The following is a 107,718-nucleotide window of genomic DNA, read 5'->3' on the forward strand; positions in this document are numbered from 1 at the left end:
TATCAGGAAAAAGGTAAAATCTATCTATGTTTCAATCTTTTAATTCTAGATGAATCATATGGATGGGCATGTAAATATGTATTTATCAAAAATGAAAATAAAATACTGCAGAAATATGACAAACATGAGGGCAAGACTAATACTCAATCAGCTAAACATTTGAAAAAATGGTATAGATTGCAATATATCACAATATATTGTATCACAGTACTTACTGTATTGCAAAATGTTTAAAATCACAATAATATTGAATCGTGGCCCAAGTATCGTATCGTATCATATCATGGGACCACTTGTGATTCCCACCCCTAGTATCTATCATAGATCCACAAACATTATTATTACAATTAAACATTATTATTACAACATCATTATTATCATTATTATTATTAGCAAATAAATGGGTAGCAAATTGTGGTGTTTATTAAAAAAATTATATGTAATAAATGTTTTATAAAAACAAACTGAAAAAAGTTTAGGGAAGAAAAATATGAGAAAAAAATAGATCCACAAACATTACGTATATACAGTATGATGAGAGCTGTATTCATTTAATTGAGTTCAGACAGACTATTCTGGAAAGTCTCATTCATGGTTCTAGTTCCAACATTTCTCTTCAGTCACTTTCAGAGCAATTTTCCAAAAAGTTATAAAACACAAAAACAAAATTCCAGTGTAAATTTGTGGCAGAGATATGCATGTTGACTGTGCACCCATATGATTAATCTAGCTCACATACTTTTTAAAATATTAAGCCAAATCCAAACCTTTAGTTTGTGCCCCACTCTCTCCTACAGCAGTAGGCAGAAAGCAGGGATGAGAAGAGTCACCTGACCGAGGAGAAGCTGAAATAAAAGAGACAAATGAAGGAGAGTACTCCATGTAGTACTGTGTTTATGTTTACTAAGTGAAGGTGATTTCATGTAAGACATTGAAGGTCCTCTACTGGCCACTAGCAGAAACATCAACAGGAACGTCAACTCAAAGAAACGCTCTCATTGGTCAGTTTGAACAAGGGGAAATACTAACTGCACTGGTTCATGCCAGTTATTCAGTTTACAATACACTAATCATGATGCTCTGGAGCATAAATATGTTAACATTCATTTATTTGATTATCAACCGTTGTTTACATTTAATTATATTCTGTCAGTTAAATTAGGGGATTAAATTGTTTTTTAATGTCTGAATGTATTCTACATTTCTGCAGCACAGTTAATAGAGAGGTTTGAAGCTGAAATTTTGGTTTTTAGGAATTTTTTTGAGTTGTGTTGTTCTGAATCTGACTGTCGCTGACACACTTGTATGTGGTATTTACATTTTTCATTGGATTTTTAATTTATTCACATATAAGTACTGTGCAGTGCGACATGACTATTGTTGTGTTGAGAGTGTAAATACTGTTAGCTTTTCTTATTTGACTCATTTTGAGAAAATTGTTTACTTTCGTTGGATACAGCATCCCATTTTTCAGGTCATTACATTTTTTTCTTAATTTTTCTCATCATTAAAAGACACGGTCTTCTGTCAAATCATATGGCCTATTTTAGATTATTTTGAGAACCACAGTGAGTGTTCTGAAAGGGATAAATCCTCAATTTAGTAAGTACTGCTGCAGACATACAGATGCATGTTTTGCTGTATGTTATGTTATGAAGTCGATGTCTCAAATATTTTCTGAAATTTCTGAGTTCTGGTACTTGTGTCTTTCAACGTCTGCTGTGTTTTAAACATATCCCTCCATGGATGATTCACTAATATCAATGTCTGTGTTAAAAAGAAGTATCTTTGCCTCAGCCCCTCCAGCAGTGGAAGTCAGTGTTTTTGATATATGACCAAAAAAAAATATAACAAGGCTGTCAAAGATTTAAAATCATAGTCAGGATTAATCAAACATTTTTCTGAAGTGAATTGTGATTAAGCGCATCATTAAAAAAAAAAAAATCGTATTTCATAATTCTACTATTTTGCTTTCAAACCTCTTTTTTGTCATTTTGGGGTTTTTACGGTCATAACTGACTTCCTGTATGGATTCAGAGCTGCTTTTATAGGCAGATCAAGGATTATGATATGAAGTAAACCATGGAAAAAGGAACTTGTTATGGATCTTAAAGGGAGTAAGTAAAAAAGTAAATGTTTGATTACACACAGACTTCTGACCTATCAACTGAGCCGTCTGTGATATTTTTTTAATGGTGAAATGAGACATTAAGGACCAGTGTGGACCTATTATTGTGGCTGCAGGGAGACACTGACCTGGCTTAACCAAAAAATGTTGAAAAACAATAAATAATATGATTAATCACGATTTATAAAAGACAGCTCTGTTGTAGACTTCATTCATTATGGTTAATGAGATTAATATTAACAGCACTACAAAAAATATACAATGGATTCTTTCTAACAAGGAAATCCAAAATAGAAACTTGAACACAGAAGACACTTCATGAAATTTGATGAGATGCAAAAGTCTTGACATGCATCCGTGTAAACAATAGAGGTGTGATTCGAAGAAGTTTAATTCCATTCACCTTTTTCAGTGAAGTCAACATAAAATAAACCAATACTGTCACAACACTCAGACCCATGAATATGGGCATGTTTCAATGTGAAAGAAGTGGGGTTAACAGGTTGAAACGGGTTAAATGGGGTTAAAGGGGTTAACAGGTTAAAATGTGTATTTTTTGTGTAAATGGAAAAAGATTAAGAGTCAAGGATTCCATCATTAACCCTCCAATTTAAGTATAAATGAATGAAAATAACAATAGTAATCATAATAAACAGGTTTTGGACCAGTTAACACAAGTTTGACCCATTCCTCATTGGACCATTGACTTTCTTCTGAATTGCATGTGAACTGTTTTCATCATTACAGAAATGGATCAGGTGCTAGACTTTCTATTAAACTAAATAGTCAACAATGATAGTAAAAGACAAAAAGGAAAAAGTGTCCCAATATCCCTAAATCATTTAAATACCTTCGCTTTTAAACATCAATAGAGCCGATGTAAATGTATAATCCACATTCGCGGGAAATTTCAGCTTTGATGTGGAACAGTATCGTATTCAGAGGGGTGCTGAAGTTCTTAAAAACCTTATTTTCCCTAAGTTTGGTCCTATATAGTCCATAAACATTTCACAGTTTTGCTCAAATAAAAATCCACTATTTTTCGAAATCTTAGTTTCGTTCTTTTAAATCTAAAACACTGACATATCTCCTCCATATTCAAAGGTCCCCCCTATTTTCTTACTTTTGGTTTCGTCCTTACTGGCGCGAAATGAGGAAGCCCCGCCTACCATAAAGCTCCTTGCTTGGTGAAGTGTTTCGAGCTCAGTGGCGGAAGTGAAGCGTTGTGTCCTTCGTATTAAAAGATAACCACGCCCTCCTAACGCAGCTTTTTAACGCAACATCCACGTAACCTGTTTTATTTTGAAAGGATCGGACCGGATGTACAAATCTAACGTCTACTTGCTACACGGAGGTTTGAACCAACACACGCTGTGCTTGCTGGAGAGTGGCAGAGTCGGATTCAAATCAGCCTCCTTTTAATACTTTTGCTCATTTTTTGATAACATTTTATTTGCGAATTTCCCGGTTATCTGCGGTGCTGAGCACTTACGAACTTTGAGAATAACCGCTAGTTAGCTATTTCACCAACTAGCACGAAGACTCAACGGCTGCTTAAATAACAGATTGTGTAACGAGAATTTACGACAGAATCATTAACCTCTTCTGGAAAAGAAACTTTTTCTGTCAGAGACTGAAAATCTTCGTTGTTCCTAAAAATGAGCTGGTAAGTCCTTTTTGCTGCTTCGGGTGTCTTTTAATGATCATATCTTATCTGTCAGTATAATTGGTATCGATGAATTGATCACACTGTTTAATTGAAATGCTGTTTTATCTTTTAACCTTGGAGCATCAAAGGTACCCTTTTGTCATGACCTTAGATGGCTGCAGCGTACAATGACGTGTGGTGAATAACAGCAGCACATGCAAAATATGAAAGAACACGAATTATATGTAGTACATTATTTTTACTGTTCATACAAGGGGGTAAATGGTAAAAAACACGAACGATGAGGAGTTTTATATGGGGCAGTAAGTATTTAAACAGAGCAGGTAGGGATGCACCATACTGGACCGTTGCAGATATGGAGCTCAACAGTGCCCACCCACTTTTCCTCTGGCTCTGGTTCTGGAAGTAAAATTCACCATTCAAATCTTCATAGACACTCTGTATAATCCTTATTACAACCCTTTTAATGCTTAAACTGAGCTAACCAGCGACCAACATACTGTAAGACATTAGATTTGGTGAAAAAAAACAGCATTAGAAAATATAGAAAAGAAGCAAAGGCGCAAGACTGTTGACACATTTCTTAATGATCTACATATCACACAGTTTCATTCATTCACACAAATTCATTGTTAGGAATAATTTTTCAAGCAATCAAACATTTTCCTCCTTACTTATCTGCATTGTTGTGTTTTAATTGTAAATGACAGTAATATAGTTTGCACATTGTTAGCCTCATAGCATTAATGTCTGAATCATTTATGGTCAAATGGTGATATCTGCCTAACCCCACTCTCCTAACCCTGCAGATTAATTGTGGCTTATTGCCTTTATCTTCAGCCAATCAGAGAGCTTGTTAAAGCCCACAGCCTCTACATGCCCAAGTCATCTATTGATTATCATCTTGATCTATAAAGTCACTTTTATTTGTGATGTAGTCCTTGTTGTGGCTTCTCTTTTTTTCAATAAACTTGTTCACACATCTGATGGAAATTACTGTTACAGTATATATAAAAAATCCAATGTGTTTGCAAAAATGTGTTTTTTTCTAACTTCTTAAAACCATGAAATATTACTTAAGCAGTTATGCTATGAGGCTGACGATGTATTTATGTTATACTCTGGGCAGATGGAGAGACTGGGAGATCCCATGAATCAGAGATATTCTAGGTTCATGGACATTAAAGTACTTTTGACAGCGCTCTTAAATAAAGTGTTTTCCACAAAAATAAACTGGCATCTTTTGAACTTGTCCTCTATCGAAGCTAGCTATTATCATTTTTTCAATCCCAGGTAGTTTTTTTGTAAGTCTACCTTGAAAATTTCTGACGTTATGGTGAATCAGATCCACTGTGGAGAAAATGAACAGGAATTTTACTTCTGGAACAACACTGTAGAACTCCATGGCAAATAAAAATCTGGAATCCAGAACTACAGTGTCATTTGATTTATGGAAATTTTTAATCGCATTGAAACCAGTTTGATACCATGACAAGAAAAAAAGTGCTTGACAAACACTAATTTGTTAGTTTTTCATTTTTAATAAGCAAAAAAAAAATATCTGACGAACTCTGCCACACTGCCTGAACTGTACAAAACATTAGCACAACAAATACCACGTGTTTTTGACATGATTAAATTTGTTATTTGATGATTGGTGGTATTAAAACATACAGAAACTTAAAAAGAGAGAGAGGGAAAGAGAATTGTCTAAATTGCACACATATGTTGGCAACATTTGGAAAAGTGTTGAGAAGCGAGCATCCCTCTAGCTCCTTGCCAGTTCCACCCAAATTCAGACTCTGCGGGAGTTTGCAAATTGATGATGATTAAAATCAACAAATCATAGAATAATTGGTGTTCAGGGATTCTGTTTCTGTCGACGTGGTATCAAACACATGTCAGTAATATAAAAATGTAAATACTCTTTAAAGAAAAAGAATAAAACGATCATTTCCAATTTAGACTAAACTTTTCATATTGATGCCTTTAGTGGTTCCCACTGTAAATGATCTTTTACTAAGAGGAGGCCTGGCACCTTTTCTTTATAATCTACAGACTACGTAAATATAAATCATGTTGTCTTACTTTATAAGCTGTTTAAAAGACTGCTATATGTATGAATAACTGGATTTGTTGCCCATCCCTATTCTAGCATTTCTCCGTCACAGAGGAAGCTCACAGCAAAGTGAACGCTCTGCAGATGAAAGCCTGGTGTGATTAAAGTGTCAGATGTGTGAATGGGTTTAGCCCCGCCCCCTATAAAAAAAACCCACAGGAAATGCTCCCCCTCTGTAAATCATCTGTGTTCTTCCTGTTGTTTACAGTGTGAACGAAGAAACTCGGAGTGTCTCCCCTCATTGCCCCAAACCAGACGAGTCTCAGGAGCCGCTGGGGACAGCCATGGAGACCGGAGCTGCTGAGGGTCAGTCACATGTGACCCCAATTTATGACCCTTAGGACCCCAGAGGGGCTTTACTGGGGGATTTTCTTGATTTTAATCCCAGTTTAATTAATGTTATGTAACTCTCATGTCATTCATGGTTAAGATAATTATAGAACTTTGTAGTTTGCCTCATAAATCTCCTCATGTGCATCAATAGATTTCCAGCAGAGGGGTAAACCACAAAGTGAGCTCAACATACGCAAACTTCCAGGAGAGCAGGACTATTAACCAACTTTTTAACTGCGATCACAGTTGGCTTTTCCACCATCAAAGAAACATGATCTATGCCAATTTTTTGCATTCATGATGCAAACTCCATGTGATCCTCAATTGTAAATATTACTAGAAATGTATTAGTCTCACTTCATGGTACACCCCTCAGATTTCATGTCATCCTATACATAGCCAAAGATCAATTCATAAGAGAGGTGAAATGTTTGCATTTAGTGGATATAATTAAGGTAAGAGGGGCTTTCCTTTTCCCTGAGTATATCAGCTTTAATTATCGTTTCTTCTTTGAAGATGCTGGCGTAAAAAACGAGAGTATGGCGTCTGAAGTGGTCATCACGAAAGAAATGGAGGAAGAGGAGAAGCAGGCGATGGAGGAAGGGGAGAGGAAAGAAAAGGAGATGATTGAAAAGGTGTGTAGCTTGTCATTTTCTTTCTTACAAAAATGTATGTGATTGTCCTTAAATATTTGATAACCATCTCCATACATACCTAACAGTCTTTGTTGTTCTTGTTGGTTTGGTCATTTAAAGGCCCGGGAATCATGGCAGAGGGATTCCCAGGACATGCGTTTCAAGAGGCTGCAGCATTTGCTTCAGAAGAGTAATATCTACTCCAAGTTCCTGCTGACTAAAATGGAGCAACAGCAGAATGAGGTAAAGTCTGACAAATGTGGAAAATGCATGCACACATGTTAGTCCTACTAAAACTGCTCTCAGAGTTGGACTAATACACATAGATGATATGGTTGGAAGTAAATTTATTCTGGCAAGTATACCCTCTTAATTGAGCCCAAGCTTGACTTTGCTGTGCATTTAAACATTTAGATGGACTACCATTCATGGGCTTGCTTTGTCAAGTTTAAGTCACATTGTCAATATCTCTGTTTTTAGGAGAAACTTAGGAAGGAGAAAAATGAAAAGAAGGCCAAGAAGGTAAGGAACGTTTAACTGTAGACTTATTTAAGCAGAGTTTGAATGCTGGTCTTCTCATTTATGGATAACTGTTTGTTTTTGATGCAGAGCACCAAAGCTGGAGAGCCTGAGAAAGGTCAGTGAGTCATCTGCTGTTTACCTTTGTAATGTATAGTGAAGGGATTAAAGGCTTCAAATCCAAATATTACATGTATGTATGTATAGGGACATACCATGCATGTAAATATGTCTGACATTTAAACTGGTTTTCTTTTTTAGTTGATAAAAAGAAGAGGAGGAGGGACGACGACTACAAAATAGCAGATGTCATGTCAAAAGAAGTAAGTCCTCTCATCATTTTACACCTGAAGTGAAGATCAAGGTGGGGCAACTGGTGTGGCAACTGGTGTGGCCTTGCACCTCAATAAATTTAATCCTAAAGTCAATTTCTAACACCAATAAATTATAAACTTTAAGAAAACAGTCAAAACCTGCCATGACAGCATGAAAAAAATAAACATTTTTTTTATATGGTCTTTTGCAACTGGTATGTGTTTTTAAAAAAATAATAAGCTTTTGATTTTAGAAAAAATATATAGATTTTTCATTTATTTGTTTGAGTTTTCTTTACTTTATTGTTTATTGTTTTATTTGTATTGAATATAATGTGTTTTTAGTTTTTTTATATCATTAAAAACAGATTCTTTAACCTAAATTTCACTTAATTGTTGTTTTTATTTTGTTTTCTTGTTTGCTATTTTATTAAATATTTATCTACAATCTTTGAAAATAAATTTCAGTTTCCTTTTTAGTTTGTGGTAAATATTGTTGATTCCTTTTTTTAAAACAAATTAAAATTTATTAATAAAATTCTTTTTTTCATTTTTGTTTCATTTTTAAAAAAATCTATTTTATTTTACTTAAATTTTCTGTTTCTTCTTCCTTTTTAGATTTAAGAATTCTTAAAATTTGAATTAGGGATGCACGATAATTATCGGCTGATAACGCATATATTTTACATATTTTAATTTTGCCGATAATAAAATATTAACTGATAAAATCCACTGATAATTGCTGCGTTTGTTTTCTTTCTTACGAGACTACACATTCCGAAACAGTAGGTGGTGCCTCAGTACACGGCCCACTGTTAACCACCAGAGAAGAAGAGAAGCGGCCTCTGTGCTAAGAGCTAACAACACGGCGAAGTTATTCAGTATTTACTGGGAGGATAACATGACAGTGTGTGTAGAATTTGCCCTGCAAAGGTCCTAATGAGAGGAAAGAAGTCTTCTACTGGTCTTTAAAGTCACTTAAAGTCATCATCCTAACAACGTTCAAACGAAGCAGCAGTAGCCACTAGCATTAGCTGCGGGCATTAGGACCTAGACAAAGGTTAAGACGAGGCGGAGTGCTGATTGAGCAGACACTGGAAACTGCAGAAAGTTCGTCAGAGCCAAAAGGCAACGCTAATAATGACAAATCATTCTGACAGTCTCCTGATCCACCGCTGCTTTCATAGACGTATACCTGCCTGCTCTATTTTATGTGCTTTCATTCAGTCTAATCAACGTTAGGAACAGAAGTTACAGACCACGGTGGACTTTACATTCTTAATCTACCTCTGATATGACTTATGTCAGTACATATTTTTAATCTTTATGTTAAACATCAGCTCTATTTCTGACTTATGCAGCAAAAACATAAAAAGAGACACCCAAAAATCTCCATTTGTTAAACATGACAGCCAGTTATCATTTGTTTCTATGTCTGATTTGACATGAGTCAGCTGAATCCTTGTTTAGTTAATTGAAATGTCAGATTTGACCACTGGTCAAGAATTTATTCCAAGGGAAAAGGGGATAATGTCAGTTAGAATTAGTTTTAAGTGTCTTTGCTCACTACATATTAACCCCTTCTTACCCCCAGATGTGCATAAATACATGGAAAAACTTATTTTTAAAATCACACAATTGAAAAAAAATTATCTGTAATTATCGGTTATCGGCCATCAGGAGTAGGAAATTATCGGTATCGTTTCAAAAAAATACTTATCATGCATCACTAATTTAAATTAATTTTTGTTAAAATATGTAAGTATATTTATTCGTAATTTCTTTAATTTTTATATATATATATGTATTTGTTTGTTTTTTAATCTAAATCTATTTTGTTTCTTTTTTTTTTACTCGTTGGTTTATTGTAATTGAGTTCTTTCTCTTTTTCTTTATTAGACTCAATAGGCTGCAGTTGTTCCATAAAAATATTTTAGCTGCATTACTAAATGCACTTGTTAATAAATATGCAAGTTAAATACCAAGGAATTGTCATGTGCACTGCATTGAAAAGGCAGCTTCAAATTAACTTAATTCTGTGTATATCTCATTAAATAAACTATTCTTATAAATTGATTATCAGGAAAGCAACTTATTCTTTCTTTCATTAAATAATTATTAATAATCACAGGGGATGACTGGAGAATATCCAACAATCTGTAAAAATTTTGCCCTTTTGCATTAACAATAAAATGAATGAGTAACCAAGTTGCTCATCACTGGTGTAGATTTATCATTCATTTAACTGTTAATGGTTTTTTGTCTTCCAGGAAATCATGTCTCAGTCAAAGAAAGCAAAGACAGAAGAATCGGTAATGTTTGATTTATTTTTACCTCCGCCAAGGAGTTTATGTGATCGGGTGGGTTTGTTTGTTTGTTTGTTAGCAACATGACTCAAAAAGTCATGGACGGATTTTCAAGAAATTTTCAGGAAATGTCAGAAATAGCATGAGGAAGAACTGATTAGATTTTGGGACTGATCCGGATCACTGTCTGGATCCAGGATTTTTTTAAAGGATTCTGTACTATTGGGAGACAGGGCTGATAGCAGAGGTCTGCACTGTTACCACTTAACACCAGGAGATGGCGGACATGAGTAACTTATTCAAAGTTTTGGAGTTTATAGAGTTTGAAAAACACACGCCCAGTCGAGGAGACGAGTCGGAGCGTAACAGAGAGAAAGAAAGCGAATTGTAGCGAGAATACTCACAATGCTAGGAGGAATAGAGGAATATTCACCCTCTGCCATGATTTCCACACGTAGCGAAGCCAATGCTTTGCCTCACCATGTCTCCACCCCACCAGGGAGGATGAGTAATCGGCCAATTAGATTTTGGGAGTGAGCCGGATCACTGTCTGGATCCAGCAATGTTTTAAAGGATTCTTCACTATTGGGAGATAGGGCTGATGGATGAGGTCTGCACTCCTAGTGCTTTTCTAGTTTACATCTTGTTTTGTGTGTATTTAAATAATTCATGAAAAGAAATGTGGAAACTAAAGGACAGGTTTGAACAGAATATCAGTTCCTCCGTCTTTGTAACACATGCATCTGTGTGTATCTGACATCAGGATGAAACACCAGCTCAAAAGAAACTAGAAGCCGAGGACATTGAGAAGATGAGCGATTCCAACCAGGACATCAAGAACCGTCTGTCAGAGGCAGTGAGAGACAACGCCAAGCATCTCCTTCATCCTCACAGGAAGGTCAACGGCCAGCCGGTCCCTGCCCAGCAGCCTCAGTTATTCACCGGAGGGGTCATGAGGTGGTACCAGATCGAAGGCATAGAGTGGCTGAGGGTTAGTAAGGCTTAACCAGTGTTGGATTCTGGGTAGTGATTATGTACTTATAAGCTGTTGGTGGTCTAGTTGGTTCCAAAAGGATCTATTTAGCTCTGACTTTTATTTATTGCTTGATTATAGTTATAGTTAGTTTCGCTGGCCCTATCTGTCCCAGGACGGTCACATATGATCTAGTTTTCAGCGTACAATTGTGTTAATCGTCCTGTTCTGGTGTCTCTCTGCTTCTAGATGCTCTGGGAGAACGGCATCAACGGGATTCTTGCCGATGAGATGGGTCTGGGAAAGACCATCCAGTGCATCGCTCACATTGCCATGATGATAGAAAAGAAAGTAATGGGGCCCTTCCTGGTGGTGGCCCCTCTCTCCACTCTGCCCAACTGGATCAATGAATTCAAACGCTTCACACCAGAGGTAAGAGGAGGAGGTGTTACTGAGGTGACCTTACTATCGGCAAGCAGATGCAGAGCCTCATTACTTTCTTTTTTAAAGACAGCTGTCTCAGTCACATCTAATTCATCAGTGAAAACTTATTCAGTGAACAAAATTTCACCACAGAATTAGTTTTCTTTTTTCACGAGACGATTAGAAACTCCATAAACCTGCCATGCTCTGATGTATCAGTGATGAGTAGCACCGGCAGGAATGACTCCATGTCGTGTGTCTGTTCCAGGTGTCTGTGCTTCTTTACCACGGCCCTCAGGCAGAGAGAGCCAAGCTAATAAAGCAGATCCGCCGGCCTCAGGGGTCCCTCAATATGTGTCCAGTAGTCGTCACCTCCTTTGAGATCTCCATGATTGACAGGAAGTTCCTACAGGTAGGATTTCTGAACATCCTTTACCACACTACCAGACTTTTTGACCCCTCTTCATATATAACTAAAATGCGCAGGCTTTTCTGGGACAAGCTGATCAATGGCAGCAGTATTCAAGACTCACTATGTTGTGTCTAATGAGCAGAGCCTTGTCTGTTTTCTGTTCCAGCGCTACCAGTGGAAGTACCTGATCGTGGACGAAGGCCACAGAATCAAAAACCTCAACTGTCGGCTGGTTAGGGAGCTGAAGCTGCTGCAGACTGACAACAAACTGCTGCTGACGGGAACGCCGCTGCAGAACAACCTCGCTGAGCTCTGGTCCCTCCTCAACTTCCTGCTGCCAGAAGTCTTCGATGACCTCAAGAGGTACAACACACCGCGACGAAGTCATCACGTTTAAAACCTTTAAGTGTACTGGGAAATATAAAAAAGTTTTTTATCTTTTAAGACAAAATGGTTAATACTGGGGTTCATCAACCACATTTTCACAAAGGTCAGCTTATTTGCTGCCACAGCTTTTTGTTGTGGGGGCTGAAATTTTGACTAAACTAATCATTTTGGTCTAATTAACATTATTATTTAAATACTTTAGATTTTCTTTGAGCTGCACCTTTAACAGAGGGACCAGCCCTGATAAAGTACTTGTGTCATTTCTAAATCCTGACTTCACTTATCTGCCAGCCACAAGAGGACAATCTAGATGTTTTAGCTGAATACTTCCAGGGTTGTCGTGTTCCCCTTTACTTGGTTTGACGCAACAACGGTGTATCGTGATTAGAGGAAAAACCCATGCAGGAAACAGGTCTTAAGTTTTTTACAGAGAAAATTTCACTCTGAAAGAGTGAACTGATCCATGTTAATCATGTATCATGTTTGCTAACTGCTGAATTTCTGCTAAATACATAAAACAGTTTGTCATTCCTGATACAACTGTTTCGGTTTCTGTTGGTTTGGAGCTGGTTTATAGAGGTAGGGATTCCAAGACAAAAGATACCACAACATATTTTATTCCTCTGCACATTTTCTGAATTTACTAATCTTCTGGCTCTCGGGCCACTGGCTGATGATGATGACTGGTTTATACTAGTGGTCCGCGTTATTGCTGCATGATTTAGTAATGGTGTGCAATTGGGATTGTACTGAACAATTTTGAGATTACGATATAATCCACAAATGGTTTCATGGGTCTACCTGCTTAATTATCAAGGAAAATGCAGAGTTAAGAGGTGTGTGTTTTTCAACTCAATACATAGAAATCTTAAGAAGCATAAAAAGACACACAACTTTGTTTTTTACAGTACTGCTTTCAAAATAACTTGATGTGACAAAAACTGTTACCTTCATGTCCATTAAAAGTTCAATCGTGGCACTGGTGAAATTTAAAGGCCTTGCTGTAGACATTTTAGTAAACCTTTAAAGTATCAGCTAATACAGCAGCCTTTTATGTGGTTATGTAAGTGCACGGCCTGATATGCACTCACATCTGCGATTAGATTAATAGTGCAGCACTTTTCTGTATTACCCAGCTTCTAAGTTATGCTCTTTGCAGAAAAATATATCCCACAAAAATAAGAGAGAAGCACTGCCTGACCTTTAACCTGTGTGACAGATCACTGTGATAGAGATCCATCAATCAGATACAAAGCTCTTGTTGATTTCCTTCTTTTGTTACTTGTTTTACTCTGAATGGAGCCATAAATCACTAAATGACTATCATGGTTAACGACAGGGTGTCTGCAGAGTCTGAAAAAAGTATTGAAATGTAGTGAAACTTAAGTATTGAAAAGTCTAAGATAAAAAATATTGTAGTTTTTAGCATCTAAAAATGTTTAGTCTGTCTGAGTCGGTTGTTTTTTATGCTTAGTTTTCATCACATATATTTCCTGTAAAGGTCAGGTCTGATGCCTTTCTATTTGGGGCGTTTTCATGTGCTTATTTTAACTTTTATTTCTTCTGCCATGTGACGTTTGCTCCAAATATCTAACCATCACTAGGCTTTTAGTTTGGTATTGAACGTTAGCGTGTCGATCTGTCATCTTTTTTTTTTTTTTTTTTTACTTCAGTGCATGACTTTAATAACTCCTGCTGAGGAATATACATGAGTGAACATCAGTGATATGCCTACAGATGCATTTATTTCCTGGCAAATTGGTGAAAGAAAATAAATTTCAAGTACTAAATAAGTATTGTTCAAGAATAATTGTAATTCTTGTACTATAAATACATTTGTCTTGACTTTCTAGTTCACTTTTACCAAAGGTAATCTCAAAGACAAAAATCTCTTCTTACTTAGATGAACATTTACTTTTCCCCAAAAAGTAAAAAAAAAAAAAAGTGCATCTCAATTTGTTTTTTGTCAGTGGCCCCAATCCTTGTCTTTATGTTTGATATCTTAACTTGGAGAATAGATTTCAGATTAAGGTATTTTTTTTCTTAAAATCTAAATCTATGCTCTTGCTTTTATTTTTAACTACAGAGCAAAACCTGTAAATAGGTACTTCTAGATCGTGGCACGCCTCTGTTTAGGTTGTTGAAGTAAAAATGTCTGCTCTACTACTTTCATCTAAATTTTGGTTTCAAGCTGAGGTCTTTTTTTCTCATAGTCTGATTTTAAAATGCTCCAAGAGAGCTTGTTTTGCATACTACAATAAGAAAAAGTACCAGAATTTTCTGTGTTCTCAAATTTTTATCTTGCAATTGTAACAGGTAAAAAATTGAAGGTGGGATCAGGTCTTAAACCTTTGAAGAAGGCCTTGAAAAAGGTATTAAAGTATTAAGTTTAACAGATTTTCTGTGTCTGTGACAGAGATTAGAAATCAATGATTTAGACACAAAAACTTAAAATGTTAAATAAAATGGCATTGCCAGTGTGACTGGGGGTTCACATTTCTGGTAGAGTTCCATACCTCTCTACTGTCTTGCAAACATTGATGTCTCCCCCTGCTGGCCAGTAGAAAGAATTCAGGTGTTAGCACTTTCTCATTGGCAAAGAGACAATTAGACATCTTATATCCAAACAGTGAATGTGAACCTTGAAACAAGCGTCTAAGTAGAATAAAACACAAAAGAAAAGGGCTGACTGAATACATTTCTTCTGATGAATATGAGGATATGTCATTGCCATGCTTTATTTCCCTCTTCTTCTTACTCCATGATCATTTTGTCTGTTATGACACTTACTGTGTCAGATTAGGAGCTCCTTAAGCCGTAAATTTATTCCATGGTTTTACATACAGACTGTACAGCAGTAGGTTCATGCTTAACCTTTTTTTGTCGTGTTTGCGGTTTAGCTTTGAGTCCTGGTTTGACATTGACTCCCTCGGTGAGGCTGAGAACGTGGTGGCTGCTGAGCGCGAGCAGAACATCCTGAGTATGCTGCACCAGGTCAGTCCTCCGTCTCCACTCTCTGCAAATCACAAAAGACTGTCAAACAAATTTAAGGCAGTAACTGTTTTAGTGTGCATCCTCTGCAGGTTATTCTGTCTGTGATTGCAAATGTTTTGTTCCCCTTTTCTTTGATTTTCTGCATCATAAATGTAAGAAAATGTTTGCATGAAATAGACCTCTGTTAGAGTTTCTGAAGGCTTTCCTAAGTGTCTGATCCTGTTCCAGATTCTGACCCCGTTCCTGCTGAGGAGGCTGAAGACAGACGTGACTCTGGAGGTTCCTCCAAAGAAAGAGATCATTGTTTACGCCCCCCTCGCACCCAAACAGGAGGCCTTTTACACCGCTGTGGTTAACAAGACCATCGCCAAGATGTTGGGTCAGGAAAAGGTAACATCAGATACAAATATGAAACTGTGCAGTTACTCTGCACAGAGATGTTTATTTCTTCGTATTGATTTGGGTTTTCATGTGTGAAATATCAATTTGGTCTGTTTTGTGTTTTAGACAGAGGCTCCTGTAACGCTGACACCAAGTGGCAGGCCGAAGCGTCGCAGTAGAAAGGTGGTGGACTACACAGAAACGGATGGAGACACGCCGTATGACCTGGAGAAATATCTGGAGAGGGTCCGTAAGGAGCAAGAGCAGAGGTCAGCACAGCGAACAGCATTAAAAAGTGATTCTCGCCGTTTAGAGGCCTTTACATGACTTTTCAAACTTGTCTTTTTATCCTCTAGCTCCTCTCCAGTTCTGGACGTCCAGTGTCCTCTGGATGCACAGATCAACCTGAAGCTGCAGAACATCCTCATGCTGCTGAAGAGATGTTGTAACCACCCATACCTGGTGGAGTACCCCCTGGATCCAGCCACTCAGGAATTCAAGGTAGTGTGGATTCACCTGCTCATTTTCTCTGTAACCCTGCGGCTAAAGCTGGTGTTAACTTTGGAGTGTTTTTACACTTTGAATCATAAATGATGCAATAATTTACTCAAAGCCAAATGAATGGTTGAAAATTACTGATATTTAGCTGTTGAAATAAATGTTTTTTTACAGGGTGATACTAAAGAAATATAGATATGTCTGTGTTCACCATCTATACGAACCGCTGTTCCCCTGCAGATCGATGAGCAGCTGGTGCAGAGCTCTGGGAAGTTCCTCATTCTGGACAGACTGCTGCCTGCACTGAAGGCACGAGGACACAAGGTGAAAAAAAACACCATAGTCACAAATATGACTATGCATCAGTTTAGTAGAAACACTAGAGGGTTATTCACCATCAAATCTGGATTATAAATCACACTGGTTTTTTTAGGACACAGTCTCTCAGAGAGAGGTTTAAACCTTTCTTCTGGTGTATGTTTACATCGTTGTTACATCACAGAATCTTGATAGCAGCATCAAGGAGCAAAAATGTTATTAACTCCCAGGTTTTTAAAGATACAGAACCAGGTTTTTATGTGCCTGGGTTTCAGTTTCCTTCCCTGGTCACACAGCAATGACAAGGGGTGCGGTGTTTGTTTACAGCACAGGAAGAGACATGACTCTAAAACTAGACTGAAAATAAGAACAGAGGGTTACACAGAGCGAGAAATTAGCTGAAGGGAAACTTTAATGACACACCCATTAAGACGCCCACCCAGTCTGGGTGAGACACTGGCGTGCCTCTACCTTTAAAACCAGATGCAACTTACTTCTGTGTGTTTAAGGTCGGCCTTACACCAGAGGACTTTTCTAAAATTTTAAAAGACTCTAAAGAGACTGACATCTGAGACCCTCTCACATCTAAAGACAGTTCAAGATCAAGTTGTTGAGTTTTTAGTCTCAGACTAAGATTTTGCAAAGACTTGGGGGTCACTAACTTCATGACTAACGTAAGATTTCTTTTATGATAATTTCCCATCATGCATGTGGTGGAAATTCATAACTTTTGTGAAGAACAAGATGTAGAAAGAGACAGAGATTGCATTTGAGTTAATATCTCTTTTAATCTGATGCTTTTAGATCATTTTCATTGAGTAGAAACGAAAGCAACTCCACATGTTACTGCAACAACTGAAGAACTATCGCAGAAACACTTCAGAATAAAAGTACAGTTTGAAAATGGAGGTTGTATCACCACAGAAACAAACTGATGGGGCTTTTACTTTCGAAATCCCAGTGGCGTGTTCCTGTACCATCATGTCAGCCTGGAATGAATTGACAGACATGATTGCAGGCAGCGGTTCAGGGACCTGACTGCAGCTCGAAACAGAAACAGAAACATCTGCTGAATTCTGAGTGGACATTCAAAGGCTTCAGACTGAACAATGTGCACTTTCACCTTCTGAAAAATGAACAGATTTAACATGCTTATGCACAACACCAGTTCCCATTGGTTGTGAAAGACAGTGGCGTCATTGAAAATTGCATTAGACCAGACTAAAGACTTCTGATCAAACACGTCTGATATTGCCATAACAACAAGACTGAGGGGAGACCGCCTTAAAACTACTGGGATTGAGTCTTATGTCCACCTTACACTTAACGACTGATATTAGGGGGGCGTGCTGCAACTTTAGCAAGACTCCCATGATTTTACTTCGACTTTGGAGTTTTATCGGTGACTTTGAAATCACACAAAAATCATTGGGCGTAAGACTGCTGTAGCCCTTTAAGACTTGAGGGACCGCAAATGCATTTGTTTTTTTAACAGCTGGTAGAACTGCAACCAGCTGAGATAGAGCAATAATTCTTTTTGCATATAAAACCGTAGGAGTAAGACTAACATGTCACACATTCAATATGTTCCAGAGTACTGTTTCCTTCCAAAAATGTACTTCCTTCTTTTGCAGAAATGTAGTAAAAAGCGCAAACATCAAAAACAATATACTGTGATATAATCTGGAACGCTGCCTTTCACAGCACTTCCTACTTTAGGTGTACATGATGACGTTTTGTCTGCCCAAACCTATTGCATTGTTTTCTTGCAGGTCACGAGTAGCACTTGTTATTGTATCAACATGGTCCTCTGCAAACACATGTATGCTCAAAAGTATCCGGCACGCTTAGAGATTTGATTGCACACTGTAAATAGTTCAGTTTTATAAACATGCTGCCTTTTTGCAAAATGAGCACAATTTCATTTTATCTTCGTTTTTGCCCTCTATGGTAGGTCATAAAGGGATAAACCTGCCAGTTTTATAAGACATGATTGATGAACTGCAATATTTACTGGAATACACATGTGGAGGGTAGATGGGAATTAAATATTTAGATTTCAGCTCCTTTGGCCCCCACATGGAATTGACCGATAGAAATATTTTTTTGTATTTTGTTGATGTTTGAAACATGATAATGAACTTAAGGCCAACTGCAATCACTTGAACTTAAAGCCAAGAGTTTTAGCTTCCTACTAGTTTTTTTTATGTCTCATCCTGCTACAGAAGCTAAGAAATAAAGACTTAAGATGTAATTCCTGCACAGCATTTTAGTAAATCCTCTGCTTTTAAGAGGTTGTTTTTGAACAGTGTTTAGATTTTAGGGGTTGTTTTTTTAGGAAGTTCAAAGTTTAAGTAGGTCAATCCCAGAGGGCATCATTGGCTGCAGCTACTGTCCACTTGTTGATTAGTTAACACTGATCAGAGATCAGTTTCTTCCAAGTTAGAGGACATTTCTCATTTAATCTAACAGGAAGGAACAGCTATGACCTCAGCTTTATAGTGATGTAGATCCAGTGTCTGCCTTTCTTCTTTGTTGCTTTTTATTCTTTGCTGACTGAGTTGTTTTGGTCCAGGTTCTGATCTTCAGTCAGATGACGTCCATCTTGGATATTCTGATGGATTACTGCTACCTGCGGGGCTTCCAGTACAGCCGGCTGGACGGCAGCATGTCGTATGCAGACAGAGATGAAAATGTGAGTTGCTCGGTTCTTCTCTAGCAGACTTCCAGAACACTGTCCTTTTTTAGAACTATCATGAGCACACATCCTTGATTCATCATAACCATGCTTCTCCTCTTCTCCAGATGACAAAGTTCTCCAAAGACTCGGAGGTCTTCCTGTTCCTGCTGAGCACCAGAGCAGGAGGACTCGGGATCAACCTGACGGCTGCCGACACCGTCATCATCTTTGACAGCGACTGGGTGGGTGCACCTTTTAAAACATTCTTTAAACCTCATTTCTAAATATAGCATTCCCCCCTCATGCTCTGTGTTCTGTTATCTCCTCTCAGAACCCCCAGGCAGACCTGCAGGCTCAGGACCGCTGTCACCGTATCGGGCAGACCAAACCAGTGGTGGTGTACCGTCTGGTCACAGCCAACACCATCGACCAGAAGATTCTGGAGAGAGCCTCAGCCAAGAGGAAGCTGGAGCAGATGGTCATCCATAAGAGTGAGTTACTGGAGTGAGAGAACCAGATTAGAGGTTAGATTCTCTGACTGAGACCGTCCCGACACAGGCTGGATCCCTGCACCCTCACCCTGCACATCTATTATAACAAATAACCAGAGGTACCAGAGCAATACTCATCCTGTGCAAATAGAGCAAATGACAACCACCAACACATTCAGATGAACGTCACCAGTTAACATGCTCACTTGTTTAACTGTAACATCTATTCTCCTACAGAATTGTCAACAGTGAATGATTATTTTGCAATTCAAGCAAAAATTTGCCTTCCTCTGTATTTACACTATAAGAATGATGAGATTAAAAACAACAAATAGATGTTAAAACTGCATTATCTCTCACACATTTTAATGAAAAATAACTTCGTGCACAGCAGGCTGGAGTGTGACAAAGTGGGTGACTTTGACACTCCTGGCCTAGATCGTTGGGCCCTCGGGACGTCTCATTAGAGCAAATCTGGCCCCAGACTCAGTGAGTTTGATAACCCTGGTTTAGAGAAATGTGGGTTTCCACTTTCTTCACAGCTGCAGCTAATCCAGTAGTTTAGCAGTTTATTAAGCAATGCAAGTTCATATTTGCAGGGGGAAGACAGGGAGGCTGTGCTCCCTCTAACACGTGCCTTACTTTAATTTAGTTACGATTTAGTTCGCTTTGATTTTCATTCAACTTTTGTTGTTTTTGATAATTTAACATGCATTACTTAATAATTTCTGTAAATAAAAAGCTCACCTCTGGGGAAAAGAAGTCTGCTGTTGCCTTCCTACCACCTTCCTTGACCCCTTTGCCAGACGACACTACATGGAGTAAATCCTTTTTAACAAAAAAGTACCGTGAATTAGGCAAGGTTTTAGATTGTGAGTGAATTCTGAAGCGAATTGTGACCCCTGGAATTAACTTATCTGTCAAAGACCACATCCCAATCATTATTTAATCTGTCATTTAATCAATATTTTAATTCCATCCAAAACTTTCAAGATCACTCAGTGTGTAGTCAACTAAAGCCGCGTTTCCATCAGGTGGTCTGGTTTGATTGAGTATAGTTCAGTACGCAAAACACCAAGATAGTTTGTTTCACAGACACCCGTACCCTTACTTGGTGGGTGGGCTGTAAAGGCATGTCACATACAGCCCTAGTCTGGCGGTCCAGGAATAAACAGTAAATGGCTTTATTTCAGCTAAAAACTGCTGTTTTTTAATAACTATCTTAATTATCGTAACTGCAGTCAGTACAGATCCTCAGCTGATGGAATACGTCTGCAGAGATGTTTTGAATCGAAACGGTATGTTGATATGAGAATATATCTAGTCTGTAACAGTTTATAGCAGTGGTTTTCAACTGGTCTAGGGTCAGGAACCACCACCACCTCCTTGTTGATCAAGTGCGACCCAGATTTCTGACAATATTTAATCATAACCAAGTGCTGTGATGAAAAAAGCTGCAGTTTGGACCCGAAGTGGACAAGACAAGCAAGTTTGAAAAGTGCATTATTATAGGTGCACATTATATTCTACTCAATTTTCCTCAGATGGCATGGAAATGTAGTCATTTGTCAAGGAATTTCCCAATTATCTTATGAGAAACAATTTTATATTGGAGGGAGACAATATATATATAAGTTGAAATCTTGGGGAAAAGACCAACATTTCCTCATTATCACTGGAAAACTTGATAAAAATGTAAGCATGTACTGTATGTCCACACACTTTGTGCGGACTTTGTGCCACATCTTTTTTTTTCTTGGCACCCATTCACGAACCACTGTTGGGTCCTGACCCACCAGTTGAGAACTGCTGGTTTATAGGACATAATATAAGAATTGTGAGCTATACCATGAGAATTTGCCACAATAAAAATAAACTAAAGCTTTAACTGGTTTTAAAATCATACCAGATTAAGTCAGAAATCCTGGGTGCTCTGATCTAATTTTAAAATAGGCTGCAAACAAACACATTCAGCAACCACAGAGCAATGTTTTTACAGGTTACCCAAAGTTAGAAGTAGATGAATAACTATCTACCATACAGAGAATCAACTGATCAAAAGCATCGTACTTATAAAAACTTCAGCATTAACTCGGTTTCATACCCATCGCAGATAAACCAGGCTGGTATGAGCCTTCAGGCTCTGCTTTGTGTTCTTAAAATCAGGTCCAGATAAACGTCAGTGAACTCAATTTATGGCCAGATATCAGTATACACGGACTAGGAAACAGTGTGGATCTCTGTTGAGTCCAAATATCCCTGATTTTAGCAGATTATAGTCTGTTTTTCTCCTGTTTTTGCCTGCTCCTCACAGTGTCACACTGAAAGTGCGGCAGTGCAAACCTCTCTAGCTGTGTGTGTAGCTCCATCTTTTTTGGGATGGATAGGTAAGATTGGTACCCGAGATTGGCACCGAACTGAATTGGACTGCTCGGTGGAAACGACCTATAAATGTTAGAAGTGAAGGGAGCGGGTAACCCTCACGCCAGAGGAGCCAGAGCTGTCAAATCTATCATTTTTCCTCATGGTTATGTTTCTACCTTTCTCTTTATTGAATTGCTGTTTCTGCTGTGGCCTGAAAATGTTCTGAATGTGACATTCTGATGTTTTTTTCCCCCGTACAGACAAGTTTAAAGGAGGGAAGGCCGATCTGAACCAAAGTAAAAGCTGCATCGATCTGGACGAGCTGATGGAGCTGCTCAAAGCCAGAGGCACTGAGAAGTAAGATGCCAACTTTACTCCAACATAAACCTCTGTAAATGTGAATTAAATAAAGACAGGTTATTGCAGAGGCTGAACATGTGGTTTTGAACTTTCAGAGAGGTGAAAGCATCACGAGGGAAAGTGATCAGCGACAAGGACCTGGAGGCTTTACTGGATCGTAGTGATTTAATGAGTAAGACTACACACAACTCAGCCATTGTCTGGTATCAGTGCCTAAAAGTTCTCTTCATTCTCACCAGGGAGTTTTTGTTGGACTGTAGAAGAACCTAGATAAATTGTGTATACTTTCTAATGCTCTTTTGTCCACATCGGTAGTAAATGAAGCATGCCATAGTCAGAAATAAATCCTAAAACCATGATTGTGTTCCCCAGCGAGTTTGACTCTTCACCGTCATTAACATGGATCCTATCTACTGAGTTAAGATCTGTCACTTTAACTGTGTTGAACTGGACTTTAGCGGCATCTTTCCACTGTTTAACGTGTAAATATCATTTTCAGACAAAGACAAAGGGAGCATAAAGAAGGAGAAGGTGGGAGTCTTCAGAGTGATCGAAGCCAAAGAGTCATCAGAGATCACGCTGACCTGAGAACACTTGAAATACTCGAACCTTGAACCACTGACCTTCTGGAAAACTGAAGCTGCACACCGCTGCAGTCACCTTTGGTAAAAACTAAAGAAACTGTCCTGAAACTGCTGTTTTTAGACTTTAAAAGATGTAAACATGTATTTGTTTTTCTTTTACTTTCCTAACTGCCTTCAAGTTCCTTTTGTTTCTGATGTTTTTGGTGTTTTCTTCCTCAGACATGGAAACTGTCAGTGAAGTCAACCATAAAAAAAAAAATCACAGAGCAGTACACTGACTATATGGGACTGTTTTTTTTGTTTGTTTGTTTGGGGTTTTTTTTACATTTCTGTTAGGCCTTATGTTTTAAAGACAGGTCTTTAACACTTATCAGACTGCCCTCATGTTATCTGTTTTAAGAGAAGAGAAACCGCATCCTCATGTAGTCCGTTTTTTCCTTTAGTTTTATTTTGACAGTTAAAAACCTTCATCCTCTTAGTCTTTAACGATGTTCTAATCAAAGCACTTTCATGCTGGAGAAACACATGTGTTCATGTCTTTTTATATAAATAAACTCTGCTTTCATATTTCTGTCCTTTTCTTTCTGAGCATTTGTTGAAAAATCATAACCCGGGGCAGAGATGGCCTAGTGGTTAGGGAGAGCTCCGTTTTCACGGGTGGCCTGGGTTGAAGTCTGGCCTGTGGCTCCTTTCTTGCATCATGTCTTTCCCCCACTCTCCCGTCCCGATCTCTGACTCTATTTAGAGAGGACAGTGGGTAAAGGCAAAAACTGCCCCCCAAAAAGCCAAATCATAATCCATCAGCTAAAGAAGAAGAGTTTCTACGAGGCAGAAAATCTTTTTTGAGTTTGTTGTCGTCATAAACCTTTAATATTCTGACACAAACTGTTGGGCTGGCTCTCAACTGGTCAAGTTGCAGGAACCACCATCACTTCCTTAACTATAAATTATGGCCCAAATTTTCAACCATAATCACGTTTTTACTGCAAAATGGGGCAGTTTAGATTTACGATGGAACAAAAGATGTAATTGAAGGAGATATATCCTTCAAAATAAAAGCACAACAATAGCCGATTTCAGGGGTGCCACAGAAAATTATAAAGACGGTTGGGCCATTTTCAGTAAATCTAGTCTAATTTTGGTAAAGATGTGATTGGACATACTAAGGACTAGCTGAAAGAACAGTCAGTAATTTTAAGGTGTCCAGTCAGATTTTAGGGCGGTCCTGGCTGGCCCTGGCTATCATTGGCTCTACCCTGGTCAACCTGAGAATGGTGCTCCATGTACCAGAAAGTTTTAAGACATGAAAAAAGTATATGAATAAGTTGTCCTGTCAAAATGTTGTTTACAGAATAAGCACAGTAGCACTGCCTGGTGCTGGAACTAAAAATAAATGCATACCTTCTTCACAAACTATAATAATATTGTGTTTCCTTATTGACAGAGGAGTATAGTTTTGTGTTAATATCCCGGAGTGCAACACAAAACTATACTCCTCTGTCAATAGGAAAACATAGATAAAATAGTCAAGCTCAAGCTTCATGTTCTAATGCGGGCCGTTTAAGAATTTGCTGTGGGCCAATTAAAGATGCACCACCTTTGGCCTGTGGGCCAGAGTTTGGACACCCCTGGCCCATTTGCTTCATATTTTCTTGCACGCACACATCTGAAAATGACTACACAACCCCACTTTTAGGTCCCACCTGTTGACAACTCAGGCCTTAAACAACTAAAGACCAATGAGCTTCATTCACCAACCACTCTTAGGAAAAGAAATGTTCTTAAAACCCTCTTTGCACCTATTAAGGAGATTCTGACACTCAAAGTTTTCTTATCTGTGATTTGTTTTTAGCTGAGAACAAACTCTAAGAACACTGACAAACATCTGAGTGCTGATATGACGGGATAAAATGTTTGATTTGGCACTCATCAGCACTCTGATGTGGTAGATTTAGAATGACACAATAGAATTTAATTCTAAATCTATTTTATTTCATTTTTTAAGCAATTTTACACTTTTATTGTATACAGTGCTTAACAAATTTATTAGACCACCACCTAAAGTAAGGTTTATGCCACAGCTGCCCTAAACTGACAGCACTGGTAATTACCAAAATCATTTTTTTATGTTTCTGCAATGGTTAATACACCAATATGTAGAAGCTCTTTAACTAAAATGATATTTTTAATACTAAAATATAATCATTGTTGTTATCCATGAATTTTTAAATTTACTGATTTACAAAAAACTGAAAAAAATAGTAAAACATGTTATTATTTCTTGATTAATATGTCAAATTATAGTTATTTACTTGGATTCCTTAACAGAAAATGAGTTTTAGTGGTTGAATGTTATGCTTGATTCATTTCTGACTTCTCAGAGAAGCCCAGTGAGCCGGCTCAAATTTGGGTGAATTCAGTTTGAAATCCCTCATTCCTATTCAAAATGGTAAAACGTGGAGAGCATTTCATGATGCTGGATGGTCTCTGAGACAAAAATGACAGGTGGTCTGATAAATTTGTTATATATATATATATATATATATATATGCACAAATGCATGACTTAAATATGGCCACGGATTAATTTAAACACGCAATGTTTGATCTTAGCTGCAAATTGAAAAAATCGTGTATGTAATAATTTAGCACATGTGTAGGTTTATGATGAGACACTTGTTTAAAACAATACAAACTGAACTTCACACAGATATATATGCATCAGCAGGTATAAATGAGTTTAAATGATATTCATTTTAAAGCATCAGGCTTTAGAATAAAGGTACATGTTAATCAGATCACGCTCATCTGAACATCCTTTTCTGATTACAGTAGGATATAGAAAATTTTGGATGAAAACACCAACTCAGCCTGTGATTTAATCCAATAAATGTGTTTAAAGCATGTCGTTAATATCCCAATAAATGTGTTTAAAGCATGTCGTTAATATCCCAATAAATGTGTTTAAAGCTTGTCGTTAATATCCCTTACTGATGCTGAAATAGAAGTTAATCTTCCTCTGTTAGTGTCATTTGGAGCAGAACTACATCCACTTTAGAGCTATTGTGATTGTTTCTACAGGTTATTTTATTTGGGCGTTACTGATCTCTTGCTTCCTCCTGTGTGCCTTCTGTGTTTGCACTCTGCCCTGCAGTCTCATGCCCTTATATGGGCATAAAGGGGGAAATTCTCTCTGCTAATAATGAGAAATGTTTATGTGCCTCTAGCATACAAGCACTCAGCATTCATCAACTTAACAGGAGAGAAAAATTCAGCAGTTTAAGAACGTGTCGTGAATCCCACAGACTGTAGGTTTCTCTTTGACCTGTAGGTGATGATGCAGGCGTGTTGGGCCCCCAGGTCATCGGTAAATGAGCTCTCTTCAGCAAGACTTACTGGCTGAACAGTAAGTTTAATGCACGTGACCAGGACGTCAGTTTTACAAATGGAAAGGCATAAGAGAAAGGTTTGCATCTTCACAGAAGCTACACTTTACAGCTAAAATATAATGCCTGTATTTGAAATGGTCAGCATTGAGGTAAAAATACATTAATTCAATTATCACAGCCTAAATTCAGGATGAGTCATGTGGATGGGCCCCTAAACTCAGCCCTGCTGAGTGACCTTGGAAGGATGCGCTGACAAACTGAGCATCACAGGTGTCGTTTGTCCCTGACGAGGTGTGAGGTGACACAGGTAGGCTGACCTGGGATACTAGATCTGAACAGAGCCTTGGGTTTGGCTCGTTACAGATCAGCTGAATAAGACATTAAGAGAACGTTTACACGACAGGCTGAAGGTTTTTACCATGAAACTTTTATTTGGAACAAAAACAACCTGTGGAGTGCAAGATGTTTGTTTTTACCTTCTCCTCTGTCTTTGTAGATTAGTGTTAGTTAATACTGAGCTCTGCCCTAAACAGTCATAATAACCCAGGCTCATACACATACATTTATACGTGATAGATAAATGGTGTAAATTTACCGAATCATATACATGACATTGTTAATGAAATCTCTTCATTTTATGGGTTGAAATCACAAACATTTTCGATCTCTCCTACATCTTTTATAAACATGCTGCCGTTGCTTTTCACTTTATCTTAAAGGTTTGATTTTACCTGAACACCCTGGTTAGAGATCTATTTTCTCATGTTGTCACAGCTGACGATGAAAGATCATATTTTACTGTTCAACTCCTCAGTATTTACTCAGTAATTTAAACTCTAAATTAAATGATTTTTACCTGAGTAGATTTATTGTCCATAAGTTATTCTTTTGCTTTGGTAAATTTTAGCCAAAGTAAAACTACTTTTACTTGATCTGAATAGTCCTGCATGCTTTCCACGTTTGCAGCTGAGAATTACTGATTTAACCTCCTGAGACCTGAGCTTGAGTTTGGAATTAACTTAATCAGTAGGACCTGATAAGTATAAAAGCTCAGCCTTGTCTTTGGACCATGTCCAAAAATCTGCTGAAGGTTTTGTTTCTGCAGATTTTTGGAGCACTGGATGGCTTTGTATGAGTCAGCCACACGGTCAGTTGTTGGTAAGACAGAATGTAAGAAATGTTATCAGTCATCAAGTGAGTGATAGTGGCGTCATTTCAGTGATGGACCACGAGGGCTTGTTCAGGTCAAGCATAAAATAGCTCAATAAAAAGTTTGTAATTTCTTTGAAATTTTCCTTCCTAAAATTCACACAGATTCCTGTAAATTTTAAAGATATTCACTCAAATTTCTGTGGAAGTTCTTAAGTAAAAGAATCAGATAAATAAACCCACAAAGTTATTCAAATATCCCGTAATGTTTCAGGAAAATTTTATTTTAAAACCAAAACATTCCATAAAAAAAAAACAAAAAACCACAACAAAAAAACTCCAAAACAAACCCAAAACTCCTCATGAATTCCTGAACATTTTCAAGCAAATTCCCAAAATTTTCAAAGCAAATCCCTCTTTAAAATATTTATATTTTTTTCTGAAAATTACATTCAAATGATGCTAAAACATCAAAACAAAATTCTCTTAAATTTCCATGAAAATTCCATAGAATTTCAAAGGACTACCGTGCTCTGAATTCCTAATCAAATTCCCCAAAATTTACAAATACATTTGTGTTTGTGTAAATAAAAAAAAAATCAAAACAAATTGTGTTAAGAAAATTCAATTCCAGTTAAAGAACCCCCAAATACGTTTCCCAAATTTCCATGAAAATGCATACAAATCTCCAAACACATTCCCCTAACATCCAAAAAATATTCCAAATATCCATGAAAACAAATAAATGTTCAAAGCAAATTCCACCCCTACACTTCCAATGAAATTCTCCGAAATATTCAAATGAATGAACACCGCCAAATTTCAAAGCGAGCAAATTGCCCTCAAAAGTTCAAATCAATTTCCCTGAAAAAATCCAAACAAATTTTCATAAAATTAAAAATAACAATTTCAGTCAAACTCCCCCAAAAACTTTCAGTGAAACTCTCCAAAATATAAAAACATTTCCCCAAAATTTTGAATATGGAAATGCTTAAAAATTTCCTAACAAATTTCGATTAAAATTCCTGAAAGTTTCAGAGCAAATTATACAAATATTTCAAGCAAATTATTTCAACTTTGATGGACATTCTTGACAGTTATCTTAAACACTCCTATAGAGATTATCACCATGTTGTTGTAAAGCTGAATTAAAATTTCCTTGTGTGTACATAAAGGGAATTATAACAACATAAAGGGAAGAAATCAGTAGAGGTGGAAAAGAAGTACCAGACTATCTTTTAAAGTAAAGTAAGATTAGTTTAGTTGAAATTTACTTAAATATAAGTTAAAGTAGTGCTTTATAAATCTACGTAAGTATGTAAAAAGGAGATTTATTACTCAAAGTACTTAGAAGCATCTCTTGGCTACTAAACAGGCTTCAGCAATGAAATAAGATCATTAAAACAACAATAGAATATGAGTCTCTAACATGGTTGTTTAGTACAAGGTGTGACTTAACTGTAAGTAAAATGTATATAATACTGAGCCAAAGCCAAACTGGACAGATTTGTGTTGTTAACAGAGAGCTTGGACCCCCAGGATTTGGCTTTTAATGTTAAGTTTTTCTTGGTACTTGATGTTTTTTTTTTTTTTTGTAGTTTAAAATACTTAGTCAGAATGAGTTATTTTGAAAAATAAAAGTTCACAAAAAGGCTGCTTGATTACAGTAATTTGAGTAAGTATAATTTGTTACTTTCCACTCTGGAAATCAGGCTTTCCAAGTAAACAGATATAAAAATGTTGAAAGTAAATCCTTGACAGCTCTTCTTCAAAAAGCCTGATTATTTAAAATCTCTTGTGTTTCTTCCATGAAGGTCTCTGTCAGGGTTTACAAATGTTAAATTGATCCAGTGGCTCCAAATTCAGTTAGGCTACTTTAAGATAAAATTCAACAGTAGGCGGCTATTAGATTAATTTAATCCCAGTCTGATTTAGCCAATAACAGGATGGTTTGTGTTCAAAGTTGGTCTGCAGCCTCTCAAACGGAAGATACATCCTGCTGGAGACTGGACTCAAAGGTCAACTCAAACAGGTTTAACTCGTGGGTAGGTAGAAAATCCCACATACCTTGAATGCATCAAAGATGCACTGTCTCTCTACGTCATGACGCAGAGCTACGCATTCCCTTTGTCCAATCAGGTGAAGAGCCTGAAGCTCAGGAAAGAAGCAGATGATATGGCAGCTTTGAGAGCGACCAGGTGGAACTTGTTTTGTTCACACGGTTAGATGAGAGATTATGAAGAGACGCTGAGGACACACGGCAGCTGGGAGAAATGATTTACTTAATTTTGATCTCGGCTTTCTCCGGAGCAGTCCTAACGCTGCTCCTACAGTTCTTACTGATCTACCGGAGGAGCCCTGAGCCCGTAGGCAGGACAGTGCAGTATGTCAAAGTAGTGCCTGATAACGCATTGAAGGATTACTTTAATACCCAACATGCCGAACCAGGCCAGCAGCAGCAGGACAGCTCAGCATCTGCTGCATGGAAGCAGACCGAGGCCGCCTCGACACGGCAGCAGGAAGCGGCTGTCAGCGGCGGCAGCCCCAAACAACAGCCGCCGCCACCGCCTTCTCACGGCGAGCTCGTACCTGAAACGTGTAATTTCCTAAACGCGATCTTTCTCTTCCTATTCAGGGAGCTCCGTGACACCCCGGTGGTCAGACACTGGCTCACCAAGAAGATCAAGGTGGAGTTTGAGGAGCTGCTGCAGACCAAGACGGCAGGTCGGCTCCTGGAGGGACTCAGCCTCAGAGACATCTCCCTCGGTAATTCTCTGCCGGTCTTTAAAACCGTCAAACTCATGAAGCCAGTCCACCTGAACGAGGACGGCATGCCCGAGGAGCTCAACTTTGAGGTGGACCTCGAGTACAATGGCGGCTTCCACCTCGCCATCGACGTCGACCTGGTGTTTGGGAAGTCAGCCTACCTGTTCGTGAAGATGAGGAGGGTAGTAGGGAGGCTACGGCTGCAGTTCACGCGCATGCCCTTCTCCCACTGGTCCTTCTCCTTCCTCGAGGACCCGCTGGTGGATTTTGAGGCCAAGTCCCAGTTTGAGGGAAGGCCCCTGCCTCAGCTCACCTCCATCATTGTGAACCAGTTAAAGAGGGTCATCAAGAAGAAGCACACTTTACCCAACTACAAGATCAGGTAGGATGGAGAAAAATCACTGTTTACCTCATCAACACACAAACTAAACTAAACTAACTGAACCTTTACCCAACTACAAGATCAGGTAGGATGGAGAAACTCACTGTTTACCTCATCAACACACAAACTAAACTAACTGAACCTTTACCCAACTACAAGATCAGGTAGGATGGAGAAACTCACTGTTTACCTCATCAACACACAAACTAAACTAAACTAACTAAACCTTTACCCAACTACAAGATCAGGTAGGATGGAGAAACTCACTGTTTACCTTATCAACACACAAACTAAACTAACTGAACCTTTACCCAACTACAAGATCAGGTAGGATGGAGAAACTCACTGTTTACCTCATCAACACACAAACTAAACTAAACTAACTAAACCTTTACCCAACTACAAGATCAGGTAGGATGGAGAAACTCACTGTTTACCTCATCAACACACAAACTAAACTAAACTAACTAAACCTTTACCCAACTACAAGATCAGGTAGGATGGAGAAACTCACTGTTTACCTCATCAACAAACAAACTTAACTAACTGAACCTTTACCCAACTACAAGATCAGGCAGGATGGAGAAAAATCACTGCCTCATTAACCCACTAACTAAACTATGACATTCCTTTACCGATCTACAAGATCAGGTAGGATAAGTAAAAAAATAATCACTGTTTATCTCAACAGCCAACTAACAAAACCAGTGGTGAGCAACTGGCGACCCTCCTCCACATTTGTTGTGGCCTCCAAGTCAATTTTGGATTTAAAGATGTTGTAAACATGAATGAAAAACAATGACGAAATCTGCCATTAAAACATAAAAAACTAAAAAAATTCCGTTATCTTTGATACTTTCAAAGGTTTGGTTCTTTGCAGGAAATCAGCTGTAATCAGGTGAAATTGTTGCTGAAAAAATGTTGTATGCACCTTTAAATGCCTGTGTTAAAAGAATGGATATGGAGGATTTTTTTTTTTTGCATTACAAAATCAGTTTAATTTAGTCTAAAAACAGTGATTGGCTGATTTAATTAAGCTTTATTTTTTGTATTTGCCTGGTAAATGCTTTATATTTGTTCCTTATATTTATACGTAATTGCAGTTGTGATACTGAGAGTATCTCGTAGTTTGTAACAATTCAACCCTTTGGCAGTGCGCATAAATTGAAAGTGGCCCTCTAAGTAACCAAAGTTACCTATCTGTGACCATAAAGCAAACTTTACCTAAGTACAAAACCAGGTAGTATAAAGAAAAACATCAACCAACTGACCTAACCTTACTACAGCAGGATATAACTTTATCCAAAGACAAAGTCTGATAGGATTAACAAAGACAAGGTTAACCTCATCAACATCAACTGATAATTATCATTGTAAAAAGCTTCTATGCACCACATGCATTGGCTCTAACACTGCATCCGATTGGACTTGACACACTTTTTGGGACTTACTGATGTTGTTGCACCCTGTCTAGATCTTTGCTTGTGTTGTGCTTACTCTCAGATGTATGTGACTTGGGACCAAAGCATCCTGCTGAATCCCTGGTTCCTAACCTGGAGTCCAGGACCCCTCCAGTAGGGGTGCTAAAGATGTCAGGGGAAGCGAGGCTTCATTTGTTCTGAGGCTGCCAAATTAGATTTGCAAATACTGATTAAAACCATGATAAAGGAGTTATTAGGTAGTTTATGCACAGGCTTTTTGAGAAGAAAAGCACATATGGCCATTTTTTAGGGTTTTATCAGTAAAAGAATTAAAATCTATGTTGATTTTTGACGGGATGTGTCAGTTTTTCTTCACTCTTGGGTCCTGTCTGTGGGGGCTCCGCTTTTCTTAGGTGCATGTAGGGGGGGCGTCAAGGAAAAGTGGATGGGAAACACTGTACTAAATGACATTGTAACACTGTGACTACACCAGGATATACCTTTATCCAACTACAAAACCAGGAAGGATAGAGAAAGACGAGGTTAACCTCATCAGCCACTGTGGGTTGAACCAACTAAAGCAGGATATAACTTTACCCAGGAGAACCTTGACAAGATTAAAAGTTAAACAACCAAAGAGGGATAGAGCTGGACACTTGGATAGATTCTCATTCTGTAGTAAGACATTTTACCCATGCATCGGAGAAAATTTGAATATCTTGGGAAAGTTTCCCGGGCTGCACGGCAGTGTATGTTGGCGCCATTGCCTCACAGCGAGAAGGTTCCTGGTTCCCCCCGGTCATGGCCTTTTCTGGCTTCCTCCCACCACCAACGACATGCTCGTTAGGTTATTTGGTGATTCTTAATTGGCTGTGGGTGCAGGGTGTACACTGCCCCTCCCTCAGCTGGGATAGGCTTCAGCCCCCCGCAAAGTTGAAGTGGTAGCACGATGTGCTTCATGACTAACATCACACATCCTACAGTGTGACTACTGTGCATGAGCACATGGAAATGAAAAGAAAAGATCATTGAGCCCTACCAGCGATGAACTGATCCAACTTTCTACGTTTTCTGGACTTTGGGTACATGCCGATGCTGATTGGATCCTGGTGTTAATGGATGAGCTTAATTCCTCTCTGTTAGAGTAAGACTGGGAGTCTGGTTTGTCTTATGTTGTGTTTTGTGTGCAAAGCGGCTGCAGCTGTGAATCCTTTGTTGTCTGTCTTTTTCATGTAGCTAACATGTAAGCTCAGTCCTGTCACACTGGCACTGTTTTTATGAAACAAAGAGGCTCCCACCATCAGAATGAAATATCCCACTCAGTGAGTCAGAGGTTTTTAGATTTCCTCTCTCCTACTTGCAGCTGCAGCTCTTTTTTTTTTTAAATATCACTTTAGCTTTTAGTATCATGAATCATAAATGTCGACTTCATGTCTGTACTAAGACCAAATTCAGAGGATCTCTGAAAAGAGTTGATAAATAATCAGAGAAATAAGCATAGATGGTTTAAAGTGTCACTAAGATATCAGGTTTTTGGGTATAAATTGACCACCCTTCGTATCGTGTCTCATCCTTAGAAGACTTCATGCCAGAAAAAAGGTTTTAGTGAACTTTTTAGCTGCAGCAGCTCAATTTGATTCATTCAATCTGTAATAATAATCAACTTTATTTGTGTGCATTACTAGGAACAAAGTGCTTCTTATTTATAAAGACACAATCATCTCAATGAGGGTAATAAGAATTGCATTTAAAGAAGTTCTAAATAAAATGCACAACAGAGGATGGGGAAAAACTTGTGCAGAGAGTAAAGTTTCTGTCATTATCAGTTAAATCACATGGACATCCAATCTTAAGCAGATTGTCTGAAGTGAATGCAGCATGATGCATGCCTGCAGATATTTGACTGGAGAATGGAGCTGTTTGTGAGCCAGCGTCATTGTAGACAACCCCTGTTTTTGTTATAGTCCTAGATTAGGTTGTGACCTCCAAATGTTCTCCCAGTAGAGATTTGACTGTAGTGATGGCATTAAACTGAGCAATTATTAAAATTTGGATTAAATCTTAATATGGTCTACTGTAAATTTCAAATTACAGACCTGAAATGTGTCAAAATACCAACGGAATGTCACTTTTTTCAGCAATTTTTGCTCTACACATTATGCAAAGTTTGAAGTGTCAGTTTTGTAGAATAGTTTGCAAAGGATGCTTCTTTCCTTGGTTTTGTGTTTTTTTTTTTATCAAAACGAGAATGACATAAAAACGATCATTTCCTTCAATACAATAATTAAACCTTTGTCATGTAGAAGACACAAGTTTCTATGGTATCAGCCTAATTTGAAGAAATGCATGGTTTATTTGCATTTTGACCAAAGTATTATTATTTGTGGAGCATGTTACCATGGATACTGTCAGCTGTTGATGACGACAATACACGCCATATAATCTGCACCATATATTAAAAGTCACATATTTTACCCCTTTAAGACAAGCTTATATTGGTCTCAGAGGTCCCCAAAACATCCCTGTGAAATTTGTTGCTGAAAAAAACACTCCATTGTTTGATTTCTGCATCTAAAAGCCCCTCTGTTTCAGCCCTGCTCAGGACGAGCCGTTTCTGTGTCTCTGCTTTAAATGTTAATGAGCTGTCTGACTCCGCCCCTCTCCGTAAATGGATCCTTCTCTTATCTGGCAGCTGAGAGGAGGATCAGGAGAGGAGGGCGGAGCTTTTTCCAAATGGGTAGTGCCAACCCAACCTGGAGGTGGGGCTAACTCCCTACATGACATCATGAGGGGAAAATCTGAGAATGGCTTGTTTCAGCACACAAGATTTCCAAAAGGTGGAGAAAGAGAGTGGGGGTGGGGGTAGGGGTGGATTTTTTTGATTCTTGGGGGGGATGGTTGACAGGCACATATTTTTTCTAGAAAATCCTGAAAAAGTGTATTTTGCATATTATGTGACCTTTAACACTATTAATTCATACCATAGAGTGTGTTACAGGTCAGGTCAGGTCAGATATGGGAGCATTATGCTGGTTCAGCACTTTGCCACATCAACCTTGGCTCTGTACTGCTCCGGCCTCCTGATGGCCATCGTCCAGGCCTGCTCCAGGCCCATGTCCCCGTCTCTCCAGGTGATACCTCTGCTTTGCACAAAGCCATCCTCAAGGTCTGGTTGAACCCACTGGGGTCCTGGGCACCCAGTATGCAGTAAGCTGGATCTGGCTCAGGAAAGCGAGCCAGGTGTGCATAAAAGATCAGCTGCTGCTTTTGTGTGCAGCAGCTGATCTTTCCCATTCCTGCCCTCCTGAGAGTGTCAGTATTAGACACACAGTCTAACAGTGACACCCAAAGATGTACCGAAGAGAAGTTGCCATTAAGGAGGTCTGCCAGTGACTCTGGCCATCAGTCAACATCCGTAACTAAGTTTTTATCCACGTGCTCAGATACCATGAATGCCACACCATCTCTCCCAGTGAATCTGTTAGGGCAGAATGATTTAGGAAAACAATAGAATTGCAATTTTTTCCCCCCAATATTGCTATTGTGATTTAATATGCAATTTTTTCTGAAGTTCCTCATCTTATGTTACTTTGAACAAACACAAGCAATAAATCTCTCTCTGCTATAAACAACATAATATTAGATTAAATATGGGCTAAAAACTTTGAAAAATCAACGTCTTGTGCTGATTTTGACTTGTATTGCAAATCGGATATGAATTTTTGTATTGAAGGGAGTAGTAATTTTTATATCATTCTTATAGTCAAGAAGAAAAAATGTACAAAAATGAGTAAAATAGGATTTTTTGTTTCTATCATAAAAAAATGACACTTGATTGCATGACATGTAATGTATTTCATCTCTGCTGCAAAAAAAGTTGTTAACTGGTATTTTGCTACAGATTTCAGGTTAAAGAAATATTGCACCTCCTGCTATTTGAAAATTGCAACAGACCATATTTTGATTTAATCTAATTTATGAATAATTAGAACTTATCACCCCATGTGCAAGGCCAAGCCAAAGGTTGAACTCGGTCTCACTGTTAGAAGATCAGTTATTATTATAGGGCTGAATGATAACAGGAAAAAATAACTTCGCAATAGTTTTTCTGTATGATATGTGACTATTTTTTACCTCCACCACGGAGGTTATGTGATCAGGTGGGTTTGTATGTTTGTTTGTATGTTTGTTAGCAACATAACTCAAAAAGTCATGGATGGATTTTCATGAAATTCTCAGGAAATATCAGAAATGGCATAAGGAAGAACTGATTAGATTTTGGGACTGATCTGGATCACCGTCTGGATCCAGGAGTTTTTTAAAGGATTCTTCACTATTTGGAGAAAGGGCTAATGGTGGAGGTCTGTGCTGTTACCACTTAACACCAGGAGATGGCGGACATGAGTAACTTTTTTTTTAACAATGTTTTGGAGTTTATAGAGTTTGAAAGATGCACGCCCAGTCGAGGAGACGAGTCGGAGCGTAACAGAGAGAAAGACAGTGAATTGTAGCTCACAATGCTTGGAGGAATAGAGGAATATTCACCCTCTGCCATGACTTCCACATGTAGCAAAGCCAATGCTTTGTCTCACCGTGTCTCCACCCCACCGGGAGGGAGTAAACAGCGAATTAGATTTTGGGAGTGATCCGGATCACTGTCTGGATCCAGGAGTGTTTTTAAAGGATCCTTCACTATTGGGAGATAGGGCTGATGGCAGAGGTCTGCACTCTTAGTGCTTTTCTAGTTTATATAGAAAAGGAAACTTTAGCAGATAAATGCAGCGGATTTTATGTTTATTTTTTATTTTTTTTTTCAATTAAACAGTTTTATTTTCTCTTATTTAGATCTTAAAACCTTGTCAAATGTCAACCCCTTTATACTGTAGTCTCAGACTCTGACAGATACATGGAGGTTATATTAAAACAACACAATCAGCCCTGGAACTGTGAGTTGTAACTAAATGTAGTACACCGTCTTCATCTGCCGCCATTAACACACACCACAGCACCACCTATAGCTGAAACAGAAACAGCTTAAGGCATGTGCCTTTTTAAAATGTATTTGGAAAGTCTTAAATGCGCAACTGTGAGGTCATGGCTGGTCCATTTAACTGTTTATCTGCATAAAATCAGTCAGGAACAATCCTCTTAAATAACCATTTTATTGCAAAATGGATATTCAGTTTTACTTGGTGGAGAACGCTCTGCTCAAAAGATGCTCCCTAGCATAGCTAGCTGGCTGAAATGAATTAGTAAATTTCAGCATATCCAGTATCGTCAAAAATCCAACACCTTGCATTAATGAGCAGTTGGTAGCAGTCCTGCTGATCAGATGCACTCACTGAAGCTCTGCCTTGATTAAGCATCTTCCTGAAGCGTCCTGCTGGTTGATGGCAGCATCATCACCTGTAGCCTCAACGTTTTAACATGCAGTAGTCACACAGGCTCTGCTTACAGAACTCACTTCTTTGACTGATGATGGTGATAATAGTTTAGTCATAAAAACACGACGCACATGCTTTATTATTTCAATGTATTAAAGCAGGGACGACAAACAATCACAGCAGGGGCTGGATTCTGGATTCAGGTCTAACCTGAGGGCCTAACAGGGTCACATTTAACCATAGACTGTCAACTTTGTTTCACTGGTAATAAAATATGGGGGGAAAAAAACAGCACAGATGATAAATGATTTTGACATTTAAAAAGTTAAAAAGAAAAGTTTAGAGGCTCACAATCTGAGAAAAGTAAATTTATTAGTTCAAAAAGGTCATAACATGGAATTGAAATTGAAAAATAAGGTTTTTTAAAGGCAAATATATTAGAAGTCAAATCGTGAGTTAAAAGGTCGAAATATGAAATAAATGATTTAATCATGAAATTAAAGGTCAAAATATGATTCAGATTTTTAAATTGTGAGTCTAAAAGGTCAAACTATTGGATTATGAAGTCAAAGTTTGGAGTTGAAAATACAAAATAATTGGTTAAAAAGTCAAAATATCACTTAACAATTAAAAATATGAATCTTAAAGCTCAAAATAATATAAGAGAAGGAAAAATTATGAGTTGAAATGCTCAAAGTATAAAATTAAAAGTCAAAATCCTAAGTTTGAATGCTAATTGTGAGACGCTAAATTGAAAATGTGAAATTAAAACACTAATTTCTTTTCCCACGTTACTGACTTCTTATCTAAATGTTTTTACTCTGACCTAACAAAGATTTCTTAAACCATCAAGGATAAGTTTACATTTTTGTACTTGAGGAAATCTGCAGACCTCAGACTGATGGGCCAGTTATAACAGAAATATGAGATGATTTTGCGGGCCGGATTTAACTGTTCCACAGGCCAGATTTGAGTTTGACACCTGTGTATTAAAGGAACAGCAATGGATTGTGGGATGTGTAGTAGAAAAGATCATGAACCCAGTCTTGTGCCTTTGTCTTTTTTTGATCCTGTTTTGAACCAAATGTTTTAGAATCACAATTATTCAGATGGCTTATTTCCAGGATTTAACACATTGATATGGATTTTCTGTCAAAGGAAGATTTGAATGGGAAATTTAATCCAGAAACTAAGAGGTCAGCACATCCTTGCATGCAGTTTTATTTGGGCACAGTGGACGTGTTTGGACTCGTGGTCTTCTTCAGTGTTATGAGGAAGAGCATTTAAGCGTTATTGGACGTATTTCTGGTACTGGTATTAGAATTGAGAGAACTGTAGTTCACAACGCTGAAGAAGACCATGATCTGAAATGCATCTGTTGTGACCATTGCCTGAAATAAAACTGCTTAAAAGGACATTTTAATTTCACTTCCAGAGCCAGAGTGGCTGAAAAAGTGGGTGATCACTATTTGGCTGTAGTGTGAAGGTCTAACTCCCTTTAACTGGTGTATAAACCATTGTTTCTGCTCTATAATTGATGTGCTTCTGTGAGTGTTTACTGTTGACATCCAACAAACTTTGAGTTAGAGCATTTAGCATTTTCATCTACAAAACAACAAAACAAAAAAAGTTATGTAATTTGCCCTCTGCAGACCACAGAGCCTGTTTTTTCATCTTCCACATGCCTTCTAGCAAATGAGTCCAGATGTCATAAGGAGTTTTTCAAACAGTAGCTCCTCTCTTCTTCACTCTTCCTACACAAAGCCAGCTCTGGTGATGGCGAGGCACCGGGACAACAGTTGCTATAAGCATCCTTTCAGGCATTATAGCCGTGGGTCCCTGCAGCGCTTTAAGGCCACAGGCTCGCCTCATTGGTGCTCCGCTCACATAGTCTGTGTTTCAGCAAGGCTGGTGCAGATTTAACACGGTGCTCTCCCCCTCTTCTTGTTCTGTTTTGTCTTTTTTGTAATGACTGACCTCGCTACAGGGAAATTAAAGGCTAGTCACAGTTTTAGGGTTAAAGATGCACTGATAGTGTTGGGGTTGATTCCAAATGTTCTTTTCATTTCTTCTGTTGGTGTGAGACACCCAGAATGCCAGCATTTTTTCTGATGCTTGACCATGAAATCAGATGAGAGTTTTTCCAACAGCTGACTCAGTCTGCCCAGTAAAACAGTCTCCTATTTGAGTCAGTGTTTCAGAGGACCAGATGCCAGCAAAAAACTGATTGCACACAACAGATAAACAGGGATGCATGTTGGGGTGCATGATAGGACTCAACAAAACTGAAGTTACTCTGTCATAATATTATATATGGACTGAGGCAACTTATATGAAGCTGCAGCACACTGGTCAACAGCTATCCTATTGAAATAAAAGCAAAACCCACCACCCAAAATGATCTAATATATACTACGTTTCACATTATTATGCAAATTGGATTTTAGTGTCATAAACATTCATTTTTTTGTTTTTCAATCAAACTCATGGATGGTATTGTGTCTCAGGGCTCTTTGGAAAACTGAAATCAATCTCAGACACCTGTGATAATTAGTTTGCCAGGTGAGCCCAAGAAAAATATCATTTTCATAATAATTTACATATATATGTCCATGTGAACATAAATGCGCTATGTGCACAGCTGGAGCTGTTTCCAAACTACCAGGACTTTAGTCCAATAAAACATTTAGCAATACAGTAGGGCTGAACGATTTTCAAAAATAATCTTATTAGAATTTTTTTCCCCAATATTACAATTGTGATCTAATATGCGATTATTCTTAGGTTCCTCATCTTATGTTTTTCAACAAAATCAAGCAATAAATCATTCCATATTATAGCCTACATCCAGCCAGGACACTCATCATACATTTAATAATTTGATTGCAAAATGAATCAACATTTTTACTCGGCAGAGAATGCTCTTCTTAAAAAAAATGCAAAAACCCCCTGGGTTAGTAAAGCAGTATGCTTAGACTTTGCAGGAAACACATGGCTAGAAATCCCCATATAGATACATACATTTATGATGATGTGTATCAAAAACAATGAAATTATTCAGAAGCAGTCAATCCATAGTAGCATGAATCTGAATATGAGGATGCAACAAGCTTTATGCTATAAAGGAGGCAGCTGGGTTGGAGGAGGTAAAACTGGCTGTCAGCTTGGGCGCGCCGGTAGTTGAGTGGTTAAGGCGCCTACCTACGTGGGCGGCCTGGGTTCGAATCCGGCCATTTCCCGCATGTTTCTCCCCACTCTCGTCCCTGTTTCTGAGTCTATCCACTGTCCTCCTCTATCTAATAAAGGCAAAAGAGGCCCAAAAATAAATCTTAAACAAAACAAAACAAAACAAAACAAAGCAAAAAAAACTGTATCAGCTGATCACAACTTGGGGTGTGACATTCATGAACTAATGCAAAGCTTTATCAGTTTTGTATGTAATGAACTAATTATTTTTGTTCATATTGCAAATTTAATGTCATTTGCTTTAATGAAAGGCATTATAATTTTTCTGTCCCTCATTTTGATGAAGGAAAACATACATGAAACAGAAAAGGAGGATTTTTGTAAACCATTATTAAAAAATTTGACACTTGAACATTTGCATAATGTGCATAAATCTCTGCTGCTGAATCAATTTGATTTATTGAACTGGTATTTTGAGTTTAAGAAATATTGCAACTTGTGTGATTTGTAAATTGCAGCAGGCTATATTGCAGTTTAATCTAATTTGTGATTATTTGCCCAGCCCTACAATACAGCCTCCTCTGACGTCAGACGTATGGCTAATCACTCCGCTCTCTAAAGTTACTCCACTGACCAGTCCGTGCTACTGACAAGTGCTTCAGCCTGTTTCAGTCCAGTTTGCCACGCTAGACCCAGATCTTTCTGTTTCCACAGCTGATGTCCATCCAGTCTCACTCGTGTAGATGGGAAATCCTTCTTTCTTCAGAGATCTGGATCAGTGGCCAGGCTCATGTGGAGTGAATAACAAAAATGGAAAAAAGGAAACTGGCTCTTGAACAGATGCCAGCTCCTGTCGTTCATATGACAAGTCTTTGGAACAGGCTCTTTCATGAATGATGCGTCACTACTTGGTTCCAACAAGGTTAATTTGCTTTGTTTATTAGCATTTCCATTAAAAGCATGTTTACGACAAAATGAGGAAGAAAAGCTGTTTAAGGGGCTCAGCTACCCTCTAAGCGGAGTCCTAGACTCCTCTAGACTCTTGTCCCTTCATCTGTCTACATGTGTAGTAGGTCTGTAAGGGGAAGTCATTCATGATATAGATTACCTCCTCGCCAACTAGTAAGTTAACCATTGGTATTAAACACTTTTTGTAAAGTGTAGGGATCATAGCTATTGCTTGTGTAAATGTTCTTAAAGCTAAAGCCAGCAGGTCCACCTAGAGCAGGGGTCATCAAGCATATTTGTACAAGGGCCAAATTTAGTCTGTACAGAAACTCGGGGGGCCGGACTTTCAAATTCACAAAAAATTAAATAAATGTTTTGGTCTGATTGAAATATTATTGTAGTAGTTTTTGGATTTTCTTTCTAAACACAGGACATATTAGTCATTACCAGTGAGATCTATCCCTATTATCGATAATGCAGGATCCAGGCCTGACCACCTTATTGACTGGGCCCCTAAAAACCAAGAGAGTGGGCCCCTCCCAGTTGTCATTTAGCACCAGTATTAACCCATTTTTGACACTTGAACCCCTTTTTGATACTTTTTGCACCTTTCTGTCTCTTTAACCCAAGATTTGCAAGATTTTTGAACCACTTTTTCTGCACGTTGTATCCCCTTTGTGCCACTTTTCTTCTATTGTTGCCACCTTTTAACTTTTCATTACTTTTTTGCACTACTTTTTGTCATTTGAAACCAATTTTTGATAGCTTTTGCCCCTTTTTTTCCTCTTTTACAATTTGTTGCCACATTTTAACCTCTTTTCACAACTTTTTCTGTGAATTTTTGTCCCTTTGTGCCACTTCACAACCATTTTCATATTTATCACCCATTTTTGCTTCTCTGTAACCCCCTTTCACCTCTTTATCTGGTCATTTTTTGCAGCACTTCTGCCAACCTTAACCTTATTTTAAATATCTACTAATTATGACAGTAAATTTCTGTGAAACAGATCAAATGTTAAGTCATTCTAAAACTATTTCAATGTTAATTGTTTGTTGGATGGATTAAACAACTGCAGACATTCATAGCAAAAGGATACTCTTAAAACCACATCTTCTTTTCCTCCTTTTCTGAATTTTGTGATGTTTCGGGGGCCGGACATCAAGCTTTGGGGGGCCTGATATGGCCCCTAGGCTGCCAGTTGATGATCAGTGACCTAGAGCTTTAACGGGCCAACTTTATTCCCTTTCCATCGATTCCTAACCACTGTTCTTCACTTCCTGTTCCCCTATCTGATATTAATGCGTCATCAGGATCATTTGACTGTAAAAAACCTTTACTCAAGTCCATGTAAACATGCCCACTTTTTAGAAACTTTGTCAGGGAAAAAGAGAACAAACGCTCCTTCAGTCTGCAGGTCTAAAAATGTTGTACAGTTTTGACAGACTAAGAAAAACTGAACACTAATAGCACGTTGGCTCTCTGACTCTCTAGTTTTCCTTTTGCTGGAAATGTGAGATATTTAACATTGAAAAATGGGATAACAGCCCTGTAAACCCATCTAAATACAAAAGAAAAGTCTAAAAGGGGTAAATATGAACCCCGATTAAATGAGGATGTGAAAGAAGATGAAGGAAGTGAGAGCAGCAGAAAGAGAGGGAAAAAGCAGAAGTTGAAAGTGTGTAGAAGAGAGAGAGCGACAACAAAACGATGACTTGCATTTTCAGCTCCTTATTCTTTGGTGGCTTATCAAAAGAAAACATTTGAAAAGATAAAACTCAGCAGCACTGAGATAGCCAGAGCTGGCATGAGATGACGACAGTTCAGAGCGACACTGAGGCGTCTCGTAACCCAGAGCGTCTCATTTGGAGCTAAACTTTCTCCAGTCCCAGCTGTCCTCTGGAGAACAGTAGGGGCCTTCTCACCAGGCAGCATGGCAACAAGACGAATGACTGGAGTCTCAGCCGGAGCTGAGTGAGTCCCGCCCTTCGTCACCAGGGGAAAGACTGGCTCATTATGTTATTTCCTATCGCTTATCACAGCACAGTGAGCTGCCTTTCTCACTCGCTGTGGTTCAGCCCCTCTTTGTCCAGTTCACCTTGCAGTCTTCTAGTGAAAGCTTGGCAGATTTTCTCTGGCTGGGGATTTTATCTGAGCATGCAGAGGTCAAGAATGGCTCTGCAGAAATGAAATAGCAGCTATTTTTACACTCCATTTCTGCCAGAAAGTTTAAAACCTCAGCTTCATATCAAAACCACTAATTTGTGTCTGGATTTACTGTGGATGTGTGCATCCTGGTCCGCTGGTAGTCAGCACCAGAATTACTTACAGATACCATTATACTTAATATCCTATCAGGCTCACAATCCTGGTCTAATGCTCTTACTAAACTGTAACACCCTTGCCACTAGTAGCTGCTGAAGTCCCCGTTAATGACTCCCGCCATGCTGCTGTAATGTTCTTTAACCTGATGTAAACAACAGCAGAGTGACAGCATTGGTAGCATCACATAGGAACAGAACTGTTTAGCCCTGTTTGATCTAAAAAATGGGGATTACATTACATTACATATAAGCACTGAGTGAGTACCTCCAGCACAGGAATGTGGATGCTAACCTGCAGAAGGATCAAATTTCCACTATGCTAGCACTACTATGATTAGCTACATGCAAACTAGCCTTGCATTATTTACCAACTGCTGATAGACTGTTTTTATATTGGCATATTATGGATATAGTCCACATTCATCTGGGAAACATCCCATAATAAGCGTTTGGCAAAGACAGGACTTTTCCAAAAATTCTCAGAAGGTGATTGGATGAACGTTCTGTCAGTCACATTCATGACCGGCCAATCAGAGCTACAAGACAAAATGAATTTGTAGACATGACCAGCTCCAGGACTAACTTGAGTGCTACAGGCTGCTCTGCGATGGCTAAAATTTATGGCAAAGTCTATGCAAAACATCTCTGCTAAGAGAAGCTTTCAGTGTGGCTCTTTGCTCTTGTTTGATAAACAAATGTGGTCCAGGTCTGAGTAAACTTCCTCTTTTCTACAGCTACAGCTGAGCCCATAGCTACAGCGGTACCTAGGGTTGAACGATTTGCAGAAATAATCTAATTGCGATTTTTTTCCCCCAATGTTGCGATTGCAATTTAAAATGTGATTAGTCTTAAGTCAATCTTATGTATTTTTCGACAAATTCAATTCATAAATAATTCTGTAATCAAGACCATGTGCATTGAAAACAACAAAATTATTTCAGAAGCAATACGTAGTAGCATTTATCTGAATATGAGGGTGCAACCAGCTTAAAGCTATAAAGGAGGTGGCTGGGGTGGGGGAGGTGAGGCTGGCTACCGGCTGAGGTACGACTTTCATGAAGTAATGCGAGGCTTCATCGGTTTTATTTAGAATGAGCGAACTATTTTTGCTCATATTGCAAATGTGATGTCATTTGCTTTGTTGAGGACATTTTTATATCTATGTCACTCATTCTGATTAACTAAAACATACATAAAACACAAAAAGGAGGATTTTTGTAAACCATTATAAGAAAATGACGCTTGAATGTTTGCATAATAGGCATAAAATGTCAGCAAAAAATGATTTCTTCAACTGGTATTTTGACACATTTTAAGTTAAGGAAATATTGCAACTTCTGCTATTTGTAAATTGCAGAAGGCCATATTGCGATTGAATCTAATTTGCGATTAATTGCCCAGCCCTAGCAGTAGCTGTCATAGTATACATGAGCTTATAATAGGGCTACCAGACCTCGCCTGTGGTGTTTGCGAGTGAAAACATAGGCTATTTTCCATCATGAGAAGCTTTGAGTGCCAGCCTTTTCTTTTTATGTAATAAAGAAACATAGTCCAGCTGGTTGGTCAGTGTATTTTCTGGCAGACCTGTTTCCTGGTTGTAACCAGACTAAAGACTGGGAGATACTCTCATTATTGTTTTTTTTTTTTGTTTGTTTGTTTGTTTTTTCCATTTTTGACAAAAAATGGAAATGCAAGCCGGTTTCTATTTTTTTTTTTTTTTTTTTTTAATTTTGGACACAAAAACATAAAAACATATATATATATATTAAAAGGGTCAATTTTTTGAACAATTCCATTATTCTGTTTTCTTGTTTTGATTAAATACTTGAGGCAAAGGAAACCATGTGACCCATTAGGAAAGGTGAACATTTCAAAATAAAAGCCTCCTTGTCAAATTTTAAGCCATCCAAGCCAATATTTACCTGTTAGACCTATTGTTTGTTCGTTTTCTTTTTTTGCTCTTATTATTGATTTATTAGTTTATTTTTTACATTACATTATTTTTGATACTTTGTATGGAACAAATGGGCGTTTTATTATACTGTAAAACACAGTGGATGGCTCTATAGGCTGAAATATTGACATGAGGGCTTTTATTTTGAAATATTCACCTTTTTCAAAGGGTCACATGATTTCCTTTTCCTCAAGTATTCCATTAAAACAATAAAAAAAGAATGATGGAATTGAAAAAAACGAACCAAAATTTTGATCCCTTTTCAAAAAAAAAAAAAAAAGTTTTTCTGTTTTTTTGAAGAAAACAAAAAAAATGAGAAAAGGCCTTTTTTTTTTTTTTTTTTTTTTTTTTTTTTTTGCTTTGGTAGTTCATATAGTAGAATTTGCAATATGAGTCAAAATAACCACAATTGAATGTATTTTTTAACCATTCAGCTCTCACTGGTACTTTGATTGATTTAAATTTGGTCAAACTGGTAAAGGCAGGCGTTCGTTCTCCTTTACTTTCCTGTAGCTCACAATGTGTGATTTTACTGACTGGAGATCAGTAAGCTTTATTTTTTTTATGTTTTTATTTATTTATTTATAAAAGCTCTCTAGTAAAAGCTAGACGTTGTTTTGTTTTTCTGGAATCTACTCCTGAGTTTGTGTGATTTTTTTCTCTTATTTCATATCGATGTTTACCCCACAGGTTTTCAAGGTAAAAGGTAAACTAATCAGTCAGTTTACTACTTTGATAAAACTTTGTCATTCATGTTGATTCATGCATTGTCTAATTTGATCCCAAAATAGAGGCCTGGCTTACAGGAAAGAACAGTTTGTATTCTAATACTGAATTGGTTAGAAGATTGGATGGTTTGTGAAAAATAGATCGTATGAGGGACCTTAAAAAATTGCATGTTAAATCGCAAGTGCAATATTTAATATAACAAAATGCTTTTAAAATTAATTTCCCAAATCGTTCAGCCCTTCCTCAGGTACATTTAAGGAACTGGAGGATCCTTCATCATGGTGGCAGGTGATCGATTTATGTGTCAGTTGAGGAGACAGGATGCAATGATTGGCAAAGTAATGGAAGGAGACTCAGCCCTCAGACGAACTCAAAGAGGAGAACATTTACTGTGGTACTAAAGTCTCATGTCTGTCCATGTATGTACTGTATCATATGTGTGTGTGGTAGATTTAAGACCTAATATCTTGAATTTCAGACACAGCTGTGATTTTGGAGCCTGACTGTCAAAATAAAACTGAGAGGATTTGCTCTTAAAGATCAGAGGTCCTCCAGACAGGCTGAAGTGATGTATGTTTAAACACCTCATTAAAGGATCTGTGATGTTGCTGGGCCGTTAAATGTGAGCATTAAACACATATTTACTGCCTCAGACCGGCTCCCTCTGAGTCGTGTGGGGGAGCGCTGCAGCAAACATTAAACATGCGTGTGAGCGTCCATCTCCCACGATCAGGCAGGGCGAGCGCGTGCGATGAGATGATGTAATGAAGAGAAGCCTCAGAGAATGAAAGCTGGACCTTGGGATTTGCTGCGTGGCACAGATGGTAGTTCTGTGAGGGGAGGGCTGGGACCGCGGCCCACTTGAGGTAATCCAAGCATTACAGCACCGTGTAGTGTCACAACTCCAGCTATGGGGGAATACTGTGATCGAAGCCAAAGCTGGCATGGCCTCACTTTGCTCCGGTCCTAATTCCAGCTTCCTGTTTTGGTTTAGAAACACCTCCGGGAGCTTAAGGTTAACGCAGAGAGACACAAACAGTGACAGAAATACTCTGACTTCAGGGTTAACATCTCCATTTATCCCCATCCTTGTTGTTCACTTCTGTGATCAGCGTTTATTTGTTGAACCACCAAGGCTATGATCTTTGTTATCTTTTAACATCCACTCGGTCAAAGCACTTCTGATCCCAGGCTGTCCTACTTTAGCAGGGCTGTGTGATTGTGAAATGACTTCAGTGTTTTTATATTTCTGTTTGCATTTAGGGCAAATGTGAGGCGTTCTCTTCCTCATTTGCGTGTGTACATTTCCCTCAAGAGCTGACTGCTGCTGAAGCAAACAGACCTATGTTTATCTTTACGGCCTTTTATTTTGAAAGCTCCTGAACTTGATGAGATGGCAACAGAGTAGCTAAAGAAAAGCAGCCTCTCTAGAAAGTAGGGCTGGGCATTTCTAACAGTATTATGATGCCGTATGCATCATGATAAGAGGGTGGGCTAGACTTACTTGCTGTCCGTCATTTTGACGGACAAGGTCGAAATTTCCGTCATACTGTTTTACAATCCGTCAGACCTGTAATGGTTTTTGTATTCGTACCAAACCGTCACGGTTCAGTGCACATAGTCCTGTGACAAATGTGTCCTAAAACTAATCTGACAGTATCTACCCACCAATCTTAGTGGCAGTAACACTGGTAAGTGTTTTCAAGCTGCTATTAAACCACCAACAGAGAAGAGAAAGTAGCCATATTAAAACACACGGAGAAGAAAAATTTGCTCCTGCTGCAAGAGAGGCAGAGCAGCGAGACCAGCTGCTCTTTCCTACCTTTCCTTGTCCCTGCACTGTTTTTAGAATGTATCCAGATGTGAAAGCAGAGAGGGTTGAAGATATTACCAAGGCTAATACATTTTAAAGACCCTCCACAGACCTGTAGGAGTTGAGAACAGTGACAACAAATGTGTTTTTAAGGGCTTTGCTCAGACTCGGTTGCAACGTTTCTTCCTGTGTTTACATGAGCCAACCTGGAGTCCTTCACTGACATACACGAGTCAGAATTCTCGACCTCTTCAGTGTGAATTTTGACAGCTATTTTTAATTTTAGTTTCAGTCTTCGTCTTTAGGTGAAATGCCTTTAAGTTTTAGTCACATTTTAGTCATTTCTACCTGTTGTAGTTTTTGTCGACGAAAACTCAAAAACATTTTAGTCTAGTTTTAGTCAATAGAAAGTCCTCACAATTCAGTCTTAACTTTTAGTCCAAACATTTATTCTCTTGCCTGAATCTGGTACCAAACCATCATAGTGTGTTTTATACACCTTGCTAAACCTGGGGTCCCTCCTTTCTACAGCTGAGTGGCAGAAGAGATGCAGATGCATCGTATTTGGACAGATTTACACAGAGTGGATGAATATCATAGATTTTACATGTCAGACGAAATACAAAGTTACATTTTAGTGTAGTTTTAGACATCTTAATGAAAACTAAGCTTACTTTTTGTGAGCTTTGGTCATTTATAGATTTTTTTTTTGGCTAGTATTAGTCTAGTTTTGCTCATGGAAAAAAGGCTGCCAAACATTTTTAGTTTTAGTTTTATTCTACAAATTAACACATAAACACTGCACCACTGCACTGCACTTTTAATTAAAATCAGTCTTACAGTGCACTTTATAAATCATAAATATAATAAATTGCTCTAAAAAGCACATATTTTGATTTGAATATGGTGTTGATTTGAATTTTTCAAATCAGGAGATATTTGGCTGTTTCCTGTTTTGCTTTTCCTTCAGCTTTTTTTGTTTACGTCTTTTTGTCTGTTTAATACATCACAGGCTGGACCAACTATCACTGATATTTCTAAATAACACTAGAACTACATTGATTGATTAGATTGTATATTTTGAACATGTAAAAAAGTATTAGCTGCACTAATGTTAGCAAAAGAAAAAATAAGCGAGGGGCATCTAGAATTATAAATCTGTGATAGGGCTGAGCAAATCAGATTAAACCGCAATACAGCCTGTTACTATTTTCAAATTGCAGAAGTTGCAATATTTCTTTCACTTGAAATGTGTCAGAATGCCAGTTTAGGATAGGGATGGGACGGATCCGATCCAATATCGGTATCGGGTCCGATATGGAAGTAATTAATAGATCGGATATCTAACCGACGGCAGCGATCCAAGTGACCGATCCAAATCCATCCTACAGTTTGCCATGAACGCACCGCAGTCTAACACGAGACAGTCTGTGTGTAACTGAGCTAGAATTAGTTAGGGGTGTTCTTAGCGGTATAATTACCTAGTACATTAAACATAAATCTATATTTAGAATAGTCAAAACTAGTCTAAAGATGAGAGAACACAAAGTTGTCAAATGTTTTTATTAGAGCAGTGTCAGGCAAAATAAAGTCACACACCATAGGTGTACAGAGAAATAATATCAATGTGCTCATCTTTTCTTAAATAAGAGTAGTACAGGCATTAAACAACACAAGCAAACAACAGGAAACAATCTCCAAACAAAAATAATAAAAATAAGTGAAAATAATATAAATAAATATATAAATATAAATAAGGAAAAAGTAGAAAACAAGGGTGTAGTGACAAATTATGAGAGAAATTAAGGCAAAATAAGTGAAATTAGGGAAAAAGAACATTGAAAGCTAGCACCACTAGCGCCCTCGTTCCTCTTTGCAGATTAATATCGTGCTTTGATATTTGGCCTCTTTTCACTTCGGATGAGTAGTCATACATGAGCTTAACCCTCGACAGCCCACATACCACTTTATTTCCTTTTACTCCTTTGGAAAACTCCTATTAGCCACCAACAAACTACTGATTGTTGACATTGGGTGAAGGGTCAGAGAGGAAGGCTGCGGCCATTAACTGAAGCTACAGCGGTCTCTAGTGGCGGGAGGTCCGTTACAGTTTTAAAGAGCATTATAGACAGGGATATCAAGCACGTGTTCATAAAAAATGATAGGTAATTAGTTTAACCGACTAGTAAATCAATGTTTAGTAGTTCAAATAAATTTGTTGGAATACATTTAAATTCAATACATTTTTGTGTTTTTTTTTTTTTTTTTTGCTTTTTAGTAAGAGTAGCTGGGTGATTTACTACAGCTTCATGTAACCTCACACATTATACCAACAACAGTAATAATTGTTTTAAAAAAAATATCGGAATCAGTATCATATCGGCACATATTTATCGAAATCAGATCGGAACTTAAAAAAGGTGGATCGGTGCATCCCTAGTTTAAGAAATATATATATTTTTTTTTGCAGCGGCAGAGATTTTATGCACATTATGCAAATATTCAGGTTCCAATTTTTTTTATAATGGTTTACAAAAATCCTCCTTTTTGTGTTTTATGCATGTTTTTATTAATCAATGACATAAAAATGATAATGCCCTTAAACAAAGCAAATGACGTAAGATTTGCAATATGAGCAAAAATAGTTCGCTCATTTTATCAAAGACTAATGAAGCCTAGCGTTACTTCACGAAAGTCATACCCCAGCTGAGATCAGCTGGTAGCCAGCCTCACCTCCTCCACCCCAGTCACCTCCTTTATAGCTTAAAGCTTGTTGCACCGCCATATTCAGATTCATGCTACTGTGGATTAATTGATTCTGAAATAGTTTCATCGTTTTCAATATACATGGTCTTATTTATGGAATTATTTATTACTTGAATTTGTTGAAAAATACACAAGATTAACCCAAGAATAATCGCATATTAAATCGCAATTGCAAAATTTGAGAAAAAAAAAATTGCAATTAGATTATTTTTGCAAATCGTTCAGTCCTTATCTGTGACTTTTTTTAATCAATGAAAACATACTGAATCGTGACCTCTGTGAACCGTTACACCCCTAAATCCATCATTCTCATCTACTGTTTAAATTTTCTCATCTAATTAAGATGAATTTATTAGTAGCATTCAATTTCTAAAGCACCCTTTTCACAACTTTTATTTAGTGACAGCAGTAAAGCGTTCTCATTTGCCTTTTTTTCTTTTTTACAAAGTGACAGTGGAGCACAGTGCCTGTATTAATGCAGGCAAATACAAACAGAGCCATTTAATGTATCACTTGCTGTTTGCTAGTGTATTTCAAACATAAAGATGTAGTCTTTAGACTCATTGGGATATTTTATCCTAATTTCACTTCTAGAGTACTGTGTACAGTTTTCCAAAAATTGTCCCAAGAATCTGAGATTTTCTTTGGATTTTCTTCCTGTAGTGATCTCTTATTTTTACTATCGAATTTATGTTTATCTGATATAAATTTCTCTTGTGTGTTGAGAAAGCTTTAAAACTCCCCATCTTTCTCTAAAGTGTACCATGCTCTGATTTTTTGTTGAGGCACTGTTTAAATCCTAAACATCATTTATGAACTTGTATGTTAATAACAGTAATGAACAGGTAATAAAACAGACTATTTAGGCTAAGCATGATTTATAAAGTCTGTGATCACTGGAAAGTCTGTGTTCTCATAAATACTACAGAAGCCCCATCACCACCTCTTAGCATAATTTTTCCCCTGTGCATTAGGCTCTTACTCTTTTCCTTTAAAGGTTGGTTGCATGAAGAGATAGGTTATAATAGTTTTGGATTTTTTATTCACTTTCTGTTTTCAATTTCAGTTTAGTTTTAGGAAGTTTTTACTTCTGGTTTGATAGGTTATATTTAAAAAAATGTCTAGTTTTAGTTAAGTTTTTATTACTTTTATTTTTTTCACTTACATGCCAGAGGTGAGTATACATCATACGTTTTTAAAAATACATTGAAATAGGTTTTTCTCCACTTCTCTTACAGTCATTCAAAGCTGATCTTTAAAAACAACACAGGACATGGCTAAATCTACCACTGTGTGAAGTCTTCGTCAATCAGATCAGGCCATTTTATTCTCCAGAAAATGACTTTACAACCAATTCTGAGTCCTGAACCGACTATTTGAGCAGCAAGGACCTGAAGTGTTGCCCCCATGGGTCGGCCCACTGTGACAATAGCACATGTAGCTGTTTGTCAGGATTGGACTGAGATCCAGTATCGGGGGGGATCTGCACATCCCTACTCTGTTTTTAAAAAATGAATATTAAAACTTGTTTCTGTAGCAATAATTTCTGCATGACAACTTAAAAAAGTGAAATTGTGATAAGCAGTTGCCATTTCTCACAAGTTAAAGAACTAAGAGAGGGTATTTTATTGAGAAGTTAGATGATCAGTTGTAAACAACAAACAAAATTCTCCTCCTATGAATGCTGAAACACAGTTTTTTGTAGTGGTCTCTTACTTAATCCTGGATATATTATCTCTCTATTTACCCTGAGGGGTGAAAAAAGTAATTCTGATTCTATAGATGTAAAAATTCACACAACAAACACTGATCAGCTGTTGTTTGTTGCATCATAGAACATGATATTCGTCATGACTTTCTTTACCGTCTCTTCTTCTGCTGACTGTCGCCCAGAGGAGATGGATTACTCTACTGCGCTGAAAAAACAAACACCTGTGTGGTGCAGAGGGGTCCGGTTCCTTTTCAGCTCCATGTCTGTGTTTGTGACGGACACAGGAGGAGACTGGGGCATTGATTGGACTGTCTCTGTAGTTTAGCTGTTGTTTTGGCTGCTGGCCCTGCAGCAGGAGATGAGGATTGTAAAACAACACAACTATCAATTCCTGATGATCAGAGCAGCACTGTAGTTTTAAAGCACTCATTATCTGCTCTGTGATTTACTTTTCACCTCTCGTACAACGCCACATGAGATAGAAGTGGCACAGTTATGCAGTTAAATCTCCAGTTTCAGCACCGAGCCGCTCTGTTAGAGAGGGATCGTCTTCATGAGGGGAGAAAGTGACTGCTCAGGAGAATGACAGTGGGCGTATTGATGTGGAGCACTGAGCTCAGGTTGGTAAGTCAGACAAAAGATGGGGCTAGTGAAAACTAAGGCTGCTTTAATGCCTGCACTGTTTGGAGAAGTTCTGACATAAAGAAGTGTTGCCTCGTTGGCCCAGTTTAATGACGATCTAACTATTTTCATTACTAATCAAGTAAATCGAGCTGTCAGAGCTTCTCTGCTAACACAGGTGTTACACTTTATAGAGTCTCTGCTAAATGGTGACCTTAAGCTGCTTGTCTCTGATGCTGCAGTTGCAGCATATGCTGAAACACCAAGAGTCCTCAAAAATATTTCATTTATTCAGTGTCAAAACTAGCTCATCAGGAATGCCTTAATAATAATTTTCACGAGAAGTTGACGGAGAACACTTAACACCACTTAACATGGTAACAAGTTAGACCATAACACCAGCTGAGCACTGAAAGCCCCTCTTGTTCGTAGGCTGTTTAACTTCTGTATTTTTGTGAATGGAGCCAAACTTTTGATAAATATCTATCCAAAAGCGAGAGACATTGGATGTCCTCATTTTAACGTAGTGTCTTGGATCGAGGGCTATGCCTGCTCGTGGCATTTATTTTCTTTTACAGTTGGAAATGCAGGCTGGGACATGGCATTCCCATCCCTGAAGAGAAAACTGTGGAAAACCAACAGTAGTCATGTGCAGAAATGAACACCCAGAGTGTTAACATGCTTCTGTTAGAGCAATTATAATGACAGACAAGACGTTTAGGAAGGAATGTCGATGATCTCCTGAAACAAAGTCCACCATTTATAAGAACAGCAGCCTCAGGGCATCAAGACCAGGACCAGGGAACAGCGATGGACTGATGCGTCTTCCCAGACTTCTTGTTTTGACAATGACTGCTTTATGAAGAGCCAGTTCTTCACCGAACACCACACCCAGCAGACATAATCACAGTGTGACCAACACTTACGGTGACTCTAAATAATGGTTAGCTTCCTCACAAACAATCCGCCCAGAGCCGAGGCTCTGTGTCAGTTCATACCTTTCAAAGCTGGTGAACAGGTTTCACAGATGTACTGTTCACTAAGGTCAATGTTTACTCGCTGCAGTAGTCAGAGTTAGTTTTACATCTCATATGGGACATTTTTAGAAATTCTATTTGAATATTCAAGATGCACTGATTGTGTAATTCAAGGCCAATACCCATTTTTACATGAACAGTTTAGCTGTTTGTACCAATGTGAACCATTTTTCCATCACTTCTTCTTGGTTTAACATCCCACATCACAAACATTTTCTCTCATGTTTGATCCTGAAAACAGATCAGAGTTTGTCCAACAGATCACGTCTTCTATCTGGTAAACTTTAATGTCTCTTAATCAGCAGTTTGGTGTTTCAGATAGTAATATATTATTGGTTGAGCATGACAAATAAGCATCAGCTATTGTCATGTGTTCATGCTCAGTGTGTTTTGATATCAACCAATCACAATGTTGAACCGCTGCATCCTTAGTAGGTGAACACTTTCTCTCAGGGGCGTGGGAAGTAGGTGTGCTGCAGGACCCTCAAATTCAGGCAGAAGAATCAAACTATCAGCTCTAAAATCACTGAAACTACTGTAGTAGTCTGTATCTTGTTTGTAGGACGTGCAGCAGAGTTTTCCTGCTCACAGACAGTCAGAGCTTTTCCTCGTTGTACAAACATTGAGCTGTTTCAGATGTGAACTTAAGGTGTCAGATTAAACTTCAGACAAAGCAGAATAACTGCATTTCTTGTGACAGCTTCAAGTCTTCTAATAGTGCTTCTAATTTTGATTTGTGACGTGAGGGTCAGCTCATCTTTAGTTTTGATTGAAGGAGTCTCCTCTGGAGAAACTTCAAACCTTCTGGTTTTTATGCCTGGTTATGGTAACAGCCAGCATTTTAGCATAAGACTTTGTAGATCCATTGGCTTTCCATCAGCTTTAGCTCTGAAGTGAAGTAGCTCCATGGAGGTTCACATGTGCAGGTACGGTGGTATTACAGTTATGACTCGCTGTTAGGGCTTGGCAATTAATCGCAGATGAGATTGAATTGCAATATGGCCTGCTGCAATTTACAAAAACACCAGTTTAATACATTAATTTTTTGCAGCTGCAGAGATTTTATGCGCAAACATTTAACTGTCATTTTTTATGAAATGGTTAATAAAAATTGTCCATTTTGTGTTTTATATACGTTTTTCTTAATTAATGCACCACGCTGCTGCTGGCAAAGCTTCACCTCCTCCACCCCAGCCTCCTCCTTTATTGCGTAAAGCTTGTTGCTCCCTCCTATTCAGATTCTGCTACTGTGAATTAATTGCTTCTGAGTAATTTCATTGTTTTCAATACACGTTGTCATAAATGCATCTATACATACGGGGGTTTCATGCCATGCATTCTCTACAAAGTCAAAACATGCTTCTTGACTAAGTGTAGGTTATAATATAGAATGATTTATTGCTTGAAATTGTTGAAAAATACTCAAGATGAGGTGACTAGTAACAATCAAATATCAAATCGCAATTGCAGCACTGGGGGAAAAAAATTGCAATTCAATTATTCTTTCAAATCATTCAGCCCTACTTGCTGGTGTTGTTTTTGGTAGTAGACATACTTTTCTCTTGTAGCTCAGACTCAAACTGTGTCAAACTGAAAGACTGGAGCCAGCTGACAGCTGTCTGTGGCAACCATGACAGTCTTCCTGCCTACCTTTGTCACACTAGAAAAACACAGTAAGACACACACATCATTTACAGGTGCTGGATCCAAAAACATAAGAAAAACAAAGAGGTCTGCCCATCAGGAAGCTCCTACAGGGTTTTTCCTGGCTTGAATTGAGGCAGAGGTGATAACAGTCTGATCATGTGCACTGTGACCTGTCTAGGGGGGTCCGGGACATGCTCCCACAGGAGAAACGTGTGTACATTTTAAAGTTAAATACATCAAACTAGTGCACATTGAGAGCAAAAATATGAGGCCAAACCTAGATAAAAATATAATTTAAATAAAGCTATAGAGACACCATAGACACACTGATATCAATGTGATTGACCAAGTCTAATTTCTACTGTTTCCTGGTCTGCAATATTTGATAAAGATTTTGGATAACAGTTTTTGTCCTTAAAAATCTTGAATAAATGAGAACGCTTTTTCTTACTGTTTATTTAATTGGTGTTCAGTTTTGGGTAAACTGACGGACTGACCATCAATAAACAGCGACTGGCTGATGCAAACTGGTCCCGAAGTTTAAAACTGATCTTGTAGACCTACATGATCATCTCTGATTTTAGCCGATGGGAATAGGAGGTTATGACCCAACACCAGCAAAAAGAAAGCGTTCAGTGGATCATCTGTTGTATTGGCTTATTGAAGTGTGTGAACAACAGCGCAGACTGTAGTCTCTGTTAACAAATAATACTTTCCAGAAAGCTCCAACATGCACTGAGTGAGCATTGATGTCATTCATGTTTAGGTATCTGCATACAGTTGCAATAACTGATTGTTTTATGGGCTTCCATTAGGGTAAATGATATTATCTGTCGGATATCTGTGGCAGACAGCTCAATAACATTTAAAGCCACGGACACAGAAACAGCTTGATCTGAGCAAGGCTGAAACAGAGGGGTTTTAGACATGCAAAAATCCAAGACTGGAGGGTTTTTTTCAGCAACAATCTTCCCAGGCATATTTTGGGGACCTCTGAGACCAATATAAACTTGTCTTGAAAGGGTAAACTATGTGACCTTTAAATACAAGTAAGGGGGGATTTGGGGAAAAAAAAGGTTGGAAATCACTGGATTAATTCACCTCATTTACAGATTAATCCGCACTAAAGCACCAGTTCTAAACTAAACTTAACTTTATTCTGTTTCCTGTCTCTCTCTCCAGATATAAGCCGTTCTTCCCGTTCCAAGTGCAGCCTCCGCTCAGTCCAGCCTGTGATCTGGACCTGTCGGTGCAGGACAGCCGGCTGGTGGAGGGCCGACTCAAAGTTACCCTCATTGAATGTAGCAGGTGAGACTTTCAGTTCCTCTTGTACCTGTTCTCTAACACACGTAATGCATCTGGACATCCCTGTCCTTAAAAGAACCTCTGGATGTTTTTTTCCTGGTGTGGGCCGGGCACCTTTGTTCCACTTCAGGAAAAGTTTCACAACATGCGTTGATATTTTGGACAATAGTGTGCTTCCAGTTTTACGGATTGTTTAATTCTGCCCTTTTCTGTTTCAAACTGACCATACCTTCATCACTAAACTATGAAAATAGTCATAAACTCACATGAATCTTTGTAAAACAGTTTCAGCTTTTCCGTTAGATAATAACAGACTAAGAGGGGTTGAAAACTGACGGACTCAAATGTGAATAAAAACATGTTCAGACTATGATTGGGGTGTTGGAGAAATCAATTCATGCTAGAAAAGCAAATAAGCCAAAACTCAGTTCTTTTAAAGCAGAATTTTTGTCATCCAGAGTAAATCTTCACCACCAGATATTCTGAGCACAACAAACCTGCTGATATTTTCTCCTGTGTTCCCTTTCCTCCTTCACTGGTTCACCAAAGCAGCAGGGTGTGTCTCGGTTCTGGCTTGTTAGGCGGGCTGCTAAAATAAGCACAGCCAGGAATGAAAGGGTTACCAGTTTGAATGATAAACATGACGAAGTAACCCCACATTTAGTAGTACCATTCGATAATTAATGCTCATTAAACCGGTTTGTGATAATCATACTTGAGTGTCACAGTAAAGATGGCCATGCAGTGTGGGTTTGTTTTCTGAGGTGAATTGAGTTTAAGTCCACAGAGGATGTAAAGAAACACTTTTAGGAGCTAGGAGACGTTGCTGTTTCTCCTCTCTGTTCTCAGCCTGCACCATCTATCAGAGGGTGGTGCAGAGACGCATGCAACTGTGCAGGAAGTAGCACTTTAGCAGCACTCATGCAAAAATTTGCGCCTTTCTGAGCTAGGGGTGCACACGGATAGCTGTCTAAACTCTTTGTCGTCTGTACCAGAATTATGAGTCGGTTACACTTGTTAAAAACATTTTTATCAGTTTAAGCCCACCATACCAATCAATTGATCCTGTAATGCGGCCGCCAGCCACGAGTAGTCATTGTAGTCATTCTGACTTCTGCCTTGTGCAGTGATGCTCTTCAGTCTGATTCAAACAACTTTTAACTGCTGGAGCACCGATAGCATCACATAGAAACAGCTCATTGTAGCTCTGTTTTGAAAATGGAGAGGAAGTAGGCCAGAGGCTATGTCAGGTTATACTCACAAATAACCAAGGCACTGAGTGACAACATTCAGGTTAGGAATGTAAAGTTATTCTGCAAAAAAGATCGACGTCTTGTGGTGATAGCACTGCTAACGTTAGCCATATACTGTAAACCAACTTTGCATTGTTTGAGTCTGATGTTGTGTTATAGTTGCAGGGAAGTAGGTTTACAGTATGTTGTTACTTTAGATTAGTCTGCTGATCACAGTTATATTTAGATTTTAATAATCTGATGGGAAATCATGCATAGGACCATCACTGCTGCCAATAATACCAGGCATCTCTGTTTTAAGCAGCTGTGGCGTTATGGGCAGGCCTTACTGGCCTAGGCCCACCCACTTGTCCACATGCTGCCCACCCTAAATGTTTGGCAGATGATACACTTTCCTTGCTTATACTTTTATATTATATAAACATTTATATTATTATAAACATTTGAATGCTATTTAAACCTGAAATGCAGTTTCCCTTTAAAACATGCAAATTCATGCTATCAGTTAGGAAGTATTCATATAACTGATCATATCAGGACATTTTATGCTTGAGAAACAAGCATGTCTCAGATGATCATCAGATGATTGATTAGGGACAGAGAGAGACACACACATGGAGGACATGAGTCTTATCAGGTTTAAATCAAAAAGCATCTGAAGGTTTTAAAATCGCCTCTTCGTCACCAGTGTCATCCACGAAGACTCACTGCACCTGCTGACAGTCAGGTGCAATTTTTTCATAACTGGATTAACATTTCTCAAAGACTGAATGTCTCTGTCTGATCTGAATGTCTTTGAATTGTCTTAAAAGTCAAAAATGAACTGACACCACTGTTCACTGCTCTTTCCCCATTGACGCTCTCTCTCTCTCTTGCACCCCCTTCTCCCATTCTCGCTCACTCTTTTCTGATCGATAACTGAATTATAATTCTTCCCAATAATCAAAAAGAGAGAATTTTCCTACATAGAAGTCAAAGAACAGTCATTTGAGGATTTATTTGTGGGTCTTAAGCATCGCAGAAAATGAATGACATGATATTTTTGCATTGTATCATAAAAACTAGGGATGATCCGAAACCATTTTTTCTTTCCCGGTACGATACAGATAGGTGATGGGTATTGGCTGATACCAAGTATTGGTCCGATACCCGTGTGAACTTTCTGGACTGACTCTGCAGACTCAATTATTTTAGACCAATATTTGACTCAGAACATGGCTCAACAAATAGAATCATAGTGTGCAGCATCTCTGTGACCCTAAAGTTGTTTTTCTGCTGGTTATTGAGTTTTACTGCTAAATATTAAAATAACAATAATAGAGGGGGTTGCATCACAGGCTCTCTCTCTCTCTCTCTCTCCATTATGCTCCATTCAGGCAGCATGACGTGATTACAGAACAGTCTGCAACTGGCTGAGTTAGCATTAGAGTTAGCATTAAAGCTAATGGTAATAAGTGATCATAATTCAATCACACAGCCTCCATTCTTTGCCGCTGCAGTGAGTCCTTTGGTTCTTCTCGCTGCTCTAAAAATGGTGGTCCATTCATGCAGTGCTTTCCGACAGCAAAGAAGAATTAATTTCCAGTTTACAGCGCTAACAGCATGGTTTAACGAAGCAAAATATAAAGCTAAACCAAATGGTATCGATCGGTGCAGAAACTCGTGTACTAGCCAATACCTGCATTTTAAGCGGTGTCAGACGTATTTCCGATATTGGTATTGGAATCGGAACAACCCTAATAAAAACTGGACACTTCACTAGCGCCAATAAAGGAATATGACTCGTTAGTTGTCATGTGGATAAAAGGCTGTCTCTATTAAAGGCCAAATGTTTCAAACATCTCCTGCAATTTCTTTTAAAAGTAGGCTATAGGGCATTTTTGTTTATATGAAAGGGGACAGTTTAAGTTTTTTATCATCACCATTGTAATGGAGATAGACGAAGGTAGAAAGTCCTGCAGTTCTGGTCTGAATTGCAGTGCAGAGCCTGGGCCCCAACGGGCCAATAGAGACACTTTGCAAAGCAGGGACACTCGCTGTATGTTGCTGTTTACATCATCAAAGGATGTTTTACCAGATCACCACGCCGCACGTTAATTTCTCTGACAGTGGGTGATGCTAGGTTAGTACCCAGCTGCTCTTTAATGTTGGAACAGAACTGATGGGACTCAGACTGAGCTGTTGTCTGTCACCTATCACGCTGTTAATCTAATTTTATTGACCCACAACTGTGACCTGAAGTTTCAGCTTTCCATGGCACTGGTTATGCCTGCTGTGTGCACTACAACACACCATGTGTGTTTATACTGGTGATGACAGAGCTGCAAAAATCAAATTCATGGCAGAACTAAGAAGTGTCGGTATCGTTGATGATTTACCGCTAATTTCTATTGACGAATAGATAATAAAAACTGTGTTAGTATCTGCAAAAATGATAGTGGGTATTGGCATAAGGAAAAATGTCTTTGTTTGCCTTCATCCATCATTTGGAGTAACACACTGTGATGTCTTTCTGAAGGCAGTGATCACACCAGGAGGGTTAGGGTTAATTTAAACTCCTGTAGAGCAGCATCTCATCCAGCAGCTCTGAGTCTATTAAAAGTCTTTTTTTCATCTGACCATCTCTACCACAGCAGTGACTGCTGGTCCACGGCGTCTTCAGACCCTAACATAAGCAGAGCCCGTCACACCAGCCGCCCACTCACATTCTCAGCAGCCTCTCCTTTGTTAGACTCACACCCTCCCTCTCTGTCCAAAGCTGCCATGTTTAAATTTTAATAGGCCAAAGAGTCAAATCAATTAGCACAGGCCTGCCTTAATAAAGGGGCTTCTCCTTTGTTGCCGTGGAGACAAAGACGTGTTTTGTGTGCTCTGACATACGTGAGTGATGAAGCACGCTCTGATGTGGTCGGCTGTTTGATAGACCGCAGATCAGGCTCTTTCATTAATAATTCATCTTCTCCCCATTATAATCATAAAGTCTCTCTTCCTTCCTGACCGTCTTATATCGCCTTTATCAAGGTGTCAGGTTATACGTTAGGAGGCCTTCCACTTCCTGGTTGTTTTATTTAAATGCTTAATCAGATTTTATCACCAAGGTTTTCACAAGTGATAGTTTCAGGTTTATCTGAACCCAGTCCTGTAACCCTTCAGCAGTCTTCATCATCATCTGATAGGTGGTGTATGACTCTGGGAACACACCAGTGCTGACTTCTTTGACTAAAGAAATGTTAGCCTGCTCAACTACCTTTTTTCATGAGGAAGACTTAACTGAGACTAGCTAAAAACAGATCTTTGATAATAAACACGCTAAGAAATAGTAAGTTTACTTTTTATCAATGAGACTAAAATGTGACAGCTGGACTGCTGGATGTTCAAAATCCATGACATCTCTCCACTGTGTATTTAAGCACTGTAGGTGTTTTGATTAGTTTGTTTTGAATCAATTAAAGTAATGATACCTATTTTTTTGTGGGCATCTTTTGTATTTTACAGGTCATTTTGAAAATATTTAGATCCCCTTCACTCTTTTCTATTTTATGTTTTTGCAGCCTGATGCTACAGTCATTCTAAATCATTTTTATTCCCTCTAATCCACACCAGTGGATCTCAAATGGTGTGGCGAGGCACACTGGTGGGTCTCTAGGTAAGTCTAGGTGTGCCTTGAGAATTTGTACGGTCATGTGTGATTACTATGATTATCAAGCATCAAAGAATTGGACAACCTCTTAGAAAACTAAATTTTTCTGTAGTATTTCTGGTGTTTCATTATTGTGACTTTATTTGAAATCCACGTCTTTTGGAGGGTGGCATGGCGGCGCAGTGGTTAGCGCTTTTGCCTCACAGCAAGAAGGTCCCTGGTTTGCCTCCTGGTCAGGGCCAGGGCCTTTCTGTGCGGAGTTTGCATGTTCTCCCTGTGCATGCGTGGGTTCTCTCCGTGTACTCCGACTTCCCACCACCACAAACATGCTCATTAGGTTAATTGGTGACTCTAAATTGCCCGTAGGTGTGAATGTGAGCATGCCTGGTTGTCTGTCTCTGCGACTGACTGGCGACCAGTCCAGGGTGTACCCCGCCTCTCGCCCGATGACAGCTGGGATAGGCTCCAGCCCCCCCGCGACCCAGAATGGAATAAACTTTTGGATAATTTAGTGTAAAAATGACTTATAGCCAGTATAAAGAGGTTTGGATTTGATACAGTAGATCGCTTTGATTAACAATTGTGAATAAGACTGATAAAAAAACACATTTTAGCAGGTATTTGTGTAATTCAGTTATTTTCAAATGGTGCAGCAATGTGATTTTTAATCACTACGACTATACCTCCATCAAAGAAAGTGTACAAAAATTTAAGGGGTAATTTTTCATAGGTATGTCAGTGGTGTGCCTTGAGATTTTGGCTTGATCTTAGCTGTGCCTTGGGCAAAAAAAAAAAATATTTGAAAATCACTCATCTACATTCAGTACCCCATTATGACAAAGTGAATATAGAATTTTAGAAATATTTGCAAACGTATGAAAATTAAAAGCTGAAATATCATATTGACATAAGTATCCAGAGCCTTTACAAAACCACTTGAAATTTAGCTCAGGTTCCTCTCAATTTTTGCAATCAAGGGAGGAGGTCCTTAGTAGTAGACCTCAGAGTCTGGTGGTCACTCTGACTGAGCTCCAGAGATCCTGTGTGGAGATGGAACAAGTTCCAGAAGGACAACCTTCACCGGAGCCCTCCACTGATCTGGGCTTTATGGCAGATTGGATAGACGAAAGCTTCTCAGTGAAAAACACTTGAACAACTGATTGGAAATTGCCAAAAAACTCCATTTGAAAGTCAAAGTGGCTTTAAGTGTTTTAAAAAACATGAAAAAAATAAGGAAAGTAGGATTTTTGGCAAACTATTTCAAAAGTGACTCTTGAAAGTTTGCATAGTGCGTACAGCAAACATCTTTGTTGCAAAAAAAAAAAGTATTATAGTGGTATTAGTGCTGCACACTTAATCTAATCTGAATAACCATGTCAGGATGTGCAAGTACATAATATAATACAAGTAAATGCACTTATTTTAGTATTTAGTAGCACTGTAAAGGTTTATAAAAATGTCTACAGAAAGGCCTTTAAGTTTATAATAAATCCAATGTTGGCAGTTTGTAGCAGTGACTTTATTTTTCAAAAAAATAAACTTTTTTTGGAATATTTTAAGTTATTTTGAAAGGAGTACTGTAAAAACTTCAGGTTCTGTATTTTCATATGCTGCCTTATATGTTATGTTGAGTTGAAAAAACAAACTTCAGAGCTGTCATTATTCTCATGATAACCATGCTACCATTTATCTATTATACTTGAGTGCTGTATTCTCAAAACGCAATATTTTCCAGTATAATTGCACGTTATTACCAAATCTTACAGCACTAACTGGTATTTTGACTAGGGCTGAACGATTTGAAAAAAATCTAATTTCAATTTTTCTCCCCAATATTGCAATTGTGATTTAATATGCGATTATTCTTAGGTTCCTCATATTTTTCAACATATCCAGCAATAAATCATTCCATATTATAGCCTACATCCAGCCAGGACACTCATCATACGTTTAATAATTTGATTGCCACATGAATCAACAGTTTTACTTGGCAGAGAAGGCTCTGCTCAAAAGAAGCTCCTTGGGTTAGTAAAGCAGCATGCTTAGACTTTGCTGGAAACACATGGCTAGAAATCCCCGTATAGATACTTAAATTTATGACGATGTGTATCAAAAACAATGAAATTATTCAGAAGCAATCAATCCATACTAGCATGAATCTGAATATGGGGGTAAAATAAGCTTTAAGCTATAAAGGAGGCAGCTGGGGTGGAGGAGGTAAAACTGGCTACCAGCTGATCGCAACTTGGGGTATGACTTTCATGAACTAACGCTAAGCTTCATCAGTTTTTTATAGAATTAACTAATTATTTTTGCTCATATTGCAAGTTTGATGTCATTTGCTTTAATGAAAGTCATTATCATTTCCATGTCTCTCATTTTGATGAAGGAAAACATACATGAAACATGAAAGGAGGGTTTTTGTAGATCATTATAAAAAATTTGACACTTGAACGTTTGCATAATGTGCATAAAGTCTCTGCTGCTGCAACAATTTTTGATGCATTAAACCGGTATTTCGACACATTTTAAGTTAAAGAAATAATGCAACTTGTGCGATTTGTAAATTGCAGCAGGCTATATTGCAGTTTAATCTAATTTACGATTAATTGCCCAGCCTTAATTTGGACAGATAAAGGAGATATTGCACCTTATGTGATTTGAAAAATGCATCAGGACGTATTGCAGTTTAATCTAAATTTTGATTTATTGCCCAGCCCTGATTCCAAATACAAATCATTGTTTAAATATTAACCAAATTGCAGTGAATTCAGTCTTGGGCCTTCAAATTTTCCTTGTGGTGGACACACAGATATCCTGTTATTTGCACCTCAGTATGTTTAATAAACCAGAGGGTGCAGATTTTCAGAAACCCTCCCCCCTCCTTAACTTAAAATTTTCTCCTTTTTAATCCTTACTGTGTAAATGTCCTCCAGATTGAGTAAAGATTTCTGAGTTTCTGTAGACTTTTTCTGATGTGAAGTTGCTGTTGTCCAAATGAACCAGAGTCTGAACTTTGACATAAACATCACAGCTGCATTAACCTGAAACAGCTGATTTTATTTAAGGAAGGAGAAAGTAGATATCACAGTGATGAGGGAATGATCTGGAGATGGGAGGGTTAGATAATGCTGGTCGCCATCCACCATTAAAGACAGAAGAGTAGAAAAGTAAAGTTGGCGTTTGTGCTGGTAGTTTTGGGAACACAACATAAATATGACCCATAATTCATCAAATATGAGTTATTTTTTTAGGACTAATGGGACTGAGGTGAGTTGTGAAGCCATGAAGAAGACTTCCTAACGCTGATCTTGCTCTATTTCAAAACAGCATCATTCTTCATTATGTAAATGTGAGTGGTAAGATTTTTTATTTAGGTTATTTGTCATCATAAGAGTGAGGGTGAGTCCTAAAGATTATAACATCATTTCCTGTCCCTTAAATATAAAGCTAATTTTCTAATAGTAGGACTTTCTTTAGTTCTCCTGTATATGTCAGAGTGGCTAGTTGGGGAAAATCATTTCTCCCAGTCTTGTTGTAATGATCTCCTCTGTACAGCAGGGGGCAGCAGAAACCAAAAGATCAGGTCCTCTTTTCAGTGTCACAGAGCTACTCAGAGGTCTAATGTCCTGTCTGCAGTCTGGTTTGATCCTCTCTATTTTCACTGTTTTAACAGAAGCGATGAAGGAAAGGCTGAGGCGATGATGATGATGGAGAGGAAGATAAAAACTCAAAATATTCAACATGCTGCTCTTTCTTTGCCTGACAAAAAAAAAATCTTTGTTTTAAAGAGTCAAATGTTGTTTGGAAGTTTACAGATATTCTGTGAGGCTCTCAAACAGGAGATTGTTCTCTGGTTTCTTTATATTTCATGGTTCAAACATAAAGTCAGCAGAGAAGGATGAGAATATCACTGAAATGTACCATTTTCCTGTAACTCAATTTAGCTTTTCATACATTCCAGGCTGACTACACATTTAAGGAAATACTTCAGCTGGTTTTAATCCTGTTTATTAAATCTCATAAAAATCCAGCATTTCAAGTCAAAATATTAGAATATTTCACTGGTAAAATAAAAGATTTGTAACACAGAGATGTCCCAAATCCTCACTGACTGTTGAAATTTCAAACTAAGATTCAAAAAGCAGTGCCCTCCACTCCTCCTCCTCTGGCTTATAAAAGCAATGTAATATTTTTATTCATTATTGCAGTGTTAATTTTGACAGCTATTTTAAATTTAGCCTTAGTTGTTAGAATAAAATGACTTTTAGTTTTTGTCACATTTGAGTCTTTTTCACTCTAAAGTTTTGGTCGAAGAAAGCTCAGTATTTAAGTTGTTTTCGCCAATAAAGTGTCCTTATATTTCAGAGATGACTTGAAGTGAAAACAACTATTTCTTTATTTTTATGAGCCATATTAATAAATTAATATAAATGTAGAAGACCCATATTAATGCACTAGAAAGATTTTCTGAAAACATACCTTGAGTGCTCTCTAACCAATCTCCACTTGTGCTTTTTAACAGATTATTTTCACAGAGGAGAAATAACATGGATTTTGAATGTCCAGCAGTCCAGCACTTACATTTTAGTCTCCTAAAACTCAGAGTTTTTATCACCAAAGACCTCTTCTTAGACAGTCTAAGTCTCATCTACCTCATGGAAAAAAGGTAGTCAGCTTTCAAATGCAATCACTAAAATTCCCATATCAAGCTGAGTAAGGTTAGATGTTTTTCTGCAGTTTGGTTTTAAGTCCAAATTTTAAACGGTTCATGTTATTTTTTGTGTCTTTTAGCTACAAGGCCGTTAGAACAGGTTTACACAAGACAAAAATTCAAACATGTTAGACATGTCATGTCATTATTTCTCCATAAAATCAGTTCAACTGTATTAAAATTTAACTGACTTAAAACTTACCCCTAGTTTGAGTGTTATAACAGAATCTCTCAGATCTGCTGCCTCTTCAGATGTGATCTTAATGGTCAAGAACCAGAGAACCTAAAATGTGGTTGGTTATATTTTTCAGTCTCATGTTGACTTGGTCTGTTTTTCAGTGATGTTTGGCATTCATAGAAGAAGAAGAGATACTTTATTAATCTCTGAAAGGAAATTCACAGTTTACTCTCTGGTGTTGGACACACTTAGGCTGCAGACACACATGCACACGCTGAATCCCCTCGGACATGCACCAGATGTCAGCGGGGTGGCCTTGCTGCTCTCGTTGAAGCTCTGCTGAGAGCTGTTGGGGGTCTAGGGCCTGGCTCAAGGGCATTTTAACAGTCCCCAGGCCAAGCTACCAGGTACCAGGCCAGAGTCCAGATATGGTCTGACCAGGACATGGGTTGGCAACTCTCCAATTCCCAGCACAGATCCTTACAGACTGATCTACTGCGTCCGGATATCATCGTATTTTTTTGCTAAAGTTTAGCTTTAGAGTTTTATGTTTATGAGTGTAGCTATCACTCAATACTAGGAGCTGTTTAAGAAAAGGTTTCCTGTCCAGGGCTTTCAGGACAAATATTTGACAAAAACAAGGCCATACACACTCACAGATTCACTGAGTGGACAAAAAATCTCCCAGATAACTCTAACTTCACTTGCTTGTGTCCCTGTAGACTGTTCATCCTGGGCTCCTACGACAGAGAAACCTACGTCCACTGCACCCTGGAGCTGAGCAGCAACCAGTGGAAGGAAAAGACCAGAAGCTCCATCAAACAGGTGGGATCTTCCTCCTCCCTCCCCTGTCATCCTTTTTGTTGTTCTGGTTTAGGATCAAGATAAATCACAAGCAAACATCCCAAATAAAGTCTACATCTATTAAACTACACATCCTGTATGAAGTAACAAAGGTTAAAAGTGAATTTCTAGAACATCCCACTCTTTATGCCAGGAGGGGTTTATTAATTCATTATCTATAATTCAAATAAAACTACTGACATAATACTTAAGACTGAGAGGTCTGCTCTTAAAGCACAGAAAACAAGGTTCAAAGGTGGAGAAATGAAGACCAAAGAAGTTAGTATCAGTGGTTTAAGCACTTAAGATGGTTTAAAAACAGGTGGAAGCTTTTAATTCAAAGAGCTGGAAACGTTAAAAATACACCAGAGTCTAACAGCTTCTGTCTGAAGCTCATACACTCTGCTGTAGTTCAAACTCTGAAAAACAAAGTCATAATTTAAAAAAAATGTAAATGTTGAAACTATGAGATAAAGTAATATTTATGGCAGGACAAAACTGTGACTCATAATTTACTAATCTCATAATCAGGATTTCTTTTTAATCTAACAATTTTGACTTCTGTTCTCATCATTTTGACCTTATCTCATAATTAGAACTTTTTATGCCTTTACTCTGACTTTTATTTCTACTTTTAATCTCATTTTGACTTTTTATCTCATAGTTTCAACTTTTTATCTTATAATTCTGACTTACTGTCTTACAAACTTACAAACTCACAGTTTTGACTTTTTATGTCATTTTTTTTACTTTCAATCAACAATTATGACTTACGGTTAGGGGTGCACCGATTGCAATTTTCTGGCCGATCACCGATCTTTAAAAAGCCTGACCTGCCGATTCCAATTATGGCCGATACTGATTTTTTTTTTTTTATAACTGACAGCATACACCTTCAATGTTCCAGTCTTATTTCATTGAGAAACATTGAACAATACCCATGAAACAATACAAACTTATTGTTTTGACTGCACATGAGGTAGTTCTCTCAAATATAAATGAAACGTTTAGAGCATTGCTGTCCAAACTACTAAATTATATCAGTTGCTTTAGTCTTTCATTTTTCACATTTTAGTAGGTAGAGGTAGATAAGATAAGAAGTGATAAGATCGGTTTCATATGTAAGTATTGGCCGATCACCGATCCCCCAAAATTAAGGAAATTGGTGCTGATACCGATTTTGACCGATCGATCGGTGCCCCCCTACTTACGGTCTTATAATTTTTATTTACAAGCTTACAATTTGGACTTTTTATTTTATATTCTTTACTTTTTGTCAATAATCATGAATTAATATCCTGTATTTTTTACTTACACACTTACAATTATGACTTTTTATTTAATATTTTTGACTTTTTATCAACATTTATGACTTAATGTCTTATAATTTTACTCATAAACTTACAATTTTGATTTTTTACTCTCATAATTAGAACCTTTTAATGTAATTATTTTGAATTTTAATCTCATTTTGACTCTTTATCAATAATCATGACTTACTGTCCTATAATTTTTACTTACAGACTTACAATTTTGACTTTTTATTTCATGTTTTAGATTTTTTTATCAATATTTATGACTTTTTATCAATATTTATGACCCACTGTCTTATATTTTTTCTATTAACTTACAATTTAGATTTTTTATCTCATAATTTTTACTTCTATTCTGTCGCTTTTGACCTTTAATCTCATAATTAGAACATTTAATGCCATTATTTTGACTTAATTTTGATTTTTAATCTCATTTTGTCTTTTTATCTCGTAGTTATCTTTTAGTAACTTTTTATCTTATAACTGACTTACTGTCTTATTATTTTGACTGATAAACACATCATTTTTGACTTTGTATCTCATTATTTTGACTTCTTGTTAATTACTTCATCTTAAGATTTGTTTTGTATTATTTTATTACCTCACTTTCATATTTTAACTTACAAAGTGGCAGAAATGAGCTTCCACACGTGTACCTTCTTTAAGGTGTAGTTAAACAAGTGTGTTAAAATCCTGATATATCAGAAGAACTGCTACTACACCTGCAGTCAGCATGTTTGTAAAAGCAGACATGATTTTGTTCAAGTAAAATAGATAAGAGTCTGAAATCATCGTTACCTGGAGGCTTTAAAACACTAAAACTTTCCCTGAGCAGCAGGAAACATCTCTTAGGTGTTCCCATCAGCCTTTCCTGTACATAAAAACTCAGAATTGACCGCTGCGTCTCACTGACACATAAATATAATCTTATTTTCATCTGTCTTCCCCTGATGAGATTTTCCGATGGTTGACATTTTGAGCAGCAGAGAAAATTTCAGGCCCCTCTGGCAAACCTTTTGTAATTGTTGCAATTCAGAATTATTACAGTTATCACATCAGGCTGGTTTGGGAGTGACTAATGAGCGATTAAGAGTGAAATGTCAGCCTTAATCACCCGCTCTGCCTGCAGCCATGCCTGCTGCCGCCGTCCTCACACACTCTGGCTGAGACGCTGCGGCTCAAATAATGTTTCTATTGAAAAGTAATTGTCCTGAACTACACTTCCACTTCATGTTGATTGATTTTAGTGACAGCCTCGTTTAAGAACGAGGAAGTGAAATACCAAATCCTGTTCTCAGAAGGAAATAAATCATCTTTTTCCTGTTATTCCAAATACAAAGTTTATTACACGTTTAATGACAGGTGCTAATGTTTGTGGTTTATAGAGATTTAGTCAAGAGGTCAACATTTACTTTACTGCTAGATTTTCTATTAAATATATATTTGGGGAAATCTATTTTCAAGGACAGTTTTTTTAGGGCTGTCAAATGATGGTGATCGCAATTAATCTCGGAATTGCAATTGTTAATCATGATTAATCACATCCTTTTCATTTTATTTTGAAATTCCACTTTTTTGTATTAAAAACTTTTCTATTCATTTTGTTTGTCTTCGTGCAGTCCTAAACTACAGGTGACTGATCTCCTGTGTGAATACGGCCCTGCTCTTATTTTAAAAGGAATAAGGAACTTTGGGTAAATTAAAGATAATGAATTGAACTTAACCACAGAAAAAAGAAACTTTTTAGAAATGATGTTTAATTACTAAAAGTCCTGATGACCTCTGACTGTCCCCTGAGCTGTCTGAGTTTTTAGGAGCAGTGGTTAGACTTGTTTGACATCACTGTGGCTGCAGGGAGACGCTGATTTAGATTTACCAAAGAATACTGGAAGCCAAAATAAAGCATGAGATTAATGTGATTAAAAAATGAATGCACTAATTCTGCACCTTAATTAATCATGATTAATGCATTGTTTTTATCATGAAGTGTAAAATGAAAACATTTTAGTCAGGTTAGAGCTTCAAAAAAGGAGCACTGTACCAGCATGTCCTGACACATAGAGCAAATTAAAACCCCTGACGTAAATATCTGCTCAGTTTTAGGTTTTTGAAACATCTGAATACTTAATGAACTGAGATGTGAAGTCCTCTTCAACTCACTTATCTGCAAAAGCCTGTACATCTGATATCTACTGACACTTACTGACACCAGAGACTTTCAAAGTAAAAGCCTGCTCTGTCTGTTTCAATGACTTGCCTAACCCACATTTTCAACATTTTTGTTCTGAACTTGTTTCTGCTGCTGTTCTTTAGTTTTTCAAGTCGTTTGCAGAGTTGTGTAGCTCTCTCTTGGGTTCCCTGATAAGCTCTCATAAGGAAGAAACAGTCAAACACTCTACTTTGACTGTTTAAATAATCAGGTTTATTCACAGAGATCTCACCCCTTGAGTCAGGAGTCTCAATCAGAGGGATGGGGACTCTCGTAAATGGGATTGGGCGTTGCTGTCGGGAATATGGAGTCCCATGTTGGCCTCTTCCAGGGATGCCCCTTATCACAGATTCTTAGTGATTTTCATAGAAGGATCTAAATGCCCATTCGGAGGGAGGAGGGTTTCTGTTTTGGGAACCTAAGAATTTAATCTCTGCTTTTTGCAGATGATGTGATTCTGTTGGCTACCTCAGTTGGAGATCTCCAGCAGGCATTGGAGCAGTTTGCAGCTGAGTGCAAAGCGGTTGAGATGGGGGTCAGCACCTCCAAGTTTAAGTATCTCGAGGTCTTGTTCACGAGTGACGGCAGAAGAAAGCGGATCGGTGCAGCATCAGCACAAAATATGTGGTTGCTAGGGCTGACCAGGGCCCCCTGAATCAGATCAGCTGGCTCATATTCCTAGTTTTAAAGCTGTGGTGGATCAAAGTAGCTCTGTCAACTTTATATTTTTCTGAATGTGGCCCTCAGTGGAAAAGTCTGGACACCCCTGCTCTAAATAATTTACCTTTTTGAATCATGTGGTAAACAAATTCAGTGATTGTGTGTTATAATCATAACAGGGTAAACCTTTCTAAACGGACTGTGGTCAGTCAAATGTGCAGTCAGTAAACTAATAAGTCATAAATATGTGGACGCACCCTCCCCTTCTCAGCCAGTATGGCCGTCAGCACGGCCCTCTCTGAGTGGAGCCACTTGAAAGCACTCACATCCCTTTTTTGTTAATATACACATAGAAATGCAGATCCACGGTGGCATTTGAGCCTGATTTATCAGACTCCTCCAGTCTGCATGTCCCCAGCAGGACTCTGTAGTTGGGATTAAAGGCTATACCATCTGGAAAAGGTCAACTCTCCATCTTTCTCTCACTCCCTTTTTTACCACTGCTGATTGCCAGATATGAGCTTCTTTCACTTCCTTTGTGAAGATGGCGTCTTTTGTGTATGTAAATGGTTTTCATGTAATTTGAATATTCCCTCGTTCTAACCAGTATGAGCCTCCTGTTCCTGATTTCCTCTGTTTGTCTCCCACAGGGCGATGGATCTTGTCAGATAGGGTTTGGACAGTGTTCAGCATGTTTTTAGACAGGAAGTCACTATTACTGTCTGTTTAAACACGTTAAAGAAATGTGATGTCTGGCATGCGCTCAGGTTGCTCTTTTCTGCACATCTTCTCATCTTTACCTTTTCTTTAGGCACTAAAACTCTGTGAGTACACGTGCACAAAAAATATCCTTATATTTACTTTGTCCATATATGGTATGTTTGATTTGGGAACCGTTTTTTTGGAAACTGGGTGTTTTTCACCATTAAGTATGGAAACACAGACGGTTATATCAAGCTACCATTATAGCTCAGTTAGGACAGATGACTGGACTTTTGCTGTATAAAGGCACCTGGGGAGAATGAACTTATTCCTTATTCCTTATCCCTTTTTAAACAGTCGTCGAGACAGTTGTAGTATGTGTAGTTGTAGGGATGAGGTGATTACACGATGTCACACTCGACCGTGGTTCAAAAAGTCATAGTTAACTAATCTAAAGCAATGATCATCAACTGGTGGCCTGAGATTCATATCAGGCCGCCCACATTGTCTCTTCTGGCCCCATAAAAATGATCAAAATCAGAAGTCTGCAGAGGAACAAAATATGTTGATGTGTGTCAACGATTTTAAATTCCCCATAACTAATTAAGTTAATCCCAAAACTATTGTGAAGCAGGTTTTATCCAGATTGGTGTAATGTTTGATCCATTTTCCAGAAATTCACCTGTCAGCCACTGTTAACAAATTTGTTGCATGATAGACACATACCTGTCAGTTCATTCTTGATTAAAACTGTGGTTTTCTCTCAACTTCAGGTTTTCCAGAGTAAGAAACAATACTCCAAACCTGTTTCTTGCAGGGTTTTTCACCAATCATGACACAGCATCAGTAGAGAACAAAAAAGTCCCAGAAATATTCAACTAAAATACCTCAATGGCCCCCTTGTGGTTGGCTGAGGTATAGGGACTTAACTCCCTTTAGAGGCTAAAAAATAGCTTACTTTTAGAGGAAAATAGAAATTTTTTCAAAATATGCTAATTAGACAAAAATGTTTGTTATTTTAGTTTATTTGATGCTTCCAACAAGGAAAAAGAAAGCCTTTGCACAAACACAGTTGCTGACCCCTGATCTACCTGGCAGCTTCTTAGCAGCCTAGCTCTGCTACCCATGCAGCATTAGCTTCATTATATCAGAGAGACCAAGCAATAAATGGAACTGAGATTGTGATGGCATTACAGGTAAAGCATTCAATGATCATGGGGGTAAACAATCAGCGAAGTCGTAGGTTCAGTTTAGTATAACATAAACTAGAGGCTTTAAAATAGGGCTGAGCAAATAATCACATATTGGAATAAATTGCAATTTAATCTGATGCGATTTTCAACTTAAAATGTACCAAATACCAGTTTTATATAATATTCTTGCAGCAGAGATTTTATGCATACATTCAAGTGTCTTTGTAAAAATAGTTTACAAAAATCCTACCTGTACTGTTCATGTCTGTGATATTCTTAATCAAAATGAGGATAAAATAAAGAATTATCATCCCCTTCAATACAGCAGCTGATATCAAATCTGCTATATGTGAGACAAAATTGCTTATCTTATTATATGCTGGTTATAATAAAGAAAGGATTTATTGTTTGTTTTTGTCGGATGACACACAAGATGAGGAAACTAAAAATAATCGCTATTCAATCACAGTCACAATGTTGAAGGAAAAAAATCGTGATAAGATGATATTTAAAAATCTTTAGCTAAACTTTAAAATGTTCAAGCCAAAATTTTGATACATTCCATACTTACACAAAATAGCCTCTTGAAAACATGTTACAGTAATTTAAAGACCCTATAAAGTGAAAATAAATCTGTATTTAGGTTTGTTATATGGCAGGGCACCGTGTTATGAACCCCCAGGTCAATTTTCAGTCAGATAAAACTTTTCTAAGTTTAGAAAATCCTTTTGTTGACCTTAGAAGAAGAGAAAAAGTTCACTTTCTGTCTCAAATCTCTGTTATGATGCTTTAAATGATCCATAGACCACTATAGCTGATAGATTTACCTCACAATGAACAGAAAAACACAATTTAAGTGACTGTTAACTTTCAATAATGGCAGTGACATCATGTAACAACAGACTGGACAGAGATGAACTGCTCTGTGATTTTATATTGTAGTGTTAGAGGGGCAGGGTCATTCCCCACTGTGGGCTCATGACATCATGAGCTCACATATTTGCCCCACCCACATTAAACCCAGTTAGGAAAGAGGTGAAAAACTTTCTAATGGTCTAAATCCAGAATTCAGTCACATGTAGATCTCAGTGTTTTCACATGTTTACAGCAACCATATTCCAACACATCTAGTGTGCTAAGACACACTTTACAGGGTCTTTAAACACTTCTCAATCCTCTGCAGAGCGTCCGACATTGACAATTATCCTCACCTTCTGTTTGTGTGAAGGAAACCTTAGATTACATTGTAGGTCCATAAAGATGGTTTAAAACATAAACATAACATAACACAACATCAGGAACCTGCAGACTTCAGATCTATTACACAGGATTTACACAGAATACATGAAAATCTATCAATCTAGATTTATATATCTAAATCTAATCTATAATTGAAGTATTTTTCGGGCTATATGTAAAATCAGATTAATTGTCAATTGCACATTGTTTAAAAAATGATGACAGGTGATAAGCGTTGATTTTGTCGACTAAAACTCCCTCACAAGGAAGACAAGACTAAGAGCCCTCACACACTAGACATATTTTTTGTGGGAATAATTTACATGAAATTATTTTTAGTGCATGTAGTGAGTCAATGCAGTTGTCACACAAGCAGAACAGTCATTTTTGCTGTGCAAAATTGCAGCTGATTTTTTTTTGTTTGTTTGTTTCCATGTTGAATTTTTCTTAAAATTGCTCTCTGGCGAGCACACATCTGACCAATCAGAACTCAGGTTTTCAGTCTGATATCACTTATCTTGGTGAAACTGACAGACAGCAGACAGCCCAACATGTCCTTGTCAACTGAAGTGCACTGTGCACACGGCTGGAGCTCTTTACATCCAAACAGGACTTTTTAACATCAAAGTTTCCTCTGACCTCAGACATACAGATAATCACTGATCTAGGTCAATCAGCTCACTGTAATTACTCCTCTGACTGAGCTATAGCACAAACAGGTGAGTCCCCCCTCACAGTGAACCTCATGTTAATATTATTTATCAGTAGCATTATTTAGTTTTAGAACAAATGAATGGCTGCTACCTCCTTACAGCTGACATGGCTATAAAGAGGGAGCAGGGCAGTGAACAAAACGGTGAAATAAAACGGCACTCACCTCATACCTGTGCATAAAAGGGCCTTTACACACAGACAAGCAGAATTTATCTTTAGTTTACCAGAGAATAATGTAAAAGACACCACAGTTTTTGCAGCAGTAATGTTTTGTAGAACGGGCACAGTTCATTTGGACTATCGGCTTGCTTCTGATGACCATGGACAGGTACGTCACAGTTCACCTCCAAATTACTACCTCTGCCAAGGAGGTTATGTGATCAGATGGGCTTGTTAGTTTGTTAGTTAGTTTGTTTGTTTGTTAGCATCATAACTCTAAAAGTTATGGACGGATTTTGATGAAATTTTCAGGAAATGTCCTAAATGGCATAAGGAAGAACTGATTAGATTTTTGGAGTGATCCGGATCACCGTCTGGATCCAGGAATTTTTTTTTAAGGATTCTGTACTAATGGGAGATAGGGCTAATGGCGGAGGCCTGCGCTCTCTGAGTGCTTTTCTAGTTCACATCTGTTATTTGCATCCGCCTTGATGTGCAAAGGCCTTTAGACTGCTAAAAATAGCTCTTTGATGATAAAAAACTCAGTTAGTAACCCCAGTTTTAGACTTAAACAAGACCAAAATGTTAGTGCTGGACTGTTGGACATTCTCCTGCAGTCTCATGTTGATGTGGTCAAAGACTCTTAACCCAAACTGCTCCCACTGCTGTGGTAGCGCTGTATGAATTAGAGTTAGTAGATTCTATTCTCCGTCATCATGCTAACAGCTCTAAATAAACCATTTTTTCATACTTGTTCTACATAAAAAGCGGTCCTTCTGTCCCCTCTTCCTCCTGTTGGTCTGTGTTTACTTCAGCCTCTTCATTGTGCCATGTGATTGTGTCGGCACAGCATGGGCCAGCTGTGAACTGGGTAAATGAAGCCCTGTTCCATTACAGTATGACACTGGCCGGGTGTTTTATTTTCTTTTATTACTCATTTATGGTGTGTTGAGGTCGGGGGGTCGGGTTTCTGTCAGGCGTGTTTGCACATCTGCCCCGTCGATTCCATCGTCGGCCCTGAGTGTTGATGCTCGCTGACAGCTCGACTGAAGAGACGCACAATGAGAGTACAAACACAAACAGGACAGTAACGCTGCCTTCCCTTGAAGGGGGGGAGGCAGCTCTGAGCCGTCAGAGAGAAAGGTGGGTATGAGGCTGAATGTTCAGCTGCATATCACATCTCACAGTACCATGCAGGTAGTTTATTGATTGGGCTAAATAGTAAGCACATTCTTTAATGATAGAATATTGTACCTTTCTTAATTCTAAGTGGACAGAAAGCTTCTTTCTTAACCAGAGGCTGATAGTGAAGGGGTCTTTGTTCTGTTTGTATGAAGATGTCCACAGCTGTTTCACCTCTTCTCCTTTTCTATTTCTTGGCCCCCCAAACTGAAGTCAATATTCACTTTAAACACAGACAGAGAGCAGCAGTCAGGCTCAGAGAGGATAAACAGGCAATTTTTTGTTGGTGATTTAAGCATCTGTGACGCACACACAGACCCACAGCTCGTCCTCTCTGGGCTGTTTGATGTTCCACTCAGCGTATCTTTGTGTCTTTAATCTGACCCCCGACGCCTGATGAAAGACAGCCGGCTGATGAGGAGGCTCGCTCACGTGCACGCACTCACAAACTTGATCGTGCACATCCACCTGACGGCAGTGAGTCATCTCAGCCTCAGGTCTCATCCCATTCAGCTTTGTAAGTGTACGGGTATTTTTGAATTAAAAGTAGCATGTTATTCTTGTATAAAAGTCTTAAATAACTCATCTTCTGGGAATATCTTCATTCAATTTTGTGTCTCAGGGCTCTTTAGATCACTGAATCAATCTCAGACAGCTGTGATCATTAGTTTCCCAGGTGAGCCCAATTAAAGGAAAACTACTTAAGAAGGATGTTCCACATTATTAAGAAGGCCACAGGTTTCAGAAATATGGGCAAGAAAAGCATCTCTCTGCTGCTGAAAAGCATCAAATTGCAATGCAACAAACAAGGAATGAAAACATTAGATATATCAGGAAAACTTCAGCGTGATCATAGTACTGTGAAGAAATTTGTTGCTGATTCAGAGCACAGACGGGTTCATGCAGATAAAGGCATAATGAGGAAGGTTTCTGACAGACAAATTCATCAGATTAAAAGAGCAGCTGCTAAAATGCATTACAAAGCAGCAAACAGGTATTTGAAGCTGCTGGTGCCTCTGGAGTCCCACCAAACTCAAGGTGCAGGATCCTCCAGAGGCTTGCAGTCATGCATAACCCTAGGGGTGCGCGATAAGACGATCTCAGATCGTGAAGAAATAGAATGTACTGGTGATCTGCTTGATCTGTTTAATCGTAGGATCGGCTCTACTAGTTCTCGCTCTTTTCTCCACAGCTTTTCGCAAAAAATATTTATTTGCACAATTTGCACAAAGCTTATGAACGTTTTTTGATGAGCTCTAAAGACAGCGTCCTCCGGTCTGCCGTCCGCATACCGCGGTTCAGCGGGGCAAAGTGTGTCTGAGGCAGATAGCCTGTAACAGCCGACATTGTTTTGCTTTCAATTATTATTGTCCAAGTTATTTACAAGTCTTTCCACCTGGCAAGTATACGTCAGGATAACGCAGTCACGGCTGAAATGTTACAACATCACCATCTTTTTATGGAGGGAGGTGGTGATGTCCGCAACGTCCAGACATGGATCATAATTTGAAAATGTTTTAAACAGTAAAATCATTGATTTACATGCATTTCTTTGGCCTTCATTCATACTGCTGCAGCACGTAATCCTGCCTTTCCTCCTCTTCTCTCCTTCATTGTAAGCAGCAGGCAGGTGCAAGAGTGACACGTTTATGTCACTGCTCATCACATCCTTATTCAGAGCAATAAATCGACGTGTACACGACCTTTTTGAATAAAAATTAAAATTGCGTTATAATAATATACAGTCACTACTTAACTGCATAACCATGTCTCAAAAATTCATTGAATGTGTGTCATATTTATATTTTCTTTATTTGGCAGTCTGTAAACAAGGCTGAAGTAAATTTAATGTTAAATTGCATACTGTATGAACAGGCTACTTGTTTAAAGCTTCAGCTGCAGAAATTCTTTTTAAAGACCATATACTTTAAAATGCAAATCAAAGTGTCAAAATATGCTTAATAAACAGTAAAGTAGATTTTAAAACCCGGAGGAAGACACACATAATAATTCTAAAGTGATGCAGAAAATTTAGAAATTGGTTCCAGAAGACAGAATAGACCAGAATGCAGGAAAATAAATGTTTGGGACTTTAATATATTGTGGGATAAGACCTCTATATATACATTTATATACATGTCCGAAAAGGAAATAAACATGTGTATACCAAAAACATTTGTAATTGCAACAATTTCTGGGAGAAATGGTGTATTTTCTGGAAAAATTCCAGGGGTGCCAATACTTTCGTCCATGACTGTAAAGCAGGTGGTGAGAGCACATGGGATTCTAGTATCTTAGACTTGATCCTTTTCTTACTTCATGCCATCATAAACATTTTAAGTATTTTTATAGCCTCAGCCCACAGTTAAATCTTTGTAAAACTTTAAGATCTGAAAACTAGACTGTGCTAATGTTCCTAAAAATGAGGCATCATCACATCAACATCGACTTCCTCCATGTAATCAGACTATAAAGAAGCCCATCATCTTGGTCATTTTCCTCCACACTAATATTGACTTTTGCTGAATGACACATCTATCGTCTATTTCCACCTTTGTCGGGCCAATTAAACGTCCCGTTCTAGTTCTGTTGGAGAACAGCTGACCGCTCTTAAAGAGCAGATTACAGACATGAGAGCTTGGTCTCACAAGCTGCTTGTTCCTAATCGTTTCCTCCACAGATCAATTCATCTAAGAGGAAACTCAATAGACCAGCCGCTATGAGCATGACACACAGAGCCACGGCTAAATTATAGCATTCTGGCTATTTTCATTTGGAGTGTTTTTTCTCATCCTATGGATGTCATCTGTCATTAGGGAAGAAATGACCTGTTACAGCGTGTACATACTTCAGAGAGTCAAAAAGGCAGCACTGATGTGAAATTATTTCCATTCAAAGCTGGAAATCAGTGATCAATGACGGGGTCAAACATCAGTTTCACACCAGTAATGGTCCTGATTCCAAACACAGAATTGAATACTGTCAGTAACATCTTAGGATCTAAACTCTCTGTCTAGTCAGTCTGTAAAGGCTCAACACCTCCTTTTGTACATGACACGTTGAAATAAACATATGACATAGTAATGGACTGCTAAAAAACAAAACAAAAACAAACTATGACTGCCTCAGGTCTGCTTGGACTTTGTGCAGCAATCTGCATGCAAAAGTATTTCAGGCTGTAGAATGAAGCAAGCGAGTGGAGTGCAAAGCATGTTGGGTACACAGACGCTGATGGGAATTGTAGTTCCCATCTATTAGCTTAGTTCCACTAAAAAACTGCACTTAAATTTGAAACCGTCACATGTCCGGGACTGGATTTAAATGCTTCTGTTACTGCAGCACCGCGGTATTACAGATACCGTTACACCCCTACTGTGTGGTAATTCTGAAATGCATCCAGTGGACGAGGGTGGGCATCATCTATCAGAGCAAAACCGCAGAGTGGAGACACAACAATGAAAAAGTGTGCAGAGCTCATGACGGCGTAGGCCATTGCGGCGTGGATTTGATGGCTTGTCTTCTCAGATTTACATGTTGGACTTCCTCCTCCTGTCTGGTAATGTTTGCAGTTCCCACTGACCCAATTTACTCTCCTTTAAGACACTGTCAGAATTTCACCTGAAAGATTAGAACACTGGTTTTATGTCCTCTACAAAACTTAAAAATTAGCCATAAAGACTTAAAACCATCCACTATAGTGAAAACTGTGTTGAGTTTGAGGTTCGACCTTTTGAGTTTGTACCTTCTGATTACCATCAGTGTAGTAAGTTTGATAAAGTACCTACAATCTGAGTCAATCAGAGAGGATCCAGTCTCTTGATTTATGAAATTACTCTGATTGCTCTCTCTTTCTATCTACAATGATCTGACAGCTGATATGACGTAGACTTGTCTGTTTTTCTTCTACTATGTCTCTGTAATTCTGAGTGATGGTAACCGCTCTGTGTATATACTGTTTCTATTTCTCCTCAACCAAAAATGATATTACAGGGGATGTTTTGTGCAGCAGCAGCAGGGCCAAATGAAATTAAAAGCTTTATTCTAGTCTTCCTGCCTGCCTCAGTACAGTAAAATGGTCTGTATAAATAACCACTTTTGAGTTAAAAAGGAACTGGGATGCTAATGACGCTCAGCCTGTTTACATATCGGCTGAAATTAAGTGAGAAAATGAGCGAATGATAAGTAAATGTTACATGGTCAAACGGACATCAGTCTTTGGCGTTGGCAGCATCTGAAGCTTCAGTAGATCAGACTCAGTGTTTGAATGATAGACCAGTAGTAGTGTTCAAAGAGAGGAAGCACTGAAATGCCAACTAGATAAGGAGAACGGTGTGTGACGCTCCTTTATGAAGCAGTGGAAGTAGTTCAAACTGCAGTTGCCATTCAGTAAACTAGGATGATGTAACGGTCACCAAGGATCCCTGTTTATTTAATGTCAGGACAATGACAGCGCCACATAAAGGGAGCGAGTGGGCTACCAACCCACTGTTGCCGTCCATACAAGTGCAAATTAGGCAATGCACCTTTGTGTTTGCCCTGGTCTCCATAACGACTCCTTTGTTCTTGGTCCTTTTGAAACCTGCTTCCTATGATAAAAAGACGACCTGAAAATTCAGATTGAGAAGCTCAGAAAACACAAGAGTGCAGGTAAACTTCACAATGGTTCTACCTCAACATCAAGCTGGTCTTCAGAGAGAAATGAGGTTTTACTTTTATAAAAGTTCTGCCTTGGACACTGCAGTGACCCCAGAAATTTGATTATTTGTCTCTTCTGCGCTGATTTCATCTCCGTCTCTGCTTTAATAAGTCAGAACTTCATGTGAACACAGTGAAATGTTAAAATGCTGCAGAGATCAGGATAGTTTAAAAGGAAAGAAGCCTTGAATGTGTCAGGCTTCATACCTCTGAGATGTCTGAGAACATGTACTATAATACCCATCACTGTGAACCAGTCTAATAAGTACCCATGCAAACACCTGAGCAGCTGCTGGTCACACACCCCTCCCCTCCCTCGCCCTGCTCCACCCCCGTCACTGCTGAGGTTGCTAATCAGACATGGCAGGGAATTGCTGCGCACTTGCCTCCCAGCGACTTGTACCCTATAACCATACACAAATCGATCTGACATGTGGTATTAGATTAAATTACCAAGCAGCGCAATGACAGGGAAAAGGATTTGTTCATCCCCCCCTCCCTCAGTCTCACACGCAGCCACCCAGGCAGGCTGCAGAGCTGAGGGATGTTCAGCCAAGCAACAGGAGATGCTGCTCCATCTGATTTATTCGCGGAGTTTCAGACCAGCCTGCAGCTCACCGCGTCTGGGGACGCGTTCACTATTCACATAACTGTCTGGTGGTTTAACCCACGCAGCCCAGTGGAGCACAACAAAAACATGTGGTTACAGGAGTATCCTCTGAATCCGTCAGTTTCTACAAACTCAAACATCTACAGACTAAAGTTAATTTCTTTGGCGGTGAGCCTTTACATCTCCAGGTTTAAGAGGAACCCTGCATGATCAGACAAGTTCATCTTGTTGAGAGATATTTGTATCTCTTGTATGCATATTGAACTAAAAAAACTCTCTAGAAATCTTAGATATCTACATTTTGAGTAAGTTTGAGCTTATAAACTCACCAGGAGGCTGTCATGTTTTGGCCTGTGCTGGTACGGTGACGTCACTTAGCCATAGTGCTCCTGGCCATTCCTATGCAGTAACCAGTTCCAGACTGGCGGTATGTTTTCCTGCTTGCAGCTCTTGCTGCCATAACAGCTTTTATACCAGGCACGAGTTTGCTGCATGTTAACTTTGTCTCTCTGCTGCCAAAGTTTTGCAATCCCTAAGTTTTACCTCAGTAAACATCAATACAAGTGACTGGATTCAGTGTGTAGTCGAAGTGTGCAGGGAGATTTTCAAAGTAAAAGCATTAAGTACAAACAAATGTACCGTGGACTTCACACAGCAGAGCCGCTAGGATCTGGTCCAAGAGTGGCAGAAAGTGTCAGCCTATTGTTTTTTTTTTTTTTTTTTCAGTATTACAATCAGGTTTTATTTTGGGATCAAAAGAAAACTTGACTGGGTCTGGGTTTGGGCTGTGGTGGTATAGGAGAGCACTTTAAAGCAATGACGCGTCCATTTGAACACATTAACCTTTGATTTGCTCTCGGTGGCAGAGCACATAAAAGAGAGACTGGATCTGCTGAAATAGATGGCAAATTGCTGCATTTACATCCGGCCTGGTCAGGGTTTGCTGTTTGTGTTTTCTGCTCAGAGACAAGGAACCAAGAGCTGCTTGTTGTCTTAGTCAATGTTAACAAGGTTAGTCCAGTCGCTGCTGCTCGGCCCCGAGAGAAAGCTCCATTACACAACAATTTAACTCTGCAATTTAGAGAAGCACAAACAGTTACTTCACCCAGGGAAGCCAGAGGAGAGCGAGGATCAGGAGTCGGATTTTGGTTCATGTTTGCTTTTTAAAGGAATCGATGTAAAACCTAGACTGTAAAAAGAGTCTAGTAGTAGTTTGACGTTGTTGCCTGATTTATATATTTATCAGGCTAAAAAGGCTAACATAATTTAACAGAAGTATTTTTTTACTTTATTTGCCATAAAGGCAGCTATCACAGATTTAAGTATTGCTTTAGCTTTGACTGTTACTGATTTAGAAAAAAAAGAGCAGCTACTGAAGAGTAAAATGTGAGCTCCATCTTCTAAACCAGAGCTGCTGCAGGAAAGGGAGCCGTCTTCTCACTGGAGCCTTGCCTGCATTATGTGTGCACATATAATTAGCTGCATGTGAGTGTGCATATGTTAGGTGTGTAAGTGTGTTAAAGGGAGATTGCTACTGTTTGCACTGCAGCAGAATGGACTCATACTCTCTCCTTTGTAAATCTATTCCAGGGACAAAGACCACAGTGCAGCCAGAGAGGCAGCTGTTCACACAGAGAACGTCCAATTAGGGAAATTCACCTGTTCAGACTCAGACTGACTGAAAGTGTGCATGTGAATCTGAGCTAGGGATAGGAAATATAGAGTTTTTAAGAAGCAGTGATTTATTTTTAGATTCAATTAGATTTATGGTATGACTGTGTTGTTGATATTGATATAATTTCTGTTGATTTTAAAAGATCCTAGGTCTAATGCTCAGTAAAAAGAGTTTACAGTTGGAACTACGGACAGTAGCATGCCTTCTGACCACAAGATCTACTACTAATATCCAGGAAAACTCCCATAGAAAGGGTTTGGGAAGGGCATGACTAGTTCCAAAAACTCTCAGAAGGTAATTGGAGGAACCTTCTGTCTGTCACATTCATGACAGGCCAATCAAAGTGACAAGACAAAATGATGTGTGCACGCGCAACTCGCTGAATAAAATTGATTCCAAGGCCGGTCATGAGACATGCATCAACATTTTCTCTACCAAAACAAGCTTTCTGTGTGGCTCTATGCTTTTGTTTTAAAAAGAAATGTGGTCCAGTTTTGCCGCTTTCCTTTAGCTACATCCGAGCTAACAGCTACCGTGGCAGCAGCCACTAGATGCACTGGCAAACCCCACCCATTATGATTGTAAACCAGTGCTGAAGAAGATAAGTAGAAGAGCGAAAAACATCTATCTTGTCTTGAAAAGCTTTCGGTGTTGCTTTCTGCCCTTGTTTTAAAAAAGAAATATTGTCCAGTTCGCACAGAAACTGCCGCTGTGGCTACATCCAAGCTAATCACTCCATTAGCAGGCATTATACACAATCTCTTGTACCCAAGCAGGTCAAAAGAAGAGCAAAAACATTTTTTACATCATGAAAAGCTTAAAGTGTTGTTTTTATTCTTTATTTCATACAGAAATGTGATCTAGTTGCTAAAGCTACATCTGAGGTGATCACCGCACAGAGGCAGCCATGCCAACAGCTTTAAATACGACTAAACCCCACCTGTCTCTACCGCCTCGTCCTCAACTGATGCTGATTGGTTGGCAGGAAGTCTGTAACACTGGTGAGACGGTGATCCTCAGACTCCAGACAGACTGGATCCTTCTCATCTGCTCTGCAAAGTTCTCTCAAACTTTGTAGCAAAGAAGTAGATTTTTTTTGTTCCATATCACCCAGTCCTAATCTGAACAGCCAAGCAGAAGGTGATCCACTCAGCATTAATTTATGTTGTTACTAGAGAGGCCCTGATGGCTGTATCGATGTTTAAAATATCAATTTAGCCGATGGCCGGTTCTGTTGCAGATGCCTTTTTCATCACTGGTTTTGGTTCAAGACTCCTACAATCCAAACGTTTTCTCTCATAACAGATCAGCCTGTTTTCAACAGGTCACATCTTCTGCCCAATACTAAACCTCTTTTCTCATCATAAGGGTCTGCTGATATTAAAACGATGCAACTGTGCATCCCTAGTTATACCAACATGGCAAAAGTGTATCCAAAGGGGTTCTGCTGGAAGAAAGTTAGCCCCTTGAATGGAGGCTGCAGCTTTTGTTGCTCTGGTCACAGGTTAGACCCAGAATCCTATCTCTGTTTGGTTCACACCATCCCTCACTCTCTTCTCACATATTCTGTCTCTGTTAAGATTTCTGGTTTAATAAAGACCCAAATCCAAAGACGATCTTTGAAAAACACATAAAATGTGTAACTTTATATATATGAGTACAATATTCTCAGCTGCACTGCTGTGAAACAGGATTGATAACTCACTGAGAGTTAATCCAGAGTTGTATATTGAAAATAAAGTACAATCACACTTTAATGTGGTTAATGTTCTTAGTTTTTGGATACAGCAGGGGACTCGGAGCAGCAGCCCTACTCTTGTGCTCTTAGTAATGGTCTTTGTGTGATCTGAAGCTGAACTGGCCTTTAGCCTCAACATTCTCCCCCACAGCAACCTGTTGCCTCTACAATGTTGTTATAGTCTTCATGTAAGAGCGCTAACATGGTCCAATCGAATTAAAGCCTGAGACAAACAAACACGCACACGCAGAGTCACAAACACGCTCTAAATGGTGAGGCAGAAGCTCTCTGAGAGGAACAGATATTCACCAGACCTCCGAGAATCAAAACACTTAAAGGTTTGAGCAGAATGGATGAATAGAGTCCATCTTTGATGGGAGTGGTAGTGTTGTTTTAGTATCAAACTTCATGGATGATACTTCCATTTGTTACCTGGAATAAGCCGCTAAAGTCACCAGTGCAGTTTTACTACCATGTAAATTGGTGGTTTTCAAACTTTTTTTTTTTTTTTGCCCAAGGCACACCAAAGATTAAGCCAAAATCTCAAGGCACACCATATTCATATCAATGCAAAATAGACTCCTTAAATAATGTTACAGCTACTGCTGCCCATTAGGGAGGATAAAGGAGAGAGCTGTCTGGGGCCCAGCCAACTGGAGGATCATGGAGGTCAGCAAAACCATGGTCCATTGTTAAGTTTAGCCGTGATAACCAGTATATTTAACCCGAATAGGAAACACTCTAATCAAAGCAAAAACAAAAAAATAGTTTTATTTATTTATGCACTGAGAAGATATAGCCTTCTTAAAAATGAAGTCTCCTTAAACAGAATTTACTTTTTACTGGTAATGTTAACAATGTTGATGAAGACACTGAACTAAGTAATTGAGAAAGTAATGTAAGCTTCATAGCTAGGTCATAATGTACAGTAACATCAGGATGAATGTACTGAGACAACTCTAATTGAAAAGAACTGAATATTTATGCAAAGGGACAACATATAGGTTGATGTTGCAAATTTGGGCAAAAAGTGACAAAACAATGGCGACAATTGGTTAAAAATTATATTTTAGATATTGGGCAAAAAGTGGCAAAACAAAGTAACAACGGCAAAAGTTGGCACAAAGGGTGATAAAAATTGATTAAAAGTGACAAAAATGGGTTGAAACTGTCAAAAAGGTGACAAAACTGGGTTACAACGTGCAAAAAAAGGGTTAAAAGTTGCAAACAGGGTGTAAAGTGATGAAACTAATTTGGCATTAAACAGCCAAACAATAGCAAATGTGGTTGAAGGGTGGCGAAAATTGGTTAAAATCAATGAAAAAAATGTGGCAAAATTGGGCAAAAAAAAGTGGCCAAACAAAGGCACAAGTGGGTGAATGTTGGCAAAAGGGTGGCCAGAGGTGTCAAAAGTATTCACATTCATTACTCAGGTAGAAGTATAGATACTAGGGTTTAAAAAGACTTCTGTAGAAGTTGAAGTATCAACTGAAACTTTTTACTCAAGTAAATGTGTAACAGCACTGTTTTCAAAACTGCTTAAAGTATAAAAGTAAAAGTAATGTAAAGGGGAAAATACTCCATTAAGGACAAAAGCTTAGGCCGTGCCACAGGGGCCAATTCCATTCTACCATTCCATTCCATTCCATTCTACCATAGTGCACTACTCCACCTCCCCAAAAAAAACATTTTTCTAAAGGCCATAATGACTATAATGTTATATCAAAATGTTAATGTTGAAAAATTTGGGATGCACTTGTTTCAGCCGTATTTATGCCCATTGAAAATGAACACATTTTAGTACAAAGCAAATACATTCAAGAACCATAAACAGTATGTGTACTACCAACCTCCTCACTGGTGCTTGGTTGGGACATTTCGCTCCAGTTCTCTTGAGTCTCTGCCACGGACATCTTCATACTAGACTACATATGTCTGATATTTCCTTGCTGGAGTGTGACATGATTTGTCATGTCCGAAGGTGCAATGGATCGCGTACAAACCAATAGGGTGTCAGAATGGTATAATGTTTATACTTCTCATCCAACCATGACCAAATTCACTCAATCCAGATGGTGCGATTTATCTGGATAGGTTTTTGAGTTTTTTATTTGTGTTTCTTTGAAAGATGACATGCCGGAATGAAAAAAAGCTGAAATGAAATAGGAGTAACAAGGCTTTTTTTTTTTTTAAATGTAAGGAGTAGAAAGTACAGATAATTGAGTGATAATATAAGGAGTAGAAGTAAAAATTAGGCTGAAAAATAACCACTCCATTAAAGTATAGATACCCAAAATTTCTACTTAAGTAAGGTAACGAAGTATTTGTACTTAGTTACTTGACACCTCTGAGGGTGGCAAAAATGGGTTAACCCTTTAAAACCTGAGTTTCTGGACTCTTTTCTTATTTTAACCATAAAAGGCCCAGAAAATGTCCCGTGAGTATGTGCTTTTGCCCATTTTTCCACAATACTTAGAACTTTTAATATATGGCAGTTATTTACATTTTACTGCATGTTGGGACTTCTGGTTTGTAGATGAGACTGTAGACAGCTAAATGAGGAGCTCCCAGCCGAATAAGTTTAAAAAACGGAGAAAACCCTTATAATCATAATTCGATGACAGAAAAATAATTAACATGGATAAAATACATTTTACTGCAATTTAAGAGTGTTTTACTAGTTAAAAATTTAAAAAACACAAAAAACTAGGGAACTTTATGTTAGAATCTTAGTGAGAAAATGGGAAATTACAGTAATAACCACTTGCTGACTGTGAAGCACAGTTTCTCAGCTTCCAGAAACTGTTTGAATTTTTCCGATAACACAAACAGTCATGCAGTTATGACCATGCAAAGTGTGCTTTAACAGCGCATTGTTGGTGATGCGCTAGGATTTAAAGGGTTAAAAGTGGCTATAAGGGATCGAAAGTATTAACAAGGTGGTGATTTGGGTTACAAGTGGCAAAAAGGGTTAAAGGCAGTAAAATGGGGTCAAAATTGATTTAAAAAATGTGGCAATAAAAGCCAAACAATAGCAAAAGTGGACGAAAAGTGGCCAAAAGTTGGCAAAAATGGGTTAAATGTGGCAAGTAGTAAAAAAGAAAAAAAAAAGGCTCAGGTCAAAAGTTGCATAAAGAAGTGCCAAATGCCAAAAAGCTGCAAAAATGGGTAGAAAAGTGGATGACTTAGTTAGAAGTAGCATGAGTAAATTTTCAACACCCAAACCCAACAGTAACTTGCCACACCTCCCAGCTCTAAATGAGGTAAGCCAGCAAGCTTGCACCAATACTACTGGTCAAACACACATGCATTGATATCAATAAATCACAAGCACTCCTGTAGTTTTACGCTTCATTCCTGTCCTGCTGAGGTGTGTTAAGTTGGTCCTGACAACACCACATTTCCTGATGTGGGCCTTCACAATTAAAACAATTGATCAAAATAAAAAATGTTATTGTGAAGAACTTGATGGAAATAGTGTGTTTATCATTAATGTATCTTAGTTTTAGCAAAGATACCAGCAAATAAATGCAGCTACAGAGTTTACAGCTGCTTCTCTGACTGCATTTAACACCACAGCCTGGATCTTTCACTCAACATGGACTTAAAAGTGAGTCATGAGTTAAAACACTCCTCATCTACCTCGTCTTCTCATACCAGAAGTCACTTGATCTGAATGTCTTCTTCGTTGTTTTCTTTGTGATCTGATTGTTGCCATTTTGTTTTTCTACCAAACAATAGAAGTGTTAATACTGGTATCAAGGACCTAAATGTCAGCCATACATATCGACAGTGTATCTGCCATTACCAATACCAAGCCAATAATATTATGTATCCCTAATTAGTGAGTATTAAAGTACTTATTTCTAAAGACTACTTGAGTATTTACATTCCTGTAAAACCTCTCCCTACCTTAAAGATGGATCAGTGCCCCTTACCCCAGACTCCAGAATGACCCACCCCCACCCTCCTTGCCAGCTTGTATAGATCATCTGCTTATTCATGGCTAGCTCTAACTCAATCACTGCTTTCCACCAGAACTGCAACAAATGACAGCAGGGAAATTACAGTCATTCGTCTCAGTCTTCCCACATCACGTCGGCTCCTCTCTTTTGTCTTTTAAACCAGGACACCTGTACTTCCTATCTTCCTCTCCCCCTCGTCTTCTCCACCTCTTTTAGCTTCGTCTCTCTGTCTGTAAGGATCTCTCCATGAGTCCACAGTAAGCTGAAATTCTCCACAAATAATGAGTTAAAATCAGTCTTTACTTTTGATCATCAGGGCAGAGACTGTGATTTTCTTACTCAGATATGTTCACAGTTTTATGGTGGACTCCCTGATGGGCATACATCAGCTCACCTCTCCATTACACCAGGTGTACTCTGCCATATGTGAGTATGACTGGATGCTCTGGCTGTTATTAAGGCAGCCGGGGGCGGAGGTTTAATTGCTGCTCTCTCTCTGGCTACAGAATTGCCACTTTCAGTTTGAGTCTCTCATCAGAGAGCTGGAGGAAGACGTCAGGAACAAACTCGTGTTTGTCAAGGTTTTTGTTTGGCATCTTCATCCACTGTCGGCCGTGAGGACCTTTAGACATGAGGAAATCTACAGCAATATAAGATTATTTTTCTGTCTAGAGTAACTGTCTGTCCAATTTCAAGTACATGCTGTTCTCTAGCATACCTTTTCTTACATATCTTGATTCCTGTCTTTGAGCAGCTTTAAGAGGCCATACTGGAGTAGACATCACGGTTACGTCTCAGCAGTTGTGATGCGTGCTGATGGCAGAAAGACAAGCAATTGGATATAAGAATAGGAAAGTGAAAAAACAGTTCTTCGTTGTTTTTTCTTCATCTTTGCTGTAGTAATAATGGAGACATGAAACACAAGTAGATAAAAAATATGTGAGTTTTTAAAATAACAAGCACAAAGATTACATTAAATTGATGAATGAATGATTGATGAAAGAGTCCGCATTAAAGCAATTAATGATATATATATATATATATATATATATATATATAAGTGCTGAACAAATTTATTAGACCACCTGTCATATTTGTCTCAAACACCATCCAGCATCATGAAGTGCTTTAATGCGGACTCTTTCATTTTCAGTGAGCTCTCCACATTTTACCATATTGAACAGGAATGAGGGATTTCAAACTGAATTCACCCAAATTTGAGTCGGCTCACTGGGCTTCTCTAAGAAGTCAGAAATGAATCAAGCATAACATTCAACCGCTAAAACTCATTTTTCTGTTTGAGTTTCTTTCCTTTGAAAATTTGTTTTATTTTCATTACATGTTCCTGACCCCTGCTCTAAACAATCTAGTCATGCATAGTTTGTGGTCTGCTCTTGTAGTCCTCATTCATGTTGAAATATCACAAAAAAATGCACAGCTCCGGCTTCGCCTACCTGTTTGAATAGTTAGAGCTGAATGTCATTAAATACACACCAAAGCTGATAATGTTGGATCCCTGTTAATGTCCATGATTAGAAATCATACATTTATATAAATACCTTATAAAGAGATTCATCATGTATCTGTCCTCTAATTTAATGAATCTTTATTTTTCTTTCAGCATAAAGACTGAAGTTTGAAATTGTGGTTAAAGAATCCAGTCAGAAGATTAATTTTAAAAAGTTTATTTAATTGTACTTTTTTTCTTTCTGATGTCCATCAGACGGAGGTAATCAAAGGACCATGTGGCAGTGTGGGGATGACCTTCAGGCATGTCCCGGCCACAGAGGGGGACGCCGTTCATGTCAGCATCGAGACGGTCACGCCCAACTCCCCTGCAGCCTTGGCAGACCTGCAGAGGGGTGATCGGCTCATCGCCATTGGAGGTCAGAGATGTGTCGTTGTTTCCATTGATTAGTAGGGGTGACCCCAGCTAGTTGAATATTCAACGGTTTCTTTCCAAAGAGCCTCATTCGACTGTTCATCTAATATAAGATACAAAAGTTGATTCCACTCCAGCTCTATGGGAGAGGGTTAAATAAGTAATGAATAATAAGACAGCCAATGTTGGTACAAGTATTAACTTGTTAATGCATTGCTGAAAATGACTGATGTATTTTTAATCAATCTCCTTTTCCATAATGGAGACAAACTACGTAAACCAAATAATGATACCACGTTGTCTCCCTGTAGTTCCTTTTTGTTGTTTATAAGTGGTTGGATGCTTTTCTTTTATTATAATCCTGATTTTGCTGGCCCTTTAACTTGGCTTTGCATTGCTTTAGCTTTTTAGTTCTTGTTAAAAATAAAAAAAGTTAATATGTTAATATGAAGGAGTTCCATAATAATATCAAACAACTAAAGGTTTGTACTGTGAACAGGTTTTCTGAATTGGCCTGTAATCATTAATCTAACTTAGCTTTGATAGCAGTACCGGCAGTGTTTGCAGTTGCTCTCGGACTTTGTTAAACAGCACAGCATGCTATGTTTACTGGTAGAGCCAGACCTTCTCTCTTTCATAACACTGCATGATGCATTTCCATATAAATATGAGGTTTTCGTTTACAAAATTAACTGGACCAATCAACTATGTTAATCATCAGTCTGGGACGCCCTCATGGTAAATAAAGAGAACACTGTGGAAATGCCATTGAGTTTGTATCCATACTGACAGAGAACTAACCTGCTGTTGTTTTCTGTGTTCACAGGAGTCAAGGTGACATCCTCAGTTCAAGTGCCAAAGCTTTTGAAACAAGCTGGAGACAGGGTAGTGGTACTTTACGAGAGGCCGGTTCGTCATCAGACTCCCTCTTTCGGAAGCCTTGGAACGCTACAGGAAGGGTTCGGGCAGCTAGAGGAAACAGGATTTATTTCCCAGCCAGGGGGTTACGAGGAAGATCCCGCCCCCATCACCACCCTCTCTGACATATCAGACAGCAAAGACATAGACTCTGAGTTTGAAGAGCTGATTGTGGACTCCAAACCTAGCCAGACTGGTGGCACCGTTAGCAGTGTCTCAAACACAAGTGACGTCAAAGAGGACTCCTTACTGTCAGTAAACCAAAGCCCCAAAAGGACTGTGGCCAACTTGGCCTCTAAGCCCCTTGGAACCATATCACCCATCCTCAACCGCAAGTTAAACCTGGTGGGTCTCCAGTCACCACTAAAACCCCAACCCAAAGATTCACCAAAGCCCTCACCACATAAGACTAGTAGTGATCTAGGCGAGGGTCTGCAACGCCCAAATGTCCCTCCTCCGCCTCCTCCTTCTCGCCCCCCAGTGCCACCAAGACCTCAGATAAGGTTGACGTCAGCCTCATCAGAGACCAGTCTTTTAGAGAGCGTTGATTCTGTTGCACTGAACAATGCTGCAGCCACTTCAAACCTTCCCGCCACCACCCCTGCTTCTGAAAAATCTCCTGAGAAAACTGCTGCGACTGGAGTAATGGAGGACAAGGCAGGCACTGAGAAAACCAGTGTGAAGCAGCCTGAAGTGAAGCAGTCTACCAGGCCAGCAGAGTCCAGTGATGATTTATCAGTTTCTTCCACTGTGACCACCAGCAGCAAGGCTGATCAAGCAAGGGACAAAGCTTCAGAAAGCTCTTGCAGCACAAGGGACAGTTTGGAGGACCATTCCCTATGGGAGTCCCCAGAAACCTTGTTTCGAAACCAGACGTCCCGCTGGAACAAGGCCTCTGTTGTGTTTGAAGTGGAGAGCAACCATAAGTACCTTAATGTGGCCCTGTGGTGCAAAGATCCCTTTAAGCTAGGCAGTTTGTTGTGCCTGGGTCATGTCAGCCTTCAGCTGGAGCATCTAGCCCTAGAATGTATGGCTACATCTTCAGCAGAGTACCAGAGCACCTTTAGGTTGGGGCCGCCAGAGCCCAGAGCTAATGTCAGTCGCACTGCACTACGTAGTCTCAGCACCCACAAGGGCTTCAACGAGAAGCTGTGCTATGGAGACGTCACTCTGAACTTCTGTTACCTGGCAGAGGGAGAGTTTGAGTATCCTGTGGGTATGGCTGAACGGGAGCGAGAGGGAAGTCTCCAAGATGAGGATCTAAGGGAGAGGGAAAGGGAGCATATCTCCTCAGCCCCACGTGACGACTTGGCCTACGGGGCCATGCAGCTTGTCGAGGTTCGTCACAACTTCCAGGACACCCAGTTCCAAAATCCCACCTGGTGTGAATACTGCAAGAAGAAGGTGTGGACCAAGGCGGCCTCTCAGTGTATGATCTGCGCCTACGTCTGCCACAAGAAGTGCCAGGACAAGTGCCTTGCTGAGAATCCTTTCTGTGTGGCAGCGACCGAACGCCGTGGAGCTGACCCTGAAGCAAAATCAACCATAAACCGGGCTACTACTGGTCTAACACGCCACATCATCAATACCAGCTCTCGTCTGCTCAATCTTCGCCAAGTGCCCAAGACTCGGCTGGTGGAGCAGGTGGCTGATGTGGTGCCCGGAACGGTGGAGCCCTCCCCCAAGCATACCCCTAACACTTCAGACAATGAGAGCAGCGACACTGAGACCTACACTAGTGGCGCAAGCCCATCGAAGCAGCCCGTTGGCTCTGGTGGCGGCAGTAAACTTGTACGCAAGGAAGGTGGACTGGATGACAGCGTTTTCATTGCTGTGAAGGAAATAGGCCGCGACCTGTACCGGGGGCTTCCCACTGATGAGCGTTCCCAGAAGTTGGAGTTGATGCTGGACAAGCTGCAGCAAGAAATCGACCAGGAGCTGGAGCACAATAACGCCCTTCTGCTAGAGGAGAGAGAGGCTACAGATGCCCGTCGCAAGGCTCTCATTAGTACTGCACTGGCAAAGTCTGGGGAGAGACTCCAGGCCCTCACTCTGCTTATGATCCACTACCGGGCAGGCATCGAGGACCTGGAGTCAGTGGAGAGCACGTCTCCTTCTGAGCAGCAGGGCTTTAAAAGCAAAGCCGAGGGCCCGGAGGAAGAGGCCCTGATGGGGGCCGAGTTATATGACAGTGACATATGCAGCCCAGTGGAAGTACAGCTGCTGGATGACATAACTGAGGAGCAGATCTGTGTCGAGGCACTCCACTGAAAAACTAGCAAAGAGGGAGAGGAGGGATGAGCGCCCTGGCGTGGGCTCTGGGAAAATAAGTTTGTATTCTGAGATTTCAGAAGTCTGTTTTAAATATCAAGGATGTGGGGGTCCAGCGTTTGAATCACTGTTGTTTTTTTAGGTGAAAAAAGGGAAAATGATTTTCCTTTCAAAGGATTCTTGGTAAACCTTTTATTGATGTTTTGATTTGCACAGTGTGATGCTGTTTCCACGCTCTTGGTTTTAAAGGGAAGCTTGAGAGCTAGACTTTTATCTGCCCTCAGTAGTGCTGCATGTTTATCCTCCACTTTTGTTTTCCTGTGGCTTCAAGATTTCATTGTAAGCATTTGATTCAGTTTGCTTTCTTGTCTTCTGTATCTGCTTTGCCATAAGGACTTTAGATAACAAGCACATTGCTGTGCTTTACCGTCTGGTTTACCTTTTGTGAAGAAAACGTATGGTTCAGTATGTTTGCTTTAACAAGCCCATATGAAGGTGAACTACTTAAGTTTTAACAGTGTGAATACTACCAGGGAAAAGCAGGTTAAGACATCCAGCTGAGTGTTAACAGTCATGTGTCTAAGGACCCTGCAGTTGTCATAAATATCCTTTATTTTGAGCACCTTTTTGTACTGTAATAAACTTGGATTTTAGAAGTGATTCTCTTTGCTTGCAAAGCTCTTTGGGATGTCAGCAGCTGCGTAAATATTAGTGAAAACCTTTATTATTTGCTTCTCTTTTGTGGTATATTTGTTTTTTGTTTGGCCAAATATGATTGACTATACAATCCATATTTTTATTTCTTTCTCCCTCAATTTTGCTTCATGCAGAACAACCCATAAAGTCAGTTTACTGCATCATGTGTGCATTTGGAAATGCACATTGGCCTTTTTTTTTTTTTTTTTTTTGTCTGATCTTTTTGAATGTTCCACATGAGCCCCAATGAGTTTCAAACTTTAATTTTATTATTTTAACATCTCTATGTGTATGTATGATGATTTTAATGCTTCCAAAGTTATCATGTGCAGATCATTTGGCTTCATGAATTGTTTTCAGACCCCGATGAATGTATGTTCAGCCCTTGCTGTGTTTTGTGCATATGCAGCCGTTTGGCAATGCCTTTCCCCTAATTCCCAGCAAAACATCAAGCATCAATGTAGCCTGCTACAGTAAGTCTATCATAAGCAGTTCGAGCCCCAAATGCTTTTCTGGTCCTCTGTTTAACAACCACAGAGAGCCACTGGACAGTTATTGTTTTACATAGAGGGAATATCTTTCATTTTGTGTATTAAAAGGAAAAATCTACCCTGAAAGATTGAAAATTACTTTTAATAGTCATCATTAAGGACTAATTGCTCTTTAAAATACTAACAGTTAGCAGCCAGTCAGTCATGATGTAGGCTAAATAGTGGCATTGAGACAGCATATAGAGGGAATTCATGTACACACAAAACTATCAGGAATCCAGTTCAGAGGGATGGATTGATGTAGTACAGTGAAAAGACAAGGAAATGTATAAAATTTGCCTAGTGATCACAACATATTGCAGGTTAGTCCGCAGCAAGAAGGGAAAAAGAGTAATGCTTTCTGGGGTCCAGAGTGATGGAGGAGTCCATGACGGCTAGCAAACATGATCCATTCTTAATTTAAGCAATGGTGAGCTTTTATTTTAAAGTTTAATACCCATTATTACTCATAAAGAGACAAAAATGCCCATTTTCATAATTTCCCCTGCCTTAAAATGAAGCTCTCCTCTTCTTAAAATGGTATGAGCCTTAACTTTTGTAACATTAATGTTGTAGGTGGGGTGTTTTGATGCTATGCTTGCACTTTTTTTAGTCCCAAAGCTGATTAGTCCTGGAGGCTAATGCTAACACTACAGATCCAATGGGAAATTGCTTATTTAATAGATGGCACCAACGAGGGGCCATTTACTGGGCCGAACAGCGACTTCTATGGACAGGCATGCAGCAGAGTCCTGCATGGGTTTAATTTTACAAACCTGCATCAGCCAGCACAGCTCAGTACCTTAATATGACCCTTTACTCTCAATAAGACAAATTTAGACCAAATCCTGAAACACTGAACCTGACCTGAACTGTTTCAGCACCTTTATCATGATAATATGTAACATAAGGCTGTATGATCTCTGCATGAGCCACTTTATTGAAGATGCTGCCATGCCTGTGTTCTTACCATCACCATCCAAGAATGGTAGCGCTCTCATAGTTGCACATAAATGCTTCTCCATCTCCAGAAGTCTTGTTATCTGTTGAAAACTGGATGTATCCATTGAAATAAATGTTTTCCTCTGTGAAGAAGAATTAGGTTATACCTAATTATTAATGCTAGTAAACCTTACCAAGATTTTCCCGTCCCGTTCAGCACTGTAGTCAAATGATAGATTACAAGAAAGTTCCTACCAAGCACTCACAGATATACATAGCACATACATGTTTCATTAACCCTTTTGAGGAAAAATGCTCCATTACAGAGCTAAAGAAGTAATAAAACTTGAAATTTATAATAGGGGTGCTGTAAGTGATTTATGGTTGCAGTGTTGTTCACATACTTTGTTAAACAGAGTAATATTCGAACAGTTGATCAGATGAAGTTTAGTCTTTTTTTTTCCCTCTCCTGCTGTGTGAAATTGCACACATGCTCTCTTTTCCACTCTGTTCGGAAGTTATTTTGAACAATTTTAATACTTTACATTTTCCTGTACTATTTTGTATTATAGTTGCATGGTTAACAAAAAACATTATACATGATAGTTCCTACCAAGCGCTTGCAGACGCACAGAGCATGTACCTCTTCATGTTTGATTTTATCCTTTGGGAGAAAGTGGAGTAAAACTTAGTATTTATTACAGGGGTGCTGGAAGTGATTTAAAGTTACAGTGTTGTTCACACACTTTGGTAAACAGAGAAACATTCAGACAGTTGATCAAAAGAAGTTTAGTCTCTTTGTACCTCCATCTCTTCTCTCTCACCCAGAAGTTGTTTTTGATTTATGAAAAACTATGACCAGACTATTTATTTTATCCAATTTATTTTCTTTTGCTGCTTGATCAATATGGCATCACTGTTACTGTGTGCTTAATGAACACGAGGCTGTGTGCAGTATGCTTGTTTCTGCAGAAACTGCTCTGTCTGAAAGAGTTGATTATTTTGAATTTCAAATCTACGAGACAACTAAATGTGAGCACAACGATGGCAAACTCCATCCTGCTTTAGCTTTAAAGCACTTCATTTGATTTCTCATCACTGATTTACCCCCAGAAAGAAGAATTTAAGTGTTTTTAAACCATGTTGAACCCCAACAGCCAGAAGTGCCCTGTAAAGTTTGACTTCAGGTGATCCATTCTTATCACCATGTAAATACTTTAAAGCATCTTCACTCACAGTGGTGCTGCTGCTAACATGCACTCTTTAAGTATAATAACCATGAACACATTACACAGCAGACTTTCCATGAAGGTAATCAAAGGGATACTGTGGCAGTTTCTAAAATACCCATGGTGACCCTATGGTCACAGGTCATTACCATATAATAACCTTCTTTACTGTTATTTCTCATGTGTTATCTAGTATAAGACTGTGAGCTGCTTACCTGAACAGTTGATTAAAGGGACAGGAGGGTTTAGCAGGCTGGATAATTTCAGTGTGAAAAGTTTACATAAAAATTAAAGATGGAATCATTTCCATAACCCCATGCACGATTTAAACCAATGACGTACTCTGCTTTTAGCAAACATTTAATGGTGTGAAAGTTCTAAAACAAGATTTTTACTGCATCACAGTTTACAAAAAGCAGGTTACAAAAGCAGCAACTAAACAACCAAAGGAGCTTTACAAATAAAGACAATATGAGAAAGATAAAATTAGCTGGATTTTATGTTTATTCTTACCTGATACCTGCTCAAATTTACTTCATTTTTACTGTGCCTCTACCCATAAATGTATGCAGTTGTATATATTTTTTACCTGATAAATAACTGAAGGCTACCTTTCAGGTACGATCCATTGCACAGCTAAAAAGGTTTTCTTGTCAAGTGCATTGAAGAGAAGCAGACCCCGTCACAGCTCAAATAAACATTAGGCTCTTCTAATGACATTAAAAAATCTCCAGGATTACACTTTGAGACATCTGATTTACCTGCAGTACAAAACCCAAGATGATTCCCTTAGTCACTCCAGCCAGTACTGAAATAGCAATGCATCAGACATTAAACATGAGTGTTAGTGATCAGTGGGTAGATTTTTCCTTTTAAAGCAGCGCTGCTCCAGATGGATAGTTCACATGAATGAGATAGAGTTGTCATTGACCAGAGTGGGAGGAAGCACAGGCCCGTTTTCTTTGTGCAATAGATGTGTTGCTCATTTAGATATCAGCGTACTGGCTGCTGTATCCGTCAGCTCTTCTTATTTCTGTATAACCAGATTTTTTTGTGCAATATTTTTGTAGGAAGTGAAGCTGATAATCAGAAGTGACCCCCATGTCTTTGACCTCTTCTCTTTAAACTGTGCAGTCTGTGTGCCCTTCTGTCTGCTAATGTACCCGCTGGGTTTTGGGGACCAATGAGAAGCTGAGTGGAGTTAACCCCTCGTTTGGCCTGAGAAGCACTGCTTTTACTGCTGCTGCTGTTGTTATTACGATGTGCTCTTCCACAGTACTCATGATCACACGCTTCTGCCCCCCCTTCCCCCAGCTTTAACCTTTGAAACTGCACCTCCGATATCAGCGCCTGCCACAGCTTTCACCAGGCCAAGATGGTGTTCTTTACTTTGTTGTGTTTGTGAGGGATGTTGTACACATTTTTTCAGAAGGCCCATGTGATGAAGCTTTATTGTACATAACCTAAATAAACAAGCTCAAATCAACTCTTGGCTTTGTGGTTCAATCAGCACTCACACATAAACAGTAAAGGCAGAGTCTGTGATCTGATGTGAACATGACTCACTACACCGAACCAGAGATCAGACCAGAGACCAAAAATCTCCGGTCTCCTCAGTTTGCTTTATTGGCTCTGCTTCCTTCAGGTCAACAGGAGACCATAGATAACGTTTAAAAAAAAACACAAGACAACACACTGGGTTTCCTAAACCTCACAATATGGTTTTGCCTGAAAACCTTGATACTGACATGTGCATCTCAATAAATTAGAATATTATCAAAAAGTTTAATTTTTTTCAGTATCTCTGAAAATTTGAATATTACTTAAAACTAGGGCTGTCAATTTTTAATCGTGATTAATCTCACAAATTCCATAGTTAACTTGTGATTAATCGCAAATTAATTACACTTTTTTGTCTGTTCTAAATGTACCTTACAGTACTTTTTCTCAAGATTTAAATACCCTTATCAACACAAGTGGACAAAAATGCTTTCTTTATGCAAATGTTTGTTCATGTCAACAACCCAAAACAACAACAGATAAAGTCCAGAAAATTCTCTAGTCTGAGCTCAAAGATACTGAATGCTGCAAAAATCTGCTGAGAGCATAACATGGTAAACTCAAGCCACAACAGATGGAGATACTGACCTTAATGTAACATTACTGAATAATACCACAATGTAGAGTCAGACTTTAGACTTCTGGAAGTTAACTCCTCTGTTCTCAGCAGATGAACACAGAACAACAGATCTGATCATCACACATGGACATAAAGAAGTCAAGTCTCTGCTGAGAGCTCAGCAGTAAGGCACAGACACATCTAATGGTGTTTCACTGTTCTGATGTGAGTAAGGTGGACACATCTGCCCTGCTCAAGAGAAAAAGCAAGTAATTACTTAAAAAATGTCTGCTATTATTTATCACATTTTTACTTTCAAACTAAAAAAGTAGTCCACATGTAAAATAAATGCTGACAGTTAGAAATGACTGTCATCAGTCCAGTAGATTTACTGGAATGATGTCAATAAACACACATGTGAAGCCTCTTTTCAAAACTCATGAACACACAAAGTAAAAGAAGTCTCAGTGGAGAACTTTTAAGGTGTAGTAAGAGGACTTAACTATCTCTTCATTCTTCAGATCATAGAAGAGCTACAGATTTAATCTAAAACCATTTTTTTCTTCCTAAATAAAGGAGACCCACAGTCTAATAATGCTTTCAGCTTATATTATGAAACTCTACAGAGCTCATTCACTAACCTCTGCTCTCCTGTCACACACCAGCCTCTGCTGCTCTGTCTCCTCCTCCTCCTCATGATGCAGCTGTACATTCACCAGCATCAGACAATCTCCTATAGGGACTGCAGAGTCTTTGACACTTTTGCAGCATCTTGATTGACTATTATTTAAATTTGGCGTTTATTTACAGTTCCAGTCAATTGTTTTAGTAAGTTTCGTTTTTTTCCAAATACTTTCAAGCAGGAGCTGCGTGGGGATGAGAGCGGGGAGGGGTGAACGGACCTTTAGGAGACGTGATCAGAGCAGTCAGCAGTCAATAGCACAGCTGTGGTGCCGGTTCATGGCAGATATAATAGCCTAAATAAATGAATAAATCATACTGGCCCATAAGTGCGTCAGCACACCAGGAAATGCCCGGTATGCTGGATAGCGAGTCCATCCCTGCAGTGTTGTCTGAGTGTCTCCATTGTAAACAAATCCAGCATGGCGAGGGGGGTGGCTCTCTGCATTAGCGGTGTGCATGGCCAGCGAGTGGTACGGGCCATTTAAGACTCTACGAACTTCCTGTAACCTCGTTCATGTTGACAGTAGGAGAAAATAACTTCAGTCTTATCTGACATGATCTGAAAGCTGAACCTGTCATTCAAAAGTCTCTGTCCTTTATCCATTTTTGCTCGCTTGTACCACATCATGACGGCGCCACTTCCTGGTCTGGCAAACTATGGGATGGGTCGAGGGTCATACAGAACGCGTATGCGTTAATCATGTGACAAAAAATTTAGCGGCGTTAAAAGTAATTTGAGTTAACGCGATATTAACGCGTTAACTTTGACAGCCCTACTTAAAACCAATTTTTAAAAAAGCATTTGAACACTGAAATGTTGGACTACTGAAAAGTAAGAACATGTACAGCACTCAATACTTGGTCTTGCCTCCTTTTTCATGAATTACTGCAGCGATGCAGTGTGGCATGGAGGCGATCAGTCTGTGGCGCTGCTGAGGCGTTATGAAGCCCATGTTGCTTTGATAGCAGCCTTCAGCCCTTCTGTGTTGTTGGGTCTGGTGTCTCTTCATATTCCTGGTAGACAGCTGCACTGACCTTTGACCTGATAAAACATAGTGGACCAACACCAGCAGAGGACATGGCTCCCCAAACATCACTGACTGTGGAGACTTCACACTGGACCTCAAGCAACTTGGATTCTATACCTCTCCTTTCTCCCTCCAGACTCTGGGACCTTGATTTCCAAATGACATGCAAATGTACTTTTAATCTGAAAAGAGGACTCTGGACCACTGAGCAACAGTCCAGTTCTTTTTGTCCTTAGCCCAGGTAAGACGCTTCTGACATTGTCTCTGGTTCAGGAGTGGCTTGACACGAGGAATGAGACAGTGGTAGTCCATGTCCTGGATCCGTCTGCGTGGTGGGTCTTGAAGCATTGACTCCAGCTGCAGTCCACTCCATGTGAAGCTCCCCCAAATTCTTGAATGGACTTTGTTTCACGATCCTCTCAATGCTGTGGTTATTACTTATGCTTTTGCGAACCACTTTTTTACTACGTTTCTTTCTTCCACTCATCTTTCCATCAACTTGCTTGGATAAGGCACTCTGTGAACAGCCAGCTTCTTTAGCAACGACCTTTTGTGGCTTACCCTCCTTGTGCAGGGTGTCAGTGATCATTCCTAAGGACATCTGTCCAGTCAGCAGTCTTCCCCATGATTGTGTAGCTACTGATCCAGACTTAGAGACCATTTAAAGGCCCAGGAAACCTTTGCAGGTGTTTGGAGTTCATTAGCTGATTAGAGTGTGATGCCATGAGTCTAGAATATTAAACTTTTTCTGCGTGCGTAGCTACTGAGGAATTACAGGAAGCATGGGGACTATAGACATGTCAGTACACGACCTATTTGTTTTTGAAAAGGAAACAACTCACTGCCGTTCTTTGTTTTTCGTTTAACGAAGACATGTCGTCAAGTTCTGATAAAACTGGTGCTTTAGCAGCATCTACACTGAGCTCTTCTGTCATGACTGCACCGGCCTCTTGTTGCTGCTTGCATACGTCAAGACTCCGCTGCGCCTGAAAGTACTGCCCGTTATCACTTATTGGTCCTGTCACTTTCGAACCGGGCCCAAATGGTTCAGACGGGAGCTTTGCAAGATGGATTCACCAGTGAAAAATAAGAATATGGGCATATCCAACTACTTTGCAAGGTTATGGCTGGGAGATGTGCTAAAATATCTTCTCTGCCAAGACAAGCTGTTGGTGTGGCTCTATGATCTTGTTTTAAAAAGAAATGTGGTCCACTTCTGAACATACTGCCACTTTCCTACAGCTACATCCGAGCTAACGGCCACTGCAGCAGCAGCCCTGGGACACACCAGCAAACCTCACCTGTAACGATCACCAGCCTTTGCTGAGGCAGACCTGGAGAAGAGCGAAAACATATTTTCTGTCACAAAAAGCTTTCAGTGTTGCTCTCTGCCCTTGTTTTAACAAAGACACATTGAGTTCAGACAGAACTCCTGCTGTGGATAAGTTCGAGCTAATCACTCAGCTAGCAGCCATTGTATACAAACACTCGCAAGAACTAAACCTTTCCCCCGTAACGATCACATACTCATAGTGAGGCAGGTTGGCAGAAGAGCGAAAACATCTTTGACATCATGAAAAGCTTTTAGTTTAGTTTTTATTCTTTAATTACAGAAACATGGTCCAGTTGTAGTAAAACTGGTGCCATGCTAAGGTCTACATCCGAGGTAATCACAGCAGTGGAGGCAACCAATAGAAAACGCACAGCTCTCTACGGCTCTGAAAGTATCAGGCACCCATCTTCTTTTCTCAATTGTCTAGTACATAGTTTTGTTTTTGAAAAAAGCAAGCAATTCATTTTAAAAAATGCAGTATCTATTATTAGAGTACTCGTATAATCGATAAAAGAATGACTGATTACTCGATTACTGCAGCTCTAATTTCATCCAATCACCTCCCGAGAATTTTTTGGAGAGTCCTGCCATTTCACACTTTCACACTTTGCATGAGAGGTTTTCCAGATGAATGTGAAATATATCCATGATATGAGATATGAAGCAGTCTATCTGGCGTGTCGTGTCATTGTGAGTAACCTATTTGAGATTTTATTCACGATATGGGAACCTGACCTGTATTTATTTGGATTTGTTTTTTTATTTCTTAAACTTTTTAAAATTCATATCACATGAGTTTGTGATGCATGCTCATTTCACTAAAGTCAGGCTCCATCATGTACAATCTGGGATCTCCCTGTATTTTTATAAACATGTTGGTCTTTAGCTTTTCACTTTTAGTGAGGAAAACGTCACATTAATTTTTGCTTCTGGCCTGACAGAAAACATTTCACCCCTGCAGCACAGGAAAATGAGTCTGTTTTCATCTTCTTCTACTCTGCTTTAGGTCCGTATCGTATTCCCTTTCAAAGGTGTCTCTTTCCAAAAATGACTTCATAAAAGCAGCCTTTCCTGAAGCTTCCCTCCACCTGTGCTGTTGCAAGATGAATTTTCAGGGTTCTTAGGAAAGAAGGAAGAAAGGAAGGTAATATGTGGGCATCTGTGGAGTAATTGAAGCCCAATGTCAAGATGGACAGCCTGATTACAGCGTGTCTGCTCCCACATTTCCCGTCACAGAAACTCATTCTGCCGTCTTCACCCACCAAACACGGGCAATCAATGTCAGCGTTTCTGTTACCAAACTGAGGAGCATTCACCGTGTTGGGGACTTGACATGTTCATGGTACCAGAACCTGTGACTCCAGACTGTCATGACAAACACACCAACTTTGGTTTGAATGCACCTAAAGGTAATGGTGCTGAAAATCTGCTATCATAATTTTTCTGTCAGTGCAGACATTTTTGAGGAGGGAAAGGCGTTAAAAGATTTTAGATTTAATGGAGATGTTGACGTTTCCACAGGTAAGAACAGAAGACGGCATCAAACCAACAATGTTCATGATAGAAGATTCACAGACTGTAGTGGATATTAGACGAACAAAAAATGGATTTTTTCAACAAAAAAGGCTGCATGTGTTCTCCGTTGCTTAAAAATGGTTGACTTTTGACTGGAGTGGATTCAGAACATAGCTCAACAAATCATAATGTACAGCATCTCTGTGACCCTAAAGTTGTTTTTCTGCTGATTGTTGAGTTTTACTGCTAAGTATTAAAACAATAATACAGGGGGCCGCATCACAGGCTATCTCTCTCTCTCCATTATGTTTTATTCAGGCAGCATGATGTGATTACAGAACAGCCTGCCATTAACTTAAAGACCCCCACAAACAGTAAACAAGATGACAGTGTTCAAACTATCAGGAATAAATGATCGAAGAATGGATTAATGTGAATTTAAAAACAGTAAATATCGGGTTTACTGGTGTGGATTTAATCATTAAAGTCCAGAAAAGTCACACGAGTTCCAGGTTCACTGAAAATGCTGCTACAAGAGATTCAAAGGCATTAATGGCGTCAATGGGAAAGCACAACGGCTAGCTTCAAGAGGAAAAACAAGTGAGAGGCAACAATTCATGGTTCTAAAGTTATTTAACATTTGATAAACTGTGTCACTTCTTGTTGTGCACCACAGCGCCAGTCTGGAGGGCATTTTGATTTTCACATTCAGAGAAAAACTGTCAGGCGGCCTCCATTCTTTGCTGCTGCAGTGGGTCCTTTGGTTCTTCTTCGCTGCTCTAAAAACGGTAGCTAATGCATGCAGTGTTTTCTAGCAGCAGAGGAGAATTGACTCCTGGTTTTAATGCTAACATTTGGCATGGCTAAACAAAGCAAAATATCAAATTAAAACTAACAGTATCAGATCAGTGCACAAACACATGTACTCACTGATACAAATACCTACATTTGGAATCAATGGAAAAAGGCTGGGAACCACTGATGTAAGACACTGTAAGGTAAGATCTATTTTAAGTTTTATTTTGTTAATCTTTATTTTTACCATGTAATGTAATCAGTATTGGGGGTAACGCGTTACAAAGTAATCCATTAGAGTACTTAGATTGCTTTTTTGGAGTAACGAGTAACGTAACGCGTTAGTTTTTACAATTCAAGTAATCCAGTTATCAGTTACATTTTCATAATCTGTTACTGAAAGAAAAATCCCACATTTCCTCTCTCTTCAAAGGCTTCAACAACAGAGAAAGAAGAAAAAAGAAGCTCCTTGAAGCATCTGCTCTGTTTGTCCTTCTCTCTTCCTGTAGTCACGTTGGCACGTGCAGGGGGGAAGGTAAACATTCATTCATTGTTAGCTTGTTGAGTTAGCGATATTACAGAGAGGACAGCAGGCCACTGTGGAATTACCCCCATTATGATGGATTTTTGGATAAAAGGGACAGGAACAGCGTCACGGTAAAATGTAAGTTTAAAAAATCCGTTTGCTTTCATTGAATCAGCTGTTCAGCAGTTCCAGTTACGCACTGTTATTACGCACAGTGTTTGAGGGATTCTGTCTGCCTCTGCTCAGCTTGTTGTCTGATTGTGAGCATGTTAAAGAGCTGTAAAAGTTTTCCTGTCTGTTAGTGGTGTTCTCAGGCTGTAGAGATACAGATTATGGGCTGTAAATTACACTGTACATTGGTATTACAGTCTGAAGATTTAAATGCAGACGTGTGGTTGATATCTGTCGTTTTTACAACCGCCGAGTGGAACGAGCGGCTAAAGGGTTTTAATATTTAGTAACGCATAAGTACGCTAACGCTTTAGTTTTAGAAGTAGGTAACGCAGTAACGTAACAAATTACTTTTCTCAGTATGTAACGCAGTAATCTAATGAGTTAGTTTCAAAAGTAATGCTACCCAACACTGAATGTAATTAACATTGAGGTTTAAATGATATTTAAAGGGGTACTAGTTTATATGGAACACTTTGCCTTTAAGGTTGCCTATGGTTACATCTAGCAGTGTTACACCTTTAAGACATGAAGTGATGTGATGGCATCGTTTCTGTGGACACTGCTATGCTAAAAAGAACCATTAAAGTGTTCAAGACAAAATACAGAACTTGTCCCTGTGCTCTTTGCTTTCCCACAGCCTCAAGACACCGTAACTTTCAAAGTTACAACTCCTACAGTACGCTAGCTAGATGTTAGGGTTAACGGTTGATACTCACCAGGTTGCTGAGGTATGTCTGCTTTCTCTCGCCAGCTTCTTCTTCAGCCTGCCGTGGTTGTTGCTCAACGGCACATCATAGAGGCAGGGATGTTGTCAGAGCTCTATAAAGGTTTCCCTGGTCTCTTAAGCTGGGCATATACTGTGCAAATTTCTTCTGATTCACAAAATTTGAGTTGCGCAACTCACTTGAAGTCGCACTGACTTTCGGTCAGATTGTATATTTGTCATGCAGTGTACAAAGGGATACAACAGCTGACCA

At 38.8% G+C, this 107,718-nt stretch overlaps 2 protein-coding genes across 2 annotated transcripts; both read left to right on the top strand.

Moving 5' to 3' along the window:
- Nucleotides 1-3,459: 3,459 nt before the first annotated feature.
- hells (helicase, lymphoid specific) lies at nucleotides 3,460-23,455 on the top strand. The gene is made up of 23 exons (XM_041790263.1): nucleotides 3,460-3,794; nucleotides 6,125-6,222; nucleotides 6,766-6,884; nucleotides 7,005-7,127; nucleotides 7,365-7,406; nucleotides 7,494-7,521; nucleotides 7,665-7,726; nucleotides 9,988-10,029; nucleotides 10,787-11,014; nucleotides 11,246-11,428; nucleotides 11,688-11,831; nucleotides 11,998-12,194; nucleotides 15,119-15,212; nucleotides 15,441-15,602; nucleotides 15,720-15,862; nucleotides 15,950-16,094; nucleotides 16,332-16,415; nucleotides 18,985-19,104; nucleotides 19,215-19,331; nucleotides 19,421-19,580; nucleotides 22,205-22,301; nucleotides 22,400-22,476; nucleotides 22,804-23,455. The coding sequence occupies exons 1-23, from the start codon at nucleotides 3,787-3,789 to the stop codon at nucleotides 22,890-22,892; spliced, it is 2,562 nt and encodes an 853-aa protein (XP_041646197.1). The 5' UTR covers nucleotides 3,460-3,786; the 3' UTR covers nucleotides 22,893-23,455.
- Nucleotides 23,456-29,596: 6,141 nt separating this feature from the next.
- On the top strand, nucleotides 29,597-100,053 carry pdzd8 (PDZ domain containing 8). Its single transcript, XM_041789582.1, has 5 exons — nucleotides 29,597-30,573; nucleotides 57,295-57,420; nucleotides 67,925-68,027; nucleotides 91,823-91,985; nucleotides 92,808-100,053. The coding sequence occupies exons 1-5, from the start codon at nucleotides 29,699-29,701 to the stop codon at nucleotides 95,168-95,170; spliced, it is 3,630 nt and encodes a 1,209-aa protein (XP_041645516.1). The 5' UTR covers nucleotides 29,597-29,698; the 3' UTR covers nucleotides 95,171-100,053.
- Nucleotides 100,054-107,718: the final 7,665 nt, after the last annotated feature.

The sequence above is a fragment of the Cheilinus undulatus genome, linkage group 6, assembly GCF_018320785.1.
Source record: "Cheilinus undulatus linkage group 6, ASM1832078v1, whole genome shotgun sequence".
NCBI lineage: Eukaryota > Metazoa > Chordata > Actinopteri > Labriformes > Labridae > Cheilinus > Cheilinus undulatus.

Bases quoted from the DNA above. Each gene is read 5' to 3' on its own strand.
- pdzd8 (XM_041789582.1), top strand. From the start codon at position 29,699: ATGATTTACTTAATTTTGATCTCGGCTTTCTCCGGAGCAGTCCTAACG. The intron at 30,574-57,294 runs GTAGGATGGAGA...CTCTCTCTCCAG, and splicing joins TTACCCAACTACAAGATCAG to ATATAAGCCGTTCTTCCCGT. The intron at 57,421-67,924 runs GTGAGACTTTCA...GTGTCCCTGTAG, and splicing joins ACCCTCATTGAATGTAGCAG to ACTGTTCATCCTGGGCTCCT.
- hells (XM_041790263.1), top strand. The intron at 11,015-11,245 runs GTTAGTAAGGCT...CTCTGCTTCTAG, and splicing joins AAGGCATAGAGTGGCTGAGG to ATGCTCTGGGAGAACGGCAT. The intron at 12,195-15,118 runs GTACAACACACC...TTTGCGGTTTAG, and splicing joins GTCTTCGATGACCTCAAGAG to CTTTGAGTCCTGGTTTGACA.